The 108,293-nt window shown below is 41.4% G+C and overlaps 2 protein-coding genes across 2 annotated transcripts; both read right to left on the reverse strand.

The window, feature by feature from the left end:
- Positions 1–8,447: 8,447 nt before the first annotated feature.
- LOC140486861 (fructose-1,6-bisphosphatase isozyme 2-like) lies at positions 8,448–66,505 on the reverse strand. Its single transcript, XM_072585914.1, has 7 exons — positions 66,260–66,505; positions 51,753–51,915; positions 50,114–50,206; positions 31,138–31,278; positions 27,958–28,095; positions 13,586–13,705; positions 8,448–10,031 (listed from the first exon to the last, which is right to left on the reverse strand). Exons 1-7 carry the CDS (start codon positions 66,427–66,429, stop codon positions 9,837–9,839), a joined length of 1,020 nt encoding a protein of 339 aa, XP_072442015.1. The 5' UTR covers positions 66,430–66,505; the 3' UTR covers positions 8,448–9,836.
- A 4,616-nt stretch (positions 66,506–71,121) lies between these two features.
- On the reverse strand, positions 71,122–101,743 carry LOC140486874 (fructose-1,6-bisphosphatase isozyme 2-like). Its single transcript, XM_072585915.1, has 7 exons — positions 101,466–101,743; positions 85,917–86,082; positions 79,704–79,796; positions 74,868–75,008; positions 73,404–73,541; positions 73,198–73,317; positions 71,122–71,583 (listed from the first exon to the last, which is right to left on the reverse strand). Exons 1-7 carry the CDS (start codon positions 101,633–101,635, stop codon positions 71,392–71,394), a joined length of 1,020 nt encoding a protein of 339 aa, XP_072442016.1. The 5' UTR covers positions 101,636–101,743; the 3' UTR covers positions 71,122–71,391.
- Positions 101,744–108,293: the final 6,550 nt, after the last annotated feature.

A 108,293-nucleotide genomic window follows, 5' to 3' on the forward strand; every position in this document is an offset into this window, starting at 1 on the left:
CCTTTGCGACACTTTATCAAATGCCTTCTGGAAATCTAAGAACTGTGTGTCCACTTGTTCTCCTTAATTCATAGTACAAATTACCTCCTCAAAGAACTCCAGCATATTGGTCAAAGTTGATATCCCATTCACAAAACCATGCTGATTCTGCCTAATTACCTTAATCTTACCCAGGTACCCTTTTAAAACTTATTTAATAACAATATGTAACATTTTCCCTATGATAGGTGTTAAGCTAGCTGTCCTATAATTTCTTAATAACAGAGTTACTATCATGATCCAATCGAATAATCCTGAATCAAAGGAGATTTGGAAATATAAAACCAATTATACTAAATTTAACTTGAATTTAAAACAAATTATATCACTATCTACTTTTTTTAAGACCATAGGATGAAATTTATCAGGACCTGATCTTTTGGCAGTTCCAACAAAATCACAATCATCAGACAAGAAATACTGAGATTCTCTCTCCTATTCAATTTCAGATTTATCTTTATTTCAGGCAACTTACTTGTATGCTCTATAATGACAACAGATTCAAAATTAATTATGTCCAATTTATTTGTCATTTCTTCATTTTCCATTATTAATTCTTCTTTCTCACTTTCAATAGGACTAATGCCACCACTGATAACTCTTCTTTAAAGGTTTATATATTGACTCAATCTCATATGATTTGGCTTAGAGTCAGTTGTGTTGAGATTTTTTGGAGTGTTTGTTGCTGCGAGTTCTCTTGCCATATCTGAGCAAATTGGGCTCATTAATTACCTACCTTGTACCTTTGGTGTCTCTCTCTCACTGATTCTAACCCATTGTACTGTTCACCATTCCTAGAATAACTCACCGCTCAGCAAATATCTGTTGAAAGACTGGCATCCCCGATAAACATGCCATTTTTAAAAGGTATGCATCCAGGCAAATATTAGTAGTCCAGTGTTGCCCTGCACTGGCAATGTAATGGCACAGTAGGTATGTTGCTCACAGACATGCAATCCTATTCTCTCACTCTATTCATTGTTTAGCCACTAGGCCACACAGTGTACCTATCTTAGCCACAGCCTGTTTAAACACCTGAAATCACCACCATTCTGCCCCCAGTACCCACTGGAGATCCACACTCATCATTGTCCAGTTGGAGACATCATATACAGACAAGTAATTTGACAATTCCAAACATGAGTTTCTACTTCCAGGCAGTAAAAACAAATACAAATAAATTAATGGAGGCTGACGGTCACCCCCACAATGCAAATATGATGACCAACATCAATGTTACGTTTCATGATAGCTTAGCTTTCATCTGCTGAAACTGGGTGTGAATTAAGTTCTGTCTGGTTTATAGTTGCAGTTGAGCTGTGCCATGCATAGGAAGAGCTTTCTTCTCCCAATGTCCTCGTCTGCCTCCTTGGAAGGTAGCTTCAGTTCTCTCGGTTCCTCAACATCTATCACATTCCCATGTTGCCTGCTGTAATTGTGCAGTGCACAGTACACCAAGATGATGTGCTTCACTCTATTTGAACTACATTGAAGAACTCCCAAGGCCAGCATTCACCCCCTTTTAAGTCATTGCTACTATATTCCGCACCATTGAGGTGTCAATGTTACATCTGCAACCAAATTGCCTTTGAGCAGCATTTGAAGCCTAAGCACAATAACTCTGCACACATTGCAGATGATTGAAGAAATGCCAGGAAATTTAATACAGCTAGAATTTGCAAACAGCTGCTTAAGTACTTATCCATTCAGTATTTTAATGACCTGCTGATGTGGATCCCACATTGTCTCCCATCAAACTGACACCGTCTCCACCTGCACAGGGTGGTTTCCCAGCCATTTTCCAGTTGCAGATGGCACTAGTGAACTTTAAATGATGGCAGGAAAGGCAGCTCACCATTGATATTTCAGCACCAGTCCCATTTTGGTTGCCAGGTACACCCTCAGAGCATCCATGTCCCTTACCTCTGGTCCATCCTGTCCCAGTCTGGGTTTCATTATTCAACTAGCTGCCCTATCATTCTACCTATCCTCTTGTTTTATAAGCCAATATTTGTCTGTTCTAAACTGTTACGCTAGCTGGCCTGTTTTGTTTTCAATTAAAACTTCTACCCTGCTTATATCTCCCTCCCTGTTTGAATTTCATTCCAATACTCTAAAATTTTTCTGTAAGATTTCTTAGAAGATATATTCAACCTATTCCTTCAACATTTTAAAATTATTTGCAAATTTACTCTCATAGTTCGTGGGCGGCATGGTGGCACAGTGGTTAGCACTGCTGTCTCACAGCGCCAGAGACCTGGGTTCAATTCCTGACTCAGGCGACTGACTGTGTGGAGTTTGCACATTCTCCCCGTGTCTGCATGGGTTTGCTCCGGTTTCCTCCCACAGTCCAAAGATGTGCAGGTCAGGTGAATTGGCCATGCTAAATTAGGTAAAGGGGTAAATGTAGGGGAATGGATAGGTGGGGAGTCGGTGTGGACTTGTTGGACCGAATGGCCTGTTTCCTCACTGTAAGTAATCTAATCTAGTTTATTTTCTCTCTTTTTTTGTGGTCTTCCATTTTATTCTCATATTGAAATTGAACGGTGTCCACAAGGAAATCACATATAAATCTCTAGATAAAACAGAAAACATACCTCATGTCACCCTTCAAATAAGTCTTGTAAGTCATTTGGTTCAAGTGTAATTATCTTCACTTTAAAAGCATTCAAGGATTTTTATTGAGGAAAGAATTCCAAAGACACAAAAAAACATTCTTCTTATCTCTGCCTCAGATAGGTGACCTCTTCTTTTTTGTAAATAGTTTTATTAAAGGCCTTTTTAAACTTTTTACAAAACATCTATATACAAAAAAACAGAAAAGTAGAGGCAGTACAACAAAGTCATAATGCGATACTATTAGTAATGAATGACCTACTATTCTACCAGAACAAATGTATCTACTTAAACTAAACTACAAACAGATTGAATAAATATTAACTTCAACAAAATTCAAGTAACTTACACTAAATTATATCTCACTACTTTATTCTATCTCACTGATCACACCTCCACTGAGGCTCCCATCCCTGGGAGCGCTAGCTATTGTACCCATATTCTCTTTTTTCCCCTAGCCTCCCTCCCAGGGCACCCATACCGATTCCCACGACTATACCATGGCCCTAATTAACATTGCTGATAAGTCTGCATCAATGAATTTAAAAAGGGCCCGCTACATCTTGTAAAACTGCTGCGTTTTGTGGTGCACCATGTGTTTGAGGTAGTCTTGGGGGAGATGCTCCATCACCAGCTTACACCACTCCATAAGACCTGGTGATTCTTCCGATGCCCAATTCACTAGAATGTTCTTCCTCGCACAGTGGGTAAGAATGTTACACAATCTCGTCCCGTGTTCCCCCAGAGAGGGCAAATTTGGTAACCCCAGAAGAAATAATACCAGATCCATGTTAATTTCAATCCTCAGGATGTCCTTTAGCTCTGTTGCTATAGCACTCCAGTATCCCTGGATCTTACAACATGACCAGTAGCAATGTGTGAGAGTGCCTATACTAATTTTACATTAACTGACTAAATCACATGAGGACCTTCCCCTCAAACAAATCTCCCAGGCATAAGATTTCCTCATTCTCCCATAGCTTAAAGCCGGAGTCCATTGCCCCAGGCTTAAATCCTTGGGCTCCCACCAACAGGGTAAATGGCGAGGTCTTAGACCAATTGCCCTTGTCTTGCCTCATTTTCCTCCAGGTTTTCACCGTATTTAAAATGATTGGATTTTTACACTGCTTGGTCATGGATTTTATCTTATCCATATATAATAAATTAACGAGAGGGCATCTTGACTGTGAGGCTTCAATGTCAAGCCAAATCGACTCCAAGTCCCCCCCGTACCCAGTCACTAACATATGCTAACAGGACACTTATTTGATATTTTTTCAAATCTGGAAGATCCACCCCTCCCTCACCTTGTGAAAGCTGCAACTTAGTGAATTTAATTAGAGGGTGCCTATGGTACCAAATGAAGGACCCTAGCCAACCACTGAGCCTCCTAACACTGTTCTAGGTAGCAGCAACGGGAGCATTTTCATGGGGTATAACAGGCGTGGAAGAACATTGATTTTAATCAGGGCTATGCAGCCCAACCACGATAACGGTAACCCCTCCCACTGCTGCAAATCCTATTTTATCCTCTCCAATAGTTGTACATAGTTAGCTTTATATAGCTGGTGGAAGGAAGGGATAATAAAAATTACCAAATACAAAAAGCCTTTAGGCGACCATCTAAATGGGAACTATGTTCCATCCTTCAGATTAGGCACCTCCACTAATCCCCCTACTGGCAAGGCTTCCAATTTTGTAAAGTTGATCCTGTAACCCGTGAAACCGCTAAATAAATTAATTGTTTGAATCAGTCGAGGAACAGACTTCTCCAGATTGGCCAAGAACAAGAGGACGTCATCAGCATATAAGGTGACTTTATGTTCCCACATTCCCATCCTTAGCGCCACTATTTCAGGATCCCTCCTGATAACCTCAGCTAACGGTTCAATTGCCAAGTGGTGAGAGAGAACACCCTGTCAACTACTTCTCCCAATGTTAAAGTTATCTGACTGAGCACCGTTTGTAATGACTGCTGCTTTAGGATCATTATACAATACTGCCACCCATCTGGCAAACAGTGCGCCATACCAAACGCTCTCGGTCCCCAAACAGATATGGCCATTCTATCTGATCAAACACCTTTTCTGTGTCTAGGCAGACCACCAAACCCGGAATCAATCTCTGCTGGCATTCCTGCACTATGTTCAATACCCTCCTGATACTGTTGGAGGAGCAACGGCCTTTGACAAAACCCGTCTGATCTTCTTTTATAATATGGGGCATGACCTTTTCCAACCTCACAGCTAGCATGCTGGATAGAATTTTAAAGTCTACATTCAACAGCAAAGCACATACACGAAGCACATTCTTCGATTGCACATTATGATTTGCTTATAGAGTTCACTTGGGAATCCATCTGGCTCCGGTGCTTTGCCACCCTGGAGATGCCTTATTGCTTCCTGCACTTCCTGTACTATTATAGGCATGCTCAATAGGGAAACCTGTTCTGTATTTATACCGGGGAGGTCCAGATTCTCAAAAAAGGACTGCACTCTCACTGCGCTGTGTTTGCCCCCCACCTCCGACTGATATAGCTCTGCAAAGTATTCCCTAAATCTAATAGTGATTTTCTTCAACTCACAGGTAATCATACTAGCCTTCTCCCTAACAGATGTAATACATTGGGAAGCTTTTTTCCTCCTAGCCAAACATGCCAGATATCTACATGGCTTGTCTCCAAATTCGAACAGTCTTTGTTTAGCAAAGGAGACCTCATTTTTAGCCACTTGTGTGTACAATGAGTCGAGAGCTGCCCGGAGGACTGTGACCCACTGTAACTTGACCAAAGAGGGCCTACTATGCTTCCCAGCTATCTGCAGCCGGGCCTCCAGCATCCGTTGTTGCTCCTCCCTCTGCCTTCTTCCAGTCATGGAATATAAAATGATCAGACCTTGTAAATATGTCTTCGCAGTCTCCCAAAGTATTGCCGGACTACTGGATGTGCCAGAGGGCTCTGAACTCTCTTCTGATATATTCGACAAATTTGCTTTCTCTTAACAGAAATGGATACATGTGCTAGTGCCGTGTATCCATTCCACTACCCTTGATTTTAACATCTAAATACACTGGCTCATGATTCAAGACAGCTATATTCCCATTTAGCAAGCCAATGTTCTGTCCAAACCGTCAGTTCGCATAAAAAAACATGTCAATTCACGTATGGCACCTTTGTGGGTTGGAGTAGAACATGAAGTCTCTTCCATTAGGGTGGAGGTGCCTCCATACATCCACTAGTCCCAACTCCTCACACAGGTCCACCAACTGCTTAGATTGCGCGGGCGTACCTGCCAGGCCCTTGGCATCCTGTCAACTTCAGGATTTATTAGGCGATTAAAATCCCCTCCTATGATCATGTGGCGCACCCCAAGATTCATTAGTTTAGCCACTGCATCAATTAGAAATTTAAGAGGATGCACGACAATATTCATTTAAGATGCCATACTCTTCCCCATGTATTAGGGCTTTAAGAATGATAAACCATCCATGTTTGTCCTTAATCTGCTCCATCACTTGGAAAGGGAGGTTCCTTCTTATCAGTACAGCCACTCCTCTACTCTTAGAGCTGAAGAAGGAGAAGAATACCCTGTCATAAACCCCCTGCTGCAGTTTCAGATGCTCCTTATCAGTTAGATGCATCTCTTGCAGTAGGGCAATGCCCCTTTCCTTCCTAAGGCTTGACAACACATTCTTTCTTTCAATAGGAGAACGGCTCCCTTTTATATTCCAGGTGCACCACCTGAACAAATCACTAGCCATGGTCGTCTAGGGCAGCCCGTGGTTTCCCAAGAGGAGAATGCTCATCTGAGGCATGATGAGTTACAAAGACATTAACTCTGTGAAGTCTAAAAATTACTCCTATAAAAACTACAACTAAAAAACTAATCACCACATTTAACTGAAACAAACACCTAAATAACTCCCAATTCACTAGAGATCTTCCACCTTGCCGATAGGGGGCTATCCTCCCAATCCTACTACCATCTTAACTCCCTCCCGCTGAGGCTGTGCCCTAGCCCCGGGCAATTCACAGATTAGGAAAACCTGTTATTTACATTGTGAGAGTTAACAATGGATGCCCATCACCACCCCTCACTCCCCCCCCCCCCCCCCCCACTCATCTTAACCACAGAACTAGCCACCCCCAATACAAAATCAAAAGGACAGCAGTAAAAAAAGGGCCCTAGATAATGCCCAATCGACCAATATATCAAATAATTCCAGTTTTACAACAAGGCTGTATGTATAAAGCCAATAACCACAGATAAGAAAGGGGGAGAGAGAAGTGAAAAAAAAGGCAATAAAAAACCCATACCTTTGTCTGCAATGATTTCCCCTCCCCTCCCACCCCGAGTCAAGTCCTTCAATTCAAAGAATTCACAAAATGCCTCACCTTTTCTGCAGAGTCAAAATTATATACTGACCCCCCCCAGAGACGAAACACAACACGGCCGGGTACCTCAAGGAATATTAAATTTTCAGGTCCCTTAATTCTTTCATGACTTCATCAAATGCCCTTCTCTTCTTAAATTGGGGCTTCTGAAAAATCTTGAAAAAACATTACTTTGAGCCTTTGTACATTAAATCCTGTCAATTTCTTCCTAGTTTTCTTGCTGTTTCAACTTTTAACTTTTTAAATACAATACAGGACTATGTGGGGGCGTGGGTCCAACCCGGACCTGGGCATTGCAATCCAGTGGGCCTGCTCCACGCTCACCAAGCCCGACTCCAACTCCAACCTCAGGAACTTCGGGAGCCACCCCTCCAAGAAGCCGACAAGGTCCTCACCTTCGTTGTGTTCTGGAAGACTCTCGAGCTATAAGCTTTTTCTCCTATTATTGTTCTCTAGGTCGTCAACTTGTTTTTGAAGGACCTGAACCTAGTCTTCCAGCATTTGGATCCTTCCTCCCAAGACCTCCGCCATGGTCTCCAATGCCACGGTCCTCTCCTCCACTGCCTCCATTCTTCGGTCCAGCAGCTGGATTTCCAGCTTATTTTTTTTAACTTGGCAGATAGTGGTTCTACAGCTGCTTTTCTTGGAGTTTGGCAAACTCCAAGAGTAAATGCCGCTGTCCTGTTAGATCCAAAGGGGCTGCCACAGGAGTTTGAGCATTGGCTGCAGCCACCCCCAATGCAGTAGGGGAGTGCCCTGTCTGCTGTGCTCCTTTCGGATCCTTTCCTTTATTCAATTTCATCCTGGCCTTAAAGCAGCTCCAGATTATCAGCAAAATTTAAATTAATACTTTTTTCTCCTGGGGGTGGTTGATGGGGGGCGTGGTGGGGGCATGGTAAAGGACCACCTTGCCCGGGGGTGTGGCACAGAGTCCAGTACAGCAGATCACTCAGACCGCTGCCATCTTGGATCCAACCTCTTATTTTTAATCAGCAAACCCTAGTTCTAGATTTTCTCATAAGAGGAAACATCCTTTCTGCAGCAACTTTATCAAGACCTTTCAGGATAATATATATTTCAGCCAAATCACCTCTTACTCTTCTAACTCCAGTAAATAGTATAATTAAATTTAAAAAAAAAACAAGTCTTCGGTGTCACTTGAACACAGACCATTTGTACAGCTCATGGTGGGCGAACCGGATATTTGTCCTTTGGGTGGTTGGCTAATGATTCTGGGTTGATAAGCTAAGATCAGAAATATGACCCTTCCTCCCCTTATAGGTCTTTTAATCTTGCATACAATTACTAGCATTTTATTGAAGCAACCAAACTCAGGATGGTTATTTAGTTAGGTAGCCTCTGACTAAACTCAATATTATACACAAAATAATGAACTACATTATCAGTTTAACTTTAAAAAGTTTATTTTGAAACAATTCATTTCATATTCTATTAAGCAATTGCAATAAGGGATTTTGTAGATAAAGGGTAGAGCTTGTGTCACTCTGTAACTCTGTCTTTTCCCAGCTGGATTTAAAGTAAAACAGAAACCTCTACAAACCATTGCGTTTTTTGAAGAGTTAACGCCCATTGGGCAACTGTTGCAATTACACAATTTCAACGATCTACCAAAAAGGATGAATATAAACAGTCTATGCCTTGAAAGGATGAAAGACCCCACCTTGCATCAATTCACATCAACCCTGAAACTTTTCAAATGTTTCTACAATGGAACATTAAAACGCAATTAATTGCTTGTTTGGAAATAATGATGGCTGTTGACATAAATTAATAGAATCTCGCTAGGCTGAGCAGAGAATTTCAAGGGCTCTTTGCTAAGAAGGGGACAGGTTAAGACAATGCGTGACTGTATGAACAATGTTGCTTCACTTGATCATTTTTAGCTTGGGGAACAGTTCAATACACAATGTTGTTTGTTTGACCTAAGGAAATCTGAAATTCTTCTTAGCGTCAAAATTAAAATAGTGGAGTACTTATAGAATTGGCAAAATGCATTCTCTCTAAATTCTAAAGCACAAACCTGTTGCAGTCAAACAAGTAGTGGGAGGATAGGGTAAAGTAGTCATCTCACCCATTTTCACTTGGTCATAACAGTTCTCGTGGACAAATTTTAATCAATTCAAGTCATATATGTGTTTGGATGGATGTTGTATATAGTGGGAAAGTTTGAGTGAAACATGACGAGACTCACGATTTGCTTTGTTACTTGTAAAAATTGGTACTTAATGTTTGAAATGGAATAATTCTATCTTGAATACACATAAGGGTGAAATTGGTCTTCGACAGGAGAATGAAACAGATGACAATGAATTGGTAGCCAGCTGTACACCTTCTTCAATATTCTTCTCCATTTAAATAGTTTGACCTTGTCCCTTTCCCTGACTGCTTGAAATGAAGTTAAGCCTCAGTTTCTTTGGATAATTGTCACCCATATGAACAACATTAACATAATTCTGAACTCATTTAACTCAACAAATGCACAAAGAAATAGTGAAATAATTTTCGAAACAACTGCCCAAAGAGTCTCTAATTTTCTAAGTGCAGCAAGAAAACTATACTTTCAGAAAACTGGGAATTCAGAAAACCAAATGCAGAATCGAGTCAAGCATGGAAGAAAATTTAGCAATATATTTTTATAACTACTTCAAATGTGTTTTTCATACAGTTTACACTTTTGTACTGAGCACAGTCCTGTTTATTTAAATCTATAAATCGGTCATTATTGTTTCAAGTAATCCGTTTTGCAATCTGTAGGGAGCTTGAAACTTCATGCATTAGCTTCGTGTTTCTTTACAAAGGAAAGGAATTCATCAACATCATCAGGTGATCCCATTATGAGTGGAACCCGTTGATGAAGAGACTCTGGCTTCACATCAAGTACTGGCTGGGTTCCTGTTGTGGCTTTTCCACCAGCCTGTTCCATTATAAAGGCCATTGGGTTGCATTCGTACAGAAGACGAAGCTGTGGTTAACAAACAACACATTTAAATTATTTATTAAAACATTTACCAGAACACTAACATCAATTATTCTAATATGTAGCAGTGAGCTTGAAGCATATCATTAAGTTCAACCAGTAGATAATAAGTGAGTCAGGTTATTCCTGGGAAATGCTAGTATACTCAGGGTACATGAAAGATTTGGAGCAGGAGCAGGGCATTGAGGTAATTGAGTCTATTTACCATTCAATTAAGACTAAGGAAGATTTATATTGCAATTAAATTTGCACACCTTAGTTCACTATTCATCGACACCTTTTGCCTAATAAAAAAACCTGTCTACATTCATATCCGGATACCCAAAATCAACAACCGCGGCCTTGCCTTTGACATTGGCAAATAATATTATTGATTCGTTTGTGTCTTCAGTAACACAAACTGCCATCCTTTACTTGAACAGAAACTTCAAGAAAACTACCTCCTCCAGCAGTTCTTGACTTTCGCATGTTGTACATCTCATTCATATTACAGCAATGCTGATGAAGTCAGAGCTACTATTTGTGGCGAGTTAAAATGGCTCTATGATATATAAGCCACAACTGAAAACCGAGTGTTGTAATCAGAGAGCGGAGTATGAATGACTGTTCTCACATCAAGGCAGCATTTGATGGGAATGTGGAATCGAGGAGCCCTAGCAGGGTAGATTTCAATGGGAATCAGTGGAAAACTCTCCACTGGTCGGAGTCATACCAAGCACAAAGGAAGACAACTGTGGTTGTACAGCTAGTTAATTGGCCAGTGTCCTGGTAATGGAAGGGAATGTTCAGCCAGGATTCCTAATTCTGCTAAAAAAAAACAAAAGAGCTGAGGATGCTGGAACAGAAGCAGAAATTGCTGAAAAATCTCTTTAGGTCTGGCAGCAACTGTGGAGAGAACTCAGAGTTAATGTTTTGGGTCCACTGACCCTTCTTCAGGAGCAGAATGGGGTGGTGGGAGGGTGGAGAGTAAACGATAGGTGGCGAAAGAAAGAGAGAAAAACAGTTGGACAAACAAAGGAGTGGTTACAGGTCAGTCTGGGTGGAGGATGCTGAATAGCTACTAATGTGAACAATTAATGGGGTAGTGTGTGTTAACAGGAGAAAGAGAGGACTGCAGATGCTGGAGATCAGAGCTGAAAATGTGTTGCTGGAAAAGTGCAGCAGGTCAGGCAGCATCCAAGGAGCACGAGAATCGACGTTTTGGGCATGAGCCCTTCTTCAGGAAGGAGATGTGGCTGTGGTAGCGAGTCTGTTTGAGAACGTGGCTGAAGAAGGGCTCATGCCCGAAACGTCGATTGTCCTGCTCCTTGGATGCTGCCTGACCTGCTGTGCTTTTCCAGCAACACATTTTCAGTGTGTGTTAACAACTCACTGGTAGTAGGGGCAGGCATGGGGAAAAATGTTGAAGCCCTAAAATTGTTGAACTCGGTATTAAATCCTGAATGCTGCAGCGTCCCCAAGCTGAACATGAGGTGATATTCTTCCAGCATGTGCTGAGCTTTGCTGGAGCACTGCAGCAAGCCTGAGATAGAAATGTTGGCATGGAACAGGATGGTGTGTTGAAGTGGCAAGCAACTGGAAGCTCAGGGTCTTTTTTGCAGACAGAACATAAGTGTTCTACACAGTGGTCACTCATGCACATGGATAGCAGTGAATTGAGGGATGCGTAGGTTAAGCTATTTTATCTTACATTAGGATTAATCCTCAGCACAACATCGTGGGCCAAAGGGCCTATTCTGTGCTGTACATTTTTCTGTTCTATGTTCTATATGCGCTTCGTTTCCCAATGTAGGGGAGACCACACTGTGAGCAGCGAAAGCAGTAGACTAAATCAAGTGAAGTACAGTAAAGCACTGCTTCACCTGCAATTTGTGTTCAGGAACTTGGATAGTGAGGAGACAAGTGCTACAAAATCTGCAATTGCAGGGGAAGATGCTGTGGGGTGTGCAGACACGTTGGGAGTGAAGGAGTGACTAGGATGTCCCAGAGGGAATGGTCCTTGCAGAAGGCTGATAAGGAAGGGGGCAGAGAGGGGAATATGTGACTGGTGGTGGCATACTGCTAGACATGGCAAAAATGGCATCCAATGATCCTCTGGATATAGATTTTGGTGGACAGTAGGTATGGACAAGGGCAAGGAGGGCCTTTCACTGTCATGGGAGGGAAAAGAGGCAATGAGGACTGAAATGCAGAAGATTTGTTGAACCTGGCTGAGGGCTGTGGAGAATCCTCGGCTGAAGAAGGACATTTCAGAAGCCCCCTGCTCATAGCCTATCTCTGGAAATGGAAACAGTGGGAGGGGAGGAGCCAGAGATGGTCCAGGTGAATGTGAGAGCAGGATGGAAATTGGAATTGAAATGGATAAACGTTACCAATTCTGGACAAGAGAACTGATGATGTCATCAATATACCAGAGAAAGACTTGTGATTGGGGGCAGGAATAGGACTGGAACAAGTAATGTTCCACATACCCCACAAAGAGACAGGCAAAACTGGAGACCATGCAGGTACTCATGGCTACCCCTCTGATCTGAAGACAGAAAGGAGCTAAAAGAGAAGTTGAACAGGGTGATGAAGAACTCAATCAGGTGGAAGAGAGTGCTGATTGAGGTGATGGTTCGAGACTTCTTTTCCAGAAAGCAGTGGACAGCCCTGAGACCATCCTGGTGGCAATGGATGTGTAAAGGGAATGCACATCCATAGTGAAGAGGAAGCAGCTGGAGCCCACAAATTGGAAATCCTGAAACTGATGTGAAATATCAGAGGAAAAGTGGGAAGGGACTAGACAAGAGGAGACAAAATTGAGTCAAGGTAGGAAGAGATGAGTTCTGTGGGGCAGGAGCAGGCAGAAACAACAGGCCTCCTGTGCAGTCATATTTGTGGATTTTGGGAGGAGGTAGAGGGTTTGGGAGACTATGAGCTTGGAGGCAGTGAACGGGAGATTCCAGATGAAATAAGTGGACACAATGGTATGATGTTCTAAGGTCCAAGGGAGGTAGGAGGAGGTATCTGAGAGCTGACATTCAGCCTCTGCAATGTAGAGGAAAGTATACCAGAAAAACAGCAGCACCACCCTTGTCAGCAGGTTTAATCACAAATCAGGGTTAGATCTAAGAGTATGGAGTGCAGTCAGTTCAGGTTGAAATAAGTGAGGGTGGGGGGGGGGAACAGGGGGTTGGCAGAGAAATTGAGGCGATCAAAGTCACGTCGACACGTTTCAATGAACAGGTCAAGTACAGCTAAAAGGCCAGAGGGAGGAGTTCAAGTGGAGGGAGAGTGTTGCAGGTGGGTGAAGGTCTTGGGATGGGGAGACTCCATGACATGATGTTGAACTCTCTTTGCATCGCCTTTGCCTCCATGGCATTCTTTTGGACAAAAAGAGCAAATTACTGCAGATGCTGGAATCTGTACTGAAAACAAAAAACAAGAGTCCTCTCTCCAAGGAAGATGCTAACTACATGATGCAATAAATGTTTGTGTTTACAAGCCATATAAAACACAAACATAAGAATGTCCAATTACAACAAGTGAAAATGTACCTTTCCTTTTGGGCTTTTCTTGTTGGCAGGATACATGAAGATACCTCCATATTTTAATGTACGATGAACATCTGCCACCATAGACCCTACATATCTTGAACTGTATGGAGCAGTACCATCCTGCACAAAGAAAGGATGACGTATGTGAATGCAGTTAACTCAAAAAATAGTGAAACACTAAATTCTACTTCATTGTAAGTGTCCATCCTGTAATTTTTTTCCCATTTTTCACCAAAAGGCAATAGCTTTTCAGAAACCAGTTTGTGCTGAACTATCTCCAGTACCTCCTCTAAATGATCATCCTTAACTGGTGAACTTAGACGTTGAGAGTGAGAGCCTGTTCATTGTGATTTACATTGAACTTTTAAAAACTGCAATAATGTTGGAGAAAAGCTAAACAGATATATTTCCTTCATATACCTATTGGTAAAGGTATTGGCATAAAACTGACACAATACATGCAAGTAACTGAGCCAACGGGACATTTCTGTGCAATCTTTTAGACATAATATTTAGCCTGTGATTTTTTTAGTCAAACATTGTGTAAGACAGAATTGGTCATTTCTCTCTCAAGCCACTTGATCCTACCAATATTTTTTATTGCACTTGAACAGAATTACGAGAACAGATACATTTTCAGGTGGACTGAGCTGAATAACATCTTTGAATGGGATAGATTAAAATAACAGCTCTCCAATCAGGTACTTTCCTTCAATGGTCACTTGATGGTGATCTGTAATGGAAATCTTTCTCTGCTCTTGCCCCGTATACTGAAGCCAGTGGAGGACTACAAGTAAAAACAATTTAGCACACCTACACGATTATACCTGTGGTTTAAAATCACAGAATGCAAAAGCCATTAGAGGAGAGTTTCCCTCCATATTTTTAGAAGTCTAACAATAACTAATTAAGTCTACTTCCTTTATTTACTCTGGTTAGCTGATTAATAATAATTTAGCAATCATCTGTTAGGATCAAAATCCAATATCTAAACTGTGGAATGGAAACACTCACATTCCGCGTAATAAACAATGAGACAGAGTAATAGGATGCAGGATATGTGAAGGCCAATGATAATCAACATGCTTCTGCAAGTTGATTAATCACAAAAAAAACTTGCAACTGTTTGTGGAACAGATATTCAGTGGAAGTTGTTTGGCATTTTCCTTTTCTCTTTTAATATGAAAATTGCAAATCCACTTTGTGTCCACCTTCATCAGCTTATGGGTTATATGGATATGGGTTTGTAAGGACTTACTCACCTTCTTCAGCCTGCTCTTTCACACAACTGATGCTGCCAGCAGAGTCTCTCAAAGGCCTTTTGTCAGGCTACACTTTCTCCTCACTCATTACAATTTCTAGTCAAATATCCAGCTACCACCAGTTGAACAAAACAAACCAGGAACTGAACTAGGTTCATAGATTTGTAGAATGTTAAAGCATGGAAGGGCCATTGTGTCCACACTGGTCATCATTCATTGAACGATTCTAATCCTGTTTCCAAGGCTTGGCCTGTAGCCTCATATGCTATGACGCTTCAAGTGTTCATCTAACAGTTCCTAAATCTCTTGAGGGTTCCTGCCTCTAACACCATCTTAGGTAGTGAGTTCACACTTACAACCCTCTGGGTGTAAAAGAAATTTCTAAATCCCTTCTGCTCCTTAATTTAAAACTGGTCACTGAACCGTCTACTAAGGGGAAAACATTCTCCGGAATGACCTTGTTCATGTCCCACAGAACTTTGTACACCTCAATCAGATCCCCTCAGTCTTCTCTGCTTGAAAGAAAACAAATCCAGTCCAGCCACTCTCTCTTTATAGCTAAACCACTCCAGCCCATGCAACATACTGGTGAATCACTTCTGCACCCTCTCTAAAACAATCTCATCCTTCCTACAGTGATGAGAAATGCTGTTAATAGCCCACTGTGGCTGAACTAATGGTAGATATGGATTTATTATAGTTCTGGTATTCAATGCCTTGAATCATAAAGGCAAGAATTCCACATGCCTTCTTCACCACCTTATCTCCCTGTCTTGCTGCCTTCAAGAATCTATGCACAAACACATCAAGGTCTCTTCTCGAGGTCCTACCAATAAACATGCACTAACTTGTTTCCCAAAATGCATCACTTCACATTTTTCAGGATTACATTTCAATTGCCACTATTTAAAAAACTAAAGTAAGATTCAGGAACTGGCTGGGAAGGTGAAACAAAGGCAAGGCTCATATCATAACTAAAGAAAGAAAATGAAATGAGAAACAGTGTTGTAATGTATTCTAGAAATTTCAGAAAACAATTATTATTCCCTCGAGGAAGCATTTCATTTCTCAGATAACAACAAAATGAATGACAGTGAATGATTCTATTTGAACTCCATAGGTTTGTTTACAAGAGCAGGTCAACATTTAAACACAGACCTTCCTAAGAATAGCTGATAGTAAAAGGCTTTAATAACCATTCCAGCTAAAGGATTGCATACAGGTGGTGGTATATGAGTGTTCATTGGTATATGAAGTTGAGTCAGACAATGTTAAGTATGGAGTCAGCACACTGACCTCACATTGCCACACAATTGAATTCATGTATTAATGTAGAAACTTAGAAAATGGGTGCAGGAGTTGGCTCTTTGGCCCTTTGAGTCTGCATCACCATTCAATATGATCATGACTGATTATGCAATTTCAATATCCCACTCCCACTTTCTCTCCAAAGACACTTCCATAGCCCTTGATCTTTTTTGCTGCAAGGGCCATGTCCACCTGATATATCTAAGGAACTGACTCCAACAGCTTTCTGCGGTAAAGAATTTCAAAGGCTCACAACCCTCTGAATGAAGAAATTCTTCTTCAGCTCAGTCCTGAATGCCTTAACCTTTATTCTCTGACTGTGACTCCTGGTTCTCGACTTCCCCCAACATCGGAACATTCTTCTCCCACCATGATTTTATATGTATCTAAGAGATTCTCCACTCATTCTTCTAAATTCCACTGAGTACAAGTCCAGTTGATCCAGTATTTCTTCATATGTCCATGCTGCCATCCTGGGAATCAGTCTGGTGAACATTTGCTGGCCTTCCTCAACAGCAAGAGTGTCCTTTCTCAGAATGGGAGACCAAAACAATACTCAAGGTACGGACTCACCAAGACTGCAGCAAGACACCCCTACTCACATACTCAAACCCTCTCGCTATGAAGGCCAGCATGCCATTAGCTTGCCTCACTGTCACTTGTACCTGCATGTCAAACTTCAGCAACTGTTCCACCATGCTACATGGATCTCATTGCACTTCATCTGTTCCTAAACTACCTTCCTGTTTCTGTCACCAAAGGAGAATAACCTCACGTTTGTCCACATTGCACTGCATTTGCCTAGTATTTGCCCATTCAGCCAGCCTATCCAAGTCATCCACTTAGCATCCTCCTCACAGTACATGCTGCCACTCAGCTCAGTGCCATCTGCAAACTTGGAGAAGTTTCTTCAATTCTTTCCTCCAAATCATTAATGTGTATTGTGAACAGGTGGGGTCCCAGCACTGAACGCTGTGGTACCCCATCCTTCACTACCTCCCACTCTAAAAAGGACCCTTTTTTCCAACTCTGTTTCCTGTTGCTGACTACATTTATCCACATTAATATATTGTCTCTGATACCATGACCTTTAATTTTGGTTATTGATCTCTTGTGTGGAACCTTGTCAAAAGCCTTTTGAACATCCAGATACACAACATCCACTGACTCACTCTTGTCCACTCTACTGGTCACATCCTCAAAATATTATAGAAGAATTGTCAAGCATGATTTCCCTTTAGTGAATCCATGCTGACTTGGACTGATGCTTTCCAAATGCTTAGTTATTACATCCTTAATAATTGACCCCAGCATTTTCTTCACTCCCAATGCAGGTTAGCCAGCCTATAATTCCCTGTTTTCTCGCTCCCAGCTGTTTTAAACAGTGGGGTTACATCAGCAACCCTCCAGTCTATTTGAACTCTCCCAGACTCTATAGAATGCTGGAAAATGATCACCAATGCCAATATGTCTAGGACCTCTTCCTTAAGTATTCTGGGATGCAGAGCATCAGATCCTAGGGAGTTATTGGGTTTTAATCCCATCAATTTCCCCAATTCTATCTCCTGACTAATAAGGATTTCCTTCAGTTCCTCCTTCACACTTGACCTTCTGTCCCTAGCATGTCCAAAGATTTTTTATGTCTTCCTTGTGAAGACAGATCCAAAGTACTTGTTCAACTTGTCTGCCAGCTCATTGTTGTCCATTATGAATTCACCTGATTCTAACTATAAAGGACGTCCATTTATCTTCACCAGTCTTTATCTCTTTAAATATCTATATAGAAGATTTTGCAGTCAGTTTTTATGTTTTCCGCAAGCTTACTCTCACCTTCTATTTTCCCCTTCTGAATTGAACCCATTGTCCTGCTCTACTGAATTTTAAATTGCTCCCAGTCCTCAGGGTTGTTGCTTTTTTTGGTCAATTTATTTACCTCTTCTTTGGCTTAAACACTATCCTTGAACTACCTTGTTAGTTATGGTTATGGTTGTCATCTTCCCTGTTTTACTTGTACAGGGATGTGCACAAATCTGAAAGTACCATGGAATTGATACAGCCTGAGATTGTCACAGTTATTGGTAGATGTAGTCCAGATGGCAATGAGAGTCTTGTGGTTTATAGTAAATATCTGTTAGTAAGCTATTGCTGGAGATGGCAATCGAGAGATCAAGAAAGGGCAGGGAAGTGTCCGAGATAGACCAAGTGAACTTGAATGTGGTGCAGGGGTGGGGGGGGGGCGTAGTGAGCAAATTTGATGAACTGCTCCAGTTCAGCCTGGGTGCAGGATGCAGCACCAGTGCAGTCATCGATGTAACGGCAGAAGAGTTGGGGAACAGTACCTGCGTACATACTGAAGAGGGACAGTTCGATGTGACCAACATGCGAGTGTCCATTGCCACCTCCCGGAATTGGAGAGATTTATGGATGGGCATTTACTATAAACCAACAGACTCCCATTTCTACCTGGACTACATCACCTCCCACCCTGTATCCTGCAAAATCTCCATCCTGTTTTCCCAATACTTCCATCTCCGTCGTATCTGCTCTGACGAGCAGATATTCCCAGATGTCCTCCTATTTCAAACAACATTTTTTCCCTCCTCTGTCATCCAGAATGGCCTCCACCCCACCTCCTCCATTCCCTGGTCCACTGCTGTAAACCACACCCCCAAACATAATAAAGACAGGGTTCCCCTGGTTCACACTTGCCACCCAGTAGCCTCTGCATCCTATGTATTATCCTAAAACACTTCTGCCAATTCTAATTAGACTCCACCAACGAGAACATCTTCCCCTCCCCACCCCTCTCTGCCTTCCACAAGGACTGATCCCTTCGTCACTCCTTGGTTCACGCCACACTCCCACCAACCTTTCCAATCCTGCCAGTACCTTCCCCTATAAGCGAAAAAGATGCAGCAGCAGCCCATACACTACCTCCCTCACCTCCATCCAGGGTGCCAAACAGTCCTTTCAGGTGAGACAGAGGTTCACTTGCATCTCTTCCAACTGACTGTGCCTGGTGCTCCTAATGTGGTCTTCTCGACAAACGTAGACTAGGTGACCACTTCACTAAGCACCTTCACTTGGCCTCATGGTCACTGCCCATTTCAATTCCAATTTCCACGCCCTCTCTGATATGTCCATCCTCTGCCTCCTCCAATGCCAACGTGAATTAGACTGCAAATTGGAGGAACAACACCTTATCTTCCGCCTGGGCAGCCTGCAGCCCAGAGGACTTCAAATAACCTTCCCGCCCATCCCCCAGCTCTCTTCCCAGCCCTACCTCCTCCCTTCCATTCCACCTACCAACCCATCCTTCCAGCTACCAACCAGATTCATCCCTCCCATTCAACACCCAGGTCGTACCCACTACCTGTGACCACCTATCACATTTGCACCATTCCGCTACTCTTCCCACCCAGTCCCTTCCTCTCTTTTTATCTGTAGCTTCCCCTACCCTCACATCTCATCCTGAAAAATGATTAATAACCAAAACGTTGACTTCTCCACCTCTTGATGCTGCTTGGCTTGCTGTTCTTCCAGCCTCCTGTTTGTCTGCTATTTATCTGCTTTGGACTCCAGTATCTGCAGATTTTTGTCTTTAGAAAAGAACTAAAGCCTTGCACCTGTTTAGCAAAATTCTTGACCACCAGGCAGCTCCAAGCTAGTGATTTGCAGCTAATTACATACTTTTGGTATGTTTCCTGTTGTGACATAGGAAAAATTAAATATAGCAGTACTTAGTATCTTCTTATTATAAACATAGGGGCATGAGATAGGAGAATGAAAGGCATTTTTCATCTTTGTTCCTCAGTTTCACTATCAGGTTCTCATGTCAGGCATATTATGAATGCTGGAGTACACACTGTTCTGATTGGTGCACATTCTGCCAGCACATTCTCAAAAGAAAGAGTCATTGAAATTATTTAAAATGATTGGGCTAGTGATGGGATGGATAAGAATTTATTCCTCCTTTGTTGTTGCTATTTGAGGGGTCAAAAATCAGAACAGGGGATTAGCAATTCCTCTGCAAGGAATCACAGAACTTCTTTGGCATTTCATTGCATCGGAGTAATGTGATGAATTGGATCGCCTGCCCAATGTTAAACATCCTCAACCTTTTTTCCACTGGTGTTAATAGAAACCCCTCAGGGAGTACCATATACCATTTAGACATACTTATGTAGAAAACCCTATCTGCCTCAAACACTATTTAAGAGTTGTCGTAGTAGTAGGAAGTCCATGTAGAAAGGTTATGATGGCATCTGGGAGGAACACTTTAGACAGGGTAAATTTTCCATTCATTAACTCATATGGAAGGTTAAATTAAGACTTTTATTCTGTTGGTCAAGGACAATAAGTACTTGAAGGAACAATGAGTTCACCTGGTGGCCTGTTCTGCTTTCTTATAATTGGTTATGTATAAAACAAATAACCTTTTATTTATCGAATTGTTGATGTAAGATTTAGAACATAGAACATAACAGCGTGGTACAGACCCTTTGGCCCTCGATGTTGTGCCGACCTGTGGAACCAATCCAAAGCCTATCTATCCTACACTATTCCATTTTCATCCATATGTTTATTCAATGACCATTTAAATGCCCTTAAAGTTGGTGAGTCTACTTCTATTGCAGGCAGTGTATCCCATGCCATTACTACTCTGAGTACCTCTGATATCTGTCCTGTATCTATCACCCCTCAATTTATAACTATGTCCTCTCATGCTAGCCATCACTGTCCAAGGAAAAGGCTCTCACTGTTCACCCTACCTAACCCTCTTATCTTATATGTCTCTATTAAGTCACTTCTCAACTTTCTTCTCTCCAATGAAAACAGCCTCAAGTCCCTTAGCCTTTCCTCATAAGACCTTCGCTCACCAGGCAACATCAAAGTAAATTTCCTCTGAACCCTATCTAAAGTTTACACATCATTCTTATAATGTGGTGATCAGACTGTACGCAATACTCCAAGTGGATCCAAAACACAATCCCTCTACCAATAAAAGCTAAATAACCTTATGCCTTCTCAACAACCCTAACATTCCTGGATGGCAACTTTCAGGGACCTATGTACATGGACATCAAGATTGCTCAGCTTTTCTACACTACCAAGAATCTTACCATTAGCCCAGTACTCTTTATTCCTGTTATTCCTTCCAAAGTGAATCACCTCACACGTTTCCACATTAAACTCCATTTGCTCCCTCTCAGCCCAGCTCTGCAGCTGATCTATGTCCCTCTGTAACCTGCAACACCTATCAGCACTATCCACAAACTCCACTGACCTTAGTGTCATCCACAAATTTACTAACCCATCCTTCTACACGCTCATCCCAGTCATTTATAAAAATGACAAACTGCAGTGGCCCCAAAACTGATCCTTGCAGCACACCACCAGTAACTGAACTCCAGGATGAACATTTCTCATCAACCACTACCTTCTGTCTTCTTTCAGTTAGCCAAGTACTGATCCAAACCACTAAATCACCCTCAATCCCAAGCCTCCGTATTTTGTGCAATAGCCTACCACAGGAAACCTTATCAAACACCTTACTGAAATGCATATACACCACACCAACCACTTTACCCTCATCCACCTGTTTCGTCACCATCTCAAAGAACTCAATCAGGTTGTGTGTGGCATGACCTTCCCTTCACAAAACTCTAGTGGGTTTCATCAAAGCCAGATGAAACCCACACACATACAGGGAGAACGTGTAAATTCCACACAGATGCTTGCCCGAGGCTGGAATCGAACCCAAGGTCCCTGGTGTTGTGAGACAGCAGAGCTAACCACTGAACTACCTTGCCATATGACCCAGGCTGTACGTAGTTCATTATGTACAACCAAAAGAGAAAATGCTGGAAAATCTCAGCAGGTCTGGCAGCATCTGTAAGGAGAGACAAGAGCTGACGTTTCAAGTCTCACTGACCCTTTGTCAAAGCTTCTATTCATTATGTACAATATGTGTGAATTAAACTAGACAGGTATTCTTCAATTAAACATAAGTGTTTTATTGCTAAAGTTCACTCACATAGAAAATAATATTAACTCTTCAATTACATCCTACTTCCCAATAACATACACCAACATACTCACACACCAAACATGCAGAAAACTACAACTTCGCAGAAAACCAGGGCTTTTTCTGTCAAAATTATAAAATATTTAATAGAAGATAAAGTCAAAAGATTCATTGACTGTATCTGGACATTTCAGTTCTCACTGGCTTTGCAGTCATGGTTGGTAGATCCCCTTCTCCTTTAATGACTTGCTGGGTTGAAGCCTTCACACGAATGTACAGTTTAGGAGAGGAGGAGCCCCTTGGCACTCATGCCTACACAGTTATTTAATAAGATCATGACTGAACTGATTACTCTGATAATATTTCACCTCCTTGCTTATTGAGAATCTATCTAACTCTGCCTTTAAAAAATTCACCATATTTTGAGAAAAGCATTCCAAAGACTCAAAATGCTCTGAGAAGATAAAATTCGCCTCATCCCTGTCGTAAATGGCTGCTCCTTGAATTTTAAATAATGATTGCTAGTTTTATAATTTTCCACAAAAGGAAGCATCTTTTCCACAATGCATCTTGTCAAGACCTTCTTGGATCTCATATAGAGTCATAGAGTCATATGTATCAATCTTACTCTTCTAAACTCCCTCTGTTACAGGCCTAACCTGTCGAATCTTTCCTTATAACATAACCTATACATTCCAAGCATTGGTCTAGTAAACCTTCACTGAATTGTTTCCATTTAAATCCTTGCCTAACTTCTCTAGTTTTGGGTTCAATTTCCATTGTAATAAATTGGAAGGGCAGGGGGTATGGCTATCTGCTCAATGGTATTGATTAGTTCAGTTGGCTGGTTTGGAATATAGAGTGACACCAACAGCATGGATTTAATTCCTGCACTGGTTGGGCTTACCATGAAGGAGTCTACTTTTCAACATTTCCCCTTGCCTCAGGTGATGTGACCCTCAGGTTAAGCCACCACCAGTTGTCTTACTCTAACCAGAGAGCAGCCTTACGGTCTGGTGAGATTATGACAACTTTCCTAATCACTTGCTGTGTCAGCATACTCACATCTTGTGATTCATGTATAAAGAAAGCTCACCCAGAGCTTTCTGCACTTCAGAACTCTGCAATTTCTCACCATTTACATACCAGGCTTCATAGCTTAAAAGAAACATGTTAAGATTCTCAGGTTGGTTTTCAATTCACAAACAGAGCTCACAGCTTTGAGCGAGGTTTCAGAGAGAGAAAGGTGCATTCAGACTGCAAGACATTCACTCCGGCAAACGATTGCGTTCTCTGCCCAAATCCAAATTCACACCAAAGGTGTATCAGACAACCTTGCTCTTGTTTAGTTGAAATACTCCTTAGGACACAGAACATATCACAGAATGTCTCCCTAACCATGACTGCATAATAGGGAAGGTTATTAATTTTAATGATTGCGCCATAAACTCCTTCAATTCTCCATCTCAAAAAGTCAGTTCACACTTTCAGCAGATCATAATCACTGTAGATGCTTCCATTTCCTTGCCAAGGAGATATTACTTGGCGACCGTGATGGATAGGAGTTTTCACCATCTTAGATTTCAGTCAACAATTTTTGCTTTTCAAAAATATATTTTTAAAAATGTACAGATATAACCAGTTGATGAAGTTACACATTTATATTCCATATCGTGCAACTTTGTAACACGGTTTTTAAAAGGGGGCTATCCAGTGAACATGATGAGGTGTTAGCTACTGACCAATGTGCTGAGGAGGGAGAAAGTAAGCAAAAATCGATTACATTGAATTAGTGCCAAAATATCTGCTAAAATAATGTTTGTGAAATCTTACTGATGCAGAATGACTGCTATTTGTTTTTGCAACTAAATTTTAAAAATAATTAATTGTATGCAGCATGTTAATGCATTAAAATAGCTAAATGCAAATATGATATTTTACTAAAATTGAGTTTAACCATTCTCTATATGATGAGTGCTGATCACAGAACTAGGTCATGTCAAAATAACTTTTAGATCAACAGTCTTGTGATCATGATCAACAAATGATCATTGTGGTACAAGACTAAATCATGGGAAACCCAGAAAAAGTCATTCTCATACAGGAAAGAAGATATAAAGAATAATGAATAGTTTACTTGACAAGCATATTTCTTGATAGTTGTTATATTTAATTATAACAAATTCTGAGGTACGTTGATAATATGGAATGGAAGTCTTTTTGTGGACTGTGTGATATTAATGGAAGAAAGCCAAAAATTAATTATTTCTGGGAATACATTCTCAGATCAGTAGCAGCACTGAAAGCAGTTGAAACATAAATACATTGTTTATTTTTAATACACTTTTATGTTTCATAATTTCAACAGGTTTCTAGATACTGATGATGGGTATCACCCATAGTTAACCTCAGACTGAAGTTAATAACTGCTCTAAAAGTTGCTAAGTTGAATTGTCTAATGATTTTTAAATATTTTCCTTTATCTGGGACCGGATTTTATGACCTCCATGGGGTGGCTAAATATGCTGCGAGGGGACTTTAAAATGTGGCACCATGCTACGTGCCATCCCTCACACATACCTAAATGGTAAAGGTTGGTGTCAAGGAGCACCTTCCTATGGAGCACTGAAGTGGTCACTAAGTGGTCACCTAAGGATCACTTCTCACTGGTGATAGGATTTAACATGCAGCAGGACAGACCCACTCCATGCTTCGCTACCTGGGCAGTGCCCATCCAAAGTGTCAAAGCCACCTCAATATCTTCCCATCACCATGTTTCCTCTCCCTTCCTCTCAGCTCTGTCCATCATGGTGCTCCAACCCCATAATCCTCCTCAATGAGGTCTGCCAGCCTGGTCCTGACAAAATACCCACATCCCCACCTGTCTTGCACTTACTGCCATATCTGGTTCCATTCTCAATTGCTAATAATAGGGATGGGATGTAGTCCCATCAATGGTCAATGCTCCCACTGGTACTATAACCTTGGACTGCTATAGGTCATTTGATTGGCCAGCAAAACCTGAAAGTGGGACTTCTTTACAGATAAGGCCAATCAGACATAGGACCAGTCTGCTCCACCATTCAAATCATGGCTGATACATTTCTCAAACCCATTCTCCTGCTTTCTCCCCCTGACCTTTGATCCCCTTGACAATCAAGAACCTATCTATCTCAGTCTTAAATGTACTCAATGACCTAGCCTCCATTGCCTTATGTGGCAATTAATTCCAGAAATTGACCACTCTCTGACTGAAGAAGTTTCTCCTCATCTCTGTTTTAAAGATTCTTCCCTTTACTCTAAGGCTGTGCCCTTGGCTCCTATTTGAGGTCTATTTGGACTTCCAGAAGGCCTTTGACAAGGTGATGCATAAGAGCTGCTCAGTAAGATAAGAGCCCATGGTGTTAGATGGTGTACAGATTCTGCCTCAAGGCAAGTAAAAGCCGAACAGCAGCTAAGTGGCAGTGGGACAAACCCGCCAAGTAGAAGTAGGCTGTCCCTTAACTTTTACTCCAGAGGCAGAAACCACACCCCACCCTGAAACAGTTAGCCTCAAGTTTTCTCTCTTCAAGAAGTTTCTGGTATGCCATACTGACAACAGGAAGCATCCATTTATTTGAGTTCATCTCATTTTATTGAATTGAATGATTATCTTTCATAGACTGACATAGAATTATACAGCACAAAGGAAGTAACGTTATCTATCGTGCCTGTGCTGCTTCTTCACATTGATTTTGTAAGATTTTCTGAATTTACTTCCACACTTTACCCTTTTAGACACCACATTCCAAACTCATAGCAGAAATGTCTTCTCTTTATGTTGCCTCTAATTCTTTTGCCACTAAATCTATATCTAATCTGGTGCCACCCAAATTATTTATTTCCTCTATCAAAACATTTCATGAATCTAAACACATGTATCCTATTTGCCTTAATATTTTCTGCTCTAATTACATTTGTTCACAGAACTAAAATCTTGGTACATTCCAGTAAATCTCATTTGCACCCTCGCTGAGTTCTTCACATCCTTCCATAGTGTACCAGTTGGGGCTGAACTATTATTTTATCCACATTAACAGCAGTAATTTCCTTGAGCAGCTCCTGTTTTTTTTTACTGTAGCTTCACCAAATGTAATTCCTGGTTCTGTAGCGAGAATAGAGGGAGTCTGCCAAGCAGTGGAACCCATTGGACTGGAGGTTTGATTGGACAATCCTGGGGGCATTTGTGTCTGGATGAGCCAGCTATGCCAAGAGTCATCTTGCTTGATGCAAGTGGACCTACCTGGGCATAACTTCCAAGGAATACCACCTGGGGTGTGTAAATTTAATATCTTTAAATTGGATTTTCAAAGCACTTCCGCCAAATGTATGGCAGTGAAGTAGAAACAGAGATAACCAGTCTGCTGCATAATTTAAACATTAAAGGCAGAATCTCACGACTTTTTTTGTGGATAAATCTAAGTCGCACTGAGTTGTTTTGAAGGAATTATCATTACGAGGTCTATCAGGATTTTTCATTATGCCTTATCAAAACTATAGCGTCTATCACGTCTGTTTCTATCCCCAGCTTACCACCCACCAATCCCAGAACAACTTGTTACTCAATGGATTTCCGCCAATGGACCAGCGTCTATCACCTGCACTTTCTTAAAAGGCCGTTCTTCCTATGGAGAAAGTGAGGACTGCAGGTGCTGGAGATCAGAGTCAAAAAGTGTGGTGCTGGAAAAGCACAGCAGGTCAGGCAGCATCTGCCTCTGCTCGAAACATTGATTCTCCTGCCCCTCAGATGCTGCCTGACCTGATGTGCTTTCCCAGCACCACACTTTTCTACTCTTCACATGGACAAACCAGAAGAAGAACCAGACACAGCTCTCTCAGAAGTTTCCATTCAGGACACTCTCCCGGTGGTACTCCTTGGAAGTTATACCCAAGCAGGTATACTTGGCTCATCCAGACAATGCCCCCCAGGTTGTCCAATCAATCCCACTGCTTAGCAAGCTCCCTCCATTCTGGCTGCAGAACCAGGAACTACACTAAGACATTGTGGGAGGTAGAGGCAGAAGAAACTGAGTAGTTATCTGATCTCCAGCAGTCCCAACATCCTTATTCTTTTCCTGGTCCATGTCTCTAAAAGATTTGCAATGAATGAGTTTGTCACACTGTCTAATGAACTTGTTCCTGCCCACTTATCCTTCCAACTCCTGACTATGAGGTGACCATGCCAAATGTAGTTCCATGCTTCCCCCAATTGATGTCAGGATGTTTCTGAATGTAGAATAACCTCTTTCTTGCATGACCTCCTTCCCGTCCATGCTTTGCTATATCCCACCTCACTTTGCAGGTACTGTTGCCCCCTTGGCAAATATCATCTTCCCTTCCCTCTAGCCTGCAGCTCCCTGTCCTGAAGAGTAACTTGCTGAGTCTCTGTCAGAGACTCACCACCTTGATCCCTCTCTTTTCTAAACTCACACCTATCTCCAAACCTGTCCTCTCCAACATGTCGACAGCTCTCACATTGGTGTCCATGATTTTCCAGAATCCTTTGATCCCTTCCATTAGGTTTCTGCCCAGCCACACTGCTGAAACAGCTCTCATCAAATGTCACAAATAACATCTTATGTGACTGTTAGAAAAGGTCTAAAAATCAGAAATGAGTAGAATTGTTTTCAAATGTAGTAGATACATGCTTTGGCCAGACTTAATCAATTTGAACTGTTAGCTTTGTATTTTGAAAAATTACTAGAATTTCGCTTAAGCATATTAAAAATTCATACCTCAGGGAATTTTTTCTTCTGTATATATTCAGTGAGTGCAGGATCGAAGTATTGGGCATAACCCTCATTCAGACTGTATATTTTTCCTTTCTTCTTTATTTTCACGTTCCTTTCCACAAGAATAAACTCACCTACAGCCTAAATAAAAGAAGAGAATTATAACAGTGGTCAAGAATACAAGTTTTAGTTAGATAGAATCATAGCCCAGGAACTTGTAGTAATTAAGGTTTATATTGTTCTTTTGGGTTTAACTGATTGTAATTAATCTGAATGGAATTTATATTTGTTCAACCACTGACAGTTTCATTAACATATGAAACTAAGAGAATTTTAATTGGAATTATGTATTTTAATAAATATTAGTTTTAGGATTTGTTTGACAAGATATGCAACAGAAATAAGACATGATAAATGTACTTGGTGCCAGAATGCCTCAGCAAATGTTCACTTATAGCTGAAAAAGAAAACCACAAATTAACAGGGAATCCATTGTCTATGAACATTTTCTCCTTTTTATCTCTGTTTTCCTCTTCTTTTCCTGTGGATGTTGCCTTCTTCTTGTGATGCCATTGTGATGTACCTAGTTGGCGTTGTCCAGGGCCTTGTTGAATGCTCATTGTTTGTTTTAACTGTTCACAATGACTTTTGCCTGATGATTTGCCCAAGGTGGTGGTGGTGCAGGTAGGAGTCATGGGGAGGAAGGAGAGGTAAAAAGAATTTAAGCCCCATAAATAATTTGGATAAATGACTGAAGTCTTGTAAATCTGAATTCCAACACCCACCTAACCAATCTCCCAGTGGAGACTTGTTGGGGTTTGGTGCATGAGTGGGCAATTAACCTGTTCCCAGGAAGCAGTCTGGCAATTTAAATATCACAATGAGGCTGCATGCTTCATATTGATGCTTCACAACTGATTGATGTGAATGGATGAACAAGGAGCAGGCTCCTTGGTCCTTTCAGCTGTTCAATCATATTCTGCCACTCAACAGAATCCTGGCTGATCTGACTGTACCCTCAGATCTACATTCCAACCCACTTCTGATTAACCTTAACCTCCTTGCTGAACAAGCATTAATACATTGCTGCCTTAAAAATATTTGAGGATTCTGCTTCAACTAACATCTGAGGGAGAGAGTGCCAAAAACTTACAATCCTCTCAGATTTTTTTTAAAAAGCCTCATTTCTATTTTAACTGCTTTTTAAGCAGTGATGCCTATTACTTGATTCTCCACATCCAACTGTCAAGACCTCTCAGATATTATATATATTCCCTACAGTGTGGAAACAGGTCCTTCAGCCCAACCCGACCCTCCAAAGAGTAATCCACCCAAAGCCATTTCTCTCTGACTAATGCACCTAACACTATGGGCAATTTAGCCTGGCCAATCCACCCTAACCTGCACATCTTTGGATTGTGGGAGGAAAGCGGAGCAAACCCACGCAGACACAGGGAGAATGTGCAAACTCCACATGGACAGTCGCCTGAGGCTGGAATCGAACCTGGGACCCTGGCGCTGTGAGGGAGCAGTGCTAATTACTGAGCCACCGTGCCGCCCTCAACTCAATATGATTCAATTTCAAGTTGCTTTTTTCTCTTCTAGACTCCAGTGAATCTAAGTTAAAGAGGGTGGTGCTGGAAAAGCATAGTCCATGAGTGAATCTAAGCTCATCTAACCTTTCCGCTTAAGATAACCCATCTATTCTAGACATCAGTCTGGTAAAATTTCTCATAACATGCTTCAAATGCATTTACAATCTTTACTAAAAGAAGTGACCAAGATTATACATAGTACTGTAGATGTGATCTCAACATTATCTTGAAGAAGTGAGGCACAACCTTCCTACTTTTGCATTCAATTCCCCTCACAATAAATGATAACATTCTGTTAGCTCCCTAGTTACTTGCTGGATCTGCATACTAACCTTTTGTGATCCATACCTTACACAAGTAGAGTGTCATTGATGTCAAATGCACATTCACAAAACTCCACAGCACTTGAGGAAACTTCACTTTTAAGACACCCCTCCCCTGCCAATCCAAGTGCGTGAAAAAATTTAAAACCTCCTTATAGCCTGTTCAGTAAGAATAAACAAGCACAGGAATTAGGAGCAGGGGTGGGCCATTTGGCCCCTCAACCCTGCATTATCATTCAATAAAATTATTGTTGATCTGCTTGCATTTTGAATTCCACATCAACATTTAATTCAAATAACTTTTAATTCCCTGGTCCAAAAGAATCTATTTACCTCTGCCTTAACATGAACATTGAATTGTATTGCCATAGTCTTACCAAATTATAGGGCTGCTCTCTCATTAGAGAGAGATGATTGGTGGTGATTTAACCTGAGGACAACCAAATCTCTGGTGAGGTTGAGAGAGAGAGTCCTTCATGGTAACTTCTGCCAGTGATGGAATTGAACCCTTGCTGTTGGCATCGCACTGCTTCATAAACCAACTGTCCAGCTAACTGAGCATGAACATATGGATTAGGACATTCAGCAATTGACCTTTGAAAAAGAAATGGCAGTATGCTGCAAGTAGTTTGGGAATAATGGGAAACGAATATTCAGTAAGGGTTTTAGCCCATCTTGATAAATGTAATATAAAGAAGGAAGCAGAATGCTTGAAGACTAATGCGGTTAATCTTTTGGGGAGGAGGTAGTTTGCATTCAGGCACATCCTCACCTCTACTCATAGAAAAGGCAGAAAATTAGCTGCAGGTTTCATTATACTTTCCTGTGTATCTCCTGGTGATAGTGATAGTGATGCATGTTGTGTATGATGGGAGAAACAGCAAGGAAAGCAAATGGAAGTATAAAGAAAGTGTGGAAAAATGCATCCTGATTTAACCAAGAATATTTTAATTTGTTTGTTGTGTTCCAATGAAAGATTGTGGGATGGTATGAGATCCAATTCTACATTCGTGCTTCCAGCACCTTATAAACAGCATTTTCTTTCACTGAATTCTTTACTAATGTTTAGTTGGAACCTGAATTGACATCCTACTTTAGCAAGTAACTTGCGTTCTTATACACTTACCTGATTTCCAATCGCAGAATGATGCAAAAGTAATTATGGTGCAATATGTTATTCTGGTTCATTCAATTGTTACAAATATTTGCACATATGCATCAGATCAGAAATTGTGATGATTCTTTGATCAACATGAATTACATACTGGATCCAACATGAAGAAGTTGACACCTTGTCCTGTAGAGAGCGCTACTAGAGTAGCACTGCCATACAGTGCATATCCAGCGGCCACCATTGTCCGTCCAGGTTGAAGAGCAAGATTTTCAGTAGGCTGCTCTCCAGAGTCCTAGCAAAGGCAAAACAAATAGTCAGTTACAGTGGAATCTATTCACTCTTCAAGTAACAATTTCCATAAACTCAGCAAAACTTAATGATTGAGCAATCATGACTAACAATTCTTATACAAGGATCATATGACTTTCAGTGATACGTGTTATGTGTATTTTTGTTTTAAGTGATGTCATAACAAAGTTGCCAGCTACTGCATTTAGAAAGAGATTCAGAATTCCAGTCTGAGTATCTAACTTTAATTATACTCTGGTCAGCAACAGCACATTCGTACATCCATGTGATTTTCATCCGAGACTCTTGTAGGATTCAGTGAAAACAAGCCCAGCCTGTCCAATCTTTCCTTAATCTAGTATGCCTCCTTGGACTTGCCTCCAACACATTTACAACCTTCCTCAGATAAGGAGACCAAATATGTACACAACATTTGAGATGGGGGTCTCACTAAGTGTAGTGCAGCATTAGGCTCCCTTTATCCACGGTATATATTACTCCTTCAAAGAATTCCATATAATTTCCCTTTCGTCAAGCTTTGCTGACTCTTCCCCCTTACTTTGTGTTTTTCCAAGTGTCCAGTTATAACTTAACATGATCAATTCTAACAGCTTCCCTATGATGTCAAGCTAATAGGCCTTTATTTTCCAGCTTTCTGTTTCCCTCTCTTCTTGAATGGAGGGTTTATATTTATGAACTTTTCAAGAATTTAGAAAATTTCACAAAATTAATATCAATGCATTTACTACCTCATTAGCCATTTTTTTTAAAACCCCAGGATGAAGTCAATTCACACCTAGAGACTTATCAACCCGTAGTCCATCAGTTTGCTCAATATCATTTCTGTAATTATTTAATTTCACTAAGTTCCTCTTTTCCTCAAACCTTCTCATTTACAGTGGGATAGTGGGATGTGTTTTGTATCCTTTAAAGTGAAGATAGAATAAAATATTTATTCATTATATCCATCATTACTTCATTATCTACTATTAACTCCCCACTCTCACCCTCTAAAGGACCAACTCTCACTTTACAACTCTTTCTTTTTAGCTATCTTTCGACACTCTTGCTATGAGACAGTATATTCCTGTTCAGGTGAAAGGAAAGGCTGGTAGGTGTAGGAAATGCTGGATGACTAAAGAAATTGACATTTTGGTTAAGAAAAAGAAGGAAGCATATGTCAGGAATAGAAAGGATAGATCATGTGAATCCTTAGAAGAATATAAAGGCAGTAAGAGTATACTTAAGAGGGAAAGCAGGCGGGCAAAAAGGCACATAGCTTTGGCAAATAGGGTTAAGGAGAATCCAAAGGGATTCTGCAAAGACATTAAGAACAAATGGGTATCTAAGGATAGCATAGATCCCTCAAAGATCAGCAAGGCAGCCGATGTATGCAACCACAGGAGATGGGGAGATACTAAATGAGTATTTTGTATCAGTGTTTACTGTGGAAAAGGACATGGAAGATATAGAATGTCAAGAAATAGATGGTGACATCTTAAAAATTGCCAGCACCTGGCCCATATCCCTTTAAATCTTTCCTATTCATCTCCCCATTGAGATGCCTTTTAAATGTTGTTATTGTACCAGCCTCAGGCAGCTCATTCTATACGTGTCCCACCATCTGCATGAAGAAGATGCCCCTTAGGTCCCTTTTAAATTTTTCCCCTCTCACCCTAAACTATGCTCTCTAGTTCTGGATTCCCACACTCCAGCCAAACGACCTTGTCTATTTACCCTATCCATGCTCCTCATGATTTTATAATCCTCTCTTAGGTCTCTTTGCTGCTCTTACTATATTTTTGCTGGTTTTTATCAAGTCTTTTTAATGAGCTCTTTGGGTGTAATGTCACCACCAGGAATCCAATTATTTTATCAGCACTTTATAATAACATCTCATTTCTTGGTGTTTTTTTTTAAAATCTGTTTTTGAATTAGATTTGAACGGAATTATTTTATTGTCTTGTTATTTCGAACACCATATCTCCCCGGTGAGAACACACATCAAATCAGCTTTCAAGCTTCTGCTATTCAAATAATTATAAAAAGGTTTGCAAAAGTGAAGCAAACAATTCGACTATATCCTTGTGTATGTCGTATGTGACTTCTTTAGCTTCCTCTCTATAATGGCACAGCTGACATCAGACTTTGTATGATATTAAGCAATGGCAATATTCAGCCAGAAGCTGCTCATCACTGTCCATGTTGAAACAGCCTAGCGGTCATGACCTTGACTGGTGCTTCCTGTCATCAGCTTGTGCGGATTCAGAGCTCTTTCTGCTTCTCCTCCTGTCATTCCTCTCCCAAAGACAATAACTTGCTGGATTGCAATTCTACAAACACCACCGTCTGGTCCCTCAAAAAATGGGGCTATTATCTGCATGCAAGCCTCGTCAGTCGACTATGTAACCATGGGAAGATGAGAGGACTTATAGCTCAATTCTATTCCCACAAATACTTACAGAAATTGATTTCTTTAACCTTTTAAACCCTCTAAGAGGTGTTGACACTAATTGTATTAAGGTCAAATAACTCTGCAGACATCTTGGATTGAACCAAATTCTGCTGCAGATTTTAACGTTTAGCTACTCAACAAGGTGTTGGTCGGTTAACTCAGCTGGTTAGTGTGTGGTGCTATTAACATGGAGGTTGTGGGTTCAATCCCCACACTGACCATGTGAAGGGCTGAGGTGGGCTAACTAGCCAAGTTTGCAGTGCTGTGTCAGGGTTGCTGATTGCTTCAGGTTACGGGTGCTATAGAGAGGAGGGGGAGTGGCATTTTTGATAAGGGATAGCATTACAGCTGTACTGAGGGAGGATATTCCTGGAAATACATCCAGGGAAGTTATTTGGGTGGAACTGAGAAATAAGAATGGGATGATCACCTTATTGGGATTGTATTATAGACCCCCCAATAGTCAGAGGGAAATTGAGAAACAAACTTGTAAGGAGATCTCAGCTCTCTGTAAGAATAATAGGGTAGTTATGGTAGGGGATTTTAACTTTCCAAACATCGACTGGGACTGCCATAGTGTTAAAGGTTTAGATGGAAAGGAATTTCTTAAGTGTGTACAAGACAACTTTCTGATTCAGTATGTGGATGTACCTACTGGAGAAGGTGCAAAACATGACCTACTCTTGGAAAATAAGGCAGGGCAGGTGACTGAGGTGTCAGTGGGGGAGCATTTGGGGCCAGCGACCATAATTCTATTCGTTTTAAAATAGTGATGGAAAAGAATAGACCAGATCTAAAAGTTGAAGTTCTAAGCTGGAGAAAGGCTAATTTTGTCGGTATTAGGCAAGAAGTTTTGAAAACTGATTGGGGGCAGATGTTTGCAGGTAAAGGGACGACTCTAAAATGGGAAGCCTTCAGAAATGAGATTACAAGAATTCAGAGAAAGTATATTCCTGTCAGGGTGAAAGGGAAGGCTGGTAGGTATAGGGAATGCTGGATGACTAAAGAAATTGAGGGTTTGGCTAAGAAAAAGAAGGAAGCATATGTCAGGTACAGACAGGATAGATCAAGTGAATCCTTAGAAGAGTATAAAGAAAGTAGGAGTATACTTAAGAGGGAAATCAGGAGGGCAAAACGGGTACATGAGATAGCTTTGGCAAATAGAATTAAGGAGAATCCAAAGGGGTTTTACAGATATATTAAGGACAAAAGGAAAACTAGGGAGAGAATAGGGCCCCTCAAAGATCAGCAAGGTGGCCTTTGTGCGGAGCCACAGAAAATGGGGGAGATACTAAATGAATATTTTGCATCAGCATTTGCTGTGGAAAAGGATATGGAAGATATAGTCTGTAGGGAAATAGATGGTGACATCTTGCAAAATGTCCAGATTACAGAGGAGGAAGTGCTGGATGTCTTGAAATGGTTAAAAGTGGATAAATCCCCAGGACCTGATCAGGTGTACCCAAGAACTCTGTGGGAAGTTAGAGAAGTGATTGCTGGGCCTCTGGCTGAGATATTTGTATCATCGATAGTCACAGGTGAGGTGCTGGAAGACTGGAGGTTGGCAAAGTGGTGCCACTGTTTAAGAAGGGCGGTAAAGACAAGTCAGGGAACTATAGACCAGTGAGCCTGACCTCGGTGGTGGGCAAGTTGTTGGAGGGAATCCTGAGGGACAGGATGTACATGTGTTTGGAAAGGCAAGGACTGATTCGGGATAGTCAACATGGCTTTGTGCGTGGGAAATCACGTCTCACAAACTTGATTGAGTTTTTTGAAGAAGTAACAAAGAAGATTGATGAGGACAGAGTAGTAGATGTGATCTATATGGACTTCAGTAAGGCGTTCGACAAAGTTCCCCATGGGGGTCTGATTAGCAAGGTTAGATCTCATGGAATACAGGGAGAACTAGCCATTTGGATACAGAACTGGCTCAAAGGTAGAAGACAGAGGGTGGTGGTGGAGGGTTGTTTTTCAGACTGGAGGCCTGTGACCAATGGAGTGCCACAAGGATCGGTGCTGGGTCCTCTACTTTTTATCATTTACATAAATGATTTGGATGCGAGCATAAGAGGTACAGTTAGTAAGTTTAGAGATGACACCAAAATTGGAGGTGTAGTGGACAGCGAGGAGGGTTACCTCAGATTACAACAGGATCTTGACCAGATGGGCCAATGGACTGAGAAGTGGCAGATGGAGTTTAATTCAGATAAATGTGAGGAACTACAGTTTGGGAAAGCAAATCTTAGCAGGACTTATACACTTAATGGTAAGGTCCTAGGGAGTGTTGCTGAACAAAGAGACCTTGGAGTGTAGATTCATAGCTCCTTGAAAGTGGAGTCGCAGGTAGATAGGCTAGTTAAGAAGGCATTTGGTATGCTTTCCTTTATTGGTCAGAGTATTGAGTACAGGAGTTGGGAGGTCATGTTGCAGCTGTACAAGACATTGGTTAGGCCACTGTTGGAATATTGCAAGCAATTCTGGTCTCCTTCCTATCAGAACGATGTTGTAAAACTTGAAAGGGTTCAGAAAAAATTTACAAGGATGTTGCCGGGGTTGGAGGATCTGAGCTACAGGGATAGGCTGAACAGGCTGGGGTTATTTTCCCTGGAGCGTCGGAGGCTGAGGGGTGACCTTATAGAGGTTTACAAAATTATGAGGGGCATGAAAAGGATAAATAGACAAAGTCTTTTCCCTGGGGTCGTGGAGTCCAGAACTGGAGGTTTAGGGTGAGAGGGGAAAGATATAAAAGAGACCTAAGGGGCAACCTTTTCACACAGAGAGTGGTACATGTATGGAATAAGCTGCCAGAGGATGTGGTGGAGGCTGGTACAGTTGCAACATTGAAGAGGCATTTGGATGGTTATTTGAATAGGAAGGGTTTGGAGGGATATGGGCTGGCAGGTGGGACTAGATTGGGTTGGGATATCTGGTCGGCATGAATGGGTTGGATCGAAGGGTCTGTTTCCATGCAATGAAACAATGACATTTTTTATTTCAAAGCTATACATTATTCATAAAAAATAAATTTATATAATATACATAGTCACAAGTGCAGTTCAGTTCTGTACAGTAGCATATCAAGAAAACAAACAATAGAGTTTGACTCTATCTAAATAAACCAAAGACATCTCTTACCTGAACTGGATTTTACATAATTTGAGACAGCAACAAGGTCTGATAACTGAACAGATCCCAGTTTAACTTCGGCAGAAGGACCTCAGACAGTAGTCTTTCCCCATGGAGCTTTGGGAGCAGTTGCCCCAAGCTTCAGTGCATCTCTGCATCTCTCAGTACATGGTCCTGGACTTTGGAATGTGCCGGTCTGCAACATTTGTTTGAGGTCAACTCCTTGTACTGGAAGAGCAACAAGTTTTGAGTGGACCAAAGAGCATCTTTCACAGAGTTGTTGGCCCTTAAAGTGCAGTCAATGCTTGTCTCGGTGTGTGTCCCAGGGAACAGACCATAGAGGACAGAGTCCTATATCACGTAACTGCTCAGGACAAACCTCGACAAAAACCACTGCATCTTCCTCCAGACTTCCTTTGCAAAGGCACATTCCAGAAGGAGATGTGTGACAGTCTGAACACCCCAGCAGCCACTTCAAGGGCAGTGTGCAGTGGCACAGACAGACCGGGCAGACAAGAAGGATTTCACAGGCTGTGCCATTATCACTATCAAACAAACAATGTCTTGGTGCTTGTTGGAAACTTCTGGTGATAAGACAGTCTACTCAGAGAATCATGTGACAGGATCTACCCCCTCCTTTACCCACAGGGTATCAAGGATGATATGTGTTGACCACTTCCTGTTGTACTTGTGGTCAAAGGTGTATTTTTTTGCAAATTTCTCCACAGAGGACAGGTGGTACAGAATGGTGCAACTACCTGGAGTGTTCTGTGGCAACAAGACCTGCCTCATTCTTCACAATACTGGGGACAGGTAGAATCTCAGTACAAAGTGACACGGTGATTGCGTATTAAGGCTCTATGCACAGCTTGATGCAGCCACACACAAAGGTGGTCATTAGGATGAGTGTGATGTTGGGTACGTTCTTGCTCCCCGTCCAGAGTTTTGTAAATGGACTTCCTCCAGACCTGGTCCATCTTCGATCTCCAAGTGAAGTGGAAGGTGACTCAGGTGACTGCAACAGCGTAGATTCAGGAAATGGGCCAGACCTGTGCCAAGTACAATAGACAGAGCGCCTCGCACCTGATATCTGCAATGGAGAAGGAGTGGTGTTTCTAAAACACCCGCTTCCGCCTCACCTTGGCAATGTGCTTCTCCCAAGATTTTGTGCATTTCTCAGCCCCTCCAAACTGGAGAAGAAATTGCGGGAGCCCTGGCTGATATTTTTGCATCATTGTTAGCCATGAGTGAGGTCTTGGAAGACTGGAGGGTAGCGAAAGTTGTGCCTTTATTCAAGAAAAACTGCAAAGAAAAGCCTGGGAACTATAGACCAATAAGCCTAACATCTGAGGTAGCTAAGTTACTTGAGACGATTCTGAGAAATAATATATACATGCGTTTGGAAAGACAGGGTTTGATTAGGAATAGTCAGCATGGCTTTGTGCGTGGGAGATCATGCCTCACAAATTTCTTACAGTTCTTGGAACAAGTGACCAGGAAGGTTGACAAGGGCAGGGCGGTAGACATAATCTATGTGGATTTCAGTAAGGCCTTTGATAAGGTTCCACATGGTAAGCTGCTCTGGAAGGTTAGATTACATAGAATTGTGGGGGAGCTGGCAAACTGGATACACAGTTGGCTTGATGGTAGGAAGCAGAGGGTAATAGTCATAGGATAATTGTCGGACTGGAGGCTTGTGACTAGTGGAGTGCCTCAGGGGTCAGTGCTGGGCCCATTGTTCTGTGTTATCTATATCAATGATTTGGATGAGAATGTACAAGGCATGATTAGTAAGTGTGCAGATGACACTAAAATAGACAGTATCATGGATAGTGAGGAAGGTTATCAGGAACTGCAGCAGGACCTTGATCAGCTGGGGAAGTGGGCCGAGATTTGGCAAATGGAGTTGAATACAGAAAAGTGTGAGGTCTTGCATTTTGTTAAGTCAAATCAAGGTAGGAGTTTCATGGTGAATGGAGGGGCCTTAAGGAGTGCAGTGGAACAGAGGGACCTTGGAGTTCAGGTGCGTGGTACTCTGAAAGTGGACTTACAGTTAGACAGGGCAGTGAAGAAGTTTTTTGCACAGTATAGAAGTTTGGAAGTCATATTGCAAGTGTACAGGACGTTGGTGAGGCTGAACATGGAGCATTGTGTTCAGTTTTGGTCACCTTGCTACAGGAAGCATGCACTGGAAAGAGTGCAGAAGAAATTAACAAGGATGTTACCAGAACTCAACAGTCTGAGTTTTAGGGAGAAGTTGAACAAGATAGGGCTTTTCTATTTAAAGCGTAGGAAACTGAGGGGGGATCTTATAGAAGTGTATAAGATCATGAGAGGCTTGGATAGGGTGAATGCACTCAATCTTTTTCTCAGGGTGGGGAATCAAGGACTGCAGGGCATCAGTTTAAGGTTAGAGGGGAAAGAATAAAAGGGATCCTGAGGTTTTTACAGAGGGTGGTATACATATTGAATGAGCTGGCAACGGAAATGGTTGAGGCAGGTACATTAACAACATTTAAAATGCATTTAGACAAATACATGGATAAGAATGGTTTAGAAGGATATGGGCCAAGTGCAGGGATACGGGGTTAGTGTGCATGGACCAGGTTGGCCCAATGGGTCTGTCTCCCTACTGTAGGACTCTATGATTCCGGTGACTCAGTGATTAGCACTGCTGCCTCACAGCTCCAGCCTCGGGTGACTGTCTGCATGGAGTTTACACATTCTCTCCATGTCTGCATGGGTTCCCTCCAAGTGGTCCAGTTTCCTCCCAAACTCCAAAGATGTGCAGGTGAGATGAATTGGCCATGCTCAATTGCCCAAAGTGTTCAGGGATGTGTAGATTAGGCGCATTCATGGGGGTAAATGTAGAGTAATAGGGTAGGGGCTTGGGCCTGGGTGGGTTACTCTTCAGAAGGTCAGTGTGGACTTGTTGGGCCGAATGGCCTGGTTTTATGACTCTATGATTCTATGATTCTATGACTCTTATCACCCATGTACAGGGAGGCTTTGACCTGCAGGCCTTCACTGCTTGGACTAGACATTCCTCTCTGGCTCGCACCCTTCCTGAGGGCCTCAGCAAAAGGCTCTATACACCGTACAAATGAGGCAGGAGAGAGTGAGCAGCCCTGCCTGACTCCAGATATGATCGGGAAGCTTTTCTTATTCCCACCATTGATTGAGACTCCACTAATAATGTTGCTGTAGAGCAGTAGATTCCAAGCACAAATTCCCTCCCCAGTGCACATTTTATATGTAGATATGCGATATCCTGTTAAAGGCCTTCACCAAATCCAGAGCTTGCCTGACCTGGTTGGCGATGACCTTAGACAGGATTTTGTAGTTTACATTCACCAGTGAAATTGGACACCAATTTCTAATTTCCTCCTTGTCCCCCTTCTGCTTGTAGATGAGGTGATGATATCTTTTTTCATGGAATCACACATGTTACCTGACTGAAGCATACTGTTATACACCTCTCGCAGATCCTGGCAATGTCCCACAAAGCTGAATACAACTGAGACAGTAAGCTATCACTTTTGAGTGTTTTATTTTTTTCTAAGGACTCAAGGGCCTTCATCAGCTCATCCAGAGATAACAGCTAGCCCAGCTTCTCCCACATGCTGTTGTCTAAGAACTCCGTGATAGAGAACAGGAACAACTGGGAGGCGGCGCTGTTTGTGGGCTTCATGTCACACAGACTGACATAAAAGGATTTGCTGATTTTCGGAATGTCAGACTGCCCTGACATTGCAACGGAATTTTCTTCCTTCAGGCTGATGAGCACAGAGCTCTCCTTCTGTACCTTCTGGAAGAAGAAATGCAAGCACGACCCATCCCGCTCCAAGATGTGGACCTGGACCAGAAGATTATCTTGGAGGCCTCTGAGGTAAAGAGTGAAGCTTGCTGGCTGTTCACCTCTGGAGATCCTCCGTGACATCAACTCCCAGAAGTAGGTTCTGCATGGTTTTCAGGAGCTTGGACAGTTTTCCACATCTCTTTCTCACCTTCTGAACACCTTTGAGGATAAAAAAATCTCTTTATGTTCCCCTTGATGGTTTCGTAACAGTCCACTGGAGACTCAAAAAAAGGGCTTCATGGTTCTCCAACCCGTGAAATCCCTTTTGAGCTCCTCAATGTTTTCTGGGGTTAACTATCTCACATTCAGCTTCGACATATCCTTGCCAGTCCATCCTATAGATGACAGTCAGCTAGCAGGAGGCAGTGGTCAGAGAAAAATAATGGCATGAAGTTGGTGGATCTGACCGAGAGCGTGTGGGACACAAACAGGAAGTCCATCCTTGAGTAGATAGACCGGTCTGGCCATGACCAGGTGTATCTGCACTGAACTCCATTTGCAGGGAGTAATGCAGTTTGGCAACTTGAACTGTTTCCATCAGGAATCTGGGTGTGGCATCTGGCTTGCTGTCAGCCCCTCTAGATTATAGAACATAGAACATAGAACATTACAGCGCAGTACAGGCCCTTCGGCCCTCGATGTTGCGCCGATCAAAGCACACCTAACCTACACTAAGCCACTATCCTCCATATACCTATCCAATGCCCGCTTAAATACCCATAAAGAGGGAGAGTCCACTACTGCTACTGGCAGGGCATTCCATGAACTTACGACTCGCTGAGTGAAGAACCTACCCCTAACATCAGTCCTATATCTACCCCCCCTTAATTTAAAGCTATGCCCCCTTGTAATAGCTGACTCCATACGTGGAAAAAGGTTCTCACTGTCAACCCTATCTAACCCCCTAATCATCTTGTACACCTCTATCAAGTCACCCCTAAACCTTCTTTTCTCCAATGAAAACAACCCCAAGTGCCTCAGCCTTTCCTCATAGGATCTTCCTACCATACCAGGCAACATCCTGGTAAACTTCCTCTGCACCCGTTCCAGTGCCTCCACATCCTTCCTATAGTATGGCGACCAAAACTGCACACAATATTCCAGATGCGGCCGCACCAGAGTCTTATACAACTGCAGCATGACCTCAGGACTCCGGAACTCAATTCCTCTACCAATAAAAGCCAGTACGCCATATGCCTTCTTCACTGCACTATTTACCTGGGTGGCAACTTTCAGAGATCTGTGTACATGGACACCAAGATCCCTCTGCTCTTCCACACTACCAAGTATCCGACCATTAGCCCAGTACCCCATCTTTTTATTACTCTTACCAAAGTGAATCACCTCACACTTAGCTACATTGAACTCCATTTGCCACCTTTCTGCCCAGCTCTGCAGCTTCTCTATATCCCGCTGTAACCTGCCACATCCTTCCTCACTGTCTACAACTCCTCCGACTTTCGTATCATCTGCAAACTTGCTCACCCAACCTTCTAACCCTTCCTCCAGGTCATTTATAAAAATGACAAACAGCAATGGTCCCAAAACAGATCCTTGCGGAACACCGCTAGTGACGGCACTCCAAGATGAACCTTTGCCATCAACTACTACCCTCTGTCTTCTTCCAGCCAGCCAATTCCTAATCCAAACCTCCAACTCACCCTCAATGCCATATCTCTGTATTTTCTGCAGTAGCCTACCATGGGGGACCTTATCAAACGCCTTACTAAAATCCATATATACCACATCTACCGCTTTCCCCTCATCTACCTCCTTAGTCACCTTCTCAAAGAATTCAATAAGGTTTGTGAGGCACGACCTGCCCTTCACAAAACCATGCTGACTATCCTTGATCACATTATTCTTATCCAGATGTGCATAAATCCTATCCCTTACAATTCTCTCTAAGACTTTGCCCACAACAGAAGTGAGACTCACTGGCCTATAGTTACTAGGATTATCCCTACTCCCCTTCTTGAACAAGGGAACCACGTTTGCTAGCCTCCAGTCCTCTGGCACTACTCCTGTAGACAAAGAGGACACAAAAATCAAGGCCAATGGCTCTGCAATCTCCTCCCTTGCTTCCCAGAGAATCCTAGGATAAATGCCATCAGGCCCAGGGGACTTATCTATTTTCACCCTTGCCAGAATTTCCAATACTTCTTCTCTACATATCTCAAAGCCATCCATTCTACTTATTCGTGCCTCAGTATTCATATCGACAACAATGTCCTGTTCCTGAGTGAATACTGACGAAAAGTATTCATTCAGTGCCTCCCCAATCTCTTCAGCCTCCACACGCAGCTTCCCATTACTATCCTTGATTGGACCTATTCCTACCCTAGTCATTCTTTTATTCCTAACATACCTATAGAAAGCCTTTGGGTTTTCCCTAATCCTACCAACTAAGGACCTCTCATGTCCCCTCCTTGCTGCTCTTAGCTCTCTCTTCAGGTCCTTCCGGGCTACCTTATAACTCTCAATCGCCCCTATTGAACCTTCACGCCTCATCTTTACAAAGGCCGCCCTCTTCCATTTAACAAGGGATTCCAATTCCTTATTAAACCACGGCTCCCTCACACGACCCTTTCCTCCCTGCCTGATAGGTACGTACTTATCAAGGACACTCAATAGTTGCTCCTTGAACAAGTTCCACATATCAATTACGCTCTTGCCTTGGAATCTACTTTTCCAATCCACACTTCCTAAGTCATGCCTCAACGCATCATACTTTCCCTGCCCCCAGCTATAACTCTTGCCCTGTAGTACACACTTATCCCTCTCCATCACGAGTGTAAAAATCACCGAATTGTGGTCACTGTCCCCAAAGTGCTCACCTACCTCTAGTTCTAATACCTGGCCTGGTTCGTTACCCAGAACCAAATCCAGTATGGCCTCACCTCTTGTTGGCTTATCTACATATTGTGTCAGGAAACTCTCCTGCACACATTGCACAAACACTGACCCATCTAACGAACTGGAGCTATAGCTTTCCCAATCAATATCAGGAAAGTTAAAGTCTCCCATAACAATCACCCTATTACTGTCACTCTTCTCCTGAATCATCTTCACAATCCTTTCTTCAACGATTCTAGGACTATTAGGAGGCCTGTAAAAGACTCCTAACAGGGTGACCTCACCTCTCCTATTCCTAACCTCAACCCAAACTACCTCAGATGGCAAATCTTCGTCCATCTTCCTTTCCACCGCTGTAATACTATCTTTGACAAGCAAAGCCACAACCGCCCCTCTTTTACCCCCACCTCTGACCCTACTAAAACATTTAAACCCTGGAACCTGCAACAGCCAATCCTGTCCCTGATCTAGCCATGTCTCCGTAATAGCCACAACATTGAAGTCCCAGGTACCAACCCACGCTGCAAGTTCACCTACCTTATTTCGTATACTTCTGGCATTAAAGTATACACACTTCAAACCACTCTTCTGTTTACAGGCACCCTCCTTTAAGATTGATGCCATATTCCTAACCTCCCTACACTCCAGGTCCTGCACCCTAAAGCTACAGTCTAGGTTCCCATGCCCCTGCAGAGTTAGTTTAAACCCCCCCAAAGAGCACTAGCAAACCTCCCCCCCAGGATACTGGTGCCCCTCAGGTTCAGGTGCAGACCATCCTGTTTATAGAGGTCCCACCTTCCCCAGAAAGAACCCCAGTTATCCAAGTACCGAAATCCCTCCCTCCTGCACCATCCCTGTAGCCACGTATTTAACTCTTCTCTCTCCCTATTCCTCGACTCTCTATCACGTGGCACGGGTAACAAACCAAAAGATTGTCCATCTGCATCAATGATGCCATGTGTCCTGACCTCCTGCAGGTTCGGCCCCACTTATGGAGGGCGGGTGCAGGATGTTCCCACTGCCATCCACTTTGAGGGTCACCCTGCCGCGTGCTGGTCCAGATTCCAAAGCGGTCCACTATAATGGTGCTGCCTGCTTCAAGCTGTATGCACCTGCCAAGATGTGGGGGTTGTACATATGGATTGTAACAACCTTGTCCTTTGAGAAATGTAACAATGACCCTTGCTGTCAATGTTTTCATCAGCTTAGTAATTCTGATTGTTTGCAGTATAGGGTTTTTACATATCTCAACTGCACACCCTATCATTCATGTGGGGCTGACAGAAAAATAATCACAACAAGTTAGAAATAATAGAGAATATTTCCTTGGCCTTAGCAAATCACTGAAATATCGATCCCTTGTGATTGTGTGAGACCTACATGGTTGCCCCAGGTACAGTGGGCAAGTGTAGAGGTGGTACAAATGATTGGATGAGGGTAGAGGGAATTGGGGGAAAGTTTCTCCACGATTGTTTCTCTCAGTTAAAGAAGAATTGCCCTTTAAAAGCAAATCAGAAATTCTTCCTTTGACCAATGAGAACAGAGGACAAAGGACAGAGGACAATAGACAGAGGAATACTGCCCCTTTTCAAAGTTTAGTTATAGCAGAAATCAAAAGGGTTCCCTGATCTCAATATCAGTCTTGAAATATCTGGATAACAATGATGGAGTGAATGAATGCAATTTCCTATGTCCATATTTCGGAGGCAAGAAAAAAAAGCCTCAGGCCTTAGGAGGATTACCAAAGCAAAACTTTACAGAATTTGCCTGCCTTTATGAGTGCAGAATACATATCACATGACATTGTTTTGAAACTGAATCTGCTGAGGTCAGCTTTGGGGTGGCGGGGGGAGGGAGCCAGTGCTGTTTGCACCATCTCCCTGGTCTGTACGCATTTCCTCCGGGTGCTCTGGTTTCCTCCCACAGTCTGTAGATGTGCAGATTAGGTGGATTGGCCACGCTAAATTGCCCTGTAGTGTCCATGGGTGTGCAGGCTAGGTGGGTTAACTAAGATTAGTGTGGGGCTACGAGAATTGGGCGGGATGCTCTTCGGAGAGTTGATGGAGACTCAATGGGCTGAATGACCTCTATATGCACTGTAGGACTTCTATGATTCGAACAGAAAATCTCAGATCCCAGTCCCAATTTGTCAGGTGATCTTACTGAGAATCTCAGAAGATGTGCCTCTGACCTCTGCACCATTGGTCTAGCAGGGTGGGGGGGGGGGGGGGGGGGGGGTGAGAGAGGGACCTTACTGATCAATTCTAATGAAAGATCATCAGCCTGAAACATTAACTCTTATCCTCTCTTTACAACTACTTTTTGACAAGCCTAGTTTTTCCAATATTTACTATTTTAAAGCAAGTTTTTGGAATCTTATGTTTTGTTTTTGGTACTCAGCGATTTCACACCAGACTTCTATTTAATTATCACATCTTGAACATTTTTCCTTTCAGAAACTGTTGACGTTAATGTAAAATCATGGAATTTCTACAGTGCAGAACAAATCAATTTGACCCATCAAATCCACACCAATCCTCCGAAGAGATCCCACCCAGACCAAGCTCCCACTCCACTCCTGAAACCCTGCATTCACCATGGTTAACTTACTTAACCTGCATATCCCTGAACAGTACAGGGCAATTTAGCATGGCCAATCCACCTAATCTGCACATCTTTGGACTGTGGAAGGAAACCTAGTGGGGAAGGCAGTGGAGTTTCTGGGTGTGATTGAGGACACAGTAAACAAACTCATCCCAAAGCAAAGAAAGATTATCTGGGTGGACAAAGAAAGTCAGGAAATGTATCAAAAACAAAAGAGAGCCTATAAAGTGGCCAAGAGCACAGGGAAAACAGAAGATTGGGAAGGTTACAAAAACAACAGAGGATAACAAAGAGAGAAATAAGGAAATGAAAGGATCAAATATGAAGGCAGGCTAACTAGTAATATTAGAAACGATAGTAAAAGTTTCTTTCAATATATAAGAAACAAATGAGAGGTAAAAGTAGACATTGGGCCATTCCAAATTGATGATGGAAGGCTAATGATGGGAGATAAGGAAATAGCTTAAGAACTTAATAGGTACTTTGTGTCAGTCTTCACAGTGCGAGACATGAGTAAAAATCCCAACAATTAAGGAGAGTCAGGGGGGCAGAGTTGAGTAAGGTAGCCATTATAAAAGAGAAAGTGCTAGAAAAGCTAAAAGGTCTAAAAATTGATAAATTTCCTGGCCCCAATGGGCTACATCCGAGAGTTCTGAGGGAGGTGGCTGACGAAATAGCGGAGGCATTGGTTGTGATCTTTCAAAAGCAACTGGAGCCAGGGAAAGTCCCAGATGATTACAAAATCGCTGTTGTAACCCCCTTGTTCAAGAAAGGATCAAGACAAAAGTTGGAAAATTATAGGCCGATTAGCCTAACCTTGGTTGTTGGTAAAATTCTCAAATCCATTGTTAAGGATGAGATTCCTAAGATTAAATTAGATTCCCTACAGTGTGGAAACAGGCCCTTCAGCCCAACCAGTCCATACCAACCCATCGAAGAGTAACTCACCCCAACCCATTTCCCTCTGACTGATGCACCTAACACTATGTTCAATGTAGCATGGCTAATTCACCTGACCTGCACATCTTTGGACTGTCGGAGGAAACCCACGCAGACACGGGAAGAATATACAAACTCCACACAGACAGTCACCCAAAGCTGGAATTGAACCTGGGACCCTGGTTCTGAGGCAGCAGTGCTAACCACTGAGCCGCCATGCCAATTCTTGGAAGTGCAAGGTTGGATTAGAACAAGTCAGCATGGATTTAGTAAGGGGAGGCCGTGCCTGACAAACCTGTTAGAATTATTTGAAGAGGTAACAAGTAAGTTAAAGTTAACCAGGGAAACCCAGTGGATGCTATCTACCTAGACTTCCAAATGGCCTTTGATAAGGTGCTTCACGGGAGGCTGCTGAGTAAAATGAGGGCCCATGGTGTTTGAGGTGAGCTACTGGTATGATTGAGGATTGGCTGTCTGACAGAAGGCAGATAGTTGGGATAAAAGGTTCTTTTTTTGGAATGGCAGCCAGTGACAAGTGGTGTCCTGAAGGGTTCAGTGTTGGGGCCGCAGCTGCTCACTTTATATATTAACGCTCTGGATGAAGAGACTGGGGGCATCTGGTGAAGTTTGCCGAAGATATGAAGTTCGGTGGACAGGCAGGTAGTATGCAGAGGCAGAAAGATTTAGACAGTTTAGGGGTGTGGTCCAGGAAATAGCTGATGAAATTCAACGTGAGCAAATGCGAGGTCTTGCACTTTGGAAAAAAGAATACAGGCATGGACTATTTTCTAAATAGTGAGAAAATTCATAAAGCCAAAGTACAAAGGGATCTGGGAGTGCTAGTCCAGGATTCTCTAAAGGTTGACTTGCAGGTTGAGTCCGTGATTAAGAAAGCAAATGTAATGTTGTCATTTATCTCAAGAGGGTGGGAATATAAAAGCAGTGATGTACTTCTGAGACTTTATGAAGCTCTAGTTAGGCCCCATTTAGAATACTGTGTCCAAGTTTGGGCCCAACACCTCAAGAAGGACGTACTGGCATTGGGGCGTGTCCAGCGGAGATTCACACAGATGATACCTGGAATGGTAAGCCTATCATACGATGAATGGTTGAGGATCCTGGGATTGTATTCATTAGAGTTTAGAAGGTTGAGGGGAGAACTAATAGAAACTTAGAAGATAATGCATGGCTTAGAAAGGGTGGACGCTGGGAAGTTGTTTCCGTTAGGTGGCGAGACTAGGACTCGTGGGCACAGCCTTAGAACTAGAGGGGGTCAATTTAGAATGGAAATGAGGAGACATTTCTTCAGCCAGAAAATGGTGGGCCTGTGGAATTCATTGGCATGGACTGCAGTGGAGGCCGGGACATTAAATGTCTTCAAGGCAGATATTGATAAATTCTTGATCTCGCAAGGAATTAAGGGCTTCGGTGGGAGTTGAAATACCCATCAGCCATGATTAAATTACAGAGTGGACCCGATGGGCTGAATGGCCTGATTTCCACTCCTATGTCTTATGGTCTTATCATTTGAGCTAAATATACATTAATAACAAGTTCTAAATACCACCAAATTCCTTTTGGGTAAATATTCCAAATTTATGATAGATCTGTAGATATTTTACAGAAAAATCCAGGTCAAAAGCTTTTGTGTTTATCCTTTTAAAAGTCATTTAAAAGTCATCCTTTTAAAAATAGTGAAGAACTGCAGATGCCAGAAATCAGAAGCAAAACCAAAGACTGCTGGAAAAAGTCAGCAGGTCTGGCAGCATCTGCAGACAGAAAATAGTTAATCTTTCGGGTTGGGTGGACCCTTCTTCTTTATAATGCAGGAAGCAATCTCTCAAATTTACACTGTCAGCATTTCCACTCTGTTATCCACTGTGATATTTTGTTGTCACAGAAGTCTATCCAATGTAGAAAAGAAAATCAGTGACCCTGCAATAAGTAAACTGTAGCGATACTTGTGCTGATACTTGTGCTGTTGTGTCGGTGCTTGAGTCATTTTATGGGGCCACTAATATTCATGGATAACATGAAGCATACTTCAGACAGCCTATTGTTGAAATGAATGAATTTAGCAAAACACTAACTCTTTGCTATGAGTTGGGCTCCATGCCAATAAACATGAACAAAATGCAATGCATTAGGAAAGTCTATGTATTCAAATTGCAAAAGTTAAAACACCAGTCAAACTCGTTTAGGTAGATGCGTCTCTCATAAAGCGTGTTTGTATTACAACATTGCGACCTGTGAGCCCCACACCACATATGACTGCACTCTGAATTTCAATTGACTAGCATTTTATAAACTAAATTTTGCAAACATATCCTTGTAATTTGAGCATAAACTACAACTACAATATATAGCCTGCAAACTAGATTGAAAGTTTGAAGAATGCAACTAGGCTGGTCTGTCTTTCTCAGTTACACATAACCTTGAGCCATTTCATCAGCTGGTCTGTGCAGATTCAACAATATGTTTACAGATCTGGAGAGTATATGATTCGGTGTCAGTTGTAGTCCTCTTCACTCACTCAACCTTATGGGTCAATGTGTTCATGAAATTATACTGCAGCTTTTGAAAGTGAATGGATAGGAAGAGTTAAAAACTGTAGGGAGGGCAATTCCAGATAACGCAGGAAAGAGCACAGGTGTATTAACATAGTGCACCAAGCAGTGACTACTCCTAAGTCACACTGATTATATCCTCAGTGTTAAAAATCTGAACTCAGTTACAGCAGGGGGGTGCTATTGGACTGAAAAACAAGAATAAGAGGCGGTTTAGACCACTCCAGTGTGTCACTTGGTAGCCATTGTGGCATTCATAGAAGCTGAAAACAGCCTCTGAGAAGATTACTCAATAAAAGGGGAAGACAGGCTTCAAACCCTCATTTCTTATTCAGAAAAAGCAACTAATTATACTTAAATAATTATTTGATTGTTCAAATTGAAAGTCACTATCAAGTCTCATATACATTCTGATAACAAAGGAAACACTTACGTTCCTGTAAATGCCAAAAATAGTTCCAATAGATACCAAGCAATCAATATTAGAAGAGCCATCCAATGGATCAAAGCAGACCACATATTTACCCTAGAGAAAAAGCAAATACAAATTAGACCGGCTAATATCTATTTGTAAGTGAAATGCTTTTAAAAAGCTATTCAAAATCCTCTCTTCAACTATGTATTTCATTTTCCTTTGCCTACTCCTATCTTCTTCTATGCCTCTAGCTTTGTATCTATCAAGATGTTTTCTGAATGATCAGTGCCTCAATTTGGCTCATACATATAATGTAAGTTATAGCTGTACATTAATGTCCTCATGCTCATGACAGATAAATGATGAATTAACAATGATATCCTAAACATCTATAGGGACGTTTTCTTCTTAGTAGTGTCTATAAAGAATGATTTGGAGATGCCGGTGTTGGACTGGGGTGTACAAAGTTAAAAATCACACCAGACCAGATTATAACCTGGTGTGGTGTGATTTTTAACTCTATAAAGAATGTTATTCAACAAGAAGCCCATTCTGGGAGATGATTTGTTTGCAATATTCCAAGTAAATTCAATCACTCGTTCATGAACAATCTCTGCAGAAAACTCTCCTGAGGGGGCATAGTTATCTTTTTTATTCACTCACAGGATGTGGACATTGCAGTTATTCACTGCCCATTCCTAACTGACAATAGGGCAAGAGTCAACCTCATTGTGATGATCTAGAGTCACATAAGGCTAGGCCAGGCAAGGATGAAAAATTTCCTTTCCTAAAGTACATTTGTGAATCAGAGGGGTTTTTCAACAACTGACAACAGTTTCACAGTCATCATTAGTCTCTTAATTTCACATAAAATGTTGAATTCAAATTTCACCACGCGTTCTGGCAAGATTCAAATGGGGGTCCCCAGAACATCATCTGAATCTCTGACTTAATAGCTGAGCAATAATATCACAAGGCCACCACATCCTATTTGCGTTTAAGAATTAAGAACAGCAAAAATTAGCATGTAGAATGGTGGACAGAGTGAAGCTAATTGGTGACAACTAACATTCCCCGAAGCCATCCTTCCCTAGTCACTTCACCTACAAAAACATTTCCTGAAATCACACAGTTAACATGAGCCACAAATCAAGCTCTTTTGTTCATGCCACAATGGCAGTAGACTCTAACATTCAATTTGAACATTTATTGTAGAATTACTTTCAAAATATTTTGTTGTGATTCAAACAGGACTCTCACGTTTAATATGTCTTAAATCATTTCTCATTTTGTTGTGACTGGTTTTTGCAACGTGTACAATAAAACTAATGCATCTGGATTTACCTCCTTTTCAAGAAGTTACCTCACAAATAGAAAAATAAATAAGAGAGATATTGAATTTATTTATTAATAGATTATAGCTAAAATATTGACCTAACTTTGCAAATGCTGCTTTGTGTTGGTCCAGCAATTCATGCCCCTTGATTTTAGAGTTAAGTTCACACTTTTGCATTACTGGCGGGGTACCTCAACTGCTAATCCTGGTCCTATAATTTATGTATAAGTAATCATCATAATGATTATTGAGAAAACCAGCAAGGCACAGAGGACATGCAATTATAAAGCCATCCATTCACCACATTTATGATACACTCACTCTTCTCTCAGGTTCCACAATTATAGCTTCTTTGTTCTCCTCTGTCACTAACACAGAAGTACTATAGGATGATTTCAGCAGATTAATGATGAGGTCATTTGACAGAACGTCCAATTTCTTGACTTCATCCCCCGTCACATTCACAGTCCCTGCAATTCCATACCTGAATAAAATAATATATTTTAGCATTTTTAAACAACATATGTCCACTATATATAGCATAACACTGGAGGTAAGCCATTTTGTGTGTGATATTTTGTAGTTTGACCAAACAACCTTTTTAAATGGCAATGCATAACGACTCAAAGTCACTTTTTTCACAAGTATTTCCTTAGACATAACTCCCTGTTCTGCAGAGTTTTTAAGCTGTTTACAATTCGTTGATCATCCCCTGCAAACAACTTCGTGGGAAACTTGCCAGTAATATTATATTTTATTAAATTTTCTTTATTGAAATTTTATTTATTTCCAACTTCATAATGAAATTATTTTGCTTCTTTCCATTCTTTTGCACCTAATTCCTATGTTTTATGAAATATTTAGGTCCTTCTCCTGCACCTAGTTTCTATGCTTTATGAATGCTATAAAACAGCCTACTTTTGTCTTGCATTTTCCTTGCGATAAACACAAATATTCCATTTGCCTTCTTAATCACTCTCTGAACCTGCAAACTAACTTCATATTTATGCTCTAGGGCACACTATATATCTCTAAGTTCTGCATTCTCTCAGTTTTACAAACTCTAACCATTTAAACAGTATAGTGTTCTTTTATTTTTCCTCCAAAGTGGCTAACTCCACATTTAGGCGAACGTGAGGACTGCAGATGTTGGAGATCAGAGTCAAGATTAGAGTGGTGCTGGAAAAGCACAGCAGGTCAGGCAGCATCTGAGGAGCAGGAAAATTGATGTTTTGGGCAGGAACCCTTCATCAGGAATGAGGCCTCATTCCTGATGAAGGGCTCCTGCCCGAAACGTCGATTTTCCTGCTCCTCGGGTACCGCCTGACCTATGGTGTTTTTCCAGCACCACTCTAATCTTAACTCCATATTTACCCAATTATATTACATCTGCCAACTTTTTGCCACTCAGTAACCTGTCTATATGTCTTTGCACATCACTAATGCAGATTGTAAATAATTGAGGCTCCTGATTTATCCCTGTGGCATACCATTAATTGCAGTTTGCTCACCTAAGAAATACCTATTTGTTCTTGCTGTCTTGCTTCCTATTAGTTAACTAATTCTTTGCTCATCCTAATATTATTTGAAAATAACAAATGCTGGCGATCATAGTGGATCAGACATCACCCATGGAGAGAGAGATAGCTAACGTTTTGAGTTCGAGGTTGCCCTTTCCACACTTCACTTCAGCTCTGATGAAGAGTCATCTAGATACAAACCATCAGCTTGCTCATTCTCCATGGATACTGTCTGAACCGCTGTGATCTTCAGCATTTGTTGCATTTGGTGAGACCACACTTGGAGTATTGTGATCAGTTCTGGTCTCCAAATTTGAGGAAAGACATTCTGGCTATTGAGGGAATGCAGCGTAGGTTCACGAGGTTAATTCCTGGAATGGTGGGACTACCTTACACTGAAAGACTGGAGCGACTGGGCTTGTATACCCTTGAGTTTAGAAGACTGAGAAGGGATCTGATTGAGACATATAAGATTATTAAAGGATTGGACATTCTGGAGGCAGGAAACATGTTTCCGCTGATGGTGAGTCCCGAACCAGAGGACACAACTTAAAAATACGGGGTAGACCATTTAGGACAGAGATGGGGAGAAACTTCTTCACCCAGAGAGTGGTGGCTGTGTGGAATGCTCTGCCCCAGAGGGCAGTGGAGGCTCAGTCTCTGGATTCATTTTTAAAAATGTTGGATAGAGCTCTCAAGGATAGTGGAATCAAGGGCTATGGAGATAAGGCAGGAACAGGATACTGATTAAGGATGATCAGCCATGATCATATTGAATGGTGGTGCAGGTTCGAAGGGCAGAATGGCCAACTCCTGCACCTATTGTCTACTGTCTACTGTCTATTGTCTAATATGTTATTTCTTTTGCCATGTGCTCATGTCTTGTGTAAATAATCTTTGCTATGGTATTTTAGCAAATGCCTTTTGAAAATCCAAGTCCATCTTCCTTACCCTCAAAATCTCAAAGAAAATTAAAATAAATATAACTATAGTTAAATATAATTTCCTTTTCACAAAACCTTGTCGATGCTGCCTGATCACATTATGATGTTCAGAATATCCTGTTTTAACTTCCTGAAAATGGGGTCCTACAACTTCCCTGTGACACTGGTTAGAATAACTAGCTTCTAGTTTTCTGTGATCCTCATTTTTGAATAAAAATGAAACATCAGCTACTTTTCAATCCATTTGGACCCTTGTGTAAGCTACATAATTTTGGAATGCTTTTATGCTTCTACTATGGCTACAACCACTTCTTTTGAGACTTTAGGATGCAGACCATCCAGTCCTAGGGACTTGTTAGATTTTAGATTGATTTTCTCAGCACTTTGTCCTTGGTGATGCTGATTATTTTAAGTTTCCCCTTCTCTTTAACCATTTGATTTCCAAGAGTATTTGCAAGTCTCGAAGGCAGACACAAAAAAACACCTGTTCAATTCCTCTACAACTTCCTTATTTTCCATTATCAGTTCCTAGACTTGCCTCTCTCAAGAGGACCAATACTGGTTTTAGTTACTCTTCTATTTAAATAATAATAGAATCTCTTACTATCATTTTGATGTTGCCAGCTAGCTTTCATACTTTTCTCTTTCCCTCTTATTTTTAGTCTTCATTGGTGGTTCTTAAAATCAATCCATCTTATCCATCTGGTAAACTACCACTAACTTTCACATAATTGTGCATTGTTTCTTTCACTTTGATGCTATACTTATCTTTTGTATGCAATTGAGTGATAGGCATTTCTTAAAGAGATTTTATTTTCCATGAGGATTAATCTTCACTGAGTTAGGAAAACGTATTGGAAAATCTTCCACTGCAACTCCACAGTCCTATCTTTTAATTTAGTTTTCCATTTTACTTTGGGCAGCTCTACCTTCGTACTTTTGGAGTTACCTTTATTTAGGTTAAAAACTAGTCTTGGACCCACATTTCTCCCCTTCATACTGAACATGAAATTCCATCATGTTATGACCATCTAAAAGATTATTAATTAATTCTATTTCATTGCACATTACAAGGTTTCAAATAGCCTTCTTCCTGATTGACTTAAGAATGTACTGTCTGAAGAAATTGTCCCAGAAGCAGTCAAATTTATTTTTTCATGCCATATATGGCAGTCAGATTTTCCAATCTGCATGTACTGCGAGGAGAGAGATGGAAGCTAGGAGAACTTGGGGTAATAAATAGTGATGTCCTGAAAAGAGTCCATATTACACAACAGAAGGTGCTAGAAGTCTTAAGATACATTAAGGTAGATAAATCCCCAGAACCTGATCAAGTGTATTCCTAGGACATTGTGGGAAACTAAAGAAGAAATTGAAGAGCCCATGCAAAGATATTTGTATCATCAAAAGCCATGAGTGAGGTGCTGGAAGATTGGAGAATGGCTAATGTTGTGCGTAAATTGTTGGAAGGAATTATGAGAAATAGGATCTACATGCATTTGGAAAGGCAAGGACTAATTAGGGAGAGTCAGCATGGCTTTGCATGTGGGAAATCATGTCTCACAAATATGATTGAATTTTTTGAAGAAGTGACCTTGAAGACAGATGAAGGCAAATCTGTAGATGGTGCCTATATCGACTTTAGCAAAGTTTTTGACAAGATTAGATTAGATTACTTACAGTGTGGAAACAGGCCCTTCGGCCCAACAAGTCCACATTGCCTCGCCGAAGCGCAACCCACCCATACCCCTACATCTACCCCTTACCTAATACTAATTTAGCATGGCCAGTTCACCTGACCTGCACATCTTTTTGGAGTGTGGGAGGAAACCAGAGCACCCGGAGGAAACCCACGCAGACACGGGGAGAATTATGTGCAAACTCCACACAGAGAATCGCCTGAGGCGGGAATTGAACCCGGGTCTCTGGCGCTGTGAGGCAGCAGTGTTAACCACCGTGCCGCCCACAAGGTGCCACATGGTAGACTGAATGGTAAGGTTAGATCACTTAGGATCTAGGGTGAGCTAGCCAACTGGATACTAAATTGGCTTGCAGGTAAGAGACAGAGGGTGGTAGTAAAGAGTTGTTGTTCAGACTGGAGGCCTGTGACTGACGGTGTGCTGCAGGGATTGGTGCAGGGTTCAATGTTGTTTATCATTTATATAAATGATTTGGATGAGAGTACAGGTGGCATGGCTAGTAAGTTTGCAGATGACACCAAAACTAGCAGTATAGTGGATGGTGAAGAAGGTTATCTAAGATACAATGGGATTTTGATCAACAGGACCAGTGAGCTGAGGAATGGCAAATAGGGCTTAATTCAGGTAAATGCAAGTGTTACATCCTGGTAAGATAAACCAGTTAATGGTAGAGCCCTGGGGAGTGTTGTCAAACAGAGAGACCCAAGGGTTCAGATAAATGGTTCCTTGAAAGTGGTGTCACAGTTAGACAGAGTGGTGAAGAAGACATTTGGCATGCTTTGCCTTCATCAGTCAGAGCACTGAGTACAGGAATTGGGATGTCATGTTACAGCTGTACAAGACATTGGTAAAGCCATATTTGGAGAACTGCATAGAACTCTGGTCCTTTTATAGGAAATATGCTATTAACTGAGAAGGGTGGGGAAATTATTTCCAAGGATGTTACTGAGACTAGAAGATTTGAGTTACAAGGAGAAGCTGCATAGACTGGGACTTTTTGACCTGGAGTGAAGGAGGCTGATGGGTGATCTTATAGAGGTTAATAAAATCACGAGCAGTATAGTTAAAGCAAATAGCCAAGGTCTTTTCCCCAGAATAGGGGAGTCCAAAACTAGAGGGCATAGTTTGAAGATGAGAGGGGAAAGATTTAAAAGGGACCTGAGGGGCAATCTTTTTAGACAGAAGGTAGTGCACATATGGAAAGAGCTGTCAGAGGAAGTGGTAAGAGATACAATTACAACATTTAAAACGCGGTTGAACAGGTATATGGATAGGAAATGTTTCGAGGAATATGGACCAGATGCCGGTAAATGGGACTAGTTCAGTTTAGGAAACTTGGTTGGCATGGACGAGTTAGGCTGAAGGACCTGTTTCCATGCTGTAAAACTCGAAGTGAAGACTTTAAAATTCCTTGCATTATAGCAGGGATAAGTCTACCTTAAGAACTAGTATTCTAACTTATTAACTTGAAGACAAATTTTATTCGAGGCTCTCTTTCTGCTGAATTGCCCTAAAATTCATATGCAATGGTTAGTCATTTTTTAAATCATGTATGAGATGTGGGCTTCACTGTCTAGGCCAACATTTATTGCCCAACCCTAATTATCTATGAGAAGGTGTTGGTGAGTTGTCTTCTTGAACTGTTGCAGTCCAAATGCTGCAGGGACTTATACAGTACTCTTATTGAAGGAGTTCCAGATTTTGACCCAGTGACAAAGAATAAAAAATAATATAGTTCCAAGTCAGGAAGGATTGTGGCTTGGAAGGAAACTTGAAGGTGGTGGCATTCTCATATATCTGCTGCCCTTGTCCTTCTAGGTGGAGATTGCAGGTTTAGAACATAGAACATAGAAAGGTACAGCACAGAAAAGGCCCTTCAGCCTATGAAGTTGTGCCAAGGATTAATCCTAATGTAAAGTTAAATAACTTTACCTACACACCCCTCAATTCACTGCTGTCCATGTGCATGTCCAGCAGGTGTTTAAATGTCCCTAATGACTCTGCTTCCACCACCACCGCAGGCAACACATTCCGTACATTCACAACTCTCTGCGTAAAGAAAGTACCTCTGACACCTCCTCTATACTTTCCTCCTAATATCTTAAAACTATGACCTCTCGTCCCAGTCAATCCTGCCCTGGGGAAAAGTCTCTGGCTATTGACTCTATCCATGCCTCTCATTACCTTGTATACCTCAATCAGGTCACCTCTCTTCCTCCTTCTCTCCAGACAGAAAAGTCCAAGCTTAGTCAACCTCTCTTCATAAGGCAAGCCCTCCCAGTCCAGGCAGCATCCTGGTAAACCTTCTTTGCACCCTCTCCAAAGCCTCTGTATCTTTCCAAAGTAGGGCAATCAGAACTGGTGACAATATTCCAAGTGTGATCTCACCAGGGACTTGTAGCGCTGTAGCAAAACCTCACGGCTCTTAAACTCGATACCTCTGTTAATGAAATCCAAAACACCATAGGCTTTCTAAACATCCCCCTCCACTTGGGTGGCAACTTTGAGGGATCTATGTACTTAAACACCAAAATCCCTTTGTTCCTCCACACTGCCAAGAATCCTGTCATTAGTCCTGTATTCAGCATTCAAGTTCGACCTTCCATAATGCATCACTTCGCATTTATCCAGGTAGAACTTCATCTGCCATTTCTCAGCCCAGATCTGCATCCTGCCTATGTCATGCTGCAGTCTGCAATAGCCCTCAATATCATCAACGGCACCTCCAACCTTTGAGTCGTCTGCAAATTTACTAACCCACCCCTCAATCTCCTCATTCAAGTCATTTATAAAAACTACAAAGAGCAAAGGCCCAAGAACAGAGCCCTGCGGGACACCACTCAACACTGATCTCCAAGCAGAATACATTCCATCTACAGCCACTCTCTGCCTTCTGTCAGCCAACCAATCCTGAATCTAGATAGTCAAATCTCCCTGTATCCCATACCTCCTGACTTTATGTATGACTCTACCATGGGGAACCTTATCAAATGCCTTGCTGAAGTCCATAAACACATCTACTGCTTGACCTTAATCGACTTGTCTTGCCACCTCCTCAAATAACTCAATAAGATTAGTTAGGCATGACCTGCCCCTCACAAAGCCATGCTGACTGCCTTTAATCACGCTATGGCTTTTTCAAATAGTCATAAATCCAATCCCTCAGAATTCTTTCCAAAACCTTGCTGACCACAGACATTAGACTGACCTTTTGGTCAGGTTTGGATGGTGCTGTCTAAAGGTCTCTGATGAATTCCTGCAGTGCATTTTGTAGACAGTACACACTGCTGTTACTATGCATTCAATGAATGTTGAAGGTGTTGGATGAGGTGCCAACTAACTGGTTGCTTTTTCCTGAATCTGTGCCTAAATAATACTGCCTCTTCTGTGCCCCTTATTATCACATAATATGAGATTTATTTGTTTGAGTTTTAAAATGATACCACTTCAACTATTAAAAATGCTTTCAGCTAGTTTTGTTAATATCATTAATGTTTCAAAGCTAATCAATTTTTTTCATGTTCAGAAACCCTAGCTGATTCCTAGATAAGGCAACTGAAGCTTTTTTCAAATCACTCATGGGATGAGGGCATCTCTGGTTGGGTCATCATTTATTGCCCAAAGGGTAGTTCAGATTCAACACATTGCTGTTGGTCTGGAGTCACTTGTAGGCCAGATTGGATAAGGACAACAGATTTCCTTCCCTCAAGGGCATTAATGAACTGGATGAGTTCTTCCTGACAATGGTTTCAAAGTCATCTTTAGAGTCTTAAATCCAGATTCTTCTATTGAATTTAAACCACACCATCTGCCATGCTCCCCAGAGGATAGCTAAGAATTTGGTTTATTAGTTTAGCAATGCTGCCACTGGGCCATTTCCTCCCCACTATCTGTCATCCTACCACACGTTTAAAGGAAATGCTGATGTGTGCTTGAGTGGATGAGTGGATTCATGCTTAATGGGGTTTTACTGATTACAGTGACAGGGCTTTGTCACAGTCAGTCTGCTGCTTGGCCCTGCACAAGCATGGGATCCATACCTTCTAAGTCTGGGGTTTGGGCCATGGGCAACCCTCCAGGTCAAGCCTGAGATTACACAGAGGTCAGTCAGAATGCTGTTCAGAGATCTGGGGTGAGCAGTTGGAGCTGTCCAACCAGATCAGTTCATGAGGTGGACCACAGTCTGTCATGAGGGTTAAATCATTAATAGTTGCTGCATATAAGCTTGGTTATTAGGATTCACGATATCCTTCATGTAGCAGGCAGTGTAAGTATTTGAATGGTCTTTATTATATTGGGTCACAGAGAGAATAGTCACAGTAAAAGAAGGCAATTGCAGGCAGTTGACTGGGATTTCATAGTGAATGGAAGGGGCAGCAAGCTCTCAATGGGAGTTTATGCAGACCATGGTTACTGTAGCCTCTATTTGGGAAAAATGTAAGGTCAATAAAAACATACCGATCCTCAGAATCATGGGCCCTGGATGTAAAGCACGCAGAGTAATATTAATGTAAAGAGGTTCAAATGAAGTAGCAGGAGGGTGAAGGGTAATGGGACAATAACCGGTGGAATTTGCAAGTCACTCAGATGGACATGAAGTTAGAACGTCATCATGTTGGATTGAAAGCCAGAATGGCTGAAACCACATGCAGAGTGAGAGGAATAAGTCTTTTTTTTTTACATGACCGAGTTACCAATAATATTTTGAGGCCCTGCTACAGGCAGTTGCAGGAATCATGCATTCCCTGATGAGGCAATGCTACTGATCTGCCTTCAATACTCACTTCGTTCTGAGACAGTAATTATCTGATAAAACAAATGACAGGTTATGGTCTCAAACAATCATGATGTTTACAAAACTGTTTGTCTCCTTATCATGTAAGTCTAATACTGTAAAAAGGAAATTAAAAGCTGAATCCGGATTTGGCAACAACGATGAATAGCACGTTCTGAAGAACAACACATTAAAGTTGTCATGTCATCACAATGAAAAATTAGCCTGCAGGGACATGGACTGCTACATGGCAGGGAGATCTTTGGGTGTGACTTTGGGTGAGGACAGGGTGTTTCATGATGGCGTGCTGCCAGAAGTATACTTCCAAAGGAGCACAGATATGTTGGATATCCACTGTGCAATTAGATAAGGTCAAATACATCAGAGCTCAATTTCAAGGCATTAAAATATTTCCTTGTAAACCATCCATGACAGACTGTGTGAGGACATAACATTCACACTCAGTGTGATTATCAATGAGCAAGGGCTCAAGTGTTTCTTCAGCAACACTGCATCATCGTTTTGATTTTCCCACAGATCACATGCTCATGGAACTGAAATGGCAAATGTATCTCCTGGTTTTCGAAGTTAAAAATCACACAACACCAGGTTACAGTCTAACAGTCCAATACTACCTGATGAAGGAGCAACACTCCGAAAGCTAGTGCTTCCAAATAAACCTGTTGGACTATAACATGATGTTTTGAGATTTTTTTATGTTTGTACACCCCTCAGACCAACACCGGCACCTCCAAATCCTGATTTCTATGTGGCCTTGAGAAGGCAGCAGATAAGGAGACAGCAAATACAAGACCTCCAACAAGAACAACCTCCAACAGCTGCCACAAAGCATCCAAAGGAGAAGCAAAAGGACTAAATCCATCAAGAAGCTGCAAACAAATGGTGAAATTAAGCTTTGTAGGCTTCACTGCAGTTTCCTGCAAATATCAGAGTGATAACAGGAATGTGTAGTGCAGTTTTACCCACATGAGAGCCACCATTTGCATACCTTTACTTCCCTAAGTTCCTTTAGACCCTTCCTTCAACTGGAATCTTTCAATGTTTCAGGGTGTGTCGAGACGGTTGCTATGACATGGTTGAATATCACATTTAACTCAAGAGACACTGCGCGTTTTGCAGGTTTTCTCTACAGACTGCTACAATGTGAAGAATGGTGTACAAATAAATTGCCCAGTGAATATCTGCCAATCTCTTGCACTTCCTTGTAAAACTCATTGAAAAAAGCTTTCCCTACAGAAATGTATGGCTTCATCACCTATTCCATATTATTACTTGTTAGGTCAATATATTTGTGAAATGATATTTGCAGATCAGGATCTGGTACATTCACTGGACATTGCCTTTAGCCTCAGTGTCATCTGTGCAAAGATTGCTGACATGTGAAGCTACCTGCAGTGGTAGACTTGTGAGAAATGAGAAAAAGCATGGTGCCTCCAACTTTAAACATCTTTGGGATATATGATGAGGCTCCTTATCACTCATATGGGTGTGACTTAAATGAAAAGAATACTACATAAGACAATGTAACATTGCAAACAGAAATATTTTGAGAAAAGTGATTGGTTATTCACAAAGATATACCACACATACCAGTTTTGTGCTCTCAGTATGTTTCCTTTCCTTCCCACTAGTCTGAGTGATGTCCTGAATAGTCCGGGAACCCCGCACTGCCCAGTTCTACCTCCTTCCCAAGATCCACAAGCCTGACCACCCTGGCCGACCCATTGTCTCAGCATGCTCCTGCCCCACTGAACTCATCACTACCTACCTCGACACTGTCCTATCCCCCCTAGTCCAGGAACTCCCCACATACGTTCGAGACACCACCCACGCCCTCCACTTCCTCCAAGACTTCTGTTTCCCTGGCCCCCAACGCCTCATCTTCACCATGGATATCCAATCCCTCTACACCTTCATCCGCCATGACCAGGGCCTCCAAGCCCTCTGTTTTTTTCCTCTCCATACGTCCCCAACAGTACCCTTCCACTGACACTCTCATTCGTTTGGCCGAACTGGTCCTCACCCTTAACAATTTCTCCTTTGAATCCTCCCACTTCCTCCAGACCAAAGGGGTAGCCATGGGCACACGTATGATCCCCAGCTATGCCTGTCTCTTTGTTGGCTACGTAGAACAGTTGATCTTCCATAATTACACCAGCACCACTCCCCACTTCTTCCTCCACTACATTGATGACTGCATTGGCGCCACCTCGTGCTCCCGCAAGGAGGTTGAGCAATTCATCAACTTCACCAACACATTCCACCCTGACCTTAAATTTACCTGGACTATCTCTGACACCTCCCTCCCCTTCATGGACCTCTTCATCTCCATTAATAACGACCGACTTGACACCGAGTTTTTTTTACAAACCCACCGACTCCCACAGCTACCTGGATTACACCTCTTCCCACCCTACCTCTTTCAAAAATGCCATCCCGTATTCCCAATTCCTCCGCCTCCGCCGTATCTGTTCCCAGGAGGACCAGTTCCACCACAGAACACACCAGATGGCCTCCTTCTTTAGAGACCGCAATTTCCCTTCCCACGTGGTTAAAGATGCCCTCCAATGCATCTCATCCACATCCTGCACCTCCACCCTCAGACCCCACCCCTCCAACCATAACAAGGACAGAACGCCCCTGGTGCTCACCTTCCACCCTACCAACTTTGCATAAACCAAATCATCCGCCGACATTTCCGCCACCTCCAAACAGACCCCACTACCAGGGATATATTTCCCTCCCCACCCCTTTCCGCCTTCCGCAAAGACCATTCCCTCCGCGACTACCTGGTCAGGTCCACGCCCCCAAACAACCCACCCTCCAATCCTGGCACTTTCTCCTGCCACCACAGGAACTGTAAAACCTGCACCCACACCTCCTCCCTCACCTCTATCCAAGGCCCTAAAGGAGCCTTCCACATCCATCAAAGTTTTACTTGCACATCATTTATTGTATCCGTTGCTCCCGATGTGGTCTCCTCTACATTGGGGAGACTGGGTGCCTCCTAGCAGAGCGCTTTAGGGAACATCTCCGGGACACACGCACCTATCAACCACACCGCCCCGTGGCCCAACATTTCAACTCCCCCTCCCACTCTGCCGAGGACATGGAGGTCCTGGGCCTCCTTCACCGCCGCTCCCTAACCACCAGACGCCTGGAGGAAGAACGCCTCATCTTCCGCCTCGGAACACTTCAACCCCAGGGCATCAATGTGGACTTCAACAGTTTCCTCATTTCCCCTTCCCCCATTTCACCTTAGTTCTAAACTTCCAGCTCAGTAACTGTCCCCATGACTTGTCCGGACTTGTCCTACCTGCCTACCTTCTTTTCCACCTATCCACTCCACCCTCTCCTCCTTGATTTATCACCTTCATCCCCTCCCCCACTCACCCATTGTACTCTATGCTACTTTCTCCCCACCCCGACCCTCCTCTAGCTTATCTCCCCACGCTTCAGGCTCACTGCCTTTATTCCTGATGAAGGGCTTTTGCCCGAAATGTCGATTTCGAAGCTACTTGGATGCTGCCTAAACTGCTGTGCTCTTACAGCACCACTAATCCAGTAGTTGGAGCAGAGCCTGCTCTGTGGTTTGTACCCTTGACTTGAAAGACTTTGGTACTTTACCCCCAGGTGTCTTTGGGCTTAGAGGACCCAGGCCTGTTGAGTGTCTCCTGCCTAAATGCAGACTCACCTTCCCATAATTTGTATAGTGGTACACTTTGAGATCACGGGCAGTGGAAAGATGGAGGACCACAGCACCTCCAGAGTGTACACAGAAGCTTCTCGAGTGTCTGTGTTTCACTTTAGTCTAGCTTTATTTCTCCATTTTGAAGGAGTTATATAAAACTCACAGCATGGAGATTTTTAAGCTTTTCAAAGAAACAATCTTTCCTGCTGGCTTTTCTCTTTCTGAATTCATAACAATGAACACAAAATCAAAAAATATCACTAAGAGTCATCCATCTCAAACAAAAATTGAAACACACTGTTCTCAGGTAAAAGTGCAAATTAGCTATTTTTTAATGCAAAAAAACTTTAATTCTTGGATACAAACCTTTCCTTAACTGTGAGTAACCATTTGGATAACTCATCTCTTTTACTGGAATAATTACAAACCAGAAACAAGAACAGGAGGGTGCATTCACTGTTCTTGGATCAATGGTGAACTTGGTGTGCTTGAGTTATAGGCAGGGCTGCTGTATAGAGATCGGGGCCTGTGATTTCAGGTCCAGTCCTGCTACAGATATCACTTCTTCAGTTCTTTGGATAAGTAAGACCATTTGACATTATGATTTTTAACTCTGACTTTTTTCCTGGAAACAAGTTATCAGTTAAATTATAATTATCTTAAGTCTATGCATGGTTTGCTAATTTCCAAATACTGTATTTACCAGGCTTTCCCCCAGTGAAATTACATTTAAAATTTAACTTTTAAAACTAAAACTAAAACTTTTAAAATTAAATCTGTAATTATGTGAACCATAATATTAGGCATACATGAAAACTTGGAGGAGTTGGAAACGTAATAAGTTTTAAGCAGGTGATATGGGGGAGGGGCAGACAAAGCATATAAAGGGAAAAGTCAGGGTGAAGACATGAGATATTAGAATACACCTGCTGCTTCTGTAGGCTTGAAAGAAATCATAATGGAACAAGTAAAAATCAAAAAGTGTGTATCATGGAGAGGTAATGACACATTAATTTAATATGACCAAAAAAATGCAAAGAAGGGAAACAAAATTGAAGTAAAAATTGTGATTGTAATTATTAAACTCAACGAAAGGCAGCAAAGTGTGTCATTGAAAGATGAGCTAACTGATGACGTTCATTATTCCTTTATAATTTTGAGACAATTAGAAGGCAAGCTTACAGTGCAAAGGTAGGATCCCTTCCTCCTCCTATAGGTGTGTCATAATGTGTCTGAACATTGAAATAACTATAATGTATATTGTTTGATTTTTTTCTGATATAATTTAGATATTGCAATATTTTATCAATTGGCCATAACAAAATCATGCGAAGGGAGGGGAAAAGTTAACCAAGGCTTCCACTTTGGATCTTGTGCAGTAGGCTTTTGTTAATAGCAGGTGAGTAGATTGATTGTATCTAATTTCAAAATTACTCTTTTATATAGTAAGACCACAGTTGTCAGTGGAAACATTGATATTATCAATATCTCCTTTTTTACTGCCACTTGCAGGCAGTTTGTTAAAGTACTTAAACTTTCCAGTATAGCCACACAAGCTTGGTAACTTAAAGGGGGAGGCATTGCAGTGTAGTGCACATGTCCCTACCTCTAGATTAAGAGACCTGGGTTCAAGTCCCACCTGCCATAAGGGGTGACACTGCTGCCTCACAGTACGAAGGATCTGGGTTCGATTCCAGCGTTAGGTGACTGTTTGTGCGGAGTTTACATCCTGTGTCTGCATGGATTTCTGCTTTCCTCGCACAGTCAAAAGATGTGCAGGCTCGGCGAATTAGCCATGATAAATGTGGGGTTACAGGTTTAGGGTGGGGGCTGGGGTTGGTTCTCAGTGGGATGCTCTTTAGAGGGTCAGTGCAGACTGGATGGACTGAGTGGCCTCTATTTGTAATGTAGGGATTCTGTGAAAAGGCTGACTTCCAGGGACTTGGTCAGGTTGATGCACAGCTTAAAAAGAAAATTACATTATAAGGTAGAAAATCATTCTTAGGTATTTTAACTTAAAAAAAAGGGATTTCCAAATAAATTCTAAAGAAAGCCTGTTCAAATAATTCTTATCCTTTTCTAAAGCAAAATTCACTCACCAATGTTGCATAAAACAAATTGCATGCAATTGTTTATGCTACATAATATTTGTTAAGCTAATGAAGGTCATTGACTTACAAATGGGCAAGACCTGCTTTTCGCACAGCACAGGAGATGGCCTTGATTGCAGTTAACAGAGAATTTAAAAGCTGCGTGAATTCCCCTGTCCCTTTTGCTTTCCTTCCCTGTTCCATGACAAACCGGGTCATCGTTTGGACGTCAGTATCAAAAGGCGACTGATCCGACATTGTGCCTTATTTCCTTCTTCTTTACTGTAGCGTTAATGAAGTTCTGAGTGGATCCAGCCCGACCAGACTAGCTATTTAAAGTATAGAGTGGTGAGCCAAATAAGTCGAACAGCTGCATGTACATGTGACTAAGCTTAAAGTCTATGAGCGATCAGAGTTTGCATATTATTTAAGTGGAAATGACTCTGGGTGACTGCTAAAATAGCAAAATTTTCAAATTTTGTCAAATCTAACTTTGGTTCAAGATCTCTAATTGAATTGTTCGCTATTCTATAGGTAGATTTGGATTTGAAACATGAAATTTGTTGTTCACAAAATTGCATTCATTGTAGCGCTGAAAGGCTTATTTGTGCATCTGTTACTTTGAGCTAAAAACTAAAGGTAAGAATCAATATAATTGTCCAAACATTAGTGCAACCATTACAAAATTGCAAAAAGTTCTGTTATTCTGTCTTGAAAGGTCATGCAATAGAAAACTGTGGCATATAAAAGAAATTTCCCCTGACTGAAAATGCCAGCGTTCTCCTGTGACAGACTGGAATCTTTTAGCCTGTAATAAAATCTTGGGAGAGCATTTAGGTGAGTGATATGTACCAACTGCAGGGAAACATTACCAGGAGCAGCTAAGTGATTTGCAAACTCATTTTGTGAAAAGGAAAACCTGAAATTATTTGATCTTGCATTTCCATTTCCAATGTAGGAGTGGAAGAAATATCAATGAGTGTCACTGAAGAACAAACCCTCTTTATTTAAATTTATTTCCGTACTCATATCAGAGCTATCGATATTGAACAAATCCTAAGTGCAGATTTTCAGATACTTGCCAGTTGCTATGATCCAATCTCATAATGTTATTGGACAAGTCAGGTGCCAAACTGAAACCTGGCTTGGTAGACAATGTTGATTTAATTTTAGTAAACAAAATGATCGGTCACTGAAACATAGTCACTCCAGGCTGTCAAGCTTCTTTAACAAAAGAACAGAAGTTTTAGAAAAGATGAAGAGAAAAGCAAACCAAGATATCTAAATTTGTAAGACTGTTTTGGAAAATCTTAAAGCACACAGCAACACAAAGTTTCCAACTTATTTCTCAACACTATCAATTTACAGAGATTCAAGTCCGAGAGATTATTCCTCCATATAAAATATTTACGTTCTACCTAACTAATTCTCCCCAGTTTCTTTCCAAAACTGAGAGCTTAGACTATCTCAACTTCTAATAATCTGCATGTATTTAACCAAACTTTCCTGGTTTTGGAAGCTACACAAATGAAATGTTTCCACTGAGGTGACTTGCTTTTGACCTCAGTCATGTCTCCTCCAAACTGCCCTAAAAACTTTAAATTCCTGGGATTTCGAAACTAAAATTAATCTTGATTATTCTGAACTGAAAACAAAGCAATGGCCTTCAATATTTACTTCAATATTTCAAGTGCAAATGACAGGGAATCTAGAGTAGTTAATTTATGAATTAAATCAATACAATAGTAATTGCAGCATGGGTAATATTTTGCTGCTGCAGCATTTGGAAGCTGCTGAACACCAAGTTAATCCATAGTAAGCACATCTGTAGTATGTGTTTGCAGCTTGAGTAACTTTGGACCTGAGCTGAGGAGCTGAAGTCAGTGGTACAGACATTGTATCACATCAGTGAAGAGAAAGTGACCTGGATGTTTTGATTCAGAAGGTAATCACACCCATCAGACTAAACAATTCAAAACTGGTCTTGATTAAGGACAGAAGATTGTGACTTCAGGTGAAGCAGATATGGGGACCCGGAATGCATTGCGAAGTATTGGACCCTGTACTTGTCCAATGTTTAAGAGGTTCTTGCAGGTTTTGTGATGAGACTGAGGACCACAACATGATGAGTGAACAGACCTTGGTAGTAGGAACCATTCAAGTGGGGCAGGAAATGGGAATATGGTTGTGATAAGAGACTGTCAATTAGGGAGATAGACACTGTTCTCTGCAGCTGTGAGCAGGAGTCCCGAAGGCTGTGTTGTCTGCCCACGGCCGGAATTAAGGACATCTCTTCAGGACTAGAGAGGAACTTGGGAGAGGGTGGGATCCAGTAGACGTGCACATTAGTTGGACTAAAAAGGATGTTCTGGTGACAGAGTTTGAACAGTTAGAAATTAAATTAAAAAGCAGAACTCCAAAGCTAAACTCTCTGGATTACTGCCTAGCCATGGGCAAACTGACATTGAGTAAATAAAGAAAAGGAGTTAAAAGTTCAAAGACTGGTGTGTTGGAATGAGTTTCAGTTCATGAAGCACTGGTATCAGTGCTTGGGGAGCAGGTAACTGTTCCAGTGGGATAGAATGGGCTAAAGACATAATGACTTCTGGACCTGGTGTAATGCATGTTAGCACATTAATAGAAGTAGCTTCAGAGACAGTGGATACAATAGTAGTATATTTTCAAGAATCACTAAATTCTGGAAAAGTGCCAGAGGATTGGAAAACTGACAATGTGGCAATTTTATTCAAAAAGGGAAGGAGACAAAAATCAAGCAACTGTAGCCAGCTCATTTAACATCTCCTGTTGGAAAAATATCTGAGTCTATTATAAAGGATGTAATAGCAGAGCATTTAGGAATATAGAATATAATAAAATTGAATTAGTCTTTATTGTCATATATACTTGAATAAGTACAAAGTTCGTAATGTTGCTTCTTATGGTGCCATCTTATGTAGAAGGTACCTACGTGCAGAATACTTAATTGTTACAGACTTGAAAGAATCGTAAATAAAAGCTTGGCATAAGAATAAAGAAGTTTTCTTTTTTTAAAAAAGTGCTCAAATTTTAGTCTTTTCACCAAGTACATGCCAGCACCGAGTCCTCAGACCACCTGGGCCAAGTCTATAGAGCACGCTGGATTTTAAACCTTGAGGCCTCACTTCCAGTCCCCAAGAGCCTTGCCTCCATGCCAGGATTTGCCACCACTACAATGGCCTCTGCTATGGGACTCGCCATCCCTAGGCAGGACTGGCATGGGACTAGAATATGGCACAAGATGTTCAGAGGAGATTGGAGGATGGCATTTTGCATCAAGAGATTAATGAGTATTTGGAACTCACTGCCTAAAAGGGTGATAATCTCAAGAATCCTCAAGACGTTTAAGAACTATTTAGATGAACACTTGTAATGCTCTCGTGTGTGAGGTTGCAGGTTAATGCTGGAAAATGAGGATTAGAATAGATAGATATTTGATGATTAGCATGGATATCTTGGGCTGCATGGTTTCTTTCCATGCTGCAAAGATTCTATGACTCGAAGGTTTGCTCGGGTTGTTTCCAGGAATGGAGAGTGTGACGAAGCTGCATCTTTAAAAAGGTTAGGTGGTCCTTGGGTTTTTTTTCAGGTCGTAAAAACACAGGTTCTGATAACTCCGAGTTTGAATGGGTTTTAGGGCCAATTTGTTTACAGCTAACAGATACTGCCTCAGGAACAAGAATTTCAAGTTTAAACAAAAAGATTTGTTTAATGAAAAGGTGAGTGGCCAGTTCTCCCAGCTCAGCTTTTCTCTGGTTTGGTTTCTTTTAGCAGTAGTTGTAAGGAAATACCGGTGGAATTCAAAAGCAAACTCAGGCTGGTTTTCTCTCTCTCTGACTCTTATCCTGTAAGAACTTTTCCAAGCATCTGGTTGTTGTGAGAAGCACTACTTGATGCAATAGTGCATCTCAGTGCCATCCACATCTTCTAAGTGCCCAAACAGTTTCTAATACTCCCCCAAATGCTTTTATTACACATTTGAAATAACATTAGACCAAAGTCCATGGGAACTTCCAGTTTTCATGTATCTTACCCAAATGTTTTATTTATCTATAGACCTGAAGTATGTGTGGCTAGGTTAATCAAGCATAGGAATATTATAACCAGGCTTACTTGTATCCAACCCTAGTAGAGGTACCATCTTTGCTAGGGGACAGATAAAACTGGATCAGTCCCAGCAGCACAAGGGTGATCTAGGTATTTTCTTTTTCTTTCATTCTGGTTTGTTTTAAATTCTAACTACTGTATTCTAAGATGGTGCCAGACAGTGGCAACTGTGTACACTTTCCACTGTACTCCTGTGCTTGGGTACAAGTGACAATAAATCTAACCTGACCTAAACATTAGGCTTTGGGAAATGCTAGTGCCATGGCAGACCTCTAACCCAGGAAAAGTTCTTAGCCATCGACTTCTTTGCAGATAAACATTTTGATTTCTTCAAAAATGACTAAGGCTCCTATGTCCTGTTGTGCATCTGTCTCCTGTAAGTTGCCAGGATGTCGACCCAGCCAGCGTCTTCATGACTCAAGATTGCATTGCTTTGACAAAATCAAGAGTCATTGGCTTGCTAAATACTTTAACTGGATTACCACTGCTCCTGGATAGGTTGTCATTACTACTGCAAAACCATTTTCAGGAAAAGAATGAGATGATGGGAACACGTTTGAGCAGTCGGCTGATGTTACCATTTCTGATTTGGCTGCCAATCCACCTCCAAAAGGTGCCTTTACAGGCTGGAAAATCTCTAGTTATTGTTTGTATCTCCTAAAAGGTAACATGCAATGTGCTACATTAGAATACTAAACTATCACTGCTGCCAAATCCTGTTACTGTTTGTTATTTTCTTATAAGTATCACTTTAAAAATGTCAGAGCACAGAATTTCATCCAAACTACAAAAACATAGAACGAAATCTCAAAATAAAACATGATGGACTCATCCAAATATTTATTCATATTCATTCAAGAATGTATAACATTGTGCATGGATTTTATGTAACGACAGAAATAATTCTGATCTCAAGATACACTTCATCAAGAATTTTAGTAACAAAATTATATTACAATTGATATGATTTGCACTGTCAAGTTGGAATGTCACTTTGCACGGAAAAAAAAAAATCAATGTTTGGTCTAGATCCCAGTTTAGAGTTTGCTATTGATATTCATTATTGCAGGGTTTTAGTTACTTGCAATTGTATTGATTTACAATGTCAAGGTACTCTTGAACATCATCTTTGGATCCCATTACAATTGGTGCCCGCTGGTGAATGGATTCTGGTTTAACATCCAGCACTGCCTGTGTTCCTGTTGTGGCCATACCTCCTGCTTGTTCTATAATGTAAGCCATGGGATTGCATTCATATAAAAGCCGAAGCTATAAGAGAACATCCAGGAGGTTAGTTTGACATGGTAAGACTGACAATATAGGTTTTTAGTTTATTACCTCTAAGTAAACCTACCCTAACAGCTATTTTCCACTGATGACCTCTGAAGTCATAACTGGTCACCCAGTAAACATGCAAACTTATTTCCAATCAATGCCATCATTCATCGATGATCCAAGATCTCCAATTCGTTACCTCCTCCATCGTCCATGTGGCTAGCCCTTTGACCAGTTAGTACAGCAGACCCGATAAATTAAGATGACTGGGCTTGACTATTTGCTCACTACTCTATGAGGAAAATGGGTGTTAAATGCACAGGGAAAAAAAAAAGTGACTGAGAAAAAACAAGTAGTGAAACAAAACCAACTTTTTTTTTGAATCTTCAAACTTTGCAAGCTGAAGAAATGAAAACCACGCTGCTGATGCTATTTTTTAGGACCAGATAAGTTGTCTGACAATAATTAAGACTTATAACTGTGTTAAACTAACTGAATTGGATAAGCACTAATATAGAGATGAATTTACTTTGTATCTACCACCCCAATTCAAGAACTTCATATCGCTCAATGCTTTTGTGAGGCAGACAGTAAGAGACCAACTTGCAAAGCTAAATCCTGAGTGGCAAAACTCAAGCCAGCTAAAACTAAGACTGCTTAATTTATTCATTTAATCTTGCATCTGCTTTCACCTGAAATTGCTGTGCAATTCATGTGTAAATAATGGTGATCATTGTCAGCATCACTGCTATTTCAATAGTAAGTTCTGATTTCATATAAATTTAACTAAAACAAACATAATGAAATTTGCCTTCTATTGTTCAAATACTCTTTTCTTTACAAAGCTGCAACTATGAAAATGTAGGCATTTCTGACAAGATCAGCATTTTCTGTTCATCACAAAAATCACTCACTGGCTTGCTCAAGAGGTCAGTGTAAACATCAACCACATTGCTGAGGTTTTGAAATCACATACAAGGCAGCAGTTGTTCTGGAGGACATCAGTGAATCAGAATCTAGTACTGTACTTACATCACCAATACTTATACCATATTTTTATTCTAAATTTATCTGATTTTAAAATTCTCCAGTTGCCAGGGTTTTAGTTGAACTCATGTCTGCAGTTCCTTTGTCCATTTCCATTAAAGAAATCACTCTGGTATCCACCCAAGTGAAACACTTAGAACATCAAGTGCAGATTCTGTACACATTTGCTCCTCTGCATCTACATTTGTAATGCATTTAATCTCATTCAGTTTTAGTTCAGTCATGAGACTCCATGAATCTTAACTGTAATTGTTCATTGGGTATTTGAATGCATTTGTCCCATAAGAGAATTGATGATTAAGAAAAAAAATCCTAAATTATCAGGAATTTCGACACTCAAATGTGATTATAAAGTTCTATGCCAGTGTATATTTATCAGTACTTTGATTACTGAATTACTGAGATATAGCCAACAAACATGACTCTGAGTATTCACGATTAAGAGCTTAGCTAGCAAACAGACTAGTGCAGAAGGCGATTCTGATTTAGTGTTTGCAAGTAGGCCTTTGGCATTCTTAAGATAATTCTGAAGAGCTAGAGTTAAGTTGATTTCTTTCATACCTTTCCTTTCGGACTTTTTGAGTTGGCAGGGTATAAGAAAATCCCTCCGTACATCAGTGTTCTATGCACATCTGCAACCATAGAGCCAATATATCTCGCACCATAGGGAGAGGTACCATCCTGTGGGTTAAAGATAGGTAAAATGACTTTCTGGAACAATGACGCTGTATGATTTCTATTGAAAAAAGTGATGTTCTTTACTACACCTCTGGATATTTCTTCTTCGTAATGTACTGTGAAACTGGAGTATCAAAGTACTTTGCATAGCCTTCATTAATACTGTAGATATTCCCTTTCTTCTTCATGGTCACATTCTTGTTCACCAAAACAAATTCTCCAATGGCCTAATGACAAAAATTATTAAGGTCAGTGCAAATGATGAATACATAGTTCAAAGAAAAGGATGTAATAATAACTGAAAACTTAGTAACAATTGCAAAGTATTTAATGTACACATCGCTAGCAAAATAAGGTTGCATTTCCAAGCAGACAGACATTTACGTGGTCAGTGTTTTAGGTCAAATAGCTGATAGTGAGACAAAGATACATAAATTTTATTCGCTGGATTTGTGTAGTCATGTCTTGTTGTTTTCAAGGTCAATTAACTTGCACATCAGAAAATGCACAGGAGATAATTATAACTTCTAGATTTAGATTTGTGCTCCCCCAAGCAATTTTTTTTTCCTGCTTTTCACACCTACCTCTTAAAAGTATATCCTGATGATTGAATCTTGGTTCCAAGATGTACAGCTATGGGATAGACTTAGGATGGCCATGGATACAGAAGCAGCCACAGGAACGGCCAAGTGCCAAATTGAGGTTGTCCAAAAGGTATCTTGGTTCTCTAGAACTTCATTTGTTTTCTTGAACATTAGGGTCTTTGGCCTTTACACGCATTTGTTAACACACTCATTTCCCATGTCTACACATGTGAACTTATGCAATCCGTGTTCATCATTCCCATGGTCCATATTCACCCCTATGCCAACTCATGCCAACTCCCCCTCCCCACCCCCCAGCCCCCCCACTGCCTCCCCGCAACATTTCCCCTCTTTAACAACTCACATCGCATTCACCATAGGCAGACCACTGGAGCCAAGCTAAGATTAAACAAAAGTGAAGGTCTAAATATCCATTACTTTCAGTACATTACAAAACTCCTAATCAGAAAAGCCCATGGTACTGGAAACCAGAATTGTAGTATGAATAAGGTACAGCAAAGAGCCACGAGGTGGTTTCTCCTATTCAGACTTGCCACAAGAGACTCCTATGATGCCATGATAAACACTCCTCAATGGCTGCCTCCAACAATAGCAAGATTGGATCGTGCTTTTATGGTTGCAGGCAAACTGTGGGCTCAGCAATTAATGATCCTTATGGATTTTCCCCAATATTAATAGCCTAGAAATCTTTGTTTTTTGCTCATTTATGATTCTGTGAAACCTTACAAGAAATTGCCAATTGTTCAATGATTACAGATTAATTTTTCCTTGATCTTGTTAGGCCATGAAAACTAAATGTGGTTGAATGAATTAGAGGAAAGTGCTATTGAACATAAAATTTACTGATTTTGAAATCACAAGCAGGTTTCAATAAACTGATGGTCACAATTAAATTGTACACACAGCACCATGGTTTCTGGGGAAAAAAAGCACAGTAAAAGATCTTACTGGATCCAACATAAAGCAGTTCACTCCATTTCCTGAAGATAATACCAACATTGTGGCACTGCCATACAAAGCATATCCAGCTGCTACGATGTTACGACCTGGTTGCAAGGCATCCTTTTCACTTGGGGGGCCATCAGTAGTCTTAATATGAAAAGAAAGATGACGGTTATCAGACTGATATTATTAGAATGGTGTACAAAGATTCTACAGGTTAAAGGGTGAATATCTTGATTTGGAACTTCAGAAATCTTTGCAGCAAATTATCAGTGGAAATATGGAGGTTGTGATTTGGTATGCATTGAACTATGTGAAAAAAACATTTTTGTACTTTTTGATTTTATAATTTTTATAATATGCATTTTTAGGTATTTTTGAGCTCCTAGAAGGTGGATGTTTAGAGGTGTATTGTCTGGATAAATTGAGCAAATTGAAACCACAATGTGATGCATGTGATCCAGTGATCGTTTATACAGGAAAGAGTTAACAGTGGACTGTTCATGTGTTGAAGACATGTTGTTTGAGTTGTCACTAAGGAATATGATGATAGGTGGTGATCAAGATCTGAGCATGACAACAAAGGAAGAGACCATGGGATAATAAGATAAAAGGAGAAGGCATAAGAGTCAGTCTACAGATTTTAAGAAGACACAGATTTCTTGAAGCAGAAGTTGTTGGTGTCACTAGCATAAGTGGAAAACAACAGTCTTCCAAACCAGGATATGAACTTCCACAATTGTTCGGTATAAATTTTGTTGTTTAATAAATTGCCCTGGTACCACTGAATCAGGAATCCCTTTACCTAGTCTCAAAACTGCTTGCATCTGCCACTGGTGGCATTATGGACCCATTATCAGTAGTTTTCATCAAATGGGATTGAACTTCTTTTCTGCACTGATATTACAAGGAATTAGAAGGGCTGAAAGCGGTCATGAAAAGTCATTAGCAAATTGAATTAAGGAGAATCCCAAGGCTTTTTATAGATATATAAAAAAGTAAGAGGGTAGCCAGGGAAAGGGTTGACTCACTCAAGGAGGGAATCTATGTGTGGGTGAGATTCCTAATGAATACTTTGTGTCAATTTTCACCAAAGAGAAGGAATTGGAGAATGATCTCAGGGAAGGGAATGTCAGATTTTTAAGCCAAGTTACTATTAAAAGGGAAGAAGCATCGTGCATCTTAATAAATGTTAAGGTAGATAAGTCCCTAGGTCCTTCAGTGGTGGGATCTATCACAAATTATGTTAGGAGGGAAGAGAACAAATTGCTGGAGCATTGACAGACATCTTTGTATCCTTTTTAACGATAGGTGAGGTCCCAGAGCACTAGAGAATGGCCAATGTAGTCCCATAGTTTAAAAAGGGTAGCATGGATAATCCAGGAAATTACAGGTCTGTGAGCCTCACATCAATGGTCGGAAAATTATTGGAAAAGATTCACAGGGACAAGACCTCTATGCATTTGGAAGCAAATGGACTCATTAGTGATGGACAGCATGGTTTTTGGGGGAGATTGTGCCTCACTAACTTGATTGAGTTTTTCGAGGAGGTAGCCAAGATGGTTGATGAGGGAAAAGAGGTTGATATTGTCTACATGGACTACAACAAAGCCTTTGGCAAGGTCCCTCATGGCAGACTGATACAAAAGGTAAAGTCACATAGCGAGAGACAGTATAGAGACAGAGAGTAGCAGTGGAGGGATGCTTTTCGGATGGAGGGCTGTAACTAGTGGTGTCCCACAGGGATCAGTGCTGGGACTTCTGCTGTTTGTGGTCTACATAAATGATTTGGAGGAAAACATGGCTGGTCTAATTAGTAAGTTTATGGCTGATACAAAGTTTGCTGGAGTTGTGGATAATGAGGAAGAATGTCAGAGGATATGGCAGGATATAGATCAGTTGGAGGCATCAGCAGAAAGATGGCAGGAGATTAATCTGGTCAAAAGGTCAAGTACAGATGGAAATTATACAGTGAATGGCAGAACCCTTAGGAGTATTGAGATGCAGAGGGATCTGGGTGTGCAGGTCCACAGATCACTGAAGGTGGCAGCATAGGTAGATAAGATAGTAAAAAAGGCCTTTTCATGCTTGCCTTCATTGGAAGGGGTAATGAGTATAAGAATAGGCAAGTTATGCTACAGCTTTATAGAACTTTAGTTAGGCCACTATTGTGTACAGTTTTGGTCACCACACCACCGGAAGGATGTGGATGCTTTGGAGAGGTACCGAAAAATTTAACTGGGCTATTACCTGGTATGGGAAATTTTAGCTATGAAGAAAGGTTGAATACTGGATTTGTTATCACTGGAACACAGGAGGTTAAGGTGTGACCTGGAAGAAGTTTAAAATTGGCATGGATAGATTGGAAAGTATGAGGTTTTTTCCAGGGGTGGAGGGATTAGATTAGATTAGATTACTTACAGTGTGGAAACAGGTCCTTCGGCCCAACAAGTCCACACCGCCCCGCCGAAGCGTAACCCACCCATACCCCTACATCTATATCTATATCTACCCTTTACCTAACACTACGGGCAATTTAGCATGGCCAATTCACATGACCTGCACATCTTTGGAGTGTGGGAGGAAACCGGAGCACCCAGAGGAAACCCACGCAGACACGGGGAGAACGTGCAAACTCCACACAGTCAGTCGCCTGAGGCGGGAATTGAACCCGGGTCTCTGGCGCTGTGAGGCAGTAGTGCTAACCACTGTGCCACCGTGCCGCCCACTACCACCGTGCCGTCCACAATACGGGACACAGATTCAAGATACGGGGGGGGGGAGCGTGATCACACAAAAGGTAGTGAGTGCCTGGAATACGCTGCCAGAGATGATGGAAACAGACAGAATAGCAGCATTCATGAAGCACCTGGATGAATTCACGAATTGGAAGGGAATAGAGGGATACAGATCCTGTAAGTGAAGATGGTTTTAGTATAGAAAGACAAAATATGTTGGTGTAAGCTTGGAGGGCCAAAGACCCTGTTCCTGTGCTAACTTGTTCTTTGATATCACTGTTAGAAACTCATTGAATATTAAGCTGGTGGGTTTTTAACTAGTGATCTGAATAATAACTATTGAGTCAAATTGAATATGGAAAAAAACTACAGAATGTTGTTAAATGTCCCCATTGTGATTAATTAAATTTCAATTTCATCCTTAGCCCCATGTGTGTCTGACCTTTATTGGATTGTTGTGAGAATTCTTTAATAGCTGCTTGGATGGTTTGTTGATGCCACCATGTCTGACATTGGAATTCCTCATTAACGAATGTGTAAACCATTTCAAGGCAAAAGAGGTAAAAAGTTTTCACCACAGGAATTGCAAGATCTCTCAACACAACTTTTTATTGTAGTCAGTGGCAAGCTAGTGTTCTTACTTCACTGTAAACTGCAAAAACTAGTCTCCTGAATTGATCAAACAATGATGGAGTATTAATAGTTTTCTCCTCTGTCAGTCTCATTAAAGATACAATTCCACAGCCTTCTAGTATCCCATTCAAAATGTCAATTTTTCATGTGTGAATTTGGATAATGGGGAGCATAGATACTGAACCTGATGCCTTCACAAACGATGTCTGCACCCACTAGTCTTCAGGAGAACTAGCAATGAGTTTTTGAATGAATGGTACAAACCTAATTGCTTAAATAGATGTTGATGTCTATTGAAAAGTAAAATATGTCATCCTTAATAGTAAAAAGAAAATAAATGGGACCTGGTCACGTTCATCAGAATGTAAAGAGAATACAGAAGAATAAAGACTAAATAATATTTATTAACAATTTGTGTCCTCCAATACACTAGTATGGGGATAAGAAGCTAAATAAGATTTAACATAAAAGACACAATTGGATTTGAGAATGAACATAATTAATAGAATGTATGGCAGGCCTTAAATTCACAACTTTTTCAACCAATAAGAGTGATGGAGTCAAGCTGACCCTGATAATAGTAGTTTGGTCGAGGATACCACACAATTGCAATCAGCAATGTTCATATTTGCACATTAGTGCACTTATCTTGCATTCCTGAGTGCTTTTATTGTTATTACATTTAAGATGTTAGTATTTATTCAGAATATCTACCCTTAAAACTACTAGATGATAAATAGGTAATAGTTGGTAAAACTGGTCTGACTTACATAGCAAAAGACAAAATCTGTAAAGTACAGTGAACTGACAAGACTAAAAGAACAGACTTGATGTTTTACAGCCTTTTTGTTTTAAATTCCAGGTCAGACCTCATTACTGCTCAAATTTCATTTTTAATATTAGAGTCTTATCATGGCACTGTCAAATTTATCATATGTCTCTGGCTTTATATTTACATTTTTCCCCAATGTGACTTGTTTGTACTTCTCTTTTTACTTTCGAAATTCAGTGATATTATTCTGGCCCTACCTCTATTCCTGTTCAGTAATGGTAACTTTAAAATCGATGAAAAGTGAACAAATTGAATTTATAAGTCTTACATTCTGATGTATGATAGCCAAGGATCCTCCAAATAAGGAATAGATTATGGTGTGACAAAATCCATTTATGAATTTATGGATATAACTGCTTAACAGTCTGTCTAGTGAAAATTTTAACATCTGTTGTTTATCCAAGATGTTAATGAATTTATCAATTATTACATTTGATGTTGTGTAGTAATCATGTATTTTCTTGAGGTTGCCACTAATTTGGGTTAACTGTCTGAAGGAATGGATGCCCCCACTAGACCCCCTGTAATATGTGAAACCACTCCAGAGGAAGAGAAGTTTAACTTTCAAACAAAAACTGAATTTCCATTTAAACTTCAGTCATTTAAATTTTCTTTTAAATTCAATGGTAAAGATGTTACCTTTTTATAAATGGAAAAAATTGTTCCAATGGAAACAAGACAGTCAATGTTAGAAGAGCCATCTAGTGGATCAAAGCAGACAATGTACTTCCCCTGAAATTTAATAAGAGGACAGTCAGTACAGACAGCATTTCTTCCACACAACCTTGTCTATATTGTGAGAAAACACTACTACAAAAGATGCAACAATTGAGATTTTTGATGTTTATAAACTTTTTCTTTTACTCTTCACTTTCTTTTCCATTTCAATATTCAGCATCAGCATGCACAGACACACCACTCAGGTCTGACACTCAGGTGAAAGAAGAAACATGGCCAGCATTTTGCTCCTGTACCTTTCACTAGATTCTGACAAAAGGTCATCAAGCTGGAAAAACTGGCTGGAAATTTATGGAATTGAGAGAGCACCCTGGAAGGCAAAGGAGTCAAGGGGCCAAAGGACATGGGGTAGCTTATCCCATCGCATTCCCACTACCACTGGAATTTACCAGCAGCATGAAAGGTGCGGCCCACCTGTCTGAAGTCTGTTTAGACTCTTGGGTGGGCAATCCAGGACTGCTTGTGGCCAGGAATACTTTAGTTGCAGACCTGGGGGTACTGGTCCTCTACATTGAGCCCTCTTTCAGCAAAAGACCTCTCCCTCAGAACCATGAATCCATGCTCTGAGAAATCACATCCCTTCCATCATCACACCTCAGCCCCAAATCAACAGTCTGACAAGCCCCAGGTGAGCCCAAACCTACTTACCGAATTCTGGGCACTGCCCTATGTGCCTAATCTTGCTTGGTTGCAGATCTAGTATTGACCAGCACTCCCAGTGTGACTGTTAGGACTGAAGACCTGCTAGAGAATTATCATTTGTCTGATTCATTGGCAGCTCTGGGGTGGGGAGAGCAGACCTGCCACTTTATAACGTTCAGAACTTCACTCACAGGCCAATAATTGATAGTTCTAAAAATTGGGTTGGTCTGATCCCTAACTGGCCATGGGGGAGGTTTGTTCTGACTCTGCAGCCAAAGTCAGAGTCAGCACTCCAATTGAATTTTAGCTGTTATCATTGTGTATCTATTCACAATGCTGCCAGATGCTGCAGCACGGTGACTAAGTGGTTAGTATTGCTGCCTCACAACACCAGTGATCTGGATTCAATTCCAGTCTTGGGTGACAAGCTATGTGGAGATTGCATGTTCTCCCTGTGTCTGCACGGTTTTCCTCTGGTTGCTCCGGTTTCCTCCCATTGTACAATGATGTGCAGATTAGATGGCTTGGTCATGCCAAATTGTCCATAGTGTCCAGGGATGTGCAGGCTAGATAGAATAGCCATGTGACATGCAGGGTTGCAGGTAGGAGAGTGGGACTCAGGGGGATAGTCTTTGTTGGGTTGGTGTGGACATGATGGGCCAAATGGCCTGCTTCCATCCTTTAGGGATTCTGTGACTTGCTGAGCAGTTTTTGTTTTCATTTCAGACCTCCAATGTTCAGTATTTTATTTTTGCACAAAGCAGAAGTTATTGAAAAACATGGAGGTATTACTGATTTTCCTTACGCCTTACTAAGAGAAACCAACTCAACAGAATAAAGACGACAGACATAAATTCCTTTGATCCTTATGGCCCAATATCATAATTGCTTCAATTTCCCACAATGTTTACATGGAGTTTTATGTAAAGATAAAAGCAACTTACACAACATTACTACAGTAGGTTCTGGATAATATTCAATTTGGAACATTAAATGCAGACAAGTTGGTGAAATGGCAGGCTAGTATCATATGAAATTCAATGAGAGAAGTGTGACCTGATTTATTTTGATTGGAAGAATACAATGTAATTTTTTTTTAAAAAGTGCAATTATAATAGGTATACAGACAGAAGGACCTGGGTATGCACATGAGTAATTCCTTGAAGGTGGGAGGAAAGGTTACAATTACAGTTAATAAACTATATAGCAACCTAGGTTTTACTAATAGAGCTATGCAGTACAAAGGCAAGGAGGATATGTTAAACTTGGCTAATATTTGAATTTGACCTCAATTGGAGCAATGTGTCTACTTCTGGCACCACACTTTGGAAAAGATGTGAAGGCATTAGAGAGAGCGCAGAAAAAGATTCATAGAATGGGCCCAAGAATGAAGGACTTCAGTTATGGAGATAGAATTTACAGCTGGTTTCCTTGGCAGTGAGAAACTTGAGGGGAGATTTGATAAGTAAATTGTGACGGGTCTGACAGATTGGATAAGAAAGAACTGTTCCCATTGTAGGAAGAATTGGGAATGAGTACAGATTTGAGGAAATTAGCAAAAGAAGCAATGGAGACTTGAGAATCTTTTTCAGACAGGATGTACTTAAGATCTGGAACTCTATGCCTGAGATTGAGGGGAGGTAGGTTCAGTGAAAATTCAAGAGGAATTGGATTAAGATCTGAAAAGAAGGAATGTACATGGTTACGTGGAGAAGGCAGAGAAATGGCACCAGGGACATTCTCATTTAGAGAGCTGGTGCAGGTATAATGGGCTGAAAGGCCTCCTTCTGTGCTATAATATTTTATGGGCTGAATCTTACAGTTTTAGACTAAGTTGAATTGCATAGCCTTTGTTTTGCTGTGAGGCCTAGCAAGCTTTCTCATATTTTACCAAACATGCTGCATTAATCACCTACCATGCCCTACGGTGTCTTTAAAATCTAATTCCAGCCTTAACTTATCATATGTCGTCATTCTTGGAACAACTTGCCACTCAGCAGATATCTCAAAATTCAAAGGTATCCCTTGCAGGTACATTTAAAATCCTATTGTACATCCAGACAAATACTCAATCCTGAAGTGCCTGGCACAATTCCTGAAATTAATGCCTCACTTTATGACAGGGTCCTGCTGGACAGGATGATGCAGTAGGTGGGACTTTCTCTGTGACTATGAACAGCAGTGGAGACCATGACACTAGGCCATGCCAGCCTGGTCTGAGGTTACCACTCAGGTCAGTGTAATCTAGCCTTCTGGAAGAATGCCCAACAATATATTTAAAAGGTCAATGTCCTTCTCAACTCTGCCAGCATAAGTGCCATCAGCTTCTCTCTCATATGCCACAATATCTCTGCTGCTACACCTCCTTCAGACCAGGCCTCAATCGACCATTCTGTTGAACACCCACAATATCTTCCCTCATTTGCTGTCACCTACTCTAATCACAGATAAAACTAACTCTGCCTTATCAGTCTCTTGGGGCACTGCCCGGAGAACACAAAGGTAATAACATGCCATTTTCATTTCCTAAAATAGCTGCCTCTCTCTCATTCCAGTAAGACAGAAATATTCAATGGTCTGCCTGATATTCAGTGCCTCACACCTTATGTGGACAGCATCTCGATTCTGACCACCCTAAGTGCCTGGTGAACCATTTGAAGCCCTTGGACTGATAAAGGCTGCCCCTGACTTAGAGTACCAGGACTCCCAGAGCAAAGACTATCCTCTGTGGCTTGACACAGGGCAGCTGACAACCTTGACAAGCTTCCATCCATATCTTCACTAAACAGAAAGGAAGATCAAAATAAAAGAGCCTGGAATCTCTGGCTGAGGGGGAAAAGCACAAAAAGGGAATGCAAAGCAAAGTTTTGGTGAGGATCAGGTGGGCTCAGAGTGAACGAGCACAGAGCCCAAGAAATCCAGGCATGAGCTGGCTGTGGATCCCTAACTGCATGGTTTGTGCTGCAGCATTTCAATGATAGTTGCTGGTGCAACCGGAGATGCAATACAGAAATTCGGAAGCATCTTTTAAGTTGAGCGGAGATGTGCCACGAGGATTGTTAGAGCTGAAAATGTGTTGCTGGAAAAACGCAGCAGGTCAGGCAGCATCCAAGGAGCAGGAGAATCGACGTTTCGGGCATGAGCCCTTCTTCAGGAATGAGGAAAGTGTGTCCAGCAGGCTAAGATAAAAAGGTGGGGAGGAGGAACTTGGGGGAGGGGCGTTGGAAATGCGATAGGTGGAAGGAGGTTAAGGTGAGGGTGGTAGACCACCGTGGGGGTGGCGGCAGAGAGGTCAGGAAGAAGATTGCAGGTTAGGAAGGTGGTGCTGAGTTCGAGGGTTGGGACTGAGAGAAGGTGGGGGGAGAGGAAATGAGGAAACTGGAGAAATCTGAGTTCATCCCTTGTGGTTGGAGGGTTCCTAGGCGGAAGATGAGGCGCTCTTCCTCCAGCTGTCGTGTTGCTATGGTCTGGCGATGGAGGAGTCCAAGGACCTGCATGTCCTTGATGGAGTGGGAGGGGGAGTTGAAGTGTTGAGCCACGGGGTGGTTGGATTGGTTGGTCCGGGTGTCCCAGAAGTGTTCTCTGAAACATTCCGCAAGTAGGCGGCCTGTCTCCCCAATATACAGGAGGCCACATCGGGTGCAGCGGATGCAGTAAATGATGTGTGTGGAGATGTAGGTGAATTTGTGGTGGATATGGAAGGATCCCTTGGGGCCTTGGAGGGAAGTAAGGGGGGAGGTGTGGGCGCAAGTTTTGCATTTCTTGTGGTTGCAGGGGAAGGTGCCAGGAGTGGAGGTTGGGTTGGTGGGGGGTGTGGACCTGACGAGGGAGTCACGGAGGGAGTGGTCTTTTTGGAACGCTGATAGGGGAGGGGAGGGAAATATATCCCTGGTGGTGGGGTCCGTTTGAAGGTGGCAGAAATGACGACGGATGATACGATGTATCTGGAGGTTGGTGGGGTGGTAGGTGAGGACCAGTGGGGTTCTGTCCTGGTGGCGATTGGAGGGGCGGAGCTCAAGGGCAGAGGAGCAGGAAGTGGAGGAGATGCGGTGGAGAGCATCAATCGATCACGTCTAGGGGGAAATTGTGGTCTTTGAAGAAGGAGGCCATCTGGGTTGTTCGGTATTGGAACTGGTCCTCCTGGGAGCAAATGCGGTGGAGACGAAGGAATTGGGAATATGGGATGGTGTTTTTACAGGGGGCAGGGTGGTGGGAGGTGGTGTAGTCTAGGTAGCTGAGGGAGTCGGTCGGTTTATAGTAAAGGTCTGTGTTGAGTCGGTTGCCCGAGATAGAAATGGAGAGGTCTAGGAAGGGGAGGGAGGAGTCTGAGATGGTCCAGGTAAATTTGAGGTCGGGGTGGAAGGTGTTGGTAAAGTGGATGAACTGTTCAACCTCCTCGATGACGGGAGCACGAGGCAGCGCCGATATAGTCATCGATGTAGTGGAGGAAAAGGTGAGGGGGTTGGGGGTGGTGCCAGTGTAGCTTCGGAAGATGGACTGTTCCACATATCCTACGAAAAGGCAGGCATACCCTTCCACTAACACCCTCCTTCGACTGACTGAACTGGTCCTCACTCTGAACAACTTCTCTTTCCAATCCTCCCACTTCCTCCAAACCAAAGAAGTAGCCGTGGGCACCCACATGGGCCCCAGCTATGCCTGCCTCTTCGTAGAATACGTGGAACAGTCCATCTTCCGCACAGTTCCGTACACTGGGTCTCTTGGCTGACGCTGCTGCACATCTCACCATAGCTTACTTTACTCAGGCTCCTATAAGATACTGCCTAATGATTCTGTGCTCCTTTAAAGAGTGTTAACAATCAAAATAATGTGCTACTAGCTACAAGATGTTGATAGCATTGTGCAAGTTTAAATTCACAAATACGTAGTAAATACATACGTGAAATTAGAGGCTACTCCTAGATGGGACAATGAGAAATATTTAGTGCATTGGGTCATAGAGTCATACAGCATGGAAGCAGACCCTTCTGCCCAACTGATATATGCTAACCAGGTTTCTTAAGCTAAACTAGTCCCATTTGTCTGTGTTTAGCCCATATCCCTCTAAACCTTACCTATTCATGTTCAAATGTCTTTCAAATGTTGCAGCTGTACCTGCATCTACCACTTCCTCTGGCAGTTCATTCCATATATGCATCACCCTTTGCATGAAACAGTTGCCCTCAATGCCTTTTAAATGTTTCCCCTCTCACCTTGAGATTATGCTCTCTAGTTTTGAAATCCCCTACCTAGGGGAAAAGAACTTTGCTGTTCACCTTATCTAGGCCCTCATGATTTTATAAACATTTATAAACCTGGCACCCTTTCCAATTTAATAATATCCTCCCTAAAGAGTATATATTATCCCCAAATCATATACAGCGTACGGTGGTATTTATCCAAACACCAAATGCCTTCCAATTTTAAAGAAAATGGTGCCTTTACAATAAACACAAAACCCCAGGAACTAACCTGCTGATCTGAATCCACGATGATGGCATCGTTTTCTTCTTCAGACACAAGAACACAAGTGCTGAATGAAGATTTTAACATGTTCATTACCATGTCATTGGCAAGAACATCAAGCTTCTTCACCTCATCTCCTGTCACATTGACTGTGCTTCCAGAAAGCCCATAACTAGAAAACGAGTTGGATAGCAGCATTATTATTCAAGAAGGGTATGTACAAACCAACATTCATTTAACATTTCTGTTAAATTGGTGCATTCAATATCTGCGAATACTGTTCAAGCTAATATTTTACTAAAGTTCAACAACCTCTATTACTGATATTTGCCCTGTTTTAAACATCAATATCTTATTTACAAACAGTCGAGGAGTGATATGTCTTATTGGTTTTTAAAAAGCCCTTAGAATTAAACAGGCTCAGTTCTTAATGAACAAAAACAGAGAGCAATCCTTGTAGCTGGAGATCACTTTGTTGTGATCATTATTGTGCATTAAAGAGTGTTATTTGATAACTCATTTATACAGCTAATTGTCTGCCGCTGTAAACAGACAAAAAGTGTCATTAAGATATGGTCATCTTTTGGCAAGAAGGAGTCATACTATAACTGGTTTTATTATTTAACATATATGGTCCATCATTTCAGGTGTAAAAGGAGGATGCTGGAATGCAGATCATTAAAGACAATTGTCTCTCACTGTCCTATTATACAGATGCAAAAGTTCTGTCATAAAACTAATCCTTTTCTCTCAGTTATGAGCTGAGGGGGCATCAGGCTAGGTTTGTTTATATCTTTAATGTGAAAATCACATCACAATGGCAAGCCAGGAGGTACATTAGTATAATATTACATCATACACATTCCCATTTTCCTCCAAAAGAACACAAAAAATGATTTTATTATTTACTGAATTAAGTTTTTCCCCGATGTTTACAACTATTCTCATACATGAGCAGTTTGTTATTCTCATCAGTCTTTGCACATGCATTGCATACTTAAATCATGCAGGTCTCTTAATGATACATTTATCATCATCACTGTTCTTTCATTTGAGTAATATTGTTTCTCTAGGGAAAACATTGTTCCCATGCCACTTCTTGTTGTAGTGACTGCCATTGTTCCCATTGTTGGGATGTTGCAGATCTCTGTGACTGTTAGTTTGGGCAAATGATGAGTTTTCCCAAATGGTTGACTGTGCTGAAGGAACAGCTTCTCCAGTTGCATGTATGTGTATCTGATTACAATGATATTTGTTAATTCACAATTGAAGTGACAATTGCTCTGCATGGATCCCAAGATCTTTGGCATGATGATGGTTGAGAGTGTTGAATGTTTGTATCCTGACTGCCTTTCCAATGTTCAACATTGATGAAGAAATGTGGCTTTCCACCATTTTACCTTGATTTTATCAGTTATGCATGTTACCACTTCTGGCTTTACTAGCTTTTTTGAAGAATAGTTTGTGCGAGGTATGAACTTGTACTGAACTACTCTCCACTTGAAGATTGCTTTGTATACATCAGTGTTGCATTTTCTCAATTCATATACAATTTATTTGGCAACTTTCACTGCCACTTCAGTCTTTCCATTTGACTGACCACAGTAAGGTGATGATATATGGTCTTGTATTTGTCAATTCTTGGAGATGGCTGACTTCTTCACTCGTGAACTTGTCACTCATTGCATATCTGAAATACTTTGACAATTGAAGTTTGTTTTTGGGTATTTAACAATCTCAATGTTTGTCATTGATGTCAGCTGACCTACTTCTTAGTAGTCATAATGGTAGTCTATGGTAACAAAATAATCAGATCCTGTGTGAAAAAGGCTACACTCAGTTTTATTAAATGGCCTGTCTGGGATGTCAGATGTCATTAGTGGTCCTCAATACAAGAAGCATTGCACTGCTTCATGTAATTATTGATTTCATTGTTCATATTTGACCAGTAGAGATATTCTTTTGACTTCCTCAGACTTCATTTAATTTCTTTAGTAGTTTCCATAATGTGTTTTAGCATTCCTCCTGTTGGTAAAACAATTTTTTTTAATATATTGTATCTTGCATAGTTACTTTATCTTTGTATGCCCAGACACATTTTTATAAATGCAATAATAACTTTCAGGCTTGAAGAACAGCTTTTCATCACTACTTCTTACAACACTTAGAAAGTTGCACCTTGTTTGCTAGTTTGCTTGATTTGAGCAAGGTGATTGTTTGTTTGGTTCAGTGTGTCTGCTGGGTGCTGCTGCTGCTGTTTGAAGCAGCAAGAATTCACACTGTAACAACGTCTTACATAGGAAGTGCTCCTCTTGACTGTATGCCAACAATGTACATCTGTTTTCTTTACTTGTATGTTACATCCAAATTGTTATTACAGTTACAAAGATACATTCTCTCAGACACTTTGGAGCAGATAGTAGAGGGTTGAGGAAAATGATCTGAAGTGGTTTGAAGTCAGGCTTGATTTTCACATTGTCTAATGCAAATAGGTACTGATGAAAATGTTCACAAGCAATGATTCACTGTCATTTCCACTCCAGGAAGCTGAAGCTAACTATTTCAGACTACCTTCATGATATTCTCTGGAGCTGTGGAAATGCCAATGGCATGAACAGCCATCTGTATATTGGATACAGCATCCAAAAAGTAGTTAGAAAGCTGTTGCAAATGTCTTTTGACATGTTTAAGGTTATCAGTCCAAGCTTCAGACTGCTCCAACTGAGATGAGTGGCTTTTGTTTGCTATATGTGGATCTAGAATTCCAGAGCTTTATTCTTGTCATTGCACTGGGACTCTTTGCACAACTATGAATCCATCATGGGAGTCACAAACTTGCTTTAAAAGGGATTCATTTTCAGATCATAATTATGAGCCACTGCACCTGGTCCACGAAGGGCATTATATTGCATGATGCACTGGTGTCTATCTGACATTTTATTCTGAGTTGATGTGTTCCTTCCACAGTGTCAGTCCAAAAGTCACAAAGCTATTGACTAGACTGGAACAACATATTATAATGGGTACAGTGGCCATCTGTAATTGCTCATCATATTTCTTTTTAGCCAACTGTTTGAGTATAAAATAAATTTGTGCTTTAGTAGTGAAAGCACTGCTTTCCTTTTATGTGGTGTCCTTTGCATACTACTGTTTATCCCCAAGCACTCTGCTCTTTCAGTTTGGAATATCTATCAGCATAACTCAAGGACACCCACACACACTTATAAACCAGCACTTCTGTCCATATCAATTTGCTTTCTGAGAGTAGGATTCTGCTCAGTAGATGTGCCCTCACTATGGAACCTCTCATGCTTATTCCAATCCTGTCTTTACTTCGATTGTCTTGCAGTTGCACAAGTTCACAGGATTCTGATAACTATTTTAATACAGTGACATTTTGATTATTTGATTCTTTTTTCATTTAATATGGAACACATACCATTCATAAGCTTATTCACTTGGGATTTGAAACGTGCCATCAAGGCTTCAAAAAGGTTGCTGTCCATTTTTTTGGTCTCAAGAGAGATTTAGGATGGAAATTCTCTCCTCGACAATGATAAAAGTGTGCCTATTCTTAGCTGTTCTGACTTGTTAATTGCAATTTTGGCAATTTCATAACATCGTCATTGCAACTGAAAAGACTACAAGTTTTGCTACATATCACCTTTCATTTCAAAAACAGTGTTAGGAGAGAAATATTTGCAGATATTGTACCTTACCCAGTGCTTTCAGCTGTAACCAGCTTCTTTGTTACATTTTTGTGATTTACTGATTTTTAGCAGCTTCCACCAACTTTAAAAAATTCAGTTTTTCCTTTTTCATTAGCTGGGTCTCTTTACAGCTCAGCACACTGAATCCTAGCTCCACTTCAACACCATGTAATAAGCTCACAGAGCAACACTGCAATTTATGGCTGTGCTACCGTGTCAAAAGGTGCTATCTTTCAGAAAAGCTGGAGCCCATTCAGTGTGCTCTGACGATTGTAAAGGACGCCTTGAAACTATCAAAGTAGTCTGGGCAGCTGCCCAGTTTCCTGGCCAATACTCATCCCTCAACCAACCGATGACATATCAGGTTACTGTTGTAGAAGCTTGATGTGAACAAAATTAGTTGCTGCTTTCCTTCACATTACTTCAAAAACTATATCATGCTTTGAGATGTCTACTGCTTGTAAAAAGTGCTGAACAAATTAAGCTTTTCTTTATCATCCAAATACCTGGTGACTATGTGGTGAACTCCCAGATACAGACGGATATCTGACTAGAAGTTCATGAAAAGTAATTAAAATTAGCCTGACCAGTTGAAATCAAAGATTTGGAGCTCATGAAATAGCTGGACAGAAGACTTTACTGAAATTATATTGGTGTAAAATTCAGGTATTGTTAGAACTCTGGAAAGCTAGGGAAGTAATTATTGGGTCTCTTACTGAGCTACTTGTATCATCGATACTTACTGGTGAGGTGCCGAAAGGCTAGAGATTGGCTAACGTGGTGTCACTGTTTTAAGAAAGGAGGTAAGGGCAAGGCAGGGCACTATAGACCAGTGAGCCTAACATCGGTGGTGGGTAAGTTGTTGGAGGAAATCCTGAGGGACAGGATGTACATGCATTTGGAAAGGCAAAGACTGATTAGGGATAGTCAACATGGCCTTGTGCGTGGGAAATCATGTCTCACAAGCTTGATCAAGTTTTTTGAAGAAGTAACAAAGAGGATTGATGAGGGCAGAATGATAGATGTGATCTATATGGACGTCAGTAAGATGATAAGGTTCCCAATGGGAGTCTGGTTAGCAAGGTTAGAATCTCATGGAATACAGGGAGAACTAGCCATTTGGATACAGAACTGGCTCAAAGGTAGAGGACCGGGGGTGGTGATGGAGGGTTGTTTTTCTACGGAGACCTGTGACCAGTGGAGTGCCCTAAGGGTTGGTGCTGGATCCACTACTTTTCATCATTTCTATAAATAGTTTGGATGGGAGCATAAGACATATAGTTAGTATGTTTGCAGATTACACCAAAATTGGAGGTGCACCATACAGGACCTTGATCAGATGGGCCAATGGGCTGAGAAGTGGCAGATGGAGTATAATTTAGATAAATGTGAGGTGCTGCATTTTGGGAAAGCAAATCTTAGCAGGACTTATATACTTAATGGTAAGGTCCTCGGGAGAACTGCTGAACAAAGAGACCTTGGAGTGCAGGTATATAGCTCCTTGAAAGTGGAGTTGCAGGTAGATAGGATAGTGAAGGTGTGCTTTCCTTTATTGGTCAGAGTACTGAGTACAGGAGTTGGGAGGTCATGTTGCGGCTGTACAGGACATTGGTTAGGTCACTATTGGAATATTGCGTGCAATTCTGGTCTCCTTCCTATCAGCAAGATGTTGTGAAACTTGAAAGGGTTCAGAAAAGATTTATAAAGGATGTTGCCAGGGTTGGAGAACTTGAACCATAGGGAGAGATTGATCAGGCTGAGGCTGTTTTCCCTGGAGCGTGGGAGGCTGTGGGTGACCTTAGAGGTTTATAAAATCATGAGGAGCATGGATAGGGTAAATAGACAAAGTTTTTTCCCCTGGGCTGGAGGCATTCAGAAGTATAGGGCATAGGTTTAGGGTGAGAGGGGAAAGATATAAAAGAGACCTAAGGGGCAACTTTTTCATGCAGAGGGTGGTACGTGTATGGAATGAGCTGCCAGAGGAAGTGGTGGAGGCTGGTACAATTGCAACATTTAAGAGGCATCTGGATGGGTATATGAATAGGAAATGTTTGGAGGGATATGGGGTGGGTGCTGGCAGATGGGACTAGATTGGGTTGGGATATCTGGTTGGCATGGACGAATTGGACCAAAGGATCTGTTTCCGTGTTGTACATCTCTACTCTATGACTCTAGCTCATGATCCTTGTAATGAAGTTTGAACTACAAATGTAGTGTCAACATGACTAGAGAGAATTAAGAAGTAGACTATTAAACTTTGCAAAACAGTACAAATTGTGCACCACTCAGACATTGACTTTTAAACAGACACCATAACTTATATTTGCCTAACAACAAGGTAGCTGAAAATGTGTTGCTGGAAAAGCGCAGCAGGTCAGGCAGCCTCCAAGGAACAGGAGAATCGACGTTTCGGGCATCAGCCCTTCTTCAGGAATTCCTGAAGAAGGGCTGATGCCCGAAACGTCGATTCTCCTGTTCCTTGGAGGCTGCCTGACCTGCTGCGCTTTTCCAGCAACACACTTTCAGCTCTGATCTCCAGCAGCTGCAGTATGCAATTTAAAGAGTCTTAGGAATTAATCAAAGGAAGCTCAAGAAATATATAGACACTGTAGTTGTTTAAATCTACTGCTTTTCTGCTGGTGCAATATTTCAGTCTTTCAACTCAGTGCAGTTTGAAATTTAGAAGATAATACTGGTGCATTAGCAAAGAGTTGATTTTCTGGCTGCTGCTGTTTTGTTTTTTTATTATATAATTCCAAGGAAATATGACTTTAGTTCAGGTTGGTCAGTCTTTTATAAACTTTCACAGATAGCACTCTTTTATCACCATATGAATTTTTAAAAAAGGTACTAGAAGAATGTATTAGATCATAAAAAGATCATAGCATTTCACAGTTAGTTCTACTATGTTGTGGCCATTACGGAGACTTGGATAGCACAGGGGCAGGAACGGTTGTTGGATGTTTCAAAATGAATAGGAGGCGGGGCAGAGAGAGAGAAGGTAAAAGAGATGGAGGAGTGATATTGCTAAATCAGTGATCACAACTGCAGGAAGGGAAATCATTGAGGAAGGTTTGTCTGCAGAGTCAGTATGGGTGGAAGTCAAATAGGAAAGGAGCAGTAACTTTGTTGGGAGTTTTCTACAGGCCCCTCAATAGTAACAAACACATGGAGGAGCAGATTCTGGAAATGTGCAGAAGTAACAGGGTTGTTGTCATGGGCGACTTCAACTTCCCTAATATTGATCGGAACCTACTAGTTTGGATGGAGCAATTTTAGGCAGGTGTGTCCAGGAAAGATTCTTGACTCCATATATAGATAGGCCAACTAGAGGGGAAGCCATATTAGATTTGGTGCTTGGCAACAAACCATACCAAGTGTCAGATCTCTTGGTGAGAGGGCATTTTGGTGCCAATGACCACAACCCAATGACTTTTACTATAGTCATGGAGAGGGATAGGAGCAGACTGTGTGGGAAAGTATTTAATTGGGGGAGGGGGAATTATAATGCTATTAGGCAGGAACTGGGGTGCCTAAATTGGGATCAGATGTTCTCAGGGAACTGCACAACAGAAATGTGGAGGTTGTTTAAGCAGCATCTGCTTATAGTGCTGGACAGATTTGTCCCACTGAGGCAAGGGAGGGAAAGTTGAAAGAACCTTGGGTGACAAGGGATGTGAAACATCTAGACAAAAGGAGGAAGGAAGCTTATGTAAGGTGCGGAGACAAGGATCAGACAGGGCTCTAGAGAGTTACAAGGTAGCCAGGAAGGAACTGAAGAATGGACTTAGGAGAACTAGGAGGGGGCGTGATAAAGCTTTAGCGGGTAGGATTAAGGAAAACCCTAAAGGTGTCCTACACTTGCTCGAACAGGTTGATGTTAGGAAGGAGGATGTGCTGAAAATCTTGAAATACATAAAGATCGACAAACTTCCTGGGCCAGACAGGGTATAGCCAAGGTTTCTACAGGAAGCGAGGGAAGAGATTGCTGCACCTTTGGCAATTAGCTTTGCATCCTAACTGTCCACTGGAGTAGTACTAGATGATTGGAAGATGGCAAAAGTTATTCCCTTGTTCAAGAAAGGGAATAGGGACAATCCTTGTGATTACAGACCAGTCTTAAGTAAATGGTGGGCAAAATGTTGGACAGGATTGAGACAGGATTTATGATTACTTGGAAAACCATAGTTTGATTAAAGATAGTCAGCATGGCTTTGAGAAGGGCAGGTCACACCTCACAAGCCTTACTGAATTCTTTGAGGATGTGATAAATCACATTGATGAAAGTAGAGCAGTGAGTGTGGTGTACATGGATTTTAGCAAGGCATTTGATAAAGCTCCCCTTTGAAGTCTCATTCAGAAAGTAAGGAGGCATGGGATACGGGGAAACCTGTCTGTCTGGATACAGAATTAGCTGGCCCATAGAAGACAGAGGGTGATGGTAGATGGAAAGTATTCAGCCTGGAGCTTGGTGACCAATGATGTTCCAGAGATCAGTTCTGGGACCTTTGCTCTTTGTGATTTTTATAAATGATTTGGATGAGGAAGTGGAAGGGTAGGTTAGTAAGTCTGCTAATGACACAAGGGTTGGTGGAGTTGTGGATAGTGTGGAGGGGTGTTGTAGGTTGCAATGAGATATTAGCTGAAAATGTGTTGCTGGAAAAGCGCAGCAGGTCAGGCAGCAAACAAGGAACAGGAGAATCAACGTTTTGGGCATCAGCCCTTCTTCAGGAATGAAGAAGGGCTAATGCCCAAAACGTCGATTCTCCTGTTCCTTGGATGTTGCCTGACCTGCTGCGCTTTTCCAACAACACATTTTCAGCTCTGATCTCCAGCATCTGCAGTCCTCACTTTCTCCTGCAATGAGACATTGACAGGATGCAGAACTGGGTTGATAAGTGGCAGATGGAGTTCAACCTGGAAAAGTGTGAAGAGAATCACTTTGGAAGATCAAATTTGAATGTAGAATATAGGGTTAAAGGCAGGATTCTTGGCAGTGTGGAGGAACAGAGGGATATTGGGATCCATGTCCATAGATCCTTCAAAGTTGCCATCCAGATTGCTAAGAAGGCATCTGGTGTGTTGGCTTTCATTAGCAGGGAGATTGAGTTTAAGAGCTGCGAGGGCATGCTGCAGTTCTCCATAGAGTCCAGATTAGACCTCATTTGTAATATTGTGTTCAGTTCTGGTGCCTCATTATAGGAAATATGTGGAAGCTTTAGAGAGGGTGTAGAGGAGATGACCCAGATGCTGCCTGGACTGGAGGATCTGTCTTATGAAGAAAAGTTGAGGGAGCTAGGGATGAGAGGTGACTTGATAAAAATGTACAAGATGTTGAGAGCCTTGGATAAAGAGGATAGACAGAATTTTTCCAAAGGTGGAAATGGCTATCACGAGGGGGCATAATTTTAAGGTTATGGGGAGATGTCAGAGGTGGGTTCTTTACACAGAGTGGCGAGTGTATGGAATGCACTGCCAGCAGTGGTCATAGACTCAGATACATTAGGGACATAAGTGATTCTAGGATAGGCACATGGCAGTTAGTACATTAAAGGGTACATAGGTTAGTCTGATCTTAGAATAGGATAAAAGGCCAGCACAACAGAGGGCTGAAGGGACTGTACTGTTATGTACCATTCTATGTATGGTCTTACTTCAGACAAAACTTAATTTTTATATTCTTATATTTTTATGTACCTGGTTTGATGAAATAGGAAAGCCAGAAGGTGTTGGATTGGGGAGGATAGTGGAGATAATAATTAAAATAAGCTATGTTCAGTTTCTTCATTTTGTATTATTCTCTAAGACAGTCAAGAGAATAATTCATCTTCAGAACATTAATTTCTTGCAAATGTCCAAATTAAACAGCATACATTGTGTAATTGAAATCTGAACAATCAATCAATTCCTTTGTTTAAAATATTTATATTTGTTAATATTATGCAAAAGTTGTAGTTTTTCAGAGGCATAATCTGTTTGGACTTTGAAATAAGCTAATAATTAATGCTGTGCAAATATTTTCCATCTACATTGCAACAGTTTAAAGCTCTTGCTGATATAGAACACTGAACTTTTGAGCAAGCTAAGGGAAATGGATGTGAACCTAGGAGATCTAGTTAATAAGTTTGCAGATGACACCAAAATTGGAGATGCAGTGGATAGTGAAGAAGGTTACCTCGGAGTAAAACAGAATATTGAGCAGATGGGCCAATGAGCCGAGGAGTCGCAGACAGATTTATATTTAGATAAATGTGAGGTGGTGCATTTTGAAAAGGCAAATCTGGACAGGACTTATACACTTAATGGTAAGGTTCTGGGGTGTGTTGCTGAACAAAGAGACCTTGGAGTGCAGGTTCATAGCTCCTTGAAAGTGGAGCCACAAGTAGGCAGGATGGTGAAGAAGGCATTTGGTATGCTGTCCTTTATTGGTCAGAGCATAGAATATAAGAGTTGGGAAGTCATGTTGTGGCTGTACAGGATATTGGTTAGGCCAGTTTTGGAATACTGTGAGCAATTCTGTTCTTCCTGCTATTGGAAGGATCTTGTGAAACTTGAGAGGGCTCAGAAAATACTTAGAAGGATGTTGCCAGGGTTAGAGGGTCTGACCTGTAGGGAGAGGCTGAATAGGCTGGGGCTGTTTTCCTTGGAGCATTAGCGGCTGAGGGGTGACCTTCTAGAGGTTTATAAAATCAGGAGGGGCTTGGTTAGCGTAAATAGCCAAGATCTTTTCTCTGTGGTTGGGGAGCTAAAAGTTAGAGGGCATAAGTTTAGACAGCGAGAGAGAGAGAGATTTTAAAACGGACCTAAGAGGCAACTTTTTCACGCAGAGGGTAGTGGGGTATGGAATGAGCTGCCAGACAACGTGGTGGAGGCTGGTACAACTACAACATTTTTAATGGCATCCGGATGTGTGTATATGAATAGGAAGGGTTTAGAGGGATACGGGCCAAATGTGACTAGATTTACCCAGGATATCTTGTCGGAATGGAGGAATTGGACTGAAGGGTTTTTTTCTGTGCTGTACATCTCAATGACACTATGACTCTTAAGTATCCATGAAGAAGCATGATTTCACAAACAAAAAAAAGTGTAAAAAAGTGTTGTAACTTTCCAAGTAACTGTAATGTTGTCACACCAACATACATAGTTCATGGAATCACAGCCTAACCCAATTAAATTAAAATATTATGTTTTCAAAGAAGGGCTAGTTGCAAACTAATCAGAGTCAAATTTGTACTGATGCCCTTTTGAATAAGCATAGTTTGAAAGTTTCCTACTAAACACACTTTCAAACATGAAGTCCAAAGGTCTTAATTTGCAAAATAAAAACTGACTTCGTTTAGTGAATGATGTTTGATTAGTTATGATGCAATTAACCTTGCATTACCTGATATGTGGACTGAACTTTACAATGATAAAGTTTTTTAAAAATAAAATGGTCTTTAAGATGAGTTCCTAATAAGAGGCAAAATCAGAATAGTATGTAATGTGTATTCTAACAGACCGTGTTTGCACAGCCATTTGCTGTTTATTTTACAGTTGGATAAATGACCAGCTCCCTGCACAATGAGCTTCTTGAACTCCGAGCTCCTGGTTGTGCACCATGAACCTAGCTAAGTAAAATTTAAAGGACTTAGCATTTAGTTTATCAACATCAGTAGTGTCAAGACAACAAGAGGAGGGGTTAAAAGCACACATTCTTTAAATATGGAAGGAACCTCTCCATGTCACCCTTCACTCTTAAAAGATGCCCAATATAGGGAATTGTCCTGGGATAAACGTAAAGTGATTAGCGTCTGGTATGTAGGTGCTGAGACACAATAGATTGTTGGAAGCCACTGAACTTATGGGAGTAGTAGTTTTATTTTGTTCAGGTAGGTCATGGTATTATGCATAGATCCTGAAGTCCAAAGATGGAAATTACTTTTGGACGTTCTCCAGTGCTATCATGTGTACAGTAGTGACCAGTGGACGAATGAAAAAGGGCAAGTGTTCAACCTGCTTTAACCTATTAGTTACCCATTTTGTACATACACACAGAACTAATTTCTAGATAAAGCAAATACATAGTAACTAGTTTCAAAACTCCTAGATGCATAGCACGTCCACGATGAACATGAACTGGTGTCCTGTGTGTGCTTTTGGTGGGTCAGTGGCAGATGCAACTAGTCCAGTTTTAGTATTTAGTAGCTTCACTTAGTTTCATGCTTTCCATTAAATGTAATATGAAATTATATACATCCTTCAGTATGAATGTTAATAGATAAAAAAATCATTTTAAGGGATTTATTCCTATAAGGGCAGGAACCTAACTAACCTTCATTCTTCCATTTATAATGGATAAAATGTAGCCGAGGTTACTTATACTTCATACATGATTTGCACTGGTGTAGACTTCCAAATGAAGATTACATGCATCATGTGTATGGAAGGATACAGAGTAGGCAACTAGGTCAGGAAATGTATGCAAAACAAAGAAACAGTAAAAGGCAAATGGTGATTTTTTTTTTGGTACCCTTTTCAAACAATTCCTAATGGAATTTCACATTTTAGTGGCTCTATGTATGATAGTAGCTAACGATCACTGTCAGAGCAATTTCAGTACTGTACAACAGTTGAAGAACTGCACTGGAAAAAAGTAGGGGCAACAAAAGTCACAGATCTAGAACACTGGTTCTTTCATCAAGAGTAGACATGCTTAGTGTTTCCAGAATTTCCGATTATTATCCCAGTGGGGGTAAATAGTTATGAAAATTCAAATTCGTCAAGTCAGAGTTTTGAAACAGCATGAAACAAAACCTTTAGCACCATTCAAACATCTCATCCCATTTTCCAGCACTTGGCTCAGTTACAGCATTTCAAGCATTCATCTAAATAGTTTTTAAATGTCTTGAGAGTCCCGCCACCCGTCTGGCTATAAGATCCAGATACAACCCTCTGGGTGCAAAACTATGCCCTTAAATTCTCTCTAAACAACCTGGTCCTGACCTTAAAAACTGTGCTCCCTGGTTATTGACCTCTTTATTAAGTGGAAATGTTTCTCCCTACTGACCCTGTCTATGCCCCTCAGAACTCTATATCTCAATCTGATCCCCTCAGCCTTTTCTGCTGAGGAAAACAACATCAGGCATCTAGTGTCTTTTTACAGTCAAAATGCTCCAGCCAGGTAACATCCTGATGTATCACTTCTGCACCCTCTCTAATGCAGTCACATTCTTCCTATAGTTTGGCTACCAGAATTGTACACAGCACTCTAACTGTGGCCTAAAGATATATCCAACTTCATCATAACCTTCTTGCTCTTGTATTCATTCTTTTGACTATTGAGTCAACTATCCCATTCTATTATCAACAAGATGTTTTCTTGATAGATTCAAAAATGGCTCAATAAAAATTGAAATTCAGCAGGAGTGGCAGCATCTGTGGGAAAAGGGCAGAGTTAATGTACTCTTCAGCAGAACCGATAGCAGCTAGAAGAAAGTGGAATTTTGCGAAGGTATTACAGTTGAGAGAGAGAGAGAGAGAGAGAGAGAGAGACGACTGACTGTGTGGAGTTTGCACATTCCCCCCGTGTCTGCTTGGGTTTCCTCCAGGTGCTCCAGTTTCCTCCCACAGTCCAAAAACGTGCAGGTCAGGTGAATTGATCATGCTATATTGCCCGTGTTAGGTGAAGGGGTAAATGTCAGGGAATAGGTCTGGGTGGGTTGCGCTTCGGCAGGTCGGTGTGGACTTGTTGGGCTGAAGGGCCTGTTTCCACACTAAGTAAGTAAGCTGAAGGTGTGACAATAGGACTATGTGAAGATGTGTAGACTGTGTTAAAAGCAACCAAAGTCAAATCAGGACCAGGTTGGAGAGTGTCTAAAAATCAAAGGATATAATCAGGCTCTGAAGTTGTTGAACTTGATGTTGAGTCCTAGAGACTTGAAGGGACCCCAAATGAAGAATGAGGAGCAATTCTTCGAGGTTGGACTGAGGCTTGCTGGAGCACTGCAACATGCCTACCACAGAAATGTCAGCATGGGAACACGCTGATGAGGCAAAGAAAGGAGGAAGAAAGTGTGGCTGGTCGTGGTATTCTGTTGGCAGTAACAGAAATGGCGGCCTGTGATCCTTTGGATGCAGAGGCTCACGGGGTGGTAAGTAGGACTGGGGTGGGGGAGATCCTATTTTTGAGAGAAGAGAGAGAAGAGATAAGGGCAGAAAAGGAGCTGATGGCCCTGTCAGTCATGGCAATGGAGAACACACGGATTGAGAAAAAGAGGTGGACATTTCTTAGGTCCCCTGCAGAATATGGCATCATCAGAACAAATGTGATGGTGATGGAGAAGATGGGATGGATTCCTTAAAGTAAGCAGGGTGTGCAGATGTACAGTCAAGGTAACTGTGGGAGTCAATCAGTAGCCAGCTCATCCCAGAATTGGAAACAGAGACTTTTGAGGAAGGTAAGGAGAAAGATGTGGTGTAGGTGACAGCAGGAAGCAAATTGATAATTTTTTCCTATTCCAAATGAGAGAAAGAGAAGCATTTCAAGTGATGCACTGGGGAAAGAGTAGGATTGGAACCAGGAATGTACTTCATACCTCTCAAAGTGACAGGCATTACTCAGGCCCATGTGACAGCTATGGCCACATCTTTGATCTGAACACAGTTGAGAGGGATTAAGGGAGAAGATGAGCTGAGCCAGGTGATGAAGCGTGCTGGTGGATGGAGATGGTTCAGGCCTCTTTTCCAGGAAGAAGCGGAGAGCCTTAGGACAGCCTGATGGGGGATGGATGTAGAGAGGGACTGCACGTGAAGTTGGAAGTTTCAAAACGGATGTAAAGCATCAGAAGAATCCCAGATGTAACTGGGGAGGTACTAGACAAGGGGAGAAAAAACTCCAGTTAAGGTAGGAAGAAATAATTACCAGGGAGCAGAAGTAGGCAGAAACAATGGGGAAGGTGGTAGAAGGGGCAAACTTGGTGTTCACCATCCAAAAAAAAACTCGATTAAGTCATAGTAAAAGAACCACACCTTTGTTAATTAGTGTGGTGGAATTTCAATATTAAGTGAATGACAGAACCAAGAGTGGCACTGGAAATATAATGCTGTACACAGTAACAGGACATTTTTCATTCCATCTGCACAGTGACGCTTGCCAGATTTGAAATTGCAACATCTTTAAAGTAATGAGGAGGTGATATCAAAACAGGGAGTGAAGTAGTATTGTTTGGAAGTAACTAATAGGAACACAATATTCTGTTTTACATTGCTGTGTGAGCATGAGGCAGCACTTCCTGTTGTACAAACCTGCGCTCTCCTATTGGGAGATTGGCGGTACGCACCTCCTAACTTTTAAAATACACTAAAAAGGACTAAATGGAACGCCGAAACATTTTGTTTTTCTTTCTTGTATGAAACAAAAAAGAAATTTAAAAAGGTGGATGAAAATGTTTTCGAGCACAACCGAACGTTAATAGTACAGAAATACAACCAGGGTCAGCATTCGATGTGTTTGATAGAGCTTGTATTGCAATATACAAACTACGCTTTGTGAAATGCTTCTAAAATTGTATTGTAGATTTACTTCCTCCATAAAGCAGCTACTACAAATCCATGCCAAAAATCAGACTGCAACGGATCTGAAACCGGAGGAACAGAACATACTTGCTTAACTTGTGGGGCGACGTTGCTAACAGCGTGAAAATACGAAACAAACTTTCAGAAACTATAACACTGGCCCAGGGAGAAGTGAATGGTTTTCGTTAAACTGCCGACTAACTACTTGAGCCAACATATTTCACAAGGTCCCCTCGGGGTTCAGGGTCTGCAGCGTGCGATTACTTGCAGAGAGGGGGATACGTACAGATTAGCGATACCAGCCTTCCTGACGGCCGATGAGATGGCTTTGACAGCAGTGTACAGAGCGCTGAGAAGCTGATTCAATTCGCCGGTGCCTTTCGCCTTTCTGCCCTCCTCGAGCATGAAACGAGTCACCGTGACAAGGTTGGTATCGAAAGGAGAGCGGTCTGACATGTTTCTTCCCGATTGCTCGCTTAAGGAAGAGAGTGTACAGTCAGGGAGCGATGGAAAGACTGAGCTGCTGAATGAAGCAACTCAAAAAGCCACACCACAAACTTCAAGAGGGAGGCACCTTTTAGATCAGCACTTTCAGCCAATCCTCTAATGATCCAGCCCAGGAAAGAGGAGGGACTCCTTCACAGAACAATCAAGCCAAATCTGAGTGGCTAACTGAAACTGGGTAAAGTTCACATGGAAATGGGAATAAACAAGTGGTACGGCACCTAATTTATTGACGTTGCTTTTTGAAGTAAATTTCTGTTGGTGTGCACGGTAGTATTTTTAAAACACACCCATCCTAATGATGTATAATGATGACATACAGTTCCTGCTATAAAGTGTCTTTCAGTGATAAACGAGGAATATCATCTATGAGATTACATTTAAATTATGAAGCTATCACAGTGATTTTACCGAACGTGATGAAATCTGGAACTGCTGTCAGTTTATTTCAAAGTTCAGGGGGTCAGTCACTTGACGCGTGCCCCTCCCTCCTCCACAATGAGATCTTCAAATCAGATCAGATCCTGAGCTCTTACTGCTTTAGCTGCTCCTGAAAGTCATTTTAAAAAATTGACAGGAACTTCCACTCTTTTATTCCCTCCATCTAAGGACAAAAGGAAATTCTAGAAATTTGAACGTGTTCGTGTGATGTGGGAAGTGGAGAACTGGAACTTTGGTAATTGTAATTAACTGAAGTTATCCTTGAAACATAGACGTGTTAAAGGAACTTCATCCCTCCACACTCTCTCAATCCCAGTTGATATTGGTTAATTTTGCAGGGTTTTGAAAGCAATGGTTGGAACTGGAACTTGCTTTCTAATGCAGATGTCAAACAGCAAAAAAAAGAGCCGGTATGTTGGGAAAATACTGACGCCCATATTTAACGTAAATGCATTTGTTGCTGTGGGAAACTCCTGCAAACCTGATATTCAAATATGTTCAGGCCAATAACGTCGTGTTTTAACCGTACATTCTGTCTTTTGCACTCAATGCTTGGTTTTTCTGGAACTGGTCAGGTAAATAGAGGTGAGAGGTTTGACAGCCCAGAAAACACTGAGATCTCGCAGTTGCTTCCCTGTCTTAGGTAAAGGATTTTACTCTCAAGACAGAGAGTGTGCTTTCATCGCATTGGAGGCAATTTCCAAGACTTCAGAGGGTCATTTTTGCTACCTTGAAGTTTTATGCCTTTGATCTAAAATTCCCAGCTCTCAATCAGCAACTTTGGGGCAACACTCAGAGCTTGAATTTGTATCTCTAATGACGGACAAGAGGAACAAAACTTAAAGTAACAGCAGCTGCCTTTTCCTCAACCACTTGTCATTTCACAGGGCTCTTGTCTGCTAGATAACCACCAACTTAGACAGTACAGACAGAAGATAAGGTTTCTGGTCATGACTGAACATCAATGGTTGAGGACTTGCCCTCAGGCCAATATTGGAAATTAATTTCTCTTGAAAGAAGGCAACTTGCCAAGGTGACTGGATTGGCAAACGTGGTCAGTGGCAGAAAAGGTCACTGTAGCCTTTTTTTTGACTTGGTTCTGATGCCTTCAACGATCTGCCACTGGCATCAATCGAATCTCACAATCTGCTGTGCTGGTCAGCTGGTGAGTTTTTTAAAAATATTGTTTATTCAGGGGATGTGGGCTTCACTGGCTGTATCGGCATCTATTTCTCAAAGTCGACTGTGTGGTGCTGGAAAAGCACAGCAAGTCCTGATGAAGGGCTTTTGCCCGAAATGGCGATTTTCCTGCTCCTCAGATGCTGCTTGATCTGCTGTGCTTTCCCAGCACCACATTCTCGTCTCTAATCTTCAGCATCTGCAGTCCTCACTTTCCCCTATTTATTTCTCAAACCTTTTTTCCTTCAGAAAGTGCTGATGAAGTGTCTTCTTGAATCACCATGGTCAGTTTGGTGTAGGTGGACCTACAATGCTTTTAGGACCAGAGTTCCTGACCCATACACAATCGTGCCACATTTTTCCGAGCTGCCGCTTATGCCCAGTAAGAATTAAGTTCAATCAAAATGAGAGAGTCCTCAGATTTGCTGTGCTGACTGGATTCCCACATGCCTAGGGAGCTATTGACTGAACAAACGAGGCACCTTAGACTTCCTGATGTCAGTGGTGGACAAGTTGGAGGGAATCCTGAGGGCCACGATTTACATGTATCTGGATAGGCAAAGACTGATTAAGGATAGTCAACATGTATATCATGGGAAATCATGTATCATGAACTTGATTGAGTTTTTTGAAGTAGTAACAAAGAGGATTGATGAGGGCAGAGTGGTGGACATGATCTATATAGAGTCAAGAATGTGGCGCTGAAAAAGTACAGGTCAGGCAGCATCTGAGGAGCAGGAAAATCGACATTTCTGGCAAAAGTCCTTCATTAGGAGTGATCTATATGGACAAGGTTCCTCATAGTAGACTGGTTAGCCAGGTTAGATCTCATGGAATACAGGAAGAACTAACCATTTGGTTGCAGAACTGGCTCGGAGGTAGAAAACAGAGGGTAGTGAATGGTTGCTTTTCAGACTGGAAGCCTGTGACCAGTGGTGTGCCACAAGGATCAGTGCTGAGTCCACTGCTTTTTGTCATTTATATAAATAATTTGGATGTGAGCATAAGAGGTTTAATTAGTAAGTTTGCAGATGACACCAAAATTGGAGGTATAGTGGACAGCGAAGAAGGTTACCTCAGAGTACAATGAGATCATGATCAAATGGGCATATGGGCCAAGGAGTGGCAGATGGAGTTTCATTTAGGATTGCATTTTGGAAAGGCAATTCAGGGCAGGACTTATACACTTAATGGTAAGGTCCTGAACAAATACACCTTGGAGTGCAGGTTCATAGCTCCTTGAAAGTGGAGTTGCAGTTAGATAGGATAGTGAAGAAAGTGTTTGGTATGCTTTCCTTTATTGGTCAGAGTATTGAGTATAGGAGCTGGGAAGCCATGTTCTGGTTGTACAGGACATTGGTTAGGTTACTATTGGAATATCGTGTGCAATTCTGGTCTCCCTCCTATCGGAAAAATGTTGTGAAACTTGAAAGGGTTCAGAAAGGATTTACAAGGATATTGCCAGGGTTGGAGGATTTGCAATATAGAGAGAGGCTGAATAGGTTGGTGCTATTTTCCCTGGAGTGTCAGGGCTGAGGGGTGACCATATACAGGTTTATAAAATCATGAGGGGCATGAAATGGGGGAGTCCAGAGTTAGAGGGCATAGGTTTAGGGTGAGAGAGGAAAAATTTAAAAGGGACCTGGGGGTAACTTTTTCACACAGAGGGTGGTGTGTGCATGGAACAAGCTGCCAGAGGAACTGATGAAGGCTTGTACAAATGCAACATTCAAAAGACATTTGGACGGGTATATGACTAGGAAGGGTTTAGAGGGATATGGGTTAAGTGCTGGCAAATGCAACAAAGTTGAGTTAGGATATCTGATTGGCATGGACAATTTGGACCAAAGGGTTCGTTTCTGTGTGTCTATCTCAATGACTATATGACTCAGGAGTATTCAAAAACCAAAAGGGACACCGCTGCATTAATGTTCAGTTGACATATGATCACTGAAAAATCATTGTGTAGATCAATGCAAGATACCCAGTTAGCTGTCATGATTTCTTCATCCTGCACTAGTCAAGTTTCTCACAGATCTTTGTGCTTTCAAGTATGATCAGTTGATTCCTCTGAGGAGTCCTAACACTACTGCACATATAATCAAAGACAAGTTTAGTTATTAAATTAGCCATTGAGATGCAGAAGAAGTGATTCAGGAACCTGGTCAAATGTGGAAGAAGCTCTCAGTATGCAGCAGCAACATTATACAGGATAGTGAGTTATCTGCTCACATTGCAGCAGCGAGGAATGGAACTTCAGGAAAAGGAAGATAATGATTGTTCTTCATCTTCAGGGAGATTTATTTTCAGGAAGAGGTGGAAGATACTGTTGTGGCAAGGGTAATTATACCCACTCAGCTGCCAATGATGTCTGGGATAGACTCATTTAGGTCCAATTCACCTAATCTGAGGCAGTGCAGTCAACTGGCAGACTAACTGTGAAGTTGCTGAAGTGCTGCATCCTCAATGAAATGGATATGTTCACTTAAAAGTACGGGTAGCTCTCCGATGACATTGTAGTTACATTCCAGTGAAACCTTGCTTAATAGAAAATTGCTTTATATAAATAATGGGGCCTGGGGGAAAAGTGGGGTTGGGGCAGACCAGTAAAACATATCACTCAGAATCATTCAAAAATCACCCAAAAGTCTAACACAAAATATAGCACAGCCTGAATGAAGGTTGAAATCATATCTTCTGGCAGCGCGTTCTAGGCACTCACCATGCTTTATTTGAAGAACGTCCTCACACATCTCTTCTCAACTTCCCCCCTGCACTTTGAACTTGTATCCCTGAGTAATTGACGCCCTACCCTGAGAAAAAAACCTCATACTTCATACTCTATCCATACCATTCACAACTTTATAAATTTCTATCAGGTTACTCCTCAACGTCTTGTGTTTCAGTGAAAACAAACCCAGTCTATCCAACATTTCTTCATAGCTAAAATCCCCCAAACCAGGCAACGTCCTGGTAAACCTTTTTCGTACTGTGACCAAAGAATCCACATCCTGCTGGTAATGTGGTGACCAGAGTTGTACGCAATATTCCTAAAGGCCTAACTAAAGTTCAAAAAACTGCGGCACAACTTGACCATTCTTATCCTCAAGGCCCCTTCCATGAAGGCAAGAATGCAATAGCTTTTTTTTAACTACTTTATCTACCTGCACTACCGCCTTCAGTCATCTATGGACCTGCACACCCGGATCCCTCTGCATATCAATATTCCTAAGGGTTCTGCCATTCACTGTATAATTTCCACCTGTACTTGAGCTTCCAAAATGCATCACCTCATATTTGTCCAGATTAAACTCCATCTGCCATTTTTCTGTCCATGCCTCTAACTCATCAATATCCTGCTGCGTATATTGATGAGTTAGAGGCATGGACATTCCTCCTCACTATCTGCAACTCCACCAATCTTTGTATCATCCATAAACTTACCAATTAATCAGCCACATAGTGTTTTACATTTGCCTGTAAATAAAATAAAAAGTTAGGGTCTACACTATCTCCTTTATTACATTTTGAAGGGGTTAGATCTGGTCCATAACAATATACGAGTGGGAGGTGGAAAGGAAAGAAATCTGAAATTGGCAGCTCACTTCCCTTCTTAACATAGGCTATTAAAATTGATCCATAATCTTTGCTAAGTGAATCATGTCTGATTCTTCCTGCACACTTTGAGTCACATCACCTCTGAATGCTGTGTTTGAGATGTTGCGATGAGGAAGAGATCCTACCCACTCCCTTCTGGAATGTGCAGGTTTGGAAAGAGGTGCGGTCATATTTGTCAAGCAGCTCTGTTTCAGAGGATTCAATGCTCTATGAGCTGTTAGGAGGGTTGTACAATGAGATAAAAGTAACTGCTGCTGGAAATCCATCAACCCACTGAAACATGCTCTTTAGTCTGCCTGATAATTGCTAGTCTTCCATTGTGAAGTGCATCGATAGCTGAAAGTTGCCATATTCCTATGTACAAAAATGTGTGTTCATACATTAAAACCTGGAGCAACTATCTTAAAGTTTCAATAGGGGAAGGCTATTGTCTAAGGCCATCCTGTCATAGTATACTGAAGGACTAGAAACAAATGCAAAACTGCGATGTGTGCATCAGAGAATATTGGACATAAAATATAATGTCCAATGTAAATGTAACTTATCAATGGCAATTATCGTGAGACACCTTATGTACTGTGGTGTAAAGAAATCACCTGTATTGAACTTCATGAAATGTTAAATTTGAATTGCTATATAAATGAAATGTACTTTCACCAATTTTAATAACAAATATGTTTTAGAAAGAAAACACTGTAATGAAAAGCTTTCTGTAGGAATGTCAGCAGGTAGGATGGTGGTGGCAATGGGGACAGGGAGATTTGTTCTTTTATAAGCACAATGCCCAAAATTGATGTAAGGACGCCTTTTTGTTGAACTGAGTGGCACACAAAGCTGTGAGAAATCATGCTGGACAGACCGTTGAGATGCCTGTGTTCAGAGAAATATGCACATGACATGGTTTCCACACTGATTGCAGGATAACCTTGGCAGGGGCAAATGAATTAATACTGAACCTTGCAGAAGTTTGAATGTGAGTTGCACTCAGATGTCTTTAACCGGGGGTGTCGAGAGCATGCATGTTATTGCTACTATAGGATTCCTTAGTTCTATACATAGTGTGTTCCAAGGAAGGAATTAAGGGCTATGGGGAGAATGCGGGTAAGTGGAGTTAAAATGCCCATCAGCCATGATTGAATGGTGGAGTGGACTCAATGGGCTGAATGGCCTTACTTCCACTCCTATGTCTTATGGTCTTATGATCTTAACTCAGAAGTGTTATGAGTTGGCATAAGGGTATGAAGCATCGTAGGATTGGATAGCATTCATGAGGAGTTATTATGAATGGGAATGGGTAGGGGAAGTGTGAGTGTTGGATGGTCTAATAATTATCAAAACAACTTGGATAAAGTCCCAGCAGACTGAGGTGGGC

The sequence above is a fragment of the Chiloscyllium punctatum genome, chromosome 2 (genome assembly GCF_047496795.1).
Source record: "Chiloscyllium punctatum isolate Juve2018m chromosome 2, sChiPun1.3, whole genome shotgun sequence".
In the NCBI taxonomy this organism is placed as follows: domain Eukaryota; kingdom Metazoa; phylum Chordata; class Chondrichthyes; order Orectolobiformes; family Hemiscylliidae; genus Chiloscyllium; species Chiloscyllium punctatum.

Coding starts and splice junctions, on each gene's coding strand:
- LOC140486861 (XM_072585914.1), bottom strand. CDS start 66,429: ATGTCGGATCAGTCGCCTTTTGATACTGACGTCCAAACGATGACCCGG. Junction 51,916..66,259: donor AAAGCAGGTCTTGCCCATTT/GTAAGTCAATGA, acceptor TATTTTATTCAG/GTATGGAATTGCAGGGACTG. Junction 50,207..51,752: donor TTGTGGAACCTGAGAGAAGA/GTGAGTGTATCA, acceptor CTTTTTCTCTAG/GGTAAATATGTGGTCTGCTT.
- LOC140486874 (XM_072585915.1), bottom strand. CDS start 101,635: ATGTCAGACCGCTCTCCTTTCGATACCAACCTTGTCACGGTGACTCGT. Junction 75,009..79,703: donor TTTTTTCCATTTATAAAAAG/GTAACATCTTTA, acceptor TTTCATATTAAG/ACTACTGATGGCCCCCCAAG. Junction 73,542..74,867: donor ACTGCTTTATGTTGGATCCA/GTAAGATCTTTT, acceptor TTTTGTCATTAG/GCCATTGGAGAATTTGTTTT.